The sequence below is a fragment of the Lissotriton helveticus genome, chromosome 1_1 (genome assembly GCF_964261635.1).
Source record: "Lissotriton helveticus chromosome 1_1, aLisHel1.1, whole genome shotgun sequence".
Taxonomy (NCBI): Eukaryota; Metazoa; Chordata; class Amphibia; order Caudata; family Salamandridae; genus Lissotriton; species Lissotriton helveticus.
The window spans coordinates 29,487,031-29,631,209 of NC_136057.1; the positions used below are offsets into that span (position 1 = coordinate 29,487,031).

A 144,179-nucleotide genomic window follows, 5' to 3' on the forward strand; every position below is an offset into this window, starting at 1 on the left:
CTTTCCCCATAGAAGTTAATACTGATTTGAGTCTGTGTTTAGACACTGCACACGTCCCCAGTTGGTCCCGTGTCACTACCTTGGGTGGTTCCTGATGGCCCCTGCGGTTCTAAAGGCTCTAGGTCTTGTATCTATGTCAGTCGTGGTTCTTATACCAGTTTATTAGTATATGGTTTGTGACGCCCCTAGGGCTGACCATATATTGTGCTAATTTACTGTGTGCTAAATAAGTTTACTGTATGTACCTTTGCCACTAGCCTCATAAAGAGACTAGGGGGATGTGTTTAGAATAAATACATATATTTTATATATACCTGGTGTGGTTCTCCTTTCATTTGGTCATTCGCAAGATTATAGACTGGTAAAACAAGCTGCTTTACATTTCTTCAAGACTTAGCCTGAAGGCTGCTCTCCACAGCTACCACTAGGATAGCTTTCTATAAGGTTGACTTTAAACTGACCATCAATAAGGGGTCGTTTGGACTGGTGCGCGGTGCCCACTAGAATAGTGGACAGCATATGCCAGGCCAACTTTTCACAATAGGGGTCTTCCCGCCCTGCTGCGGGAGGGGGCGTGGTACAACCTACGACAACGCGGGAGCACTGTTCTAACAATACTATGTGTGGTGATGGGGTAATGAGAGGAAGGCTCAGCAGTTAATAAGGGTAGGTGAATTAAAAAGAACCTGGCCTCATGGACTTAAAGAACGTTAATAGGTCGTCGAGGCTGGACCTGGTAAAAAGGTGATGCGGAGTCCTGCTGTCTGTATTTATTAAGTTCCAGGAAAAGAAGCCAGCACAGCATAAGCAGCTCCGCACAGCTGCACCAAGCATGAAAGCTCTTCAAATGATCACTAATGACACTTGGGGATTCCAAGTGTCATCCGTGATGTAATTTACAGAACAATATGCAAATAAGATATGAGATAAACACAACACGCCAGTTTAGCTCCACACCCGCGTAGCAGTGGGCGGTGACAGGCGGCGTAGTCCCACCCTGAAGGAACAATGTGCTTAGAGGAGGTAGTGCCTAGGCGTGCAACACCCATTGGGCTCACGGGGCTTCAGATCCCAACCCGTTGTGTGTGTCGGCGCGGGCTGAGACAGCTTCGCGGGCTGGCAACCGTCTAATTGCAGCCGCACCCGAGTACTTAACAGATCTTTAAAAGACCATTTATCTGTAAACGAGGCTTTTATTGTGTGTTCACCCCTTCTTACAGCCACTCTGTCTATGGTTGGAAGAATTTGCCCCCCCCGCCCCAAATATTCTTCAGCCCCCCCGCCCCCCCGAAATGTGGCTCTAGTTGCCCGCCTGATAGTGCCAGAGGTCCTACTTCAGTGTGGTCCCCCTATTTATTTATTTTTATTTATTTATGCGATTTTATATAGCGCGAACTTTACCCGAAGGTGTCAGAGCGCTTTACATACGGACCAGTTGAAAAACATAAGGATTTAGGATTACAGGCGTTACAAAAGGGATACACACGGAAAAAAATTGCAAATGTACAAGATGTAAAGTCACACAAGGAAGAGATACAATGGATATACTCTAAGAGTCACATAGGAATGATATATAGTACAAGGGTCTACTGCATATACTAGTGATGGTAAAGTGGCCCCACTCCCCCCAGGGTAAAGAGCAGTAGAACGGCAGCGCGTGCTCCCTCTCAGCCGCAGTGACGTAGCACGGCCCTCGCGTCAGCGCGGCGTTCATAGGGGACGCGCACGTGACGTACGTACGGGCCGGGTGGAACCTTTCTCAACAGTCTCCAGACCCGCGGCGAGAGGGGTCGCGTGAGTCGACGCGCCCTGACGTCATGTACGGCCCGGGCGGCTCTCGTCGGCGGCGCACCGGCCGCCTCATCGCAGCGCGACACCGAGTGACAGGAAGAGCCGAGGGTGGAGGCGGTGAGTCCCCGCGGCCCGAGCCCGGCCGCGCTCCAGGGGGGTCAGGGCAGGGGCTGCGGCAGGGTGCTGGGGCCCCCTGCTCCCAGGGACGGGCCAAGGGCCCCTCCCGCTGCCAGGGGGGGCCGTCACCCCCAGGACTGAAAGAGCCTCACTGCTGCCGAGACAGCTGACAGGAAGAGGGCTCAGAGCGGGCACTCCCCGTGGAGGCCGAGACCGGGGCTCCAGAACCGCCTCACTCTCTGTAGCGCCTAGAAACCCCCCTTCATGACTGTCCCTGGGGCTCCAGAACCGCCTCACTCTCTGTAGCGCCTAGAAACCCCCCTTCATGACTGTCCCTGGGGCTCCAGAACCGACTCTGTGGGTGTCACACACCGCTCACTCTCTGTAGCGCCTAGAAACCTCCCTTCAGGACTGTCCCTGGGGCTCCAGAACCGCCTCACTCTCTGTAGCGCCTAGAAACCTCCCTCCATCACTGTCCCTGGGGCTCCAGAACCGCCTCACTCTCTGTAGCGCCTAGAAACCTCCCTCCATCACTGTCCCTGGGGCTCCAGAACCGCCTCACTCTCTGTAGCGCCTAGAAACCTCCCTCCATCACTGTCCCTGGGGCTCCAGAACCGCCTCACTCTCTGTAGCGCCTAGAAACCCCCCTTCATGACTGTCCCTGGGGCTCCAGAACCGCCTCACTCTCTGTAGCGCCTAGAAACCTCCCTCCATCACTGTCCCTGGGGCTCCAGAACCGCCTCACTCTCTGTAGCGCCTAGAAACCCCCCCTTCATGACTGTCCCTGGGGCTCCAGAACCGCCTCACTCTCTGTAGCGCCTAGAAACCTCCCTTCATGACTGTCCCTGGGGCTCCAGAACCGCCTCACCCTCTGTAGCGCCTAGAAACCTCCCTTCAGGACTGTCCCTGGAGCTCCAGAACCGACTCACTCTGTAGCTGTCACACACCCCTCACTCTCTGTAGCGCCTAGAAACCTCCCTTCAGGACTGTCCCTGGAGCTCCAGAACCGACTCACTCTGTAGCTGTCACACACCCCTCACTCTCTGTAGCGCCTAGAAACCTCCCTTCAGGACTGTCCCTAGGGCTCCAGAACCGCCTCACCCTCTGCAGCGCCTAGAAACCCCCCTTCATGACTGTCCCTGGGGCTCCAGAACCGCCTCACTCTCTGTAGCGCCTAGAAACCCCCCTTCATGACTGTCCCTGGGGCTCCAGAACCGCCTCACTCTCTGTAGCGCCTAGAAACCCCCCTTCATGACTGGCCCTGGGGCTCCAGAACCGCCTCACTCTCTGTAGCGCCTAGAAACCTCCCTTCAGGACTGTCCCTGGAGCTCCAGAACCGCCTCACTCTCTGTAGCGCCTAGAAACCCCCCTTCATGACTGTCCCTGGGGCTCCAGAACCGACTCACTCTCTGTAGCGCCTAGAAACCCCCCTTCATGACTGGCCCTGGGGCTCCAGAACCGCCTCACTCTCTGTAGCGCCTAGAAACCTCCCTTCAGGACTGTCCCTGGAGCTCCAGAACCGACTCACTCTGTAGCTGTCACACACCCCTCACTCCAGCGCCTAGAAACCTCCCTTCAGGACTGTCCCTGGAGCTCCAGAACCGACTCACTCTGTAGCTGTCACACACCCCTCACTCCAGCGCCTAGAAACCTCCCTTCAGGACTGTCCCTGGAGCTCCAGAACCGACTCACTCTGTAGCTGTCACACACCCCTCACTCTCTGTAGCGCCTAGAAACCTCCCTTCAGGACTGTCCCTAGGGCTCCAGAACCGCCTCACTCTCTGTAGCGCCTAGAAACCCCCCTTCATGACTGTCCCTAGGGCTTCAGAACCGCCTCACTCTCTGTAGCGCCTAGAAACCCCCCTTCATGACTGGCCCTGGGGCTCCAGAACCGCCTCACTCTCTGTAGCGCCTAGACACCCTCCCTTCATGACTGTCCCTGGGGCTCCAGAACCGCCTCACTCTCTGTAGCGCCTAGAAACCCCCCTTCATGACTGTCCCTGGGGCTCCAGAACCGCCTCACTCTCTGTAGCGCCTAGAAACCCCCCTTCATGACTGTCCCTGGGGCTCCAGAACCGACTCACTCTCTGTAGCGCCTAGAAACCTCCCTTCAGGACTGTCCCTGGAGCTCCAGAACCGACTCACTCTGTAGCTGTCACACACCCCTCACTCTCTGTAGCGCCTAGAAACCTCCCTTCAGGACTGTCCCTAGGGCTCCAGAACCGCCTCACCCTCTGCAGCGCCTAGAAACCCCCCTTCATGACTGTCCCTGGGGCTCCAGAACCGCCTCACTCTCTGTAGCGCCTAGAAACCCCCCTTCATGACTGTCCCTGGGGCTCCAGAACCGCCTCACTCTCTGTAGCGCCTAGAAACCCCCCTTCATGACTGTCCCTGGGGCTCCAGAACCGACTCACTCTCTGTAGCGCCTAGAAACCCCCCTTCATGACTGTCCCTGGGGCTCCAGAACCGCCTCACTCTCTGTAGCGCTTAGAAACCCCCCTTCATGACTGGCCCTGGGGCTCCAGAACCGCCTCACTCTCTGTAGCGCCTAGAAACCTCCCTTCAGGACTGTCCCTGGAGCTCCAGAACCGCCTCACTCTCTGTAGCGCCTAGAAACCCCCCTTCATGACTGTCCCTGGGGCTCCAGAACCGACTCACTCTCTGTAGCGCCTAGAAACCCCCCTTCATGACTGTCCCTGGGGCTCCAGAACCGCCTCACTCTCTGTAGCGCCTAGAAACCCCCCTTCATGACTGGCCCTGGGGCTCCAGAACCGCCTCACTCTCTGTAGCGCCTAGAAACCTCCCTTCAGGACTGTCCCTGGAGCTCCAGAACCGACTCACTCTGTAGCTGTCACACACCCCTCACTCCAGCGCCTAGAAACCTCCCTTCAGGACTGTCCCTGGAGCTCCAGAACCGACTCACTCTGTAGCTGTCACACACCCCTCACTCCAGCGCCTAGAAACCTCCCTTCAGGACTGTCCCTGGAGCTCCAGAACCGACTCACTCTGTAGCTGTCACACACCGCTCACTCTCTGTAGCGCCTAGAAACCTCCCTTCAGGACTGTCCCTAGGGCTCCAGAACCGCCTCACTCTCTGTAGCGCCTAGAAACCCCCCTTCATGACTGTCCCTAGGGCTCCAGAACCGCCTCACTCTCTGTAGCGCCTAGAAACCCCCCTTCATGACTGGCCCTGGGGCTCCAGAACCGCCTCACTCTCTGTAGCGCCTAGACACCCTCCCTTCATGACTGTCCCTGGGGCTCCAGAACCGCCTCACTCTCTGTAGCGCCTAGAAACCCCCCTTCATGACTGTCCCTGGGGCTCCAGAACCGCCTCACTCTCTGTAGCGCCTAGACACCCTCCCTTCATGACTGTCCCTGGGGCTCCAGAACCGACTCACTCTCTGTAGCGCCTAGAAACCTCCCTTCATGACTGTCCCTCGGGCTCCAGAACCGCCTCACTCTCTGTAGCGCCTAGAAACCCCCCTTCATGACTGTCCCTGGGGCTCCAGAACCGCCTCACTCTCTGTAGCGCCTAGAAACCTCCCTTCATGACTGTCCCTGGGGCTCCAGAACCGCCTCACTCTCTGTAGCGCCTAGAAACCCCCCTTCATGACTGTCCCTGGGGCTCCAGAACCGACTCTGTGGGTGTCACACACCCTCACTCCAGTGCCTAGAACCTCCCTTCAGGACTGTCCCTGGGGCTCCAGAACCGCCTCACTCTCTGTAGCGCCTAGAAACCCCCCTTCATGACTGTCCCTGGGGCTCCAGAACCGCCTCACTCTCTGTAGCGCCTAGAAACCTCCCTTCATGACTGTCCCTGGGGCTCCAGAACCGCCTCACTCTCTGTAGCGCCTAGAAACCCCCCTTCATGACTGTCCCTGGGGCTCCAGAACCGCCTCACTCTCTGTAGCGCCTAGAAACCCCCCTTCATGACTGTCCCTGGGGCTCCAGAACCGCCTCACTCTCTGTAGTTATCACAAACCCCTCGCCCTCTCTCTCATCCTTTACTCTCTCTAGTTCCCACACACACTCTCTCTCTAGCTCTTACCAATTCACCCTCTCTAGTTCTCACGTAGTCCTCACTCTGCTCTCTGTAGCTCTCATAAACCCCTGCCGACAGAGTAGAACACGATAGTAACTCACAGTGGTGATAGGGTGATTACGAAGAGAACTGACGCTCCTGGGCCAGACTTTACCGTCATTGCGTATACTTTGATAATTAGCACTCTTCTTGCTCTTTGCTGACTTACTGAACTGAAGCTGCTGTCATAACAGCGAATAGCTCAGGAGACGTAATGGATGTAATTAGTGGCCTAGTGCCAGGGACATTATTAAATGGCATGCTTTGATACTCGGGTCTTTTATCTGAATTTCTAAAGTATTGTGTTAATTACTAGTTTTTATAAGTTATTGTAGCAATTAAAAAAAAAAACATTTTTTTTTTTTTTACATTAATGCAGCCCTTTGGTTGTGAGTTGTTTTTCTTCCTGTGAAGTAATTTAAAGACCTCATGATGCCACATCTGTGATGGCACTCTGGTTCATCAGGTATGGAATGTCTCTTCTGCGGTGCTTAGGTTTTATTTATTGATTGTGTGGAGAGGTGTGGCGCCGCGGCCAGGGCGACTGACGCTGGAATCTGGGGACCACGGTTCGATCCCCGGCTCCGGCGGCAGGTTAGCCCAGCACCATGTGACTCTGGGCAATAGCTCGCTTAATCTTCCCGACGGCCCCCAGCGCCTAGAGACCCTTACGGGTGATTGTGCGCTTTACAAATGTGGACTTTACTTTATTTATTGATTGTTTATACAAGCCGGGACAAGTGATTGATTGTTGTTTGGATGCAGAGAGTAATGTTTGTTTTCCTTTGTTAATTAAAGTTGGCAATTTTATGAATGCACGTTTTAAAAAAATTCTTTCTGATATTTCGGTATATAATTTTGCAGATGCTACTTATTGAAATAAATAGTGATTTTGAATGAGCAAATGCCTTATTTCAACAGTACCAATATTATCAGTATGAAGTGTTTAAGTAAGGCGTTCTTGTTTCAGATTGGATGTCTGTTTTTACTAATTTCCTCGGAATATAGTCTACCTGGCACCATATCAATCTAAAGGCAAAGAAGCAAACAAGACATCAGAGTGTGGCAGAACGAACAACATGTTTCATCCCCATCTGAGGTAGATTGGAGAGCGGCAACTGACTTACACCGATCACAGTCCAGCGTCAACAGAGACCAGGTAAAAGGAAGTAAAGGCAGCATCTGAGCTACAAGTCCGCTGGGGTGTATGGGGACAGCAGGTTCTCTGTAGTGAAGGAGATGAAGGGGGCTTGGAAGGAAAATTACTTTCTTGGTTGCAGCATAGTATAAAAAGAATGAGCGGATCTTGTTCTGGGAAGTTCTTGTAATTAGTTCAGAGCTTGGAATTGGTTAAAACATAGTTGTCGTTGCACAACACACACTTTTTGCACCTCTTTAGTGTTAATTACTTGTGGCATAAAAGCACAGGGCCTACCAGAAGGGAGAGTCCATCAGATCAGATCTGATCTAGCCAGCAATGTAAATGTGGTCCATTGAGAGCATTGCAGACTCTGAAGTTCCTTATTCTAGTGTGAGGGTCCAGGCAAGCATAGATCCGTCGAATACAGTGTTCATGGTTTCAGATGTACCTTCTTTCACTGGGTCTATCCCAGTAGGACGTTTCTAGTATCTCACTGTGAGCTTATGATTTATGTGCATCAAATGTTGCATGAGATACATTGGGATGTTTACTGTGATAGGTGAGCTTTGCGATCAGGTACACATAACAATAGTAGTCATGAGATAAACATTTTCTTTATTGCTCATTGATGAGAATTTTAGTAAAAGGTAACTTGACGACTTAAAGATGAATTGGGGCCAACAGTCCTTTCCCCACATGTTCCGACAGAGTGTCGGATGATGCAGCATTTTTCTTACCTGGCTCATTGTGTTTTTAAATGACTGGGGCATGGGAGGATGTACTTGGAAATGAATATAGATGCCACTTTGCAGGATATTGTTTTTTGGTTGCCATTTAGTATATTGAAAAGAGACACCAGCGAGCATCTAATTTCTCACTGGTTAACAATGCAGTAAAAAGACTTATCATTTAAATGAAGAATTGGTTTGAATGGTTTAAATGCTTAATATGCCTGTAGTTACAAAGTATACATCCTACTATAGCCCTAGAGAGTGCTCATAGAAGTAACCAATGCAGTAGGGGGAAGGGTTATTATGGAGCTAAAGCATCAAAAGAGTAGATACAGCGTGAAGGGGTAAGTGAATCTAATTTGAGAAGGATGACACAAGTTTCTTCAGGCGAGAAGGAGGAGAACCATTTCAAGATAACAGAGATGGAGCTCTTAATTTGGTGTACAAGGCCATGCATGACACGGGATCATCTCACCGAGCAACCTTATTCCATGGGTACATACTGGGCAGAACCTTGAGGTCCTCCACTCAGAAGAAGCTCGTCTCGCCTAGATTTCGTCGGTCCAGGTGGGGTGGCGGCTCATTCTCTGTGGCGGCCGCCAAACTTTGGAACATTTTGCCTCTCTCCATCACTATGGCAAACTCACTTGCATCCTTTAAGAAGATCTTAAAGACCTGGCATTTCCACTTGTAGTCAGCCAATGCTTGCTTCTCCTTCGTCCCGCTTTACGCCTTGACACCTTTTTGGTTTAGCGAGCTATTTAAATTCCCATCCTATCCTATCCTCCTACTCTAATTAAATTCCTCTATTCTGAAATGTATCAATACTTGGGTCGTGTTTTTCTTAGCTAATTATGCTGTTAAGTGGTACGTTGGGTTATGGTAGGATATACATTTGTGTAATATGGACTACTTTAGGTTTGTGATTTGTTACTTTATGTATGGAGGGCAAATGTAGTAGAAAATATCTAATTGCAATGAATTCTCGCAATTGTTTTGTCCATCTCATGAGGAAGATAAACTGAGTTGAATCAAGATATGCATCAGGTAAAAGGTGAATCAATCACAAAATCTTTACCTTTGTTTAAATTGTTTCCAATAAGTATTTTTGAGCAAGTATACGTAACCGAGAAGAAAGGGAGGCACCCTTATCTGCTGATTATGCAACATCATATAAATGAAACTAAATCCATTGGCAGCACCCTGGATTTTGGATATCTTTACGATGTTTTAACATGATCATCGAAAACTGGGTTTAGGCTTTGCAACAAGAACAAAAGATAGTTTGAGACAATTGAAAACAATGTAGGCACCTTAGTAAGTCTTGTTTAATGAGTCAATATGACTAAAAGTTATTTAAAGATGCACATATTAGTTGTCAACTGTTGTTCCTTAAGAGAACTTGTTTCTCTAGGTCTGATAACTAACTAAGAGGTATATCTAGCCTTGGTATAACTGAGTGATTTGCTGGCCTGATGTGTACACATTTTGGTTGCTTTTGGCTAAATGTTGCAGCAAGCATTGAGTGAGATGGGATGGAAATATCTTTGAAATATTATGCCAGGTTTTAGGATTAAGATAACGAGCACTTAGATGAAATAGCTCCTAGGATTTGTATTTTCCTTGAGTGTGGAACACAGTTCTAGAAACATCTGTGCTTAGTTTGTGTAAATTTGTCTGGGAGCCGAGCTTTTCCTGGGGCTTTCTTTTTCGATTATTACGACTGTGTCTGCTATTAGCTAAGTGTTGCTGCATTCACTGTGATGCATTAACATTGCCTTTTAATGCTAGACATGTTCTTGGAGTTTTCTAGGACTGCACTTGTTGACTTAATCTCATAGATATAAACAGGTGTCTATAAAAATGAGAGAAAATCCTACTTCTCATTGTCTCTGAATCCTGGCAATATCTGTTATGTTTCTTAATTTGCTTTCAACAATTATCTCAGATCTTATTACTTTTCCTAGTGCTTAGTTTTTTAATGTTTGGATTTTTTTTAATTCAACATTTTCTTAGTTGCAAAAAGCAGTGACGTTAACAATCTGAGCAACAGCGAGTTCAGGATATTGCAATATTTCACTTTCTTTCTTCTTGCACACCTAGTACAGTAAATAGGCTATACCCCACGCGCAGCTATTGTTTTATTTTTTAAACTTTTTATTTAGTTTATTTGACGATACATAGAAGAGGAAAAGAAACACCCTCCCACCCCAACTCGGGGAATCAAACCCCTGCCATACACAGTGCTGTTTTTCTCGAAGATATACATGTATTACAGTATGCAATAACAGTTTACAATGTGTAATGTAAATCTTGAACACCTGCCCTGGTCCAATTAGTCTATATATACACATTAGCTGTACAGGTCACAGGATAAGTATTTACAGATATTTATGACCAAGAATACCTTGACTCCTACAACAATCTTCACTTGCCTATATCTACTGCGGTGTGGGGCACCAGGTTATCTATTGGTTTGTATTAGGGGTCTGTTCTCGCCTCCTCCCATTACAACACTCTTGGGTGTATCTGGGGTGGCTGCTGCTTTTTCAGTTGAGTAAAGGAGGCATGATTTCAGGGTACCCCATATGTCCCTTGGTCTGGAGGCAGGCGGAAGCAGTTCAGCATAATTGAATGACTGCTCCTGCCAAGTTGTAATGTCATGCAGCCAGTATTTAAATTTGGTGGCGCAAACCCGTCCCCACCTTCAGGCCACTTTGCTCTTAGCACTCGGTAACCCCTGTGCAAATACCTTTTGCCAATAATCAAAAATCGCTGGGCACTGCCACGCCAAGTGGAGGAAGTCAGCCCCCTCACAGCTGCACCTGGCGCATTTATCATCATCCCTGAGCTTGAATTTGCATAGTTCGACCAGGGTATAGTATAATCAATGCAAAAACTTATAATGGATCAGTCGCAGTCTACTATTTGCTGTGAGAGCCTCTGTTTACGTGTCGCAGAACTCCCATTGTTTGTCTGTCAGCTGTGCTCCCAGATCAGGCTCCCAGTCCCAGCGGGCTGTCAGCGCGCGTGCCTTAGCTGCCTTTTGTGTATGATGATGGATGAGTGAGGTGACATGTTAGGGATGCTTGTAGGAGCACATGAAGCGGTGGGAGTGTGGGGGTTCCTGTGGGAACGTTGGTGTGGCTGCCCTTACACTTTGTTGAAGTCGAACAAACATGAATAAGTCCATGGTAGTAGGTGTGGTAGTACCGAAGAATTACTCCCTGGACCGGAAGTGTCCCACTGCATATAGGTTCCCCCATGTATTTATCTGGGCTTTTTCCAGCCTTGACTGACACTGCTGTTCATAAGTGACTTGGAGCTCTGGATGGTAAATCAGTGGTAATTTGGGAGAATATAGCATTGATTTATCCAGTTTGGCTGCAATTTTCCTCCAAGCTGAATTGCCGCATGCAACTGTGGTGGGAGCTTGATCTCGCTTCTTAGTGGGGATGAATAGGAAGTCTGAAAGGGGGACAGGAGCCATGTAGCGGATCTCAACCGCCAATTGCAGCATAAAGGGATGCGGGTGAAACCAGTATGCAGCATAGTGCACTTGTGCTCGGTGATAGTAAAGTTCGAAATCCGGTACTTCATAACCGCCCTGTGAAAAAGGTAGTGTCAAGGTATCCCATCGAAGCCTAGCTTGTTTACCACCCCGCACCAAACGGATGGGCTGTGTTTTTAGTGCGCTAAAAAGGATTTCCCGGGGTAGTAAGGTATGTTAATGAAGAGGTAGAGGAACTCGGGCAGCAATATCATTTTTACCAGGGAGATCCGCCCTGCCATGGAATGAGGAATGGCTGTCCACCGTGTGATTGTCTGTAACTGTTTCCAGCGTATCTCCGTAATTGGAGCGCATTAATTCTTCCCTATCCCTCGTGACTTTGACCCCTAGGTATTTTACCCCCTTACTTCTCCATGTCAAGGTATTTTACCCCCTTACTTCTCCATGTCAGTGGGTAGTCTACTGTGTATGGCACAGTCGCTTCAGTCAGCGGAAAAATTGATGATTTGGCCCTGTTAATATTTATGCCTAAATATTCGCCACATTTTGTAATTTCCAGCAGCAATGGGTTTAAATTATCTTGTGGATCCCTGAGATAGTGTGATGTCGTCTGTGTAAAAGCAAAATTAAAAGTTGCCTGGACAGGTATATAAGTGTGTGTTCTTTGTGGTGTTGCTGTATTTTAGCAGTGAGTGGTTCTACAGCTAGAGCAAATAATATGGGGGATAAGGGACAGCCTGGCGTGTGCCTGTTGTGATGGTGAAGGGGTAGGGGTGGAACGCACCCAGTTGTGAAGAACAGTGGCAGTGGGTTGGCGGTACAATACTTCTACCCATCCCAGGAATTCTGGGGGCTTGCCTATATATCTCAAAGTGCCTAAGAGATAATCCCATTCTACGGAATCAAATTCCTAAGTGGCATCGAGGAACACCCCCACTGCGGCACAGTAAGGGTCAATATCTTGGAGTACTGCAAAGAGGGTCCTAAGATTATTGGACTTTGCTTGGCCAGGGATAAACCTGGACTGGTCCAGCAGTACCAATCTGTCCATTAACAGGTTCAACCTCTTGGATAGGACCGTAGGAAGGATTTTTGTATCGCAATTAATCGGTGAGAGCGGGCGGGAAGATTCACCTTGATTGGAAGGTTTGCTTGGTTTCAATAGGGAAGTGATCATAGCCTCTCTCATCGTGGTCGGGAGTCGTCCCTCCTCTTTTGCCTCATAGAAAACTGCTTTTAAAATGGGGACCAGCTGTGTCAGATATGTTTTAATAAAATTCAATTGCCGTGATCTTATCAACCTCCAATTCTGCTCCCAAGAATTTCATTTGGGTATCTCCCAACCATGCCAAGGCGGTATCTTCGAAGTATGCTTTTGAGATCTAGTGGTCGTTGTCTGTGTGTTGAATAGAATATTTTATAATATGTCGTAAAGATATGCAGTTGGCTAAAGATGTTCTTGCATGTCTCGCCCTCCAGGTCATATTTCTGCTCACTTACAGGGAACTACTTATTTACATTTTTCTGAAGTACTGAGTGGATGTTTTTTCTCGCTCTCTCCTTGCGTGCTTCCTCCCATCAGATACCATCCCCCTTCTTTGTATTGCTTTCTCCCTTGTGCTGCTCTTTTTCTAGTGGGCTTCTCCCCCTCCAAACTTCCCATGCTCAATGTTGTTCTCCTTCTCCCCCATTTGCTGCTTGTACTCATTTCCCCAATCCAACTTGATTTTAATGTTACCACCCACACTCACTGTTGCTTTCCTCCACGTGCTCCTTAGGTGTGGTCCACCCCTCTTAGCCATTTAATTTTAAATTACCATTTGCTGCTGGACGTTCGCCTACAAGAAAAACACATTTCTGCGCTCAAAATGTTATTTATTTTTATTTGCCTCGCTAAGTGCTTTACGCCACTTTATATTGTACAATTAAAAAAAGAAAAGGAAAATCGTGCCTGCGTCATTCTGCAGTTGTGCGCATGTGTGGTGATGCATGTTTGACCTACAGAGTGATGCGACTTGCAACCGCGACACTTTTTTTGTGTGTTTATTATGGGGGGGAGGCCAATGTTGCACTGCATTGCCATAATTAATGGGCCTACAAAGTGAAACCTGTAAGCTTTGCCAATGCTTCGGACTGCTTTGCATCTGTCTTTTCATATAGTTTCTATTGTTTGGGTTTCTTCTTATTGATACATTTGTTATCTGGCACAGATTATGGCACTTAATCCATTTCCTGGCGCTAGGTATCATCAACCTTTCAGTAGTTTCCCTCACTGCATTACTTTTGATTTTCCAAGCTGTAACTCAATCAGCATTTGTTTCGATTCCTTTGCAGTAATTCTATCGGTTTAATTCTCCAAATGATGGGATAATTAGAAGTTACATCCTTGTGTGGATTAGTTCCAGGTCTAAGCCTCCACCTTGGTTGGCATCCAAGTAATTTCCCAATGTTGTTGTGCTCACAATCAACCTGGGTCACAGGTGACTTGGTAGAAAGTTCAATAACTGCACTAAATTACACACCCTGCTAGTGCCACTAGAAAGTTAAGGTGGACGTTGCGTGTGCATGTTTTTTCACTTGTGGTTTCAGGAATGAGCCAGCTCTTATTGGCACATCGTTGCAATTGCTTGTTGTTTTTTCAAACTTAATTAATTAGATTCTGTGAAAAAGGAGATGCCTGCTGTGAGTTTTTAGGTATGTGTTTTTGTTCCACCTTCCCTTTTCTTGAGTTTAGGAACCTGTTCGTATTTGGGTAGTGGAGCCAGGGCCACCAGCTTCAACTCATGTTTCTCATCAGTCATTTGGCTGCCTGTGACAGATTGACACTATCCGCGTGAACGTTTAGCTTGGACATTGGAAGGACCGTGTGAGAGGTCATTGTTTGTGGTACCGCAGAGCTGTTGGAGCAGCAGGATGAGCGTATTCTTGCTAGTGCTGTTCCTGGTTGGTATCCAGGCTGTTTATCTCGTCTAACCCTCTGTGCTGTAGTAGTAGCATAAAAATAATGAAAACAACTTTGAGGAGTGTGAAGTAACTGGTTCTACTGAAGCTTTCACCTTGATGACAAAGCTTTCCACCTTGATGCCCACATCTAAACGCCCATTTGTGGCATTTGCGATCCCTAAGACCCTTGATTGCAACTCTTAATGGTTTGGTGCATACTAGCGTCCTCTTTGGGATGAGCGAGGTACTTAGTGTGTGAATGAAGTATATGTTGGTGGTAAAAACTTATTAACAGCAGAGAAGAGCAGGGTTCTTTTGAAAGAAAATACACCAGTTACAATTACATACTAAAGTAAGGTGATAATAAAAGGGTTCTCTTTGAAGACCAGACATGACGGTTAGGCCTGGGTGTAAAATTCCGCTTGCAGAGTTTGTGGAGTTTCTCCCTCTCCGAATAGTTGGTTTATTCCTCTCTCACCAATGTTAAGTTGGCGAGCGAGGAAAATCTTACTCCAGTCTACCTCCCGTGAGATTTCTCAACGTGGGCGGTCGCGGATGGCCACTACCACTCGTGTTGAGAAACCTTCTGTTCACGTTGACGAATCTACTGCTCAAGAAGAAAATCTACTTGAGTGGCAGAAACAAGCTTTGCACTCTTGCGCTGCTCATAGTGCCATTTGTGCTGATTTTCCAGCGCAGGACAAACAACTGTCGCTAAAATGTAGCTTTGAATGGCGCAACCTAACATGCTCATTAGCTTGCGGAACTCCGCGTGGAGGATTATTTTTTTTTGGTCCGTTCTACGCAGAGCTCCGCCAACTCCACCCAGGCCTAATGCCCACGGTAAGGGCAGACTGACCTGTTCAATAGGGAGGGCAGGGTTCTCTGGTCACTGAAGGAAAAGCGTGACCATGGCCACAACCTACAACATGTTAGAGGGGAAGGGCATGGGCTTCTATTTGTGAAGTGAGGGCAACCAGTGGTAAGGACAAAAACATGCAAGAGGGCACTGGGAATGACAGGGTTCTCAATTCAAGAATGCACATTTCTGAAAGGGAAACTTTGTTTTTCTCCCGTACTCCAGGATCACCTGATAAGAAATGGAATCTCTACGGGACATGAGTGTGGGGGAGCTGCGGGATATGCAGGACGACCCAGAGCGCATGGAGCGCCTCACCCAGGAGTCCCAGGAGGTAAAGTCCTTATGTGTTACACAGAACTAAAGCGAGTCAAACTTAAAAACTTAGAGGGTAACTGATGCAGGAGCTGGTGAAGAGATTTTCCTGTCGTGGAGACGATTGCGTTGACAAACCCATTTTAACTTTGGCATTTGTAACCAAATTGGAATATTTAAGTCTCGAGTCCAAGCAGGATAGACATCTACTAAACCAACGTAGCAAGTACACAGATTACCATTACATCGTCCCAGTAACACATAATATTTAATAAATAAGATATTATTAAATTTAAGGATTCATTTAAAGTTGATTAAAATAAAGTACACTAATGCTTAGTTTAATTTAAATGTGGATTAGGCTTTGCATTAAGGGTCATTTTAATTGTATTTCAGGGTTTAAGTTAATACGGTTAAGTTAAATTATTTTAATTTTAGTTGGAAAAAATTATGTTTAGATTTTCTTTGATTTCAATTCATCTAAATTCATTTGGGGTCACGGTTAGTATTTTGGTAAGGTTATAGATAATTATTTAATTTTCCCATAAGGTTTAGCAATATTATTATGGATTGCTTCTTGAAAGATATTTAACCTAAAGTAATTGAGGGTTTCAATTTAGATTTAATGTTTTTAAAATTTTATTTTATTTAAATCAATTGAGCTATAAGTTTAGGGTCGACAAAGATTACTTAATTTGTAATTACATTAAACTAAATATAAAGTAAAGACTATGGTTATGATTGTAATTGAATACATTCAGTAATATATTTGGTGTAAATAAATAAGTTTAATTGCCCTTTAAAGACGATGATTTAGTATTAGTATAATGTTGTAGAGATGGTGGTAAATACATTTACAATATCTCTGTTAGGTAGTACCTGTTGGCATAGTGGAGGGAAGCAGTCTTAACCACGCAATGCCATTGCCACACAATGCCCTTACCATACCGTGCCATTACCACTTTCCTTTACCATGTATTGCTTTTAAATCGCATTCCTTTACCATGAATATGCATTTTCCATGTATACCTTTACTATGCAAGTTAAGTATATTTAAGGTAAGTACTTGGGTACAATTACCATAAATATACTTAACTTGCATTGTAAAGGAATACACATTAAATGCACATTTGTGGTAAAGGCATGCGTTTTAAAGGCAAAGCATGATATATATATATATATATATATCTATATATATATATATCTTCATACATCCAGTGATGGTTGCCATTGGGTAGTTATAGGTAGGATCATGTTTCCATAGTAAATGCATTTTTCTGCATTTCTAATAGTAATTAAGTTAACAAGCTTATTCGATTTCCATTTGAAAACATCATAAAAGCACATCATAAAAATACGTGATTATTCAAAATTCAACATACAGCAGCTCCATTCCCATAAAAATAGAATAGTAATGCCATCACAATATTATCAACTTCCTATATTTCATCACGCTTTTCAAAATGTTTGTTAAAATCCATACCACAAGTTCATTTTCTAAAAGTTGTAAAGCTAAAAACGCAGGTCGGCATCTTCTAAAAGTAAGTTTCTTTAAAAGCGGCACTAACCATTCATTCCTTTGCAGGGTATAAAATTTACAAAAAAAAGCTACATTAATTGTTTGCTCTGAGCTGTTGTCACAGGGGCATAATTGCATCACCCTTGCCCATTCGTTCATATTAGGGAACCTGGTAATACGATGGAATATGTTTAATCTAAATCTTGTTAACAACAACCTATCATAGGATCCACGCACTAAAATGAGGTAAGGTTGGATACTGTAGGTCAGTGGTTCCCAAACTTTTGACTCCTGAGGACCCCCACTGAATCACTACTGGAAGCCGGGGACCCCCAAGCAATTTGTACAATTTAAATTTCTTTTTAAAAACGCCTTTTGAAGCGGAGACATTTTCAAGAGGCAGACAGCCTGAATTGAGTCTATTGGCATGGACCTGCATGCATACAGCAGTGCGTTATTTAGTGGTACAAGTCTCCTGCTCTCAGCCATAGCAGCACCTCTACATTCTCATTCCAGAGCCTTGGAGTGGTGACCCTTCCTTACAGCAACAGGTTGAGTGATTGTGAATTATTAGCATTTTTACCTATTCACAGTTTAAGAAGGCCTAACATACTATACAATTATGAAGCATTTTATCATAAAGACATGCCCCAAGGAGCAAGGAATATTATGAAAATTCTAACAAGATAGTGCACAAAGCGATGAGTCCAGTGTACAGAGCAAATGCAAGGTCTATATTAGGAGTTCATCATGGAAGTGCAAGAGATGGCAGTAAGGTATCTGCACAGGAGGCATATTGTATCAGCGAGATCATGGAACAATGCTATGCCAATTACCATAAACTCCTGTTAGACATAATCTTTAGTCACAGACCTCATAACAACATTTTACCAGCAAGGGGTGAGCAGTGCAGTTGAGGCGTATTTCAGAGAGGCCTCGCGTGGCACCTAACATGACCCTCTCCTGTTAGGATGCCCACTGCCCCTGTCCCTTGCCAACAACAAACTGCAAAGGCTACACAGAATAAGAGCTTGATAGGTCTGATATATGAAAGCTTGACAGCACACATAATTCACCTAAGGGCTTGTGGAAAGTGAGCAATCAGACAGCAGCACGAAATTCCTACTGCTGATCCTGGCTGCATCTATTTTTACCTGCCTGCCAAGTAAAGGTAACCTGTAGACATGTGCTGCTTTTCAACGCTTAATTGCTTTTATTGTATTGCCTGTATTTTCATTGTTGTGTCTGTGACTGCTGTTGTCTGTCTTCCCCGCTGCCGGTACGTGGTCCGGGCCCCTTTTTCTTCCCTCTGTTCTCCTCGCTGTCCCCGTACCTCTCTGCCCGTTCTGCCTTCTGTTCTTAGCTGTCTCTGTATTTCTGTATTTTTCCCCTGTGCCACTCGTTTTTTGTGCCCGTTGGCCCTCAGTGCCACTCGTTTTTCCCTCGTTTTTGTGCCCCTTTTGCCTTCTGTTCCACTCGTTTTTTGAGCCATTCTGCCTTTTGTTCCACTCATTTTCCCTTGTTTTTTGTGCCTTTCTGCCCTCTGTACCACTCGTTTTCCCCTCGTTTTTTGTGCCTTTCTGCCCTCTGTACCACTCGTTTTCCCCTCGTTTTTTGTGCCTTTCTGCCCTCTGTTCCACTCGTTTTTGTGCCTTTCTGCCCTCTGTTCCACTCGTTTTCCCCTCGTTTTTTGTGACCTTCTGCCCTCTGTTCCACTCGTTTTTTGTGCATTTCTTCCCTCTGTTCCACTCGTTTCCCCCTCATTTTTTTGTGCCCTTCTGCCTTCTGTGCCACTCGTCTTTTCCTTGTTTTTGTGCCCCTTTTGCCTTCCGTTCCACTCGTTTCCCCAGCCGCTGTGCCCCATGCGGCCCCGACCCGCTGACTGCCCATTCGCTGCCCCCGCCTCCCGATTGTATTGTTGTGGTCTCGCCGCCCCTACGCCAACATTCACAGCTCTTGTGTGCTGTGAGGACGCATGGGCGTTTCATTTTTCACTACAACAGGCACTCTAATCCTGCGGACCCCCTTGGAATGTCTCACGGACCCCTGGAGGTCCGCGGACCCAGTTTGGGAAACGCTGCTGTAGGTTATTACTATCATCTGATGATGCATTACTGTGGGCTTTGCTAATAACTTTGGTGCCGTTTGGCGAATCTCTTTTTTTATAACAGTGGTTCCATGCAAAAAGAATGAAATGTATACCTAATGTGATATGTTTGTGATGGTGTGAATTGAATTTCGGTTATTGCTTCATTTACAGAAATCCTTAGCTTCTGCTTAAATATCTTTCTCTGTCTCTTGACTACCTTTTCACCATGCCAATCTGTAAGCGTTAGTGTACAGGCTTGTGCCCTACTCTAAATGAATTGTTGAAGGTATCTTTCGTGACTTGAAAATTGTATAGTAAAAATTCTTGACCTCTGTCCGGCTGGACAAGTCATACAACTTAATATAGTTTCCATTGTGTCTATATGGATTGTTTTCTTTCATTCTTTTTGCATGGGACCACTGTTCCCCGAGGTCCTGTGCTGACTCGTATGGGTGCCCTTGTTGTGTTGGATACATGTTTGGCGAATCTCAGCCAACATTTCCAAAAATGTTCTATTTATTGACTAGTTTGCACTTCATAAGTTTCAGGGTGATCCGTCAAGCGAGGGCCAAGAAAAAAGAGGGGGGTCCCAAAACACGTTTTCCTCATTCATTTGACCATAGGAACTTTGGACACAGCTGCCGCCTAAACGGCTGAACATAGTTACTCCAAATTTGAGAGCTAGATCGTTGGTCGAACAAGAGTGTTTTTTGTGTATTGGTGTTAATCTGCTCAGTAGTTTTGACCAATTAATGCTCAAAAACTTTACTTTAAATATAAGGTGTTGAATGAAGAGAAGGATGGGTTGTCCAATCCCTGACAAATTCCCTCTTTCTTTTTTGGATAACTGGCTAGTATGCACTGTAGCTAAAGTCTTCTATATCCTGTAAATGCACTTAAACAAGTGGCGATAACCCTTTGCAACTGTTTATTCTTTATTAAAACCTATGTCCTGGACAGTACACAGGCATGCTATCGTCCAGCACAAAGAACTGAAATTCTGCATGAATCGTAGTTTTGGTACGCTGATTTGATTAGAACTTTCTGCAGCATTTGACACTGTCAGCCATGAAATCCTCCTGTTCTCTTTACTGAAATTCACAGCTCTGCACTGAAGTGACTTCTCTACTTTCTGTTGCTTTCTCAAGTTGTCTTTCTCCTTGTAGTACTAAAGTTTCCCATGTAGACTCTGAGGTATCTTAATGTTTTCTCTATACTTCAGATTCCTAGGCTATGTTGGGCCAACATGATGAAACGTCTCAATTTAAAATGATGGCGATTATAGTTATCTGGTGTTAAAAAAACAACAACAAAAAAACAATTAAAAATCCCACACCTCCGACATACCAAGTTGGAGCGTCATGTAGTGTCTAATGTAGATTCACTGTCGGACAAATAGGATTTCCTAAAAATAAAATAATTGACAACACCAAACCGGTGGTGGAAGTACCACATGGATCCTAGTCTTGATTAGTGGACTGAAACTCTAGGGCTTTCACTTGGACAAAGAGTTTTCCCTCCACAAAATCCATGCCCACCACTGAAGAACCTGGACTTAAATCTTGACTTCAAACTTTGTGTGATACTGCAAGTGACCAGAAGAGTGAAAGTGTTTATTTCATCTGTGTTATGGTATTTTTCTCAGCACCCTCTACATACGGTAGTCCATCAAAATGTTGTTAGAGGATCGTGATTAGGCAATAAGACTATAGACCGGACTGGGGTAGTATGGACCACAAGTCACCTTGACTTTGGTCACAGCCCTGGCTCCCGGTGCCAAAAAGAGCTTGATACTCATAAAGGCAGATATGCTCTTCGCCGTAGCAGTGCATTTGCCTCCTTGCCAGATCTTCAAGTGATGGTAATTGCTCTCTACTCTTGACTCTAGGAAGAGCAGAACAGGAGAATATTTGGGGTGTGGAAGAGTGATAGCCTGGAGATTGGTTGTGGCCATTTTGAACACATTGCTTACCTCTTTTGTCCAGCATACAAAGAAGTGGATTTTCTCCCTTAGCTTGCTGAGTTCACCTGTACAGGCTGGGTTAAATCCTTCTTACGGTTGAGTCATTCAAAGGTTTGACTATTGGGGCGAGTGTTCAAAGAAAATACATTTGATCTCCATGCTCTAATTGCATTAATGCAAAACACACAAGATGATGGACGGAATGTTGCACAATGGCTAAACATTCACCCCCAGTCACAGATCTGGGTTTAATTCATCGTTATTTTGCTCACCAAGCCACCCCAGTTCAGACATGGCCATATGCAAATCAGTCTTGACCCTGTGCCTCATGAGAACAGTCCAGTCCGAACTGCCAAGCCATGTCTTTCCTGGACCGGAATCCAGCATCCTAGGACCGGTTTCTGGCTATCCGTCGTCTTCAGCCAGGATAGCCTGACTCCAGTGGCCTAGTGAGCAAGGGACCCACGTCTGGGCATACCCTTCCCACATAGGGTGAACAGCAAAACACACAAGATGATGGACGGAATGTTGCACAATGGCTTAACATTCACCCCCAGTCACAGATCTGGGTTTAATCCATCGTTATTTTGCTCACCACGCCACCCCAGTTCAGACATGGCCATATGCAAATCAGTCTTGACCCTGTGCCTCATGGGAACAGTCCAGACCGAACTGCCAAGCCATGTCTTTCCTGGACCGGAATCAAGCATCCTAGGACCGGTTTCTGGCTATCGGCCGTCTTCAGCCAGGATAGCTTGACTCCAGTGGCCTAGTGAGCAAGGGACCCACGTCTGGGCATACCCTTCCCACATCGGGTGAACAGCAAAACACACAAGATGATGGATGGAATGTTGCACAATGGCTAAACATTCACCCCCAGTCACAGATCTGGGTTTAATCCATCGTTATTTTGCTCACCAAGCCACCCCAGTTCAGACATGGCCATATGCAAATCAGTCTTGACCCTGTGCCTCATGGGAACAGTCCAGGTGAGTCAAGCTATCCTGGCTGAAGACGGCTGATAGCCAGAAACCGGTCCTAGGATGCTTGATTCCGGTCCAAGGAAGACATGGCTTGGCAGTTCGGGCTGGACTGTTCCCATGAGGCACAGGGTCAAAGCTGATTTGCATATGGCCAGTGTCTAACCCAGGGTGGTGTGGAGTGCAAAAAAACGATGGATTTAGGCCCAGATCTCTGTACTGGGGTGAACGTATGACATTGTTCTGCATTCTGTCCATCAACTGTTGTTTTTGCATTTGTCACCCTGAGTGGGACGGGTATGCTCAGGCGTGAGTCCCGTGCTCTCCACACCACTGGAGTCAAGCTATCCTGGCTGAAGACGGCTGATAGCCAGAAACAGGTCCTAGGATGCTTGATTCCGGTCCAAGGAAGACATGGCTTGGCAGTTCGGGCTGGACTGTTCCCATGAGGCACAGGGTCAAGGCTGATTTGCATATGGCCATGTCTGACCTGGGGTGGTGTGGTGAGCAAAAAAACGAGGGATTTAGGCCCAGATCTCTGTACTGGCGTGAATGTATGACATTGTTCTGCATTCTGTCCATCAACTGTTGTTTTTGCACTAATTGCATTACTGACACCGATTCCATCCTAAAGGTATGTAATACATTTCCAAAATGTAACATTTTGTGGCTACTGCGTGTTTATTAGCAAACTGTTCTTAAAGTGACATGTTGCTTTAAACGGGCTACTGAAATCAGCAGATCATTTCTCCTGAACGCTTTCCAGTCTTGCCAGCGCCACATATTCTGGCTAAATGTATGCCTTTAATTGAAACCATTCTCTTTCTATAAAATACCAAGTTAATGCCACCCTGCTGCTCTTAAAAAATAAAATAAAAATAATAAAAAGGTCTCCTGTGGCTTCCTGACACTGCCAGGAAGACTCTTTTTCAGGCCCTTCTCTCCAGCTGCCTTGTCTATGGGAACACCTTTCTGACATCAGTAAACATCACCTTGCTGCCCAAACTGCAGATGGTTCAGAATACTGCTGAATGACTAATATTCAACCTTCTCCATGTTCGCCCTCCTCTCCAACTCTTAGGAAGCTTCACTGGCTGCTCATTAAAAAGCCTGTTATTTTCAAATGATGCATAAGGCACTTCATAAATCTCTCCCTGCCTATTTGTCCACTGGACTACACCCCTACCTGCCCTCGAAATGTTTAAGATTCTCAGATCAGGCACTTCTGGTGATCCCATGTATTCATACTGTAAGATATGGGGCAGATCTTTCTCTTGTGCAGCCCCCGGTCCCTGGAATAAACTACCCCCTAAGTCTTTTCTCTTTTTCCGACTTTGCCGCCTTTAAGAAGGGTTTAAAGACCGGGCAGTTTTAGAATGCCCTATCCTTTTTCTGAACAGTGCAGCACCAAGATACTCCTCTGGGAGTGTGTCGTGCCCAATACCAAATGTTCAAATAATAATTTAATCCTCTGGGGGTCTACCGTGTGCGCTAAAACTCGTAGTAATAGTTTATTATATTATTTTTTTTATTTTTTATTTTTTTATATTTTTTTATATTTTTTATATAAAAATATATTTAAAAAAATTCTTTGAACATTTATTATAATAGAAAAAAAACCTGAGTACCAGTATGAAGTACGCATCACTTGCATGAAATCTTTCCAAATGAAAGCATGCAAGATGGGTGATTGTTTGCTTTTGAAATATGATCTATCCAGACATGCCATGAACTTGAACAAATGCTGAAAATGGTGCAGACAGATCTGCTAGCCTATTGGTCAATTTAACTTTAAGACTCCTAAATCCCTTTTCTTTAAGGCATCATGTGATTGATTTACACCAATATTGTAAATATTACATACTGAACATAGGCTGATTTTGCATAGTTCATCATCTTGAAAAAAGTAAATGCTCAGCTATGGATTTGTACATGTTCACGATTTTGACCAACAGAGGAAGCGAGGCAAGAGGGCTTGTCCCAGATTACATAATTTGGCCAATTGAAAATAGTCAAATTGTGACCAGGTCACTTAATCGCAAGCATACTCTGGGTTTGTTAGCAGTAACGTTTGTAAAATCCGTTGAATGCGCATGAGCAAACGTGGTTATGTACACTTACTTGGTATATTGGGGATTTGGCCCATATTGTTTAAAGAGCAGTATACAGATAGTGAATGAAATCTTAAGATACACTTTACAATCCTGCTTTACAAAAAAATTACATAGGAAAGAAAATAGGTGTAGCGTATGTTATATAATGTATTTGCATAGTGTAGACCTAGTAACAGCTAAAGCTTCACATAAAATAGTAATAGTAAAACACCAGAAGCAAGAGTGGGAAGAGAACGAGAAAGTGCCTTTAGTAATTCATAAGTGCTGATTTTGATAAGCTTTTATTGGAATGCCAATATTCCATTATTCATAAACCATCATCCGTGTACTCTGGATAATAAACCAATTCCTCTGTGAATCCAAGCATTTTCTTCCTTAAGCTGAGACCTGTTGTTAAATGTAGGTAAGACACTGGTTTACATGTTGCACAGCAGTCTTGGGTATCGAAAAACCCCTGTAATCCAATTATAGTTCGATCAAATGTTACCATATTAGCATAATAAACACAAGGAGACTTTGGATCAGGGAAATTTGGGTTCATGAATGATACTTGCTTACCACTGCTGACCCTTCCACCCCCCAATCGGGGCGCGCGTCATCCTTTCATTCTCACGGGTGATCATTTCAGTTTCCACAGCCGATGTCCTTTCCGAGCCCCCCCTTCCACTCAGTCCCCTCCCAGGTGCTGAACCTGGCCCTGCCCTCCTCTCCTCATTGCTTGCCTGTCCCCTTGGCCTTTGCAGAGGTGTGGCTTGGTCTGCCCAGGACAGGGGAATTTTCACACATTTGCACCATCTCTTATTTATTTTTCTCTTGATCAGACTTTGTGACCACAACAACTGCATATGTGCCCTGTTGTGACTTTATCCTGTTGTACAAATCCTTTGAAGCAACAAAGAAACCTCAATAAAACGATGTTAAGAAAAATGAATGACCCTTTGATTTGAGAATATATCTCTACACAATAAGACCACCTTGCTCTGTACCTAGGTTTATGGTCTACAAATATCTGTGCTGAAAATGTAGGTTGCAATTCAGTAAATGAATGTTGCTCTTACTCAAAGCTTGAGGGGCACTTGAACATGTTTTCGTAGACTTGAAATGTACCATATCAGTCTAGTGTTGGAGGGCGGCTTCTTCATTATAAACATTACTCAGGTTTTCTGAAGTTCACTGATAGCCGTGACCAAATTGTGGTGAGCTTCTCCAGGCCATTAATTGTCCGACAGTACAACGTGGTAAATAATGTTCAAGCCTGGTTGAAAATTGTCTTAGTACATAAACACGATGAGGGAGAAAACAGCATTTCATGGTGGATGATTCCACAGATTTCTCGCCTCATTGCTCTCCTGTAGATGTCAGACTGGATCTGGAAACTTGAAATAGTTCTACTGTGTCAATAGGTGGTGCTATAGCTCCAGCTCGGCTGTGAGATCTACCCCCCACATATGACATCACAAAGATGGCATAAGGCATCACCATGGCGTGCTGTTGGTTCCTTTTTTTTTATTTAACTCCTTTCAATGATTAGAAGTTACACTCAACATTATTTCTACCAAGTACTTACATTTACTTTGTGTTCTGGGATGTCTTCCCTGAAAATTTCAGCTTTAATCCCTGCCACTCGCTGCTTTCACACAATTGATGCTGGACCACTTATACCCACCCTGGTTCCTTAGTTATACATGCGGTCCCCAAGAATCTGTTGTGGCGGCCTCCATCTCGATTTACACCATTGACTCTTTCCCCGGTGCCTGTCAATCAATTCCCACTCTTTCTGGTGCCATTCCAGCTTTGGCTGACCCTCCTCTACCGCTGAAGACCTTGCTGGTTGCTCCAGCACTGTTCCCGACTCCACTAGAACTGACTTTACATCTGTTACAAAACATAGCAATTATTCCATAGATTAAGTCCATTTTAGTCTGATCCCAATGCACAGCAACACATTTGATCCAAAAGGAACCTCCCTACAGGCCCTTGCCTCGTGATAAATACTTTGGCAGCCTAGAGTGACTGTTTGGCTCCAATTCATACCCCAGTCAAATGCTGAACATAGTTTACCACAATAATAGTGACAGCAGTGTGCTGGGTAAGTATAAGCCGACTCATAGTGGGACAGATGCTGGTGATTACCTGACCCAGCAGAAGGCCAGTGGTCCTGAATATCCTTCTGGGGCTCGCATAGAAATTGCCTCATTTACAGCTGTGCTAAGTCGCAGAGGTTCTTGATTTGCCTTTGCCTGTGGATAAGAGCAAGGAGTACCTCCTTACAGAAATCCTACACCTGGCATTGCTTCATTTGAAACTTTGCTCCCATTTAATGGTGCATTCTGGTTACGTGGAGCAAGCCAGCTTCTACCCCCGTGGTGAGCCACCAGGCCACCCTCTGACTTTGTCCCGCTCCATGAGCCCCAAAAGGTTTGACCGCACATCCCCTTCCGGAGAGTCTTGTGATCCAGGAATTCACTTCCTCAAAACAGAACCTGTTTTTTGTTTTTGTTGTTGTTTTTTTTAGCCTTCTAGCCATATGGGCAGAGAATCAAAGAGGGATAGAGGCAGTTAGAAGGTCTGCATTTCAGGGGGCTTCACTATTCATTCCATGAATTCACCTTGCCCCCGGGCGAAGGTTTATCTTGCTAGCAGTCTATCACTCTGAACTGTGGGTGCTTCAGTTTTGCAGAGGAAGGCTGAAATTTCATTTCAGGAAATACCACCTCCCATTCCCCATATCTGCTCTGTCATCTTGGATTATCATTCCACGTCTGGGGACTTCTCTCGCCACTACTCGCGTCTGCTAATTCCTTGGGTTCTGCGATTAAGCCCACCCACATATAATCTTACTCGCACTGGGCTGGCTGCGGAGCATATGGTACTGTGATCTCAACTTGTCCCACTGCCCTCCTCTTGTGATGAAGGAGGTGAGGAATGTTCAGGTAGTTAACATATCCAACATAAAGATCATTACCAAAGGTGAGTAACTTGTTCTACATTGCAAATTGTTTAATGAATGTGCTTAATATCTCTATGTGGAGTTGTTCTAATGTAACAATATTGAGGGAGCTAGCATGCGGGTGCGACGAGTATTGGTATGCACAGGGATTAAACCAGAGTGAGAGAGTGATATCAAAAGAGATCTCTGATTAATTCACGGCTCGGATGGTGTGTAAATGATAGTGACAATATCTGTTCAGAGAGCTTTTGGGTGAGAGGTGTGTTACTGAATTAGAGGGGGTGAAAAGAAGTGAATAAATACCCTAGAGGGAAAGTGGTACTGAGCGAGGGAATGGAGTTCTTACAGTTTGTCATTTCTTCAACTCTTGCTGATCTCTTATTCCTCATTCAGCTTCAGAGCCTGCAGCTGGAGAAGGAGATGTACCTGGCCTTGAACCGTAGGCAAGCTGAGGAGAACCTTGCGTTCCAGCCACGCTTGGACACAGGCCGTCTCCTCCTGCAGGAGAAATACGAGGCCCTTGAGCAAGCTGCGGCACACTACAAACAGCAGAAGGCCAAACTGGGTAAGGAGAGTTTCCTCACTATATCCGATTCAGACTGGGCTCGCTGGGATCCAGGGGTACAAGCAGAATCACCCCAAAAATGTAATCTTGATATTTTAAGTAGTTCAAGAATCATCACACAGTCCTACCAGATCAGCTGGTGTAAGAGGCACTATCCTGCTTTAGATTCACATGCGGTGCTTTATCCTGTGTTTAGTGTTTGGATCTGAGACATTCTTTCTGATAGCTACTTCTAACTGCAGATTTCTGACCGTAGAATATTCCCACCAGACTGGATCCAGAGATCTTCAAAGCAATAGCTTCTGTGCACTGCTAGTTGGCGTCATCTGACTCTGCTCTGACCTTGCACCGCCCTGGTACTGATGATACGGAATCGCATGTAGGTGCGACCCCCTCCATGCTGATGTCTGTTCCTTCCATGCCCTACAATGAATATCTAGAGCTCTGTTCCCACTTTGTCTACTGACGATTCCAAAAACACAAGACTGCCACAGAAGAAAAATGTCACCTGTTCACCTCCACCCAAATAACAGGATTCAAGCTGTGCCATGATTGTAGGAAGCAAATGACTGGCACAGACTCTGGCATAGTCCAAGGATTGTAAAACGCTCCCCATGATGATGTGGATGAGAAGCCGACAACTTATTCTCCCCTCATTAAACAGATGCAGTACTTTGTCTGAACCTAAAAAAAATAAATGCTAGTGAGTTGGTTACCTCTCAAGAAAAAGAATTTGAATCTCCCGCTGGTATACCAACCCGCAAAAGTGCCTCTTTTGTAATTGTAGTGTGCAGGGCGGTGGTGACCCTGGATCCACAGATGTCCACAGTAGAAGCAAAATCCAGTTTACTCACTGAAATTCTCCAACCAGAGCTGGCTTAATTAGGACCATTCTTTCCCTTCACTGAGGCACTTGCGAACACTTTAATGGCTGCTTTTACTAAGCCATGTTAAATCCAAATGGAAAAGGATGTCGCACTCCTGGTGTGTAAATTATTTACGTTTTTTATTGGTGGTTGGTTCTAATTGGTAAATCTTCCTGAGTAAGAGGACGAGTTTGATGCTTGATTTGCGTTGCTCCCTCGGCGGGAGGACGTCTCCAATTGCACATTTTTTTGAATTTTCACGCTTCAAAATTTGTGTTTCACTTGAATTTTTATTCATTGTTGTTTGTGATCATTTCTGTCATATAACTTACTTCAGTGATATAACATTGTATTTTATTTATTCTTTTTTGAAGATTTCTCATGCCCAATGCATTGCGGGCTCTGCCCTTCATAAGGGGCTTATTTTCTGTAAACATAGAGGACATTTTTGCTAAAGTACCATGTACATACATTATTGTCAGAAAATAAAAATGTATTATATTGTGTTATAGCACTTTTGTGCTTATGCAGTATATACCCATGCCTGGTTGGTTGGCTTTGATGTTAGTCACCATAGACCAGCTTGCAATTAAATAAGCAATCGTACTATCAGTGAACCCAAAGAAGAAAAAGAAAAACGTTTCAATGGTGGATGCTTGATACCTTAATCTTATGTGGGGTGAATAAGCACGAAAGTGTTGTGATAACAGGTTATGCTAATTACGGAAAGTAAACGTGCATCGGTTGGTGGTTTAAGCAAACGCAGACGTGCTGTGGTACTACAAGAAGTAAACGTGCATTGGTCGAAGATCACACAATTATTGACCCAGTGATTTGGTGCGCATGCTTTAAGGATTTTACTAATATGTTTTAGAGAACCGACCTTAATGACATTCATTTACACAAACAGTCGCCTTTCATACGCTGAATTAAACTCTAGGTTTAACAAAAGTAAACACACCGTCCGCCTACTTTCATAATATACGTACGAGAATATAATCTGTTGCGAGGTTAATGTCTCACCTTTTTTTTAAAAAAGTTAATGTGAACGGTTATACCATCTCAGAGTGTGCGATCAGTTTCCCGGAATGAATCCTGTTTGGAAAGTGTGACTCAATTTACATACGTTAACCCGGATATACAAACGTGGTAACAAAAATAGAAGACGGGCCTGTGAGGCAAATCTCCGTGATGATTAAAAACAAACAAAGGACGGACGATCATTGAGTGTTTACGTCTGTCACCATTACAACTGCGTATAGGGAATGAAAACGGATAAAGCAGTGAAACTGTTAATCCGACGATATTGAGATACAGCAAACTTTATGGTCAACACGTGAATCTCCGAGAAAAACAATACTGCGCAAGACGTTGTTTTAACTTCATGAGAGCATGAAACGTGGACCCGGGTGTATGGTGACTTGGTGACTAGTTGTTAGACCTGCCACCATTGGGGTGGGTCTCCCATCCATTTTTTGCTGTTGCCTCATGTGTTTTTGCTGGTGTTGGATGCTTTGGGCACTGTGCCACTGCTGTTCAGTGCCACTGTGCAAGTGCTCCCTATTGTAAATTGATGTATTAATCAGTGGTTCCATGTTTGGCTATTTTGGGTTACTTGTCAGACCCTAGTCTAGTGCACTAAGTGTGCCAGGGCGTGTAATCCAAATGCTGCTGGTGGGCCTGCAGCACTGGTTGTGCCACCCACAGAAGCAGCCTTGTAAAATGTGTCTCAAGGTCTACCATTGCAGAGCCTGCGTGCAGTCTGGTACTGTCTTGTTGACTGGGCAAGTATACCCACTTGCCAGTCCCTAAACCTTCCCTTTTCTTCATATCAGTTACCCCTATAGTAGGCCCAAGGGCAGGGTGCATTGTAAGTATAAGGTAGGACATCCCTGATGTGTGTGGCATGTCCTAATAGTGAATTACAGCCATTTTCGTTTTTCACTATTGCAAGGCTACCTGTTCTCCATAGGCCAGAATGGGCTGTTAGAATTGTTACACTTTATAATCCTAACAGGCTCAGAGAACATGGTAGAAAGTCGAGTTTAGTATAACTGAACTCAGAATAATAAAATACAGCTTTTAGTGAAGTTTATTTTAATATTCTGTGTTTGCAAATACCACTTTTAGAAAGTAGGTCTTTGCTTGTCTAACCATTCAAACCCGCCTCTGCTAGGATGTGTATTGCTATGTCTGGTTTCATGAAGTGACAGGGCTGGAGGATTCCCAGAGACAGGCTGAGTCACCCAGTGGTGAATAGAGAGATCTGCATCTAGATGGGAGGGAGGAGTGCACCTGAACCCTAAATAGGGCTGTGCCTGCCTTCCACAATGCCGGCTCCACGCCCTGGGGAGTGGCTGATGTCTCTGCCCTGCACACTGAAAGAAGAGAAGGAGTCCTGTCAACAAAGTGCTCCAGGACTGTACTTGCCTTCCACAATGCTGGTTCCACCTCCTGTGGGGCGTCTGATGTTTCTGCCCTGCACTGTGAAAGGAAAGGAGAAGTCTGGTAAACCAAGTGCTCAGGAACTGGTTTGGACTAGGCACTGGCCCCTCTCCCCTCAGAGAACAAAGGATTTTGGGGTATAAATATTGGGACCCTGCTCCCAAGAAATTAGATCACTTTGGACTACAAGAAGAAACCTTTTCTGAGGAGAGGAACCTGAAGAAACTGAGGGGAGACTATTCCCAAGCTGAATTGCTGCTTGGGGGATTGGCCTGCAGTGGTTGCCTTACTGCCAAAGGAAGGAGAAAGGAACTTTGTGTACTTTGCTTTCAACTTGTGAAGCATCTCCAAGGGCTTTGAAAAGAGCTTGCCTCCTGCTGAAGTCTCAGGGACAACAGACTTCACCCCCCAGCTCCCCAGAGTTATTTTGGAAGTACCTGCTGCTGTTTTGGGCCTTCTGAGGAACTGCGTGTCTCAAGGAGCTGGAAGCGCGACTCAACGAGAAGAAGCGCGTCACCGTCGCTGTGCCTGCCATCGCAACTCCAAAGGAGGGTGTCGCTGCTGGAACTGTCGCACTGCACCGCATCGGAGAGAAGCATTCCGCAACGAAGAGGAAGTCACCGTTGCTGCTGCTGCAGTCGCAACTCCGAAGGAGGGTGTCGCCGCTGGAACTGTCGCACTGCACCGCATCGACCAAGAGCACCTCGCATCCCCGAGAAGTGCGCCGCCGTCTGAGCTGCTACCGACGCATCTTGGATGTCGCCGCTGTAGTTGTCGCATCGAGCGGAAGCTTCACTCATCGTGGGAGAAGAGCGTTGCCGCTGGAGCTGCTGCCGTTGCAGCGTAGATGCCGTTGTAGTCCACCGATCAGACCGAGAACTTCTCGCATCCCCGAGAAGCGTGCCGCATCTGGAAGATCTTCACGTCTTTATTTCTTTGTATCTGAACTTTGCCGCATTTCCCATCGCTGCGACATTGCTTGTCGTGGAAGTGCTATGCAACTTAAGGTACATTGACGCAGAGTGTCGCATCTAAGCACTGAACTAAGCTTAAATCTACCATCTTAAAGTAATGCTAGTGTGTATTTTTGTCGTTCATGGTCTTGTGGTAACTCTATATAAAGTCTACTTATTTTTTTATATAAAACCTGTGTCCATTTGTAGTGTTGTCACTGGGTCACTATATGTGGTCACAACTCCTTAACTTGCAACGCCTCTGAAGTAAAGCCTTGACTGCTCTCCCCACGGTACCTAGAGGTTGAGCAGGGGTTATTTTAGGAGTGTAATCCCCCTTCTCCTGGAAGGAGAGGGTCCCTATTTGTCACAAGTACCTACCTGTGCCAAACAGAGACCCCCCAAATCTAACATGAGTAATAAGATAATGCACATTATAAATCATATAAATCTCTATACGCCGTTGTTAATGGTGTCACCATAGACCAGCTCGCAATTAAATAATCAAAATGTCCTCTATGTTTACAGAAAATAAGCCCCTGAAGCGTGATTAAATCATTGACTGAGCCATGTTCATCCTTCCAGTTACTCACTCTGTGGCTAAGCGACATAGACCAGCTACTTTTGACCCATCATTCCTCACTCTGTACTGAACTCTGAAAACCCTTGTAGCGCAAGGGTCAAGCCATAAGTTTAATCCATATACCTTTCCGTTTTGACTTGTCGGACCGAGAATTCAAGTATATTGACACATCTGGGGAAAAAATTGTTCTCATCGGCTAGCCTGATCTATGCAGATGTTTTAAAGGTACTGTGGCCTACCTTTCATACATCTGCTCCGCACCCTGTCAATGCTCAAGTTTCGATTGACCATGCTTTGGTCACAGGAAGCCAATCTGCTCCTGGCCAGTGGCATCATCGAGAGAGTAGGTGAGGAGTATTAATCCTGCTATTTATTTCCTCATACCCAAGAAGGGTGGAATATGAAGATCCATCTTAGACATTTGACCACCTTCTCACCGGAGAGCAAAATCAAAATGGTGCCTCTGGTTCTTTCTTTCTGCTGTGGACCAAGAAGATAGGGTTGTTCCCTTGCAATAGTAGTACTTGTATTTTCTTATAGCCTTCCTGCAGTTGCTCAAATCTTACCTGTATTTCACTGTAGCAACAGAACACTTCCAATTTGTCGTCATCCCCTCATAGGTTAATAAACTCATTAAACCCTCTTGGGTCCAGTCGGCTCAACCCTAAGTAGCTGTGGCTTCGAGTAGTCCGGCTTTAACAAAGGTACAAGTGCAAAGCATTTAGCAGTACCAAAACAATTGAAAATGAAAGAAACATGACACAAATGAAATGGAACACAAATGTATAAAAATAACCCTAATTTGTATGCATTTTTAGACACCAAAACAAACAAACATCCATTGCAGGTTCTAGAGATACACATTATTGAGTAAATCATAAATCACTGCTTTTCACCCAAAATGCAAAAAGCATTGGCAACTTTTTATAAAATTGTATTCAGGCACTCCAGCCTTCTTTTGGCACTCATCACTGGTGGCGAGCTAGTCCCTGGGGTCATACTGGGGGCTACACGCCCACAGAAAAAACGGTTTGGAAACTGTTTCCCCTCTCTCTCCACAACGCCAACCTGTCTACCAATAAAAGAGTAGCCTCTCTCGTTTGTGTCTACCACTTGCCTCTCAGAGGTGGCTTCCCCTTTGAAGCTAGCCTTTTGGGCTCTCTCCTTGTGTGGCTTCCTGCTAGGAAGAGGTAACACCTCACTATAGATAGTGTCCTTTCCTGGGAGTCATTCACACATCTGCCCAGGAGGGCAGTGCCGTTTATAGTTGCTCTTGTGGTCAGCAACTGTAAATGGCCACTCGAAAACTTGGGCAACAGAGTGGCAACTTTCTAAAGTAAGACTTTTTACTCAAAAGTTACATTAAATTCGACTTGGGCATTAATTCAGGATTAATGAAACCATTCTTTTGATGCCTTTAGGTCATCAGCTTTAGCAGTCTCACGCTGAAGTTAGCTGAGCTGTCGGCGTATATCCTGTGCTTGCCAATGGTGCTACTTTCTTTTCTGCAGTAACAATGACAATTTGGGGGTTTTACTGTTAGGACATATGAAATCATATCTTACTTTTTAGTATACAGCACCCTGCCTTGGGGTTCGACAGACCTACCTTAGCAGTGACCTAAATATATTGTAAAAGAAGGTATGTGCTTTGTCATTAATTGAAATGGTAATGTTGAGTTGGTGGTTTAAAACTGCTCTGCTAGTCTGCAGTGGCAGGCTGGGAGACATGCTTTTACTTTGTCACACTCGTGGTGGCACAATAAGTGATGTGACCTTTTAATTCAGAGGCCGTGGGTTCTCCTGGTGTCATATTCTATGTCTTATAAGTAAGTTAAATTATGCCATTTTTTTGTACACACCAAATAAACATTCACTTTTAAGGTTCATGGCACTGGAGGCCTCAGTGCCCCGTTACCCCAATAGGCAGACGGTGAACCTATCTGTATCACAGAGGAGACTGGCCAGGATCTTCAGTTTAAAAAAAAAAAAAGAATTTTTATTGTTTTCAATACCACACATGACTTTCAATTACTCCTCTCTTTTACAGCCATTACGCAGATGGCCCATCAAACATTTTACGAGTCATTTAAGGTCACTTACCAGGAAATTCAGTTATGGTAAACAGACACAAACCTGACTTGTGGCTGGCCACTCTCCTTACCCCATCAGAGATCACATTAGTGACAGACGCATCATCTCTGCCTTGTAGGGGGCGGGTCACCTTGGACAGATGGAAATCAGAAGACTGTGGTCTCCTGCACAGAATCCACATAAGTCTGTTGGAGCTTTGAGCCATCCAGCTAGCCTTGAAAGGCTTCCTGTAGGAGGCTGGCTCAGTATATGATGCACATGTATTCAAGTTAAGCACCCTGCACTAATCCAGACAACCCTTATGGTGATATTAGTGGTCTTAGACAACCATGGAAAGCTCTCTAAGTGTTAGCTGTGGAGAGCAGCATTCAGGCTCAGTCTAGAATGAGTCTAAAGCAGTTTATTTTACCAGTACTAATTATATAGTGTAGGCTAAGTGAAAAAGAAGCACACAGTGTAGTTATAAAAGTGTGTATTTATTATAAACACTCACTAGCGCATTACAGTATCTCCTACCAGGAGATATAACCACAATACACAGCACATAAGTAGCACATATACACAGTGGTCTCCAGGGGGACACCAAACCATATACTAAAAGTGGAATGCGAACCACGATCAAAGTCGAGACTGGACCCAGAAGACGTTGAAGAGCCGGGGACCCAAGAAACCACCCAAGATAAGTACCCAGGAACCACACGGAGGCCGTGTGCAGACTGGGAACACAACTGCGTGCTCAATGCAAGTCGATGGGTAAGTGGTGGTTGCAGTTTTTAAGAGGGACCCTATCCAGAGGACCCTGACGAAACCCAGTGGAAGATGGAACTCATGGATACCCCGGGAACCAGGATACCTACACCCGGGAAGCTGGTGTTCCTGGTGCTAAGTGACAATATAAACCGCTGTAGACCACAATGGAGTACTTCAGTGCCTATGCCGCTATCAAAGAAGGTGAAAGAGTCTGAAGGAACCCAAAGGTGGATTCAAAATGAGAGGTACCTGTAAGCAGAGGGGGCCGTATCTATGACACTCAGTAGTGAGCAGGCACAGAAGGCGATTGCCCACTGATGTCCGAGATGCAGGGGAGTTGACCGTGACCTTGGAGCTGCAGCTGTGTGGACCAGGTGATGCTGTGGAAGACCAGGAGCCGTTCATGAGCTGTCCCACGTAGGATGTCAAGAGCCAGGGGTTCGGTGTCAGTCGGGAGCACCAAAAAGCCTTGGCAACGGCAACAAGTGTAGTAGACAAAAAAGATGCAGTGTCAGGACCAGCAAGGTCAAGTGGCTCACCACAAGCAGGTAAGTCAGAGCAGGCCCCGAGCAAGCAGGAGAGTCCACTGGAGCCAAAGAAGACCCTCCAGAGGACCCACGGGATGAAGGTACAAGAGGACTTCGAGCAGCTCACCAATGATGAAGGCCCACGGTGCAGAGGGTGCGGTGAGGACAAAGATCGTGGTAGCAGGAGATGCTTGAGGATGGAGCTTCTTGGAGCCCGAAGATCTCTGGAGTAGAGTCAACAAGCCTTGGCTTGGCAATGGCAAGTCCTTGAGGGAGTTGCAGAACCACCACCTGTATTGCTGATCCTTTCGGAGTCCGTGGGAGCTCAGGAACAGCAGACCCGGTCAGCTTCGTTGTGGTGCCTGCAGATGCAGGTGAGTGACTCTTTCACTCCAAGGGAGATTCCTTCGGGTGTCTTGGATATCCAGAGGCCTGTAAAAGAACTTGTATGGAGGACAGCCACAGAAGACTCTGAAGACTGGCAGGACGACAAGACCAGGAGCAGCAGGAGTCTTCCCAGTTGCAGTCTCTGTTCTCAAAGCAAAGTCCAAAGTGCCCAGATGGTTGAAGATGAAGTGGTTTCTTATCAGAGTCTTTTCCCACAGCGAATCTAAGGAACCTCCCACAGGTAAGACGTTAAGTATCCTAAGTAAAGGGTTTGTGACGATTCTGGAGTCCCTCCCACAGGAGGGGCTGGACATGCCCTTTGTCTATTTTCACACAAGATTGGGAGCCGTTTGGTTCGAACTGGAGTGTGCAAGGAGTGCAGCAAATGTGCCCTTCAAAGCAGTCTAGTGGCGCTGGCAAGCGCCCCCACCCTGGCCCAGTACACTAGGTTGTGTCTGGAAGGTGGTCACACCTCCCTGTGACAGGGAACCTATTGTCCTGCCTTCCCCTGCTCGAACTTGGCATCAGCAGCAGGAGGGCAGAATCATGTCTCTGGTCGGCTGCAACCATAGTTTGCTGTCTGGGTCTGGAAGACTGGTACCAGGAGCACCGAGGGCTTCCTCAAGGGGCCCTACGGTGCATGGAATCATACCCCCAACACCGTATATGGTGTTGGGGGTATGATTCCAACATGTTTAATCCAAACATGCCAGGGTTAGTTAACGCCAGTTTAGAGTTATCCATCGCGTAATGAAGCATGGCCACTCTATGTATTGTAAAGGCTGATGACCTTACAACCCCGGAGAATGGACTCTGGGATTGTAGGGGTGCCCTGCTCATGCAGGGGCGCCCTCACTTTTATAACGGAGCACCTTGATTTCAGGATTGAAAGGCTTGCCTTAGGGGTGACATAGGTTTTAAGTGCAGCGACCTCAGATATAAGGAAACTTATATCTGTAAGTGATGCTAGCGCCAGCTTACACAGGCTGCGATGGGCGGTCTGCAGTCACAATTTGGGTGGTCCCCCCCATGGGTGGCATAATACATGCTTTAACCCATGGGGGACCCCTGGTGTACCTTATTTATTTATTTTGAAAGTTTTATATAGCGCGAACAAGATCTTTGCAGATATCAGAGCGCTTTACAGACGAAAGGAACAACGTGTGAGTAAATAACAATTGGGGTGGGGAAGGTACATGTGGGAGCATAGTCAGCCAGATACATCAATAATGATACAAGTACAAATAAGTAGTAGCGTAAACAATCAGGTAGGTCAATAACACGAGTCATACAAAAATGCAAAAATATCAGTAGAACTGAATGGTACAGCGTCTGTAAATATCATCCCCAGTAATAATTCAAGTGTATTTAGCCATGAGGATAGCTTTTACTTCTTTCTTAAAAAGTATGGTAGAGGAGATGAGCCTGGTTTCAGGGGGGAGTGAGTTCCAGATCCTGGGTGCCATTCCTGAGAAGGAGCGTTTATAGGTTTTTTCCTTGCGGAATCTTTGGGGCTTTAGCAAGAGATAGTTTGTGCCTCTAGTGTTTCTGGAGCCTCCAGAAATCGTCAGCTTCTGAGCTAGGTATCCGGGTGAGCTCAGGTGGACAGCCTTGTGCGTCATGCAGGCGATTTTCAGATGTATTCTGGCTTCAAAAGGCAGCCAGTTCAGGGCTTTCAGGTCAGGGGAAATGTGTGAGTGTTTTTTTGATCCAGTGATGAGTCTTGCTGCGGCGTTTAGAGAAGCTCTTATGGGTGCCGTAGTGGTTAGGGGGAGACCGCAGAGGGCGATGCTGCCATAGTCTATTCGAGGGATGACTAGTGCTTGTTCCGCAGTTCGGAAATCTTTGGCTGGTAGGAAGGGTTTGAGTTTCCTTAAGGTATTGATCTGGTAGTTCGCACCCTTAGTTGCTTTGTTGATGTGTTCCTGCATGTTGAGGTTGGTGTCAAGTGTTATGCCTAAAGATTTTGCGGAGTCCACGATGGTGGGATGAACATTGAGTGCCGTTAGGTGTTTAAGCCAAATTTGAGCGGTAGTGATCTTCGCGGGAGGTGAGATCAAGAGGAACTCTGTTTTAAGAGCATTGAGTTTGAGATGATTAGCGGCCAGCCATGATTGGGTGCTTCTGATCGTTGAATTCAGGAGCATAATGTCTTTGGGTGATTGTAATTTGAGATAAAGTTGGGTGTCATCGGCATACATGTGGAAGTGAACATTGGATGCTTGTAGCAAGGTGGTGAGAGGTTCCATAACTAGGTTAAATAAAGTAGGGGATAGGGAGGATCCTTGTGGGACGCCTAGTGATACAGGTATTGGCGAAGACATCAAGTTGTTACTCTTGAATTTCTGCGATCTGTTGTGTAGAAAGGACGTGAACCACTTGAGCACAGTTCCAGATAGACCCATTCTTGTGTTTAATAGATCGAGTAAATTCTCATGTTTGACGGTGTCGAATGCCGAAGAGAGATCAAGAAGGATGAGGAGGCAGGTATCGTTTTGATCTAGGATTTGAAGGGTGTCGTCAATTATGTGAGTCATAGCAGTTTCTGTACTGTGATCTGCTCTGAAGTCTGATTGATGAGGGTTGAGTAGATCAAACTGATTAATGTGTTTAGTCAATTGTATTTGTGCGCATTTTTCCAACAGTTTGGCAAGAGTCGGAATATTGGTAATGGGACGGTAATTATTTAGATCAGAGGGGTCGGCTGAAGGTTTCTTTAGTAGAGGTGTGACTTGTCCAACTTTGAGGGAGTCGGGGATGGTCCCTTGTTGAAGTGAACTGTTGATAATTTTAGTCCAGAGTGGGAGGATCGACGGGGTAAGGTCTTTAACAGCGTTGGCAGGAAGGGGGTCCGAGAGGTGATTGGCTGGTTTCACAGTGCTGACCAGTCTGCCAATTTCTTCTTCCGAATAGGTGACAAAGGATGACCATGTAGCATTGTTTTTTTGGTTTATTTATTTATTTATTCAAAGTTTTATATAGCGCGAACAAGATCCTTACAGATATCAGAGCGCTTCACAAAGAAAGGGTAGGGGCAGTAGGGGTGAACAGGGATAATGGGTACTGGCACAATGCGTATGGTAGTCAAAACATGGCGGGATAATAGTAACATACATAAAACATATCAATATACAATCAGGTAAACAAGTAATATAAGACGGTACAAGTCATTGATCCCACTATAGCGGTGCACCTTGGGTGTGTGGATGGGTTATACCAAAGTCTTAGTGAAGCGAGAACACTGAGTGGGGGCATCTGGAGAGTGAATCAGCGTGAGTCATATATTGGTAGTGACAACATCAAGTTAGAGGTAAAGTGCCAGAGGACAAGGTGAACAGTGATACAAAGCAATGCAGAGTCTCAGATACAGTACCACTCATGTTCAGGAGGTCTTGGCAAGAAGGATGGTTTTCACCTCTTCTTGAAGAGTGCAGTGGAGGAGATCAGCCTAGTTTCAGGCGGGAGCGCGTTCCAAATCCTGGGTGCCATTCCAGAGAAGGAGCGTTTGTATGTTTTCTCTTTCCGGAATCTACGCGGTTTCAGGAGTAGGTTTTTTGTACTTCTATTGGACCTCGAACCTCCTGAGATAGACAACTTTTGAGCGAGGTAGTTGGGTGCATTGTGGTGCACGGCCGCGTGTGTCATGACTGCAATTTTTAGCTGTATTCTGGCTTCAAAAGGCAGCCATTTTAGAGACTTTAAGTCTGGGGATATATGTGAATGTTTTCTTGAGCCAGTAATGAGTCTTGCTGCAGCGTTCAGGGAGGCTCTTAAGGGTGCAGTTGTGGATAGCGGGAGTCCGCTGAGGGCCACAATTCCGTAGTCTATTCGAGGGATGACTAGAGATTGTACAGCAGTTTGGAAGTCTTTGGCAGGGAGGAAGGGTTTAATTTTCCTCAAAGTGTTGATTTGGAAATTAGCTGCTTTTGTGGCTTTGCTAACGTGCTGCTGCATGTTGAGCTTGGCGTCGAGTGTGATGCCTAGGGATTTCGCCGAGTCCACGATGGTAGGTTGGACATTGAGTGCTGTTAGGTTATTGAGCCATGTTTGGGTGATGGATATTTTCGCCGGGGGTGAGATGAGTAGGAACTCGGTTTTCAGAGCATTTAGTTTGAGGTGATTATCTGCCAGCCAAGATTGAGTGTTAATAAGCGTGGAGTTCAGATGTTTGATATCTTCCGGGGATTGTAGCTTTAGGTAGAGTTGTGTGTCGTCGGCGTACATATGGAATTGGACATTGGAAGCTTGGAGCAAGGTGGCGAGCGGTTCCATGACGAGGTTGAACAGTGTGGGGGAGAGGGAGGATCCTTGTGGAACACCTAGATCTGCAGGCACAGGTGTGGATAGCACATTGTCGATCTTGAACTTCTGTGACCGGTTGTGAAGGAAGGACGAAAACCATTTGAGAACAGTTCCCGATAGTCCCATTCTAGTGCTTAGCAGCTCCAGCAGATTCTCATGTTTGACCGTGTCAAATGCTGACGAGAGGTCAAGAAGGATGAGGAGGCAGGACTCATTACGATCAAGAATTTGGAGGGCGTCATCAATTGTGTGTCATAGCTGTTTCCGTGCTATGTTTCGCTCGGAAGCCTGATTGATGAGGGTTGAGGAGGTCAAATTGGTCAATGTGTTTAGTTAGTTGTAGTTGGACACATTTTTCCAGCAGTTTGGCCAGGGTGGGGATATTGGTGATGGGCCGGTAATTGTTTAGGTCAGACGGATCAGCTGTAGGTTTCTTGAGTATAGGCGTGACTTGCCCCTCCTTGAGGGAGTCCGGAATGAGGCCTTGTTGCAGGGAGCTGTTGATGATTTTGGTCCAGAGAGGGAGGAGCAAGGGGATGAAGTCTTTTACAGCATTAGCAGGTAGAGGGTCAGTGAGGTGATTAGAGGGCTTCAAGGTGCAGAGCAGTTTGCGTATTGCTTCTTCCGAGTAGGTATCGAAATGCAGCCAAGATGCCTTGTTTTTAGGTTGAGTATAAGACATTCTGGTGGCGTTGGGGAATCGACTTACATCCATGATGAGGTCATTTCTTATGTTGTCAGTCTTTAGCTTAAAGAAAGCAGAGAAGGCTTCACAGTGTGGGATGTCGCTTGTTGTGCTGTTTGATTGTAGTGGTTGAGTCTTTGTTTGGGTCTTGATTAGTTCGAACAACTTTCTTGGCCTGTTTTTTTGCTTGGTCCAGCTGGCGGCTAAAGAAGTCCGCCTTTGTGCGCTTTATTTTCCTGAAGTAGGCGTTTCTCTTGTTCTTAAGCCTTTTGAGGTGTAGTGCTGAAGGGTCCGATCTCCAGGTGCGTTCTGCCATTCGCATAGAGCGCCTGTGGTCATTGAGTCTATCATCATACCAGGGGTTAGAAGTTTGGGTGGAGACTCTTCAGTTGCAGTGGGGCGACTTCATTGACTACTGTGTTCATAGAGTCAAGGTAGTGGTCCATCAGTGATTGAACATCCGAGGCACCTGAAGGGGGAAGGAGGAGATTGCCAAAGTGGGGAGGCAGGGTAGAGGGGTTAAGGTTCTTCAAGTCCCTTTTCCATGTTTTGGTTTTGATTGGTTGAACTGGGATCGGTTTAACTTTTTCATTGATAAAGAAGGTGATAATGTGGTGATCAGACCAGTCGCAGGGTTGAATCGCCTCCAGTTGTGTTGAGTTCTCTTTGGCAATGATGAGATCGAGTATCGAGCCTTTGTCGTGTGTTGGTCTATCGCATATTTGGGTGAGGTCAAGCGCATTAAGGAAAGTTTTGAGACTATTCACCACTGTGTCTTTCTGATCGTTCCAGTGGAGATTGAAGTCCCCCAGGTAGACTTGGGTTGTCTGCCGACCGGCATTGGAAGTGATCCTGTCCATGAGTTGTTGGGTGAATATGAGATTGTCACCAGGCGGGTGATAGATGAGATGTAAAGCACAAGCTTGTTTGCCGTCGCTGGTGATGTCGAGGCAGAGGAGTTCACTGGAGGAGAAGGAGGGGGGGGGTGATTTTAGTAACGGAGAGGTTGCTCCTAAAAATGCATGCAATTCCCCCGCCCGTCTTGCCAGGAGACCTGTCCAGCCTAATGATGTGATAATTGGGGGGGGACTAGTATGTCCATAATCGGGGTAGAGGCTTCAGTAAGCCACGTTTCCGTTAGAATGGCCAGGTCCAGATACCTAGCTGAGACGAGATCGGCGATGTCGGAGGAGTGTCTCTGAGCCGATCTGCAGTTGAGTAAGATGCATTTGAGTTTGGGAGAGTGAAGGGTGGTCGAGCTTTCTAATGTGAGGGGAACTTTTCTGAGGTTGTTAGGGACGGAACCTCTGTTGTTGAGTGATGGGAGCCTCAGAGGGTTTGTAGGAATTGTGGGTATGGGGATGGGTGTGTTGGGTATGTGTTTTACCGGTCCTGGGCCATAAGAGCATAGTAGAGAGCATAAGTCACGGTCCGACAAAGGGTTTAGGACACGCCGGGGGCGGTGGGCGTTAATGCGAACGGGGGTAGTCGGCCAACGCGGGTGTCGTTGGAGGCGAGGGTATGTAGGGAGGGTGCGTCGTTTGTAGGGTAGAGGGATGGTGGGAGGTAGACTGGGCTGTGAGGAGAGAAGCTCTTTGATTGCGTGGACATCTTTTTTGATTTGTAGAATATCCTCTTTGACTTGCTGGAGGGTGGATAAAGTCTGGTCAGGAGGTGGATTGGGGATGGGGTTTGTGGTGAGAGCCATTGGTGAATCATTGAGTAGTGAGCTGGAAAACGGGCAGGGTATCGAGGGGGTAGATATACTAGTGTTGTTGGAGGGTTCTGCGGTGCTAAAGAGTGGGATGGCATTCAAAGTGGGGGCCTTTTTGTGGGCGTGAGGTGTGGGTGAAGTAGGTGAAGTGGGCGGTAGGTGGGAGGCATAGGTAGTGACGTCAGTGGGAGACGGTGTCGGTGAGTGGAAGAGTGAGTGAAGGCTGAGGACAGTGGGGGAGACAGGAGGGTAGTGGGGGCTGATAATAGGAGGTGGGAGAGAGGGGGATGCTAAGGTGTGTTCTGCGTAGTTAGTTAGAGGGTAATGGGGGCTGAGTATGGGAGGGGATAATGGGGGGGATTTATTCCCACTGGTTCAGTGGGAGCTGTGCAGTGGGGTTTGGGGTAAAGACTTACGTCAATGAGGAGATCGTTCTTTATGTTGTCGATAAAGAAAGAGGAAGTCTTCACAGGAGGGTGCTTCGCCCAAAGTGCGGAGAGGTTGTGGTTGTTCCTTGGATTGTGTTCTGATTAGCTCAAACAGCTTTCTCGGACGATTTTTGGCTTGGTCGAGCTGACGGCTGAAGAAATCTGATTTTGATCGTTTTATTTTCCTGAAGTAGGCATTTCTCTTTTTCTTCAGCGTTTTTAAGTGCAGTGTGGAGGGAGCTGATCTCCAGGTGCGCTCTGCCATTCGCATGGCCCGTCTATCGTCATTGAGACTCCCGTCGTACCAAGGATTGGACATTTTTGTGGAGGCTCTTTTTAGCTGCATAAGTGCCGCTTCATTAACTTTAGAGGTCATAGCGTTGAGATAGTGATCCGTCAAGGATTGGACATCCGTAACGCCGGTAGGAGGAAGTAGGAGGTTGCAGCTTTTGGGAGGTAGAGAGTTTGAGTTGAGTTTTTTTCAGGTCTCTTTTCCAGACTTTGGGCTTGAAGGATTGAACCGGGTTAAATTTGACTTTTTCATTGATGAAGAATGTGACAATATGATGATCTGACCAGTCACAGGGTTGGATAGATTAGAGTTGGATAGCGTCCTCTTTGGAGATGATAGGGTCAAGGATAGAGCCTTTCTCGTGGGTCGGGCTGTTGCATACTTGGGTGAGGTCAAGGGCGTCGAGGAAATTTTTAAGACTATTTACCACCGCGTCATTATGATCGTTGCAGTGGAGGTTGAAGTCGCCAAGGTATATTTGTGTGAGTTGTAGCCCGGAATTGGTTGTGATCAACTCCATGATTTGTTGCGAGAAGGTAAGGTTGTCCCCTGGTGGGTGGTAAATGCCGTGAAGAGAGCATATCGGTTTGCCATCACTGATAATATCGAGGCAGATGTATTCACAGGAGGTTGGGGAGGGTGTAGGGAGGGAGAGGTTACTTTCAGGACAGAGAGGTTACTCCTGTGTATACATGCAATTCCACCACCTTTTTGACCAACCCTGTCCAGTCTAGTGATGTGGTAGTTGGGGGGAACCAGTATGTCCATTATAGGTGTAGAAGATTCCGTTAGCCAGGTTTCAGTCATGATGATTAGGTCAAGGTCCAGTGTTAAGATGAGATCAGCGATTGCGGAGGAGTGCCTAGAGGCCGAACTGCAGTTGAGGAGGGTGCATTTGAGACGGGGTGTGTCGAGGGTGGAAGGGGGTTCTAGAGAGAGGGGGACTTTTCTCAGTTTACTAAGGATAGAAATTCTGTTGTTTAGTGTGGGGGGTCTAAGGGGATTTGGATGAATTGTCGGAATGGCGCGGAGGGTGGTGGGTATGTTGCTATGGGGGTCTGGGTCGTAGGAGCGGAGGAGGGTGACTGTGTCGAGGTCCCATAGTGGGTTGAAGGAGCGATGGGTACGGTTTTCACGATTGCGTACAGGGATTGAGGTCCAGTGCGGGGGGCGTTGAGTGCGAGAGTCAGCCGACCGGGTGGAGGTCCGGTTGGGATGGGTGGTGCTGGTGGAGGGGGGTGAGGGGTGTCGGGTGTGTGAAGAGTAATTGTTTGATGATGTGAATGTCTTCTTTGAGCTTGAGGAGGGTGGTGGGTGAGGAGTGACTGGACTGCGTGCAGAGTAGTTGTTTGATGATGTGAATGTCTTCTTTGAGCTGGAGGAGGGAGGCCATAACGTAGTCTGGTGTGGGATGTGTGTTGGTGGTGGGGGTGGGAGGGTTGGGGGTGGATGACATAGGGGGGAGGTTGGTGGTATGGAAGAGGGTATTGGTGGTAGGCGGAGAGTGCATGGTGGAGGATGGGCGTATGTTAGTGGTGATGGGGGCGCATGTAGGGTAGTGGGGGGTGAGAATGGGGGGGGAAGTAGGATTGTATATTCTTTTTTGAGGAGGCGGAGTTGAGTTGATAGAGGCGGCTTGTTCTGTGTGATTAGTTAATGGGTGGAAGTGGGGGCTGAGAATGGGGGGGATAAAGGGTGGGGTTTGTCTGTGTGGGTGTCGATCTGGTGCTGAACTAGGTTAGGCGGATTGTGGGTGGGCGCTGTGGTGTCATGGGTGAAAAGAATGGAATGTGGGCTTGTGTAAGGGGGGAGGGGGTACGGCTGGTGTATGTGGGGGAAAGATATATGTCTGTGATTGAGGGGTGTGGGGTAGCAACAATAGATGGGTGCATGACTAAGGTGCCGGTGGTAGAGGAGAGGTGCGTGTCGTTTTGTGGCTGAGCTAGGTTAGAGGCGTTGTGGTTGGGGGCTGTGGTGTCAGGGGTGAAAGGAATGGGAGTGGTATGAATGGAGGTCAAGGTGTTGGTGGGGGGGAGGGGGTGCGGCTGGTGTATGTGGGGGAGAGATCTAAGTCTGTGATTGAGGAGTGTGAGGTGGCTACAGTAGGTGGGTGGATGACGAAGGTGCCGGGGGTAGAGGAGAGGTGCGTGTCGTTTTGGGGCTGGGCTAGGTTAGAATGGTTATGGTTGTGGGCTGTGAAGTCAAGGGTGATCGGACTGAGAGTGCTATGAGTGGGGGTCCGTGGATTGGAGAGGTGCTGTATGAAAGTGGGGAACAGGTTGTCTAGTAGTTCCAGGTTCCTGTCTGTGGATTGGATTAGGACAATCCCGTTGTTATAGATAGTAATGGTGGTTCTGCCCGGGAAGAGTTGGGATGGTGTGATGGAGAGTGTTCGGCCATGAGCGGATTTCCTGGAGTTGAAGACGGTGAGTAGGGTGAGGAACGTTTTTCTCCATTGAGCTCTGCGTGTGGTGTGGAAGATGATATCAATGTTTACGGCACCATTGACCGGTGAGAAGTAGGTGTCTGCAAAGGGAGTTTCAGGGTGGGACCTCAGTAAGTTGTGTTTAAAGCGTTTAGCGGCTTTTTTGGTGAGTGTGGGTGGGTAGTTGATTCTATATGTGTGCTTGCCGATGAGCTCCATGTTGGGATGACGGAATAGGTAGGTGTGGGCGGGTGCCCAGTAATCGCCGGTTGTAGTGTAGTGGGTGCGGGTTGCACAGATGTGGGCTGCACAACAATGATATACGGGAGCAGAATACAAACGCGTCCCCTAATAATCAGTTGCATGTAACCACAATGACACTAATGAGCAACCAAAGTATATGAGGTAGTAATTGGTGCATACAGGAATAAAACTTGAAATGGGAGCAGGTTACATAAATGTAACAGGTCTATATGAGCAATTAGTCAGTGCATTACAGGAATAAAAAGTGAAGTCGGTGTGGGTTGCAAACATGTACAGAATAAAATGTATTTCTAATACTGACGATATACTAGCATGAAATACCGATGCAGACAGTAAAATACCTGAATCAAAAGTGACAATAGTGAGTAGTCCAAAATGAGTGGTCAAAAAAATAAATGAGATACATGAATCAGTAGCAAAATAGAGTTGCAACAAAAGTTATGTTATATAACAATAGTGAGTAGTCAAAAATAAATGAGGTACATGAATCAGTAGCAAAATACAATTGCAGGCAAAAATTATATGAGACCAAAAGTGACACTAGTGAGCAGCTCAAATATATGAGGTAGCAATCGGTGCATACTGTTACCTATGCCCAGTACCTTATTACCATATACTAGGGACTTACAAGGTTGCCAATCTGTGGTGTACCTAAGTACTGTAGGAAGCTGTCTCTGTATATACTATACCAAAATGAGGTATAGTGTACACTGAGTCCAGTGGAACCCTAAAGGTAGGCAGAGGTAAAAGTGGACAACACCTTACTCTCTCTTTGTGGTAGTGTGATGAGCAATAAGGCTTTATCAGAGGACAGTGTTAAGCATTTGTTGCACACACTCGGCCAGCAAATTATGTTACACACTCAGACTGAACTCAGACCAATTTGTTTGTATAAAAAAATATTATTTAGTTATATTTATTCTCTAGAACCAAGCTAGCCTGGTACAGGTAAGTGTAAATGGTACTTTTCAAGGCAAGTTGAACAATACAAGCAAGCTGAATACAAATGACTTTGCTAGAGGTATGTAAATACTTTTTAATGCAGTGGAAATGACTGTTAGATTACTTTTGATTACTTTATAGATTACCTTTTCTCCTCAGTGTGATCTGCCTAGATATCACACTGGGACATTACCTAGAGAAAAGGTAAGTAACGCAGTTTTTAGATATTGGCAGTTTTTTAAGTTCTTATACAAAAACCAACTTCACACTTGAAACAATTTTCAAGGAAAAAGTCAATGTATTCCTGTGGAGAAAATGTGGTTATTGGTTAACAGGTAAGTGCTTGCTTGTGGGTGCGGGTATTCTAAGATTAGAACCAGGGTTCCCCCCAGGGTTAAGGTTACACTCTTGAAACACCCTCAGCGGCACTAGGGTGGCCGGGTGCAGAGTGCTGAGGCCCAGTGTTATCCAATGGGGGAAGCCTCTGGTTGGTGGTTGCTCACGAGCAGGCCACAAGGTTGTGGAAGCAAACCTCCTGTTAAGCTCAGGGCAAAGTGGGATCAGAGTTAGCACCCAAAGTACACCCACAGAGGCGCAGGGGCACTGGGTTCAGGGTACTGTTTTGGCATTTGGTGCCCTGTTGTTTACAATGGAGATTGACGGTTTTGGTTTTCAGCTGCAGGCTCGGTCCAGGAAGTCTTCTAGGCGGAAGCAACAGCTGGGCAGGTAAGTTGGAGGGCTCGGGACATAGGTGCACCTCTGAATCTCCTCTCCTGGGCACAGGGCGACTGGATGCAGGTTTTTTCTTTTGAGGTCCGATTTCACCTTACTGGACCACTTGCAGTTGGGGGGTGGGGAGGTCTCCGTGCAGAGGCTGGACGTGATGTTTGGGAGTACTCAAGGAGTTAACTCATGGTGGACTCGGACGCTGGAGCGCTGGGAGACCTCGCTTCGACCGGTGGGCCACTCGGGCCATAGGCATCTGGTGCAGTGGTGATTCCAGGCGTTGGGTGTCTTTGTCTTCAGCGTGCTCGGAGTCTTTCTTGTTAGTTTCATTTGAACAGATCTGCTGTTCACAGGAGATCCGGTCTTTATTAATGACTTACAGTCCTCCCAGGGTTCTGGAGGTCACTGGCCATCATTTAGCCTGCTTTGGATACTGCTGATACCAAGGGCAGAGGAGTGATAATTCTGTTTCCTACTTCGCCACTCCTGGCTCACGTGTCTGATTTTTATGCCAGAGGTACAGCAGATCCTCCTCAGCCTGCCATTCGGTGGGGAGCACCTCTTCAGACAGCAGGTTGAAACAGTGCTTGAAAAAAATTAAAAAAGACACCGACTACCAAGGCAATAGACAGGGGCTCCTTTCGGTGGCAACAGTCCAGTTGGGCCTCAAAAGCTACTTCCTCAAAACCTTCCAAGTCCTTGAAGTGGAGGCAACAGGGCTATCTCCAGTAGGGTGGCAGTGTTTCACACAGGGCTCTTTTAAAGAGAAAAGCTCTCCGGGTAGAAGCAGAAGCGCCCCCTCCCCCCTACCCCCTCCACAGTAAGAGAGCCGATCACATATCTATTGGTGGAGACTTGATGGTTTTTTCCACTATAGGAAGGAGATCACCTCCGACCTACTGCCTGGTGCTTCTTGCTACCCCACCAAACATTCCCCTCACCCAAACCCACACCCTCCGCCCAGAACATCTCGCGCTGCTTCACAAGAGGTTCAGGTGCTCTTTTTGAAATAAGCCATAGAGCCAGTGCCTCGCCATTGCCAGGACAAAGGCGTCTGCTCCCTATACTTCCTCATCCGGAAGTAGGATGATTCCCTCAGGCCACTTCTCGAACACTTTCCTACCAGCAGATACATTCTGTCTGTTCACTTCCACCTGGTTATCTTACAGGATGTCACCCCCCTGCTGCTGTTAAATTACTTTATGACCACCCTCGATGTGAAGAACACCTACTTCCACATCCCGATTCAATCCAGCACATCTGCGCTACCTCCGCTTTATGGTAAGTAGTCAACACTACCAGATGAAAGTGCCTTCCTTCAGCGTCATCACGACTTTGAGGGTCTTCAAGTGTTTAGTGGTGGTGACCGCCCACCGAAGAAGAAAGGGACTCCACTTTTTCCCCTACCTCGACAACTCGCTGATCAAGAGTGCAAGTAGACAAGAATGCCTGTCTCACTTCCAGGCCAGAGTTCTCCCTCCTTCACCGCTTAGGGTTCACAGTGAATGCCAATTGGAACCACTTCCGGCCCACCCTACAACATCTCAAGGACATCAGCCGTAGGAGGAGTTTTGATCATTCACTATGATGTTGATCTTAGCCCTGAAATTCCCCACTATGTGGTCTTTATCTACAGATTCTTTTTGCTGGTTTTGTACTCTGTTGCAAAATTGGCGGTTCTTTGTTTAAAGTCCTGGGTTTTAAAGTGATCCTACTGAATCTACAGCACTGCGTGCCACATACGGATGCTTACAGGGTAAGTAGCAGGTAACCTATTCCTTTTTCAGTTTTAAGCTCCCCGAAATTCACATATCCCTTTTACCTCGCCAGCCAATAATTCAAAAAATAAATCGATAAACTGAAGTTAATAAGTAAGAATAATGGAACTTAAAAAACTGAAAACGTAAACCATGCAGGGCGTAAAAAAGAATGGGAAGAGAGCGACTATGTACTAGGGTAGGTTTAGGGACACTAAAGTTCTTTTTGGACCCAACCAATAGTTAAAACCCAGCTTGTGAATCTACAGGAGGTTTAAGCATCAAAACTATTGCCGTGGGTAAGCAGCTGGATCAGTACCACAGATTCCATGATTTTGATGCAATTCTCGGAGTAGTGTAGATAGTGGCATAGGTTGAAGTATGCTCATCTCCTTGGCTTAAGTCTAAGTACAATGCCAGCCTCTTTTACTGTACCCAGTGGGCATCTCGGGGGAAGGGGTTGTTCCTTTGTCATGGAGGTTGCAGTATCTATTATGTAGTTTCTCATTCATTTCATTGATGTGCCAAATGTGCGACAGTTCTGACTTCTTCAGTTTTGCTCATTAGATTGCGGCTCATGAATACTACTGTTCTGTTGACCCTACTGGTATCTTGACCCATTTGCTTGAGGAAACTGCTACAGTAACTATAATTCAGACTTTTAGTTGCTCCTGTGTGAATCCTCCACCGAGAAACTATTGTCCTGTATTGTGTTTTTGCAAAATTCCAGTGCTTGTTGACGTGCCCATTCCCTGTCTCTCTCTCTTACTCTCACGTCATCTCTCTCTCTCTCCCTCCATACAGACTCCTTTGCAGACAGTGTAGATCCCAAATTAATGCTGCCTACTCTGCAGGAACAACTGAGAATCATCGAAGAAGAGTCTGATGTGAGTCTTGCATTGTGGGATGATTTTTAAGTGCAACTTATTTACTTAATTTAGTGTGCTGCTTGTAAGCTTTATACTTCTTTAGAGTGTAAAAGGGAAAAAATGATAAGCCTGACAGAAGGGTGATGAAAGGAGAGAAGGCACCTGATCAGCTGGAGTAGGTGTAGGAAACAAATTAATTCAACTTTGAAATGATTGAATACTCTTCAATGAGGTAGGGAAAATTCTTACACAGAGCATCTGCCAGCTGCTTTTGCCCTGAAACACCAGACAACTATAGCGTCAGAATTCTCAAAGGAAAATACAGTCAAACCAAGCATCATCATATGGACTGGTAAACAGAATTCCCTTACACATGGAACAAACATACCTAAGAAAACAAACACAAATAAAGTACACTGCATGAACATTATCTTACATAATGGCTTAACACATAAATGTACCTCCCAAAGTATGTGATCACACAGTTTCTTCCCCACAACTGCATCTTGTTGGTTTCTTTTGATGTCTCTGATGTCCATGAGTTGGCCACAAGCTAGTCTTCCTGAGACCCATTTCAGCATTCCTGAACCTTCCTCCTTGTTCAAAATAGATCCTAGCACTTGCACCACGTTAATCATGTTCTATAGATTTCCATAAAGCAGTTCCAACATTTCTTTGTTTGTCTTGGCATCAGCCTTTGTGTGGCAACTTTGGTCTAAACAAGTTACTAATTTTGACCTGAGATCCAAGATCACTACAAACCACCTTGAAACTCTTTGTTTGGGCGTTTCCATTCATTTAACACCAACTTCAAGCTTTGTTTCAGCTCCGAAGAAAATTCTCCTCTGCACATCAATTTATACGGTGTGGCTCCCATTGCCATATTTGATTTAAAGCTGTAAGCCATGCTAACCTCTTCATGACTGTCCTGCAGTCCCCACATTCAAACAATCACAGTTCCAAACCTACTTTCAGTGCTCTGTTGCACCTCTCCACTATCCCGTTGCTCTGTGGTTGGTACACCGAGCTGTTCACTTTATGTACGCTAGGAACGTCCTCATATAACCAAATGCCAACTTCACTCCATCATTGGTCAGTAACTGTGAAGAAATAGCTTCTAAGAACGTTATTACTACTCCGCTCTACTGGTGTCACAAATGCAACCTTTGGCTAGTGTGAAAAATATCAACCAAGACATACACAGTTCAGGACTCTGGGTACAGAATAGACCAGAAATATCAAGCAATGTTTTACCACGTTTTGTCAGTGCAACTGCTTCTTGAGGGGACATAAATTAGTCTTTGGCAACCAGTTGCTCCAGTTACCATGTTTTCCACATCCTTCTCTTAACTATATGCCTTTTCATCACACTCATTCCAATGTGTCCCTCCTCTGCCATATCCAGAACCCTCTTCATCAGATAGTCCTGCACAGCCAACAAATCCCTACTTTTTAAAACTGTGTGCCACTTCAACTCCAAAATGACATTATAATTTTTCTCCCACTCTCCAAGCGTATCCTTCTTGGGCGGGCTATTTGGTATGAACATAGTCTTTCTTACTAAGCACACAATCCTAATCAGCACATTTGACTTATTCAACTCAGAAATGTATCTTTTTGTACATCACTTACCTCTGCCTCTACACACTTCTCTATCATCACCCTTACCGTCCTTCAGTGGCAAGCATGAGTCAGTCAAACAGGACTGTCCCTACCCTTGCAGCCTATTCCACTATGGACACTTACACTTCCAACCTGAATATACACTCTGCAGTGCCAGCTGTTGCCCAACCAGCCCCTTTTGTGGCAACAAGTTCTGCTAGTAGTCTATACTTTGAAGGTGATCCCACACATGTATGAGCGTTGAGCTACCAAGAAAATATTTAGACTACCTTCCCCTCAATACTTATGAGTCGCAGTAACCTTTCACCTTGAATTATGATACAGTGACCTTATGCATCAAACGGGAGCTTGACACATTTTTTTCCACAGGCTTTACATTATTCCTATTTCAGGGATTCTGTTGGCCTCCTTCATAAATCGTGCAGTAAACTGCACCAATTTCAGACATCAATGATTGAGCAGGCTGTAGGGCTCCAATATAATCTCTTACTTGACTTTACTTTGACCGTATTCCATCACAACTCTTATGTTGTCCTAAATAATCCTGTCCCCCCCACCCCTCGCGACCATCCCATTTCTACCTAATTTACGCTGTTCTTTCTTGATGGTAAGCCCACTTTACCGTAAGATTTTTAACACCACCTTTAAAGTTTCATGGTACTTCTTGCAGGGTTTTCCATAAATTAGTGTTCTGGAGAAAATATGTAATCTTAACATGTTTAAAGAATTTGGTGCACTTCAATCCGAAATATTGCCGACGACGATGCCAGCTCAAACGGCATGCAGCATAATCTATACCCTTCCTCAGGCATGATAAATTACATCAAAGGTTTACACTGTTCATTTGAAGCTATTTGGTGATAAGTTGAAAATACACTTACCTCAATATTCCAAATATCTTATTGATGTTCAGTAAGGGATGCAGGTCGAGCTACATGAATTGATATGGGCGTCTCAGATTTACCCATCTTATTCGGCTCAAACCTTCTACGCCCGAAGACTTGCAGCCATGCACTCCGAGGCGTCTATGATTTCTGTTATACCCGCAATAGCCTAGAATTAACTTTACTAGGTCTTGCTTCAGCTTCTGTCTTAATACCAGTGGCACCAGCCTAACTTTATGTATCCTGGGAACCTGTCCCTCATTTAGTGTAATGTTATACTTTACAATCTTATTGTGTGGTATCTGCTTTTACGCATGTCATTGACCGCTTGATTCTGTTCACACATTGCTTGCTTGCGATTAAGGCTTATGCCCAATTGTTGTGGCTGTCCCATTAAACCACCCCCATTCCTGGCCACTATACCTACGCAAGACTGCTCCCTCCCTTAAACCCACCTTCCTTTTCAAAATTTCCTGCATCCTCAGTTCTCTTCCTTTCATTTTCTTGAAATCAGATTATTTACAACACTTCAATACCTATGCATCTACTCTTCAAGACTCAAAGTGTACCTCGCATCAGAGTCCAACATTTTACCCCTACCTTTGTCACACAAGGGGAATCGCTATCAATCATCACTGACGCAATGCTATGATTTTAGCGGTCATGTGGTAAAACAGGAAGTTATACGGTAAGAAATTGCGCTGATAAAGTTTTTTTAAGACGCTGTTAAATTGAATCCTTTTTCCTATGAAACTTAAAGTTAACTAAAAAAATGCAGGTTCTGACCTTAAGTTTTAGTAAATCTTCCTTTTGAGGTACTGAATTTTCAATACCACATTGTAGAATCCGAGTAATTGCTTCCATGTTTAATTTTGTTAAGACTAACCTGTAAACATATCTTCTTGGACTGACCGTGTTTGTTTTAGTACTGTGGGGCTGGTGTCAGAGTTCACCTACTGTTAGTTTCATCACAGTTTATCACCAAATTGTTTTGATCGAATTTGTTATATCCTAGCAGTTCTGTATTTTCTTGAGCTCTGACTACCATGTTCACCAAACCTTATTGTGATTTTTGTTGTTGTTTTTTTTGTAGGAAATGGCTGAGAAGTTTCTAGAAGGCCTTGTCTCGCTAGAGTCGTTTCTGGAGGATTTTTCTTCTAAGAGACGACTGTCCCACCAACGTCGAGTCAGAGTTGAAAAGCTTCAAGAGCTGTTGAAGATGCGTGACGCAGGAGCCCAGCCCAGCAAGCAGCAGTCGGAAAGCCAGACCCAGCCTTTTATCCATCCGGCCCCAGGGCCACCGCTGGTGGACCCACCAACAATTCTAGGGCCACCTGCCAGCCGTTCATCTCCCCCCTTTGTTTTACCGTACTCCCCAAGCCCCCCTCTCCAGGATCAACCAATGCCCACAGGACTAATTGCTCATGGGAACTTGGTTCCAGCTGGGTTTCCAGGATTTATGGGGCCACAAAGCTCACAGTCAAGCCCTCAAAGAACATTTCCTCAGGGGACGCCTCCGGCTGTAGGCCACCCTCGACCAGGGGGTTCCAACTTCTCCTATCCTCATCCTGGGGTTTCGAGTTACACTGTGGGCCATCCAGTACCCGGCTACTCTCCACCTGTGGCCTCCAGTTATTCATATCCTCGGGTAGGTGGGCCGGGTTATCCTCCACCAGGCGGTCCGGGTCCTGGGTATCCCCAGGGTCCTACTAGTGGTCAGCCTCCCTATCCAACGTACTCCCCAGCCAGCCAGTCTCAGTGCCCGTATCCCACGCAGCCGCAGATGCAGAGATACCCCGGCCCCCCGCAGCCTCCCTATCCCCAGTATCCAGGCCCTTCCCCTGGATATCCACTGCAGCCTTCCATGCCCAGCAGCACTGGATGGCCCCGGTATCCCACAGGACAGTAAATGTGCTGAGCATACTTACCCTGATCAAGAAAGCATAGCAACATGCCATAGAGGCTGTAACTGAGGTGCATTTTTAATACTTGGACTTCCATCGCTACAATAAGCATAGCATGGAGTCTCCGCGAAGAAACGACCAAGCACTGTTTACGTGTCTTGAATTAGTATTATTCTTGCATCTAACACTTCCTGTTCTCCAAATGTGGGAATAGCACTGCTTCAAGGACAAGACTTTTCTTGAAGTGGCCTTGCTACCACACTTTGTAAACGAGGTGCGGTTTTAGCAGTAGAGTACCGAAATTATACGGAAAACCTAAAGTCTGTTTTAATCAGCACAGAGGTTTACCATACCAAGCCCTGATCAGGAATGGGCGCCCTTCTCACCCTTGCATATATGCAATGTACCTGGCTTTGCTTGGAGATACTAACACTCAGTGGATAACCAACTCCTAATGACAAAGACTGTTAGTTTAACCTTCGCACATGTGTATTTGCACACAACTCCAAATGCTGCAGAGGGCCTGAGGATCCAGCTGCATTTGATGGAATTGGCACCCACTGTGTCCTGGACATGATTGCTCTGCTGTGAGCCAGCTGGGCAAGGATCTGAATAAAATCACAAGGACAGACAGAATGACAGGATGGACATTTCAAGTGTGGTCATAGGCCTTACAGAATGCTTTATTTTTATGATCTCGGATCCCTGACTCTACTACAGAGTTCTGTTTTGGCTAAGATTTCTTGGGCAGATGTACGACTGTTTTTGCGGGTGCAAACGGGAATTCGGCCCCTTGGCGCCTGCAGAATTTGGTCTGCCCCTTGCACAAACCATATTTTGCAAGTCAGTAACTTTTTACCGGTTCTCAAAATATGGTTCGCGACCCGCTATTAGGAAGGGGTGTGCCAAGGGCGTCCCTTCCTAATAGTGAGTCTCACAGCAATGTATGATTGTTTTGCGACCGCATTTGCGATTGCCAAACACTTGCAGTTTACCATCTGCTTCAAGTAGGTGGTAAGCCACTCAAAAATGGGAAGGGGTTCTCTGGGGACCCCTTCTATTTTGTGGATGGGTGCCAAAAATGTTTTTAACAGCTGGCAGTGGTCCCAGGGACCACCGCCTGCCCTTAAAAAATGAAACTGAAAAGTTTAATTTTTATTTTCAAAATTTATCCAGTTTTCTTTTAATGAAAATGGGCTGCATTTGGGAAAAAACACGTATTTATTTAAAAAGCAGTCACAGACATAGTGGTCTGCTGACCCCAGCGGGCCACCATCCCTGCGAGTGCTAGCCATTCCCAATGTGGTCGCAAATTGCGCTTGGCTCATAAATATTAATGAGGCATGCAATTTGCGACCCGATTGGGAATCTCAAAACGTGTCTGAGACACTGTTGCACATTTACTTTAGCGAGTCACAAATTGAGTCGCAATTTGCGACTCACTAAGGTGAATAGTTTTACATCTAGCCTGTAGTGTGGCGGACTTGACTTTGTGTACAGTTGGCAAGTCCTTCGCCACTTAACTTCAGAGGTCTGAGCCTTGGCTCCCAAGCATTTCTTCTAGGTTTGATTTCTACACTTTCTCAGAACTGAGCTTCCGTGTTTCAAAGACCTGAGTCCGAGCCTATGAACCATACTTGCTAGAACAGAAATCTCATCTCCTTCTTCGAGAGCTGGCTTGGGTTAGACTCCAAGGCCCTTGACTTCTTATGTAGTGTGTCTCAGAGCTGTAATAAGAGCTCGGTCCCCACTTTTTCTTCTAAGCTCGCATGTTTCTTAGAGACTCCATTGAACGCCTAGGGTTTTGTAGCCATTGTTATGCTCTTATCTTGGTTTTATTGCCAAGATCACATCCCATAAGTATCCCCTATTTCGTCTGAGATCACAAGTACCTTGTAGCAAGAATTGGAGCACAGTATTCCTATCTTCTAGGCCTTATCTTCAATTTCTCTCAGAGAATAAGGATTGGAGCACTGCAGTACCATCTTCCAGTCCCAGAGTCCTGTTTGTTAGGCTTGAATGATTTACGATTTGATGGAGATGGGGACAGAAGCCAGGTGGCCTGTGTGGCAGACTTCGGGTGACCGCTTTCTTCCACAGCCAGGGACAAAGGCCTGGTGGCCTTACTGAGAGGTCTGTTTTGCAGGATCAGACCTAGGGATAGAGGCCAGGTGCCATTTCTTTCTCTCACAGAACTTGGGATTGATGATGTGTGGTCTTCTGCCAGGCCTGAGTTCTCTTCTGTCTCCGAGCTGGATACGGGGGCCAGACTGTATGTCTGGGTGGTGTGAGAGAACCTCTCTCGCACAAAGCTGGGGACAGGGTCCAGGTGGCCTCTCTGGGTAGCATGGTCTCCTTTCTTTTTTATAATGCTAGGGATATCTTTAAAGTCACCTGCCTGTTGGGTGTGCACTACCTTCTGTCCCAGAGCTAAGATGAGAGCCCCAGACTCCTGTTTGTACTTGGCGCAGCTGATATTAGGAGCACAGTTCTAGATATATGCTACAAGGCCATACAACTTGTAAAATATGTGTCAGATAAATATAGAGGTGTCCTCCCTTTTATGACTCGGAACTGAATATAAGATATCAAGGTTAAGTAGCCTCTACCTCCAGCTGGCGCCTTCACTGTTCTTTAGATCTGTTAAAGTTCAGGTAATCTTGACAATTGTCGCATAGGGATATGCGTCGTCATGATCTGAAGAGGTTTTGGGTAAAAACGCATTATGCTATTCATGTGCCTTAATATCTGCAAACAGACTATATCGCAACAGAGGTACCTATGTGTTTACATCATATTTTTTTATTTGCCCAAATAAGTTTTATTACCTACTATTAGAAGTAATTTATTTAATTTCTATATTTTACAGGCCTGACTAGAGTCAAGGGGCTCGCCAATATCTCTTCTCTCGCATCTTAATTTTAATCCCAGAGTTCTCATTCCTAGGCATGAGCTCTTAACGTGTTCTGCATTGGCATTAGTCCCACAGGGTGTTTGTGTTATTACTTCTCAGAGCTAGGATTTACTCTTTTTCTCTCTGATGGAGCGTATTCCCCCCCAGATACCAAGTTCCAAGACTTAACCCTGTTAAACATGCTGTTGAGAACCTCCTAATTCTGGTTTTAGAGCATGGGCTACCGATAACGTGCCTCCTTTCATTGTATGGATTAGGTGGTATAGCTGTTGAAGCCTAGGTCACTGGTTATGAGGCTTCCTCTATCTTAGAGCTGGCATTTTAGACTTCACCTTCGTCAATGCTGCCACTACCGCGCTCCCCTCTGTGAACCAGGGTGAAAGATGACAACACCTCAACAGCTAACTTTCAAGTGCACCCCTTTCTCACCTAGGGCCTGAATTAGATCTTGGTGGACAGGTTACGCCATCACAACGTTGACGGATGTCCCGTCCGCTGAAATATTAAATCCCATAGGGATTTATATTTCGGCGGACAGGGTATCCGTCCCAGTTGTGATGGAGTAACCCGTTCTCCGAGGTCTAAATGACTCCTCTAGTATAAAAGACCCTTCCTCTCAACACTGAGACTACAGATCACTCCTCTCTTAGACCGTAGACGAGCGATTGAACCACCTTTCTCAGAGCAGGGATTAGAGCGGTTTCATTTTAGAGCTGAGATCACACCCATCCCTTTTACAGCTGAGATTTGAGATTGTCTCTCTAGCGATGCTGTTGGAGATCTTGGAGCTCAGGTTAGAGATTTCGCATCTGATAGCTGCAACTAGAAATCGCCAGGCACTGCCCGCTAGAGCGATTTCCTTTCCCGGAGCCTTGCTTAGAGAACTCACCCCTCTAAGAGTTGGGTTTAGAGAGCTGCCGTTCTTTGGCGCTGGCTTTATACATCGTCCTTCTCTTAGACCTGGGATTAGATATCTTTAGTGTGTGAATGAGGGAATGGACTTCTATAGCAGACGGAACGGACTGTGTTTTCAGCGCTAGGATTATTTTGCTTTACAAAGTGCTGAGATTATCAGTCCCACCTTTGTAAAATTTGAGTTTAGAGATCTCAGCCCATGGAGAATTTTAGAAACTCGCCTCTCTCAGAGATTTAACTAGAGATCTGGGGGCATATTTACAATAACTGGCGCATCCCTGCAAATCCGCAGGGATGCGCCAGTTATTGTGCGCCACAGCTCCGCCATCATGGATGCGCCGCATTTACAATGCTGTGCACCATGGTGCAAAAACGGCACAGATGCATGACGCATCTGTGCCCTAAAAGTGACGCATTGCTGAAGTTGCGTCGCAAGCGCGACGCAGCTCCAGCAATGCTCTGGGGGGCCCTATCTAGTTAATGCTGCGTCAATCCTTACGCCTGCTTCAGGCAGGCGCAGGGTTTTGACGCAGCATGGGCCTAAAAGTGACTGAGTGAAATCTTGTAGTTTTCACTCAGCCACTTTTAGGAGGCGATCCTGCGCCGGAACGACCCCCCCAGCACAGGAACGCCTACATGTGGCGCAGGGCATTACAACGTGACGCATTTCCCAGATGCGTCACGTTGTAAGTACCCCCGCACCATGGAGCAGGATTTGCGCCGCCACTGTGTCACAAAAGTGACGCAACGTCGGCGTAAATGAAGCGCAAGGGGCTTGTAAATCTGCCCCCTGGTCTCTTGAGCTCTGAAGAATGGGATTTGATATCGTGCCTCAGTTTTGCTGTCAGTGATTTGAGTGAGTGAGTGAATGAATACTTGTAAAGCACACTAGCAAACTGAGTGCGTAGAGCTATCAAGAGGTCTTGCCTCACTGAGTGATGGGATTAATGGCCTTGCCTAAGTGAGGGTCTGTTTTAGACATCACACCTCACCCAGAGCCTAGATTAGGAGATACCCATCTCTACAGTCTGGGCTAGAGATCGCCACTCTGAGAACCTGTACCAAGATACCTTGCGACGGTATTGCAGATGTAAATTGAGAACCTGGAACACAGAACGCTCCTCTCAGAGAGCAGAATTGGAAATGTTGCTTTCAGTGAACCCTCAGTTGAGATTGTTCATGTTTCAGAACAGAGATTAGCGTTCTTGCTTCTCTGAAATCTCAGATTTGGTATCTCGCTTCGGAGGTGGAATTTGAGACCCGAGTGACTTAATTTGTAATTGCACTTGTGTAACTCACCAAAATACACTGAGCTTGTAGAGATGGATCCGCACATATCCCTCTCTCGTCTGATACTGCCGAAGATAAACACTTCAGGGCTCAGCTCCAGCCCACATGAACCACACACAGGAGTAGGTGTGATGATAATGTAAATAAACTATTGTGTGTGAAAATGAAGGATTAATTGGAGTGTGAAATGCTCAACTTCCATTTGCACTGTGGCTTCCAGATTTCAAATGTGTTTTATTCTCTGTGTTTATTGACAAACATTTTCGGAAGCATGACTCACTGGAATGTGTGAGCTCAGGCACCTGATGCCTTGTATTAAACCTCTGATGAATCACACTGGCGTTTGCTTACCTTTTTCATGTGAGAGGCCTGCTGAAAGCCAAAGGTTTCCCCAGTGAAGTTGCATGGACCATACAAATCACTGTGTAGTTTGAAAGCACTCTGCAATTATGAGTAAATATGTGAGGCAGCCAATGGTTGGCCCTTCCTATTTCATTTTCACCCCCTTTACATATCCTTGTAATGTGATTCTTGTAATATATTCCCTCCCTTGACACATTTAGTTCTCTGGAGGTAGATAACCATGGTTAGATCTTTTAAGCACGGATGGTGTTCTCTGTTTTTTTTTGTTTTGTTTTAAGCCGAGTAGACTGCAGCTTTTCTTACAAAACATGACAATTCTGGAATAAATTTGTATTTGTTAATTCCTACCAGAAAATATATTACAGCTAAAGTGCAAGCGAAAACCTAAGCTTAAGCAGAGATGACTGGTCCAGTATAAAACCTAAGCTTAAGCAGAGATGACTGGTCCAGTATAAATCAGCTGGCACGTTTCTATACAGTGAATAAAACAACTGTGTGTGTGTGTGTGTATATATATATATATATATGTTCGAGGCATATGGGCTGCAGATGGTACATTTATGAATAGATCGCCATCTGGTGTTGGGCTCGGATGATTGCACTTGTTTTTCTCTTGGCGAAGTCTTTTGTCGTCACGAGACCGATGACTCCTCCTTTGTGTGCTTGTGCGCCTGGGCATCGGCTCCATCCTTAGATTGTTTTTTTCCGCCATCAGGTTCGGATGAGGATCGAAGCGCTCCGGATCGACTTCGACAAAAAAGTTACATTTCGGCGCGTATTCCCTTTCCAATTCGACGGTATTGTTATCGAGCGCGAGTACATTTCCATTTCGACGCGCTTCAACGCCAACAACAAGATTTCCAACTTCTACGTCGACGAGACCGGGAAGCCCATCTCGACGTAGTCCAGCCCGGAGTCCATGGAAAGGACTCCATTCAAAAAATGTCCAACGTGTGGTGCTAAGTTCCCACACAAGGACCTGCACGAGGTGTGCAACCTCTGCTTATCCCCAGAACACGAATCCAGGGACTGTGAAGCCTGCGCGGCATTCTCCTCCAAGTCGACAATTAGAAACCGTCGAGCCCGAAGACACCAGGCGTCGAGAATGCAGTCAGAGCCAATCCCGGAGCTGTTCGAGGCCCAGCACCCTGAAGAGGAAGAAGAAGATGAGGACGAGTCGGGGTCGGAAGCGGACGAGTCTGACGTCGAAGAAATAGACGTTCATCAAACCGTGAGTGACGACGTCCCTTTACCAAAGAACCGACCCCGATCGGTGTCGACCCCGCCTTCGAGCCCGGTCAGACAACCGAAAAAAGTTTCTGACGCCCCGCCTTCGGGCTCGGCAACGAAACCGAAACACTCGGCCTCCCACCATGTTGGATCCGAGAAATGGCCCACCTCGATATCGACACCGAAGCTCCATACAAAGGAAAGCTCTAAGTCGAAACATTCCATGTTGAAACCGAAACATGCTTCGACGTCGAAGACTTCCTCGACACCGAAAATATCGGATTCGAATAAACTCTTGGTGCCGAAAACACAAATTGACAGAAGCAAAAGCACCTTTCGGAACCAAAAACGTCGGTACCGACACAGGAGCATCAAACAGATCCCAAACAAAAGACTTTGTTTATTGATCCACAAACTGGCAAGGTAGTGACAAAACTACCTAAAAAGAGGAAGAATGAACAGTTGGACGACAAAACTCCTCCTCCTAAAAAGAGAACAATGGGGACAAATACAACTCCTCCCCTTTCTCCACAGCCTAGAGACACACCCTCTTCTCTTCCTCACACTCTGCCAGCTATTCCTTTTACACCACGCCCATCTACACCTCTAACAGATGTAGAAAGTGACATAGGAGAGGGGGAGCATCCTAGGGATGATGAAGACACTGTCCCAGAGGATGCAGACCCATGGGAAGATTATAATGTAGTGTCAGATAATGATAACAACCCTGAACTGTATCCCTCAAAACCGTCACCACCTGATGATGATACAGGTTTTGCACAGTTAATTAATAGGGCAGCAAAATACCACAAGGTAGAATTACATGCAGAACCTCAAATAGAGGATTTCCTTTTAGAAACACTACCTGCTGCACAAAGAACATCAGGAACACTACCAATGCTTAAGGGTCTCCTCAATCACACATCAGAAATATTCAAAGACCCGGTGAGGGCTAGGGTATTAAACCCAAGAATTGATAAAAAATATAAGGTATCAAGGGACAAATACCTCTGGACTCGCTAGTGGTCACAAACGCTCGTAAGAGGGCAAACTCATTAACTACAGGAGAAGCTCCTCCTCCAGACAAGGAATCTAAGTTAATAGATGCCTCTGGCAAAAGAGTAGCATACCAAGCGGCAAACAGCTGGCGCATAGCTAATACGCAAGCGCTACTTGCACGTTATGACAGAGCTCGTTATGATGAGTTGGAAAAACTCATTACGCATCTCCCTAAAGAACATCAAAAGAAGGCAGATCAGCTCATACAAGAAGGGAAGACAATAACTAATACTTCCATTAAGTGTGCCTTAGACGCAGCAGACACTGCAGCAAGATCCATAAACACAAGCATCATGCTAAGAAGACATGCATGGCTCAGAGTCTCAGGGTTCAAACAAGAGGTACAAACATCCTTATTGAACCAGCCTTTTGATGAGAAAACACTTTTCGGCTCCGGGACAGATGAGGCCTTAGAAAAGATGAAAAAAGACACAAACGGCTAAATCAATGGGAGCATTGCAACAGCCAACTCAAAGAGGTTCCTTTCGTAGGTCCACCTATAGAGGCGGATCCAAGAATACAGGTACAAGCCAGCAATCAACCTCTTTTACACCAACATCACCCAGAGGTAATTCTAGAGGCAGTTACAGAGGTAACGAGGGTAGAGGTCGCGGAAACAATAACAACCGCAACTCTCCAACACCAAAACAGTGACTTCATACAGCTCCCCCCAGACCATATAACACCGGTCGGGGGACGCCTATCACAGTTCCTACCTGTCTGGGAAAACATCACATCAGACAGGTGGGTGAGACAAATTATCCTACATGGTTATTGCCTAGAACTCAAGCTACCCCACCAAACATTCCACCCAAACAGCGCCCAATGAGTCAGGATCACCTAACACTGTTAAAACAGGAAGTACTATCACTACTAGAAAAGCATGCCATAGAGAAGGTTCCACAACACCAACAAGGAACAGGAGTATACTCTCAGTCATCAAGCTTTATTCGAATTCATGTAAAAAATTCATAAAAGCATACAAGATAAAAACACATTAGAAGCAAAAAAAAAAAGGTTATGTTCATTACATGGTCCCTATTTGTACAAGGTTAAAGAGAATTCGTTATACTAATAAAATCAATTTTGCAGTCCATCATAAACAAACCCTAGCAGCTATGGTACAAGGCGTGATCACATACATTTCAATTAAATCAGAGCTTCAGGGAGTATAAAAGAGCAAATTACATAAGTGGTTACTTTGGTAAAGACCATCCCCAGGCTTAAAGTGAGTCATTATCAATTTCAATTGATTACAAAATCCTTCCGAAATCGGATTAACAAGTCAGTGCACCAGGTCTATACCTGAGAATAAAGCAAATCGATTCTGCATGGGTACTATGTGCTTACTAGATCCAGGGCCTCTGCTATCCATTCCGAAGTGGTTTTGTACATATGATCTTACAGGGGGCGGGTATGTAGTTCTAGGGTAAAAGTCACACAGTTCCCAAGTTCCAATTGGGCCATCGCCCATTTGTGGCTGCCAACTTCGCAGATATTTGATAACTCGGGTGTCCCTAAAATTGACCAAGACCAGGTCTCCCGGTATGTCCTTGGGGATTGAACCTAACCACCCTACCGACATTTAAAATTGTTCCATCTATGTTGGGTGGTAGGGGTCTATTTCTGGTCAGCCAGAAAGTCGCCTTATTTGCCAGATCCGCTGGTCTTTCAATTTTATTGTTAGTGAGTTCAGGCACGCCCGAGAGGATGCACACAAAAGGAGCCGCCTCCGGTGGTAGATCTATATGTTTAACCTTTCTTTGCATGTTGCCATGCTTGTAGGACTTCCCCTCTATCGGCGTGGATGGTTTAGTTGGCCCTTCTCTAATGGCAGCACTCTGGGCTATTAGGGGGTTTGATAAGATTAGTGTTTTGGATGTTTTGGGGGCAGGTCCATGAATTTGTGCGGTATTGCTTTGTGCAGAGGTGATGGGGATGTCGGTAGCAACTGGGGTCTCAACTTGCTTATGTCCTTCCAGTCTTTGTGTACGAATTACGTTTGCCCTAATGGTTTCATCTATGGTTGTGAGCTTTTCCCCTATTACCTCAATTCTTTTTTCCAATGGGGATATTAAAGATTTTACCAGAAGTTCAATCTGGACCAGTAAATTGGATAGTGTAGTGGGTGCAAGAGAATCCAGAATAGAACGTACCTCAGATGTTTTTGGGGTATTACTAATGGCCGAAAGGGGTCTTAGATACAATTTTTGTTTTTTGGCTAATCTTCCCCTCTCTTTAGCACCTTTGCGCTTTCTGTTAAGAAAGGGGGCCTGGACGTTTGCTGTCAGTTGGGTATTGTCTATAGGTGATAATAGAGGGGAAGTACCAGGATGGCTTACATTTAGTTGAGATGTAATGCTATGCTGGGGACTTGTGTTTCTTATTGCACGTGCAGGAGCATTTGTTTGCTCATTCCCATTTTCAACGTTGGTATATACAGTTTTGCAAAGTAGACTTAATTCCTCCAGCCAGGTAAAATTTTGGGTTTGGTCTGGTAACGCCAAAGGAGATTGGATGCTAAGTGAGGGATCTACGGGGAGACTTTGTTCTACTCTCTCTATTACGGACTCGATTGCTGATGTAGCCCTAATTAGATAGTTGTCCAATGTCCCCTTCCTTTGCCCCCCTGAAGGATATTATTTGTGTGAGGCCCTTTGTCAGTCATAATGTGGATAGCTATCTAAATATATATGTGACAATAACAGGTGCCTATGCGGGTAGTGCACGTACTCTAGTAGCCCAAACGAGAGAAGTCTGAGGGTAGCCAGGTAGGGGATGCTGGAGAGTATATAATGTCAAGCAGTTTGATGGGTTAGTTCATGTTACCTTCCTTTTCCAGTGAACATGAGGCGAACATCAAATGGGGTGGCCCGTCCCGTCCTCCTCGTACCTCTGAGGGCCACAGAGGGCCCGCCCTTTGCCCGGGCTTCGCTCGGCGTCCCGCGAAGCGGAGCAGAGCGCTGTTTATGGGCGCCTCCTGGCGCTTGCGGTGCGTGTTAATGCAGCGCCGCCGCTGAGGCAGCCGGGAGTTGCAGTCCCGGGGCGGCGGCGCTATCCCAGCAATGTAGTGACTCGTGGCGGTGACAGAAGAGGACTCCCCTCGTCCCCCAGCACCGGTAAGTGTGCCTCCCCCTCCTCCGCCAAGCAGAGCGCTGTTTATGGGCGCCTCCTGGTGCTCGCGGTGCGTGTAAAAGCAGCGCTGCCGCTGAGGCAGCCGGGAGTTGCAGTCCCGGGGCGGCGGCACTATCCCAGCAATGTAGTGACTCCTGGTGGTGGCGGCGACAGAAGAGGACTCCCCTCATCCCCCAGCACCGGTAAGTGTGCCTCCCCCTGCTCCGCCAAGCAGAGCGCTGTATATGGGCGCCTCCTGGCGCTTGCGGTGCGTGTAAATGCAGTGCCGCCGCTGAGGCAGCCGGGAGTTGCAGTCCCGGGCCGGCGGCGCTATCCCAGCAATGTAGTGACTCCTGGCGGTGGCGGCAACAGAAAAGGACTCCCCTCGTCCCCCAGCACCGGTAAGTGTGCCTCCCCCTGCTCTGCCAAGCAGAGCGCTGTTTATGGGCGCCTCCTGGCGCTTGCGGTGCATGTAAATGCAGCGCCGCCTCTGAGGCAGCGGGGAGTTGCAGTCCCGTGGCGGCGGCGCTATCCCAGCAATGTAGTGACTCCTGGCGGTGGGGGCGACAGAAGAGGACTCCCCTCGTCCCCCAGCACCGGTAAGTGTGCCTCCCCCTGCTCCGCCAAGCAGAGCGCTTTTTATGGGCGCCTCCTGGCGCTTGCGGTGCGTGTAAATGCAGCGCCGCCGCTGAGGCAGCCGGGAGTTGCAGTCCCGGGGCGGCGGCGCTATCCCAACAATGTAGTGACTCCTGGCGGTGACGGCGACAGAAGAGGACTCCCCTCGTCCCCCAGCACCAGTAAGTGTGCCTCCCCCTGCTCCGCCAAGCAGAGCGCTGTTTATGGGCGCCTCCTGGCGCTCGCGGTGCGTGTAAATGCAGCGCCGCCGCTGAGGCGGCCGGGAGTTGCAGTCCTGGGGCGGCGGCGCTATCCCAGCAATGTAGTGACTCCTGGCGGTGGCGGCGACAGAAGAGGACTCCCCTCGTCCCCCAGCACCGGTAAGTGTGCCTCCCTCTGTTCCGCCAAGCAGAGCGCTCTTTAGGGGCGCCTCCTGGCGCTTGCGGTGCGTGTAAATGCAGCGCCGCCGCTGAGGCGGCCGGGAGTTGCAGTCCTGGGGCGGCGGCGCTATCCCAGCAATGTAGTGACTCGTGGCGGCGACAGAAGAGGACTCCCCTCGTCCCCCAGCACCGGTAAGTGTGCCTCCCTCTGTTCTGCCAAGCATAGCGCTGTTTATGGGCGCCTCCTGGCGCTCGCGGTGCGTGTAAATACAGCGCCGGCGCTGAGGCAGCCGGGAGTTGCAGTCCCGGGACGGCGGCGCTATCCCAGCAATGTAGTGACTCGTGGCAGCGACAGAAGAGGACTCCCCTCGTCCCCCAGCACCAGTAAATGTGCCTCCCCCTGCTCCGCCAAGCAGAGCGCTATTTATGGGCGCCTCCTGGCGCTTGCGGTGCGTGTAAATGCAGCGGCGCCGCTGAGGCAGCCGGGAGTTGCAGTCCCGGGGCGGCGGCGCTATCCCAGCAATGTAGGGACTCCTGGCGGTGGTGGCTACAGAAGAGGACTCCCCTCATCCCCCAGCACCGGTAAGTGTGCCTCCCCCTGCTCCGCCAAGCAGAGCGATTTTTATGGGCGCCTCCTGGCGCTTGCGGTGTGTGTAAATGCAGCGCCGCCGCTGAGGCAGCCGGGAGTTGCAGTCCCGGGGCGGCGTTGCTATCCCAGCAATGTAGTGACTCCTGGCGATGGCGGCGACAGAAGAGGACTCCCCTCGTCCCCCAGCACCGGTAAGTGTGCCTCTCTATACTTCCTAATTCCCAAAAAAGACGGGTCTCTAAGGCCAATACTAGACCTCAGACCTCTCAATGCATACATAAATTCAGAACATTTCCACATGGTCACGCTCCAACAAGTACTTCCTTTACTGAAGAAAGGGGACTTTCTTTCTACACCAGATCTAAAAGACGCTTACTTTCATATCCCAATTCACAAAGCCCACAGAAAATACCTCAGGTTTGTGGTAGAAGGACAACATTATCAATTCAAAGTCCTTCCATTTGGGGTCACCACAGCGCCAAGAGTGTTCACAAAATGCCTAGCAGTGGTTGCAGCTCACCTAAGAAGACAACAAATACATGTCTTCCCTTACTTGGACGACTGGCTAATAAAGGCCACGTCACAAGAAGAATGTCTTCAAAACACACAAAAGACAATTCAGTTGCTGCACCAGCTAGGGTTTACGGTGAACTACACAAAATCCCACCTGCAACCAAACAAGGTTCAACAATATCTAGGGGCTACTATAAGACACAGAGAAAGCCAAAGTATACCCCAATCCAGTCAGGACTCAAACAATGCTTACATTGAATCAAAGATTTCAACCACAACATTCACTCACAGCGAGAGTGTTAATGCAGCTATTAGGGATGATGTCATCCTGCATACTGCTAATACCATATGCCAGACTACAAATGCGTCCGCTGCAAGAATGCTTAGCAACACAGTGGAATCAGGCTCAAGGACAGATTACAGAGCTGGTGTTGGTAGACGACCGCACACACCGCTCTCTGAAGTGGTGGAACACAACAAACATTTCCAAAGGGCGGTCGTTCCTAGAACCAATTCCACAAGTGATACTAACAGCGGATGCATTGCTCACCGGATGGGGAGCGCATATGGAGAAATATACAGTACAGGGAAGATGGAGTGTACAGGAAAAAAGACTGCACATCAATCATCTAGAACTACTAGCAGTGTTTCTAGCATTGAAAGCCTTTCAAATGCACATTCTCAACAAAGCAGTCCTGATCAGAACAGACAACATGACAGCAATGTATTATATTTAAAAACAGGGGGGACGCACTCTCTCCAACTATCCAGAAAAGCGCAGGAAATTTGGAGATGGGCCATTCCTCAAAACATCTATCTGTTAGCCGAACACCTACCAGGAGTTCAAAATCAGATAGCAGACATCTTAAGCAGAGAGTCAGAACAAATACACGAATGGGAACTGCACGACCAAATACTGCAGCCATTCTTTCAAAAATGGGGACAACCAGAGATAGATCTCTTTGCCACTCATCAGAACGCAAAATCCCAAAGCTTCGCATCCAGGTACCCACACCACCTGTCGCAGGGCAATGCGTTATGGATAAATTGGTCCAACAAATTTGCATACGCTTTTCTCCCCCCTCCCACTAATTCCATTAGTGGTTTGAAAACTGCAACAACACTCAATGACCATGATACTAGTAGCACCCACGTGGGCACGACAGCCGTGGTTCACCACACTCCTGCAACTCTCACAGGTGCTACACCAAAAACTAAGAATTTTACCCATGCACCTTACACAGAACCATGGAGAAATAATGCACCCAGATCCCAAACAACTGAACCTAGCGATCTGGCTCCTGAGATCTTAGAATTTGGATACTTAGATCTATCTCCAAATTGTATGGAGATCATTAAGCAAGCAAGACGTCCCACCACCAGAGCATGCTATGCAGCAAAGTGGAAAAGGTTTGCTATATACTGTACCAGTAACATCAACCCTCTGGATGCATCAACAAAAAATATGATTTGCTACTTATTACACTTGCAGCAATATAACCTTGTTTACACATCTATTAGAGTACACCTGGCAGCTATAGCAGCGTACCTACAAAACAGGCAACATCTATCCCTGTTTAGAGTGCCAGCAATGAAAGCCTTCATGGAAGGCCTCAAAAGAGTCATTCCACCAAGATTGCCACCTTCCCCGGTCTGGAATCTCAACATAGTACTCACCAGACTAATGGGACCACCCTTCGAACCTATGCATAGGTGTGAAATACAATTCCTTACATGGAAGGTGGCCTTCCTTATAGCCATTACCTCCCTCAGGAGAGTGAGTGAATTACAGGCACTGACAATACAAGAACCATTCTTACAGTTACACCAAAATAAAGTGGTTCTTAGAACAAACCCAAAGTTCTTGCCTAAAGTAATTTCAGCATTTCACATCAATCAACCAGTGGAACTACCAGTCTTTTTCCCAAAACCACAGATGGTAGCAGAAAGGGCCCTACATACATTAGATGTCAAAAGGGCAATATTTTACTACATAGAAAGAACACAAAATTTCAGGAAAACTAAACAACTATTTGTAGCGTTTTCCCCAACACATAAAGGCAATCCTATCTCTAAAGCAGGCATTGCCAGATGGATTGTAAAATGTATACAAATATGTTACATAAAAGCAAAGAGAACATTAACTGTTCCTCCTAGAGCTCATTCTACACGTAAACTAGGGGCATCTATGGCATTCTTAGAAAACATTCCCCTAGATTACATATGCAAAGCAGCAACTTGGTCTATACCACATACCTTCACAAAACACTACTGTGTTGATGTGCAGGCAACACAACAAGCCAGAGTGGGCCAAGCTGTATTAAAAACTTTATTTCAAACGGTTGCAACAGACACAGGTGACCACCGCTAGGGAGGTAACCACCGTATAATCTATTCATAAATGTACCATCTGCAGCCCATATGCCTCGAACGGAATATGCTACTTATCAGTATGCATCTGTTCTTGGCATAGAGGGCGCAGAGTGGTACATGCCCTCCCTGGAAACCTGTGTCTGTTCCAACATTATCTTATTTAGATACACTTACATGGGCATATCTTTCTGTATTCTATTACATTACTCCATCTAACCCTACTATGGCAAAACAATCTAAGGATGGAGCCGATGCCCATGCGCACTAGCACACAAAGGAGGAGTCATCGGTCTCGTGACGACAAAAGACTTCTCCAAGAGAAAAACAAGTGCAATCATCCGAGCCAGACATCAGATGGCGATCTATTCATAAATGTACAACTCTGTAGCCCTCTATGCCAAGAACAGATGCATACTGGTAAGTAGCATATTCCATACATACAAAAGGGGACCGGGGCTAGTGTCGGTGCCAGTACAACAGCTCAAACGGAAACTGTCACGTCGGAGTCCGAAGTCACCGAAAATGAATCTGGTGAGGATCAACAAGATTCCGACAGCTCGGGAAGACAAAACTTAGCCCATATCATGCAAGGTGCCCGACCCAAAAGAACCCCTTTTCAGGAGGAATTCGAAGTCATCCGAAAATCCTGGTTACGCGGCGGGAAGAACAAGCCGCCGGATGCAGATGCAGAGGGGTCAGGAGGACAAGGAGGACGAGGAGGGCAGGCGGCGGTAAGAGGAGGCAGAGGAAGTGCGAGAACCTCCCGCTCGTCCAATCGGAAAACGAACAACATAAAACAATCAATAACGAGAACTGTGGCTCCTATCATCCGATCAATTTAACAGTGGTGAACCTGACCAAGAAACAATTGACGGATGTTGAAACAGAAGTATTGAGTCTGGGCCTCACATTTTGCCCCACCAACGATCTGGAATACACCCAAACCAGAATAGACTTGTTCCGCTTTACCAGGAAGCTGAAGCTTCACAAACATTTTAAACTGCGTCCCCATTTGAAAGATCGCAACAAGAAAGGTGCGAGACTGACAGCGACAGACACCCTCAGTAGTGGGGATCTCCCAGCAATTGAGACCCTTGAAGACCTGAGACTAGAACAACAACTGGACACTAGTCACTTGAATACCACACAAAGAGCAATTCTACAAGGTGTAGAGCAGGAGAGGGAGGAAAGTACGTTCAAACCTATTTCAACTTTCATGCCTCAATCGCTGTGGGATGCTGTGGACGCATTCACAGAGGCTATGAAAAACGACCTCATGCAATACAGGAAAGCGGATCATCGTGCTGCTAAAAAGAACATCACTCACTGCCAGCGACTGGCGTTGACAAACCTGATGAAAGACAAAACCCTCGTGATCAAGCCCTCCGACAAAGGGGGGAATGTGGTCTTAATGGACAGAGACCAATATAGAGGGGAAGCATTGAGGCAACTAGCAGATGAAAAATACTATATGCAATGTGCAACTGCCGTATACCAACAAAGCATCATGGATTATGATACACTAATCCAGAAATGGTACAACCTCCAGATGCTGGGGAAAGATGAACATCTCTTTCTTAGGAATAACAATCCAATTATTCCTACCTTCTACCACCTCCCCAAGCTACACAAAGATATGAACTGTCCCCCAGGCCGCCCCATCATCTCATCAATTGGCAGTCTGACAGAGAATATGTCTCGCTTCGTGGATAACACTCTTGTTTCCTTCGGTGGCAAAATTAACATCTTATATACAGGACACAAAGGACTTTTTAACTAAGATCCAGGAGCTAACATGGAACCCTAGGTACCTGCTAATGGTGCTGGATATCACAAGCATGTACACTTGTATAGAGCACGACCAGGGCCTGCGGGCAATCAGATATTCTCTAGAACCGCGCCAGATGACATTTGCTAGACATAACGATATGATTGTCGAATTCACTGAATTTTGTCTAACGCATAATATCTTTCTTTTTGAGGACCAACTGTACATCCAAAGGTCCGGTACTGCGATGGGCACCTGCTTTGCTCCCAGCTATGCAAATTTATTCGTTGGCTGGTGGGAGGAGCAGGGGCCCAGAAGATGTACAGTTGGACAAGACAAAGGGGAGGTCATATGCTGGCATCGTTATATTGACGATTTGTTTATCGTCTGGAAAGGTGGAACAAACACAGCAGAGGAATTCATCAAGGTACTTAACACCAATGACCTAAATCTGCAGTTTTCAGGCTCAATTAGTCCGGTGGCAGCGGATTACTTGGATCTGAAAGTGTTTGTGGAGGGAGACCATCTGCATACTTCTTTGTATAGGAAAGAAACTGCTGGCAATTCGACACTCTTTGCCAGCAGTAGTCACCCCCCAGCTTATAAGGAGCATTCCCTACGGAGAATTACTCAGGCTCCGAAGGAATTGCTCGAGGGACTTAGACTTTGAGGCGGCTTCCTCAGAGTGTTTAGCACGCTTCTCTGTTAAAGGCTATGGAGAGGAACTTATAAATCGAACACTGAAGAAAGTGAGAGGGATTCAAAGGGCAACGTTATTGACCGCCAAAACCAAAGGCGGTGGTCGGGAAGTTCAGACTGATTACCCCCTACTCGTCAGGTGCCAACGACCTAAGAGCAATGCTACACAAGAATTGGCACATATTGAAAACTGACCGCATATTGAAGGAAGATTTACCTGCCCACCCTCTACTAACATTCAGCAGAGCAAGATCATTAGGCGATATGCTAGTCTCCAGTCATCTGGAGAAACCTACATCCAAGAGTAACACTCTGAAACAAATGATGGGATTCTTTCCCTGTGGGCGCTGTAAAGCTTGTGCCGGTAGCAGGAGAGTGCTTACCTACACTATACCTGACACGGGGAGAACATTGCCCATTAGGAAATTTATCACCTGCAGTTCCCAGTTTGTAGTTTACTGTTTACTCTGCCCATGTGGCCTTCGCTACATCGGCAGCACAATTAAGGAACTCAAACTGAGAATATTGGAACATCTTCGGGCAATCGACAAAAGTGGATACCGCCTATCCGGTTGCCTGGCATTTTGCCGCAGAGCATGGAAAGGATCGCAACCAACTCCAATTCTTTGGGTTGGACACTGTCCCACCCAATGTAAGAGGAGGCGATCGTCTGAGAAGACTTCGCAGGTTAGAATCAAGATATATCATAGATCTTTCTACCAAACATCCAAGGGGACTCAATAGTGGAGAGGAAATGGCATTCCATCTAGGAAAGTGATATTTTAATGATCTGATCACTTTGTGGGAATGACGCCTCCTAACATTGGTTACAATACTAATGTAATAGGGACCTATCATAAGCATCTCCCCAGCATTCCCCCACTATTCCATTATGGGATGTAAAAGATTCATTCATGTGTCTTTATATATCTTTAATATCCTAATGGGCAATCATCTAATCCAATTGGGGAATGTAGTAGCATGGATTAGTAATTCTCAAGTGAGAAGTGCCCAAAGTCTTGCGTTTTTAAAAAAATGAAATCCTTTGTAGGTAAAGATCACGTTCTCCTGATGCGCATTGCTCAGTTCGTGTGTCCAAATAGGCACTACTTCCCTAGCACGGTGTACTATCGACTGAAGTCACCGCGGGTCCGCAGCAGCAGAGTGGCTTCTTCCGCGAACGTGATATTTACCTACAAAGGATTTCATTTTAAAAAAACGCAAGACTTTCGCACTTCTTACTTGAGAATTACTAATCCATGCTACTACAGGACCCAGAAGGCCACAGCTGTGGCCACGCCCACTCGGGCGGTCCTAGCGTTATATTGAGCAACATGCCTGCCTGAATTCATCGCTGCACCTGAATGCCAATGATTAAGAGGATACTCGAAACGCGTCTGGCAGAAGGCGCCATGGACTTCAAAGCATGTTTCTTTGTGTGAGCGCATTGCAGTGTCTGAATAAAATCAGTGCAACAACTATCTACTTGGCGGCTCTTCTTCAAGGGTAACCTTTTTCGTGTGTAATGTTTGGCGGCTGACCCAGTCCCGGAAGAAGCCACTCTGCTGCTGCGGACCCGCGGTGACTTCAGTCGATAGTACACCGTGCTAGGGAAGTAGTGCCTATTTGGACACACGAACTGAGCAATGCGCATCAGGAGAACGTGATCTTTACCTTCAAAGGATTTCATTTTTTAAAAACGCAAGACTTTGCGCACTTCTCACTTGAGAATTACTAATCCATGCTACTACAGGACCCAGAAGGCCACAGCTGTGGCCACGCCCACTCGGGCGGTCCTAGCGTTATATTGAGCAACATACCTGCCTGAATTCATCGCTGCACCTGAATGCCAATGATTAAGAGGATACTCGAAACGCGTTTGGCAGAAGGCGCCATGGACTTCAAAGCACGTTTCTTTGTGTGAGCGCATTGCAGTGTCTGAATAAAATCAATGCAACAACTATCTACTTGGCGGCTCTTCTTCAAGGGTAACCTTTTTCGTGTGTTATATATATATATATATATATATATATATATATATATATATATATACACTGAAAAAAACATAGGTTTCAGGCCTTATATAGTTAGGAATTAGCTTTTAAAAAACCTTTGAAATTCAGTCAAAAAACTATAAGTTTTAGGGGTGTTATAGTTAGCTGGACATTTCACTCATACAAAACCATTGAAATTGCTCCTATATAGTTAGTTGTACTAACTATATTTCGCGCACCCGCAATCCACTGCTGATGATGTCACATATTAGATCATTCATGACCTGGTCAGTGACATCACTGATGACATCTCAAATTACATCATCCAGTGAATGTGGTTTGCTTCGTTATTTAAATATGCATTATATATATATATATATATATATATATATATATATATATATATATAGCAATTTGCATTGAAGAATGAGTGGATATATATAAATAAATATTTGGATGGAGGATTTAGTAGCAGTGTAATTGACTGTTTACTTGACCAATTTATAGTGTCTCACTAAATATAGTGGATAGTGACTAAACTGTGTGAATATCTGTATCACTTTGTCAGTTGTTGTGTAAACTGGTTCTACAGTTGGTTACTAGCTATGTGAAAGTCTATATTCGTTATTGATTAGTTAACTAAGTATTTGTATGGGAGTGTGAAAGTGTATGTGGTTCGGTGGGAGGTGTGTGACTGTCCAAGGATGTGTGAATAGTTGATTCAGTAGATATATGAAGTTAAAACTACATGTTCTAACAGTTTGGGTGAGTGAATCTCTTTATGGGTGTGGTGATGAGCAAATATATTTCTCAATGGTACATGTCCAACAAACTAGAAAAATAAAAGGCAGTGTATGTGTCAGTTGTTGTATATAAATAAGTATACATAAGACTCAATAATTGTGTGAGTGACTGTATGGATAACTTTATACTTGTAATAATGATTTTATAATTCACTAAGTATGACTTACTATCTAAATGAATAGATGAAGTGGTGTTTGTAGAAGTGTGCAGCTAAGTAAATATGTAAGTATGATCCAGTGTTTGCATAAGTGAATAGGATGACTTCATATGTGAATAGGATGTGTGCTGTTGTTTAATGTCGATATAGGTGTATAAGTACTTTTGATCGTGTTATATTGTTCATTGACAGCATGTATGAGTGAATCTACAGGTAAGTGATTAGATGTGTGTATACATCTATGAATCACTGAGTGGGTTTTTAGATACTTGTATTGCTGTGACAATGGATTCAAATATGATACTCTGTATTTTACAAAGAGTGATGAAAGATTTTACTAGTGTATGAAAAGGTGTATGTGATTGTCACGTGGATGATGTCATCAGTGATATCATTTGAGATGTCATCAGTGATGTCACTGACCATGTCATGAATGATCTAATATGTGACATCATCAGCAGTGGATTGCGGGTGTGCGTAATATAGTTAGTACAACTAACTATATAGGAGCAATTTCAATGGTTTTGTATGAGTGAAATGTCCAGTTAACTATAACACCCCTAAAACGTATAGTTTTTTGAGTGAATTTCAAAGGTTTTTTAAAAGCTAATTCCTAACTATATAAGGCCTGAAACCTATGTTTTTTTCTGTGAATTTGCAAGGTTTTTTAAATGCTAATTCCTAACTATATAAGGCCTGAAACCTATGGTTTTTTTCAGTGAATTTTCAATGTTTTTTAAATGCTAATTCCTAACTATATAAGGCCTGAAACCTATGTTTTTTTCAGTGAATTTACAAGATTTTTTAAATGCTAATTCCTAACTATATAAGGCCTGAAACCTATGGTTTTTTTAAGTGAATTTACAAGGTTTTTTAAATGCTAATTCATTACTATATAAGGCCTGAAACGTATGTTTTTTTCATTGAATTTCGAAGGTTTTTTAAATGACAATTTTTAAATGTATTAATTGTTATTTTTTTTATACTGATTTATTACATTTTTGCAGGCAGGTGTTCAGAGGGCATGCCCCCTTTTTACAACCCTCTGCAGCGCAACCCCTGGCGCGTTTGCAGAGGAGAAACTAAATCCCCTTGCATACTTGGGGTACCTGGGGGGCAACTAGCCCACCAGGAGCCTCCAGTATAAACCAGGGGGCTGCATTACAGAGAGGTGTAATGAGGCCACACCCTTTTTTACACCTCTCTGCAGCGCAACCCCTGGCGTGTTTGCAGAGTAGGAACTAATTCCCCTTGCATACTGGGGGTCCCTGGGGGCCAACTAGCCCACCAGGAGCCTCCAGTATGCGCCAAGGGGCTGCGTGGCTTTGCCCGGGGGCGGCAGTCCCCGGGGCAGTGTGGGGGGGATTGTGGACCCCCACACTTCTTTATCACTATGCCGCCGCGACTTGGTCCCCCCGGGGGGTAATTTAAAAAAAAAACAAGACCAGGGTTTTTTAAATAAAAATGTGGGCCTTTTTTGTCCTTGTGGGACCACCTGGGCAGGCCTAGGGGGTCAAGGTGTATCTACCCTGCCCCCTTTTTGTGGTGTTCACGTTTGTTTTTCTGCTTTCTTGTGCCTCGGTCTATCGAGCACAAGATGGATGCCAACACTTCCTGGTTAGAAGTGTTGACAGCCAATGAGCATGCAGCTTTCTCGGGAAGGCATGCTGATTGGCTGCCATTGTCTGTCAACACTCCAAACCAGGAAGCGTTGGCAGCCATCTTGTGCCTCGGTAGAGCCAAGGCACAAGAAAGCAGTGAAACAAAGGTGGAAAACATGCAAAGGGAGCAGGTTAGAAGCACTCTGACCCCCTAGGCCTGCTCAGGGGGTCCCACAAGGACCCCCCAGGCCCCCCGAAATGTTTAAATAGCGGGGTGCGTGCACCGTACGCGTACGTACGCGCACCGTACGCATACCCCGCAATTTAAAAAACAAAAAAACTTTTTGGGGGTGGCTGGGGGGTCCTTGTGGGACCCAGTGAGCAGGGCTGGGAGAACAGGGTGCTTCTACCCTGCCCCCTTTTTGAGTTCTACACGTTTGTTTTTCTGCTTTCCTGTGCCTCAGTCTACCGAGGTACAAGATGGCTGCCAACAATTTCTGTTTTGTAGTGTTGAAAGACATTGGCAGCCAATCAGAATGCAGCTCGCGCACGCAAAGTTCCGCGCACGGTACGTGTATGGTACGCGCATATAGATATATACATTTTTTCAAATTCAATTTTCTCGACAACTACTGGAGGGATTTACATCATTTAAACAAAAGGCCGTACTGCGTACCAGTCCCTACCATTTTGCCAAGTTTGGTGTAATTCCGTTCAGCGGTTTGGGCTGTAGCCGTGTCTAATCGTCCTATGGAAAATAACGGGGAAAACACGTTTTGGGACCCCCCTTTTTTCAAAGACCCCACTTGACGAATCCCCCCAAAACTTTCAGGGAAGGAGCGGAGCGGGCCATCTTCTTTGAGAAATTCGCGGAGATTCATTAACCGGCGCCAAAGTTATTCCCAATAGAATGTTGCGGATTTCCTATGGAAACTAGGTCCTAACTATATATACCTACTGGCGACTGCCAGTAAGTAATATTCGCCAGTAGGTATATATAGTTAGGATTGGCTACCATAGGAAATCCACAACATTCTATTGGGAATAAATTTGGCGCCGGTTGAGGAATTTGCGTGTAATTTTCCAAAATTTTGGCCAGCTCCGCTGCACTCCTTCCCTGAAAGTTTCGGGGGGGATTCGTGAAGTGGGGGCTGAGAAAAAAGGGGGGTCCCATAACGTGTTTTCCCCATGTTAATTTCCATAGGACGTTCTGACAAGTCTACAGCCCGAACCGCGGAAAGGAATTACACCAAACTTGGCAAAATTGTAGGGTCTGGTACGGAGAAGTGCCTTTGCTATATTTGGTGAAAATTGCTCCAGTGGTTTTTACGAAAATTAACTTCAAAAACACATATATATCTGGGCGGAGCCTAAGCACACATCTCATCGTGAAATCTGATTGGCTGTCAGCACTTCATCCAAGAAGTGTTGGCAGCCATCTTGGGACCAATATACATGATAGCACCTCATTAAAAAAACATTGTAGTTAATAGAGGGTTTTAGGACATTAGTTACATTATAAATCATTTGTTGATGGTACCATACTCATTTTAGGAATTGTGGTGTGTTCTAAGGATATTTTACCATGTGAAAAAGCCTTCTGCTGGGATATCATGAATCATGTTTGAAAGAAAACTATTATCTCATGCTATTCCCACAGTGGTTTGGAAGGGGATCTATAAGCTAAACTGAAAGCATATTTTCTGTAAATTCACATTATCTTTCTCAGTCATGTGAGAATAAAGTCTGACATTCTCAGTAAAACATGTACATCCAACAAGGACAGAGACTGTCAGTTGATTCCTTTGTGTTCTACTGCAGCCTCCTCAATCAATCAATCAAAGTATTTATAGAGCGCACTACTCACCCAGAGGGTCTCAAGGCGCTAGGGGAGGGGGGTCCGCTACTGCTCGAACAGCCAGGTTTTGAGTTCTTTCCTGAAGGCGAGGTGGTCCTGGGTCAGGCGGAGGTGGGTAGGGAGGGAGTTCCATGTCTTGGCGGCGAGGTAGGAGAAGGACCGTCCCCCTGTGGTGGCTCTTCGGATGCGGGGGACGGCAGCGAGGGCGTGGCCGGTCGATCGGAGCTGGCGTTTGGGAGCGTAGAAGTTGAGGCGACTGTTGAGGGACCCTGGGCCTTGGTTGTGTAGGGCTTTGTGTGCGTGGGTGAGGAGACGGAAGGTGATTCTCTTGTTGACCGGGAGCCAGTGCAGGTCTCTCAGGTGTCCGGAGATGTGGCTGCGACGGGGGATGTCCAGGATGAGTCGTGCTGAGGCGTTCTGGATCTGCTGGAGTATCTTCTGGAGTTTGGCGGTGGTTCCGGCGTAGAGGGAGTTGCCGTAGTCCAGGCGGCTGGTGACGAGGGCCTGGGTGACCGTCTTCCTGGTCTCGGTGGGAATCCACCGGAAGATCTTACGTAGCATGCGCAGGATGTTGAAGCACGATGAAGAGACGGCGTTGACTTGTCTGGTCATGGAGAGGGAGAAGTCCAGGATGAATCCCAGGTTGCGTGCGTGGTCTGTTGGTTTGGGTGCGCTGCCCAGGGCGGGGGGCCACCAGGAGTCGTCCCAGGCGGAGGGTGAGGATCCCAGGATGAGGACTTCCGTCTTGTCCGAGTTCAGTTTCAGGCGGCTGTTCTTCATCCATTCGGCTACCTCTTTCATCCCGTCGTGAAGGTTGGCTCTGGCGGTGGCGGGGTCGTTGGTGAGGGAGAGAATCAGCTGGGTGTCATCGGCGTAGGAGATGATGTTGAGGCTGTGCTGGCGTGCGATGGCTGCGAGGGGGCTCATGTAGACGTTGAAGAGGGTAGGGCTTAGCGAGGAGCCTTGGGGAACGCCGCAGATGACTTCGGTGGCTTCAGATCTGAACGGTAGGAGGCGGACTCTGTGTCCTTCCGGCGAGGAAGGAGGTGATCCACTCCAGTGCCTTCTCCTGGATTCCGACGTTGCTGAGACGCTGTACTAGTGTACGGTGGCAGACAGTGTCGAAGGCCGCGGAGAGGTCTAGGAGGATGAGGGCTGCTGTTTCTCCGTTGTCGAGCAGTGTTCGGATGTCATCGGTGGCTGCGATCAGGGCGGTCTCGGTGCTGTGGTTGGCCCGGAAGCCAGACTGCGAGAGGTCGAGGGATCCGTTCATCTCGAGGAAGGCGGCCAGCTGTTTGACGGTCTTCTCGATGACTTTTGCAGGGAACGGGAGCAGCGAGATGGGGCGGTAGTTCTTGAGGTCGGTGGGGTCGGCTGATGGCTTCTTGAGAAGAGCGCTGAGTTCGGCGTGCTTCCAGCTCTCCGGGAAGGTAGCGGTGTCGAAGGAGGTGTTGATGATGTCCCGCAGGTGGGGTGCGATGACAGCGTCGGCCTTGTTGAAGACGTGGTGGGGGCAGGGGTCGGTCGGAGATCCGGAGTGGATGGAGTTCATCGTGCGGACGGTGTCTTCGGTGCTGATCGGGGTCCAGGCGCGGAGGGTGGTGGTGGGGGGCGGTGGTTCGGTCATGGCGTGCGTTGGTTGAGTGCTGAAGCTGTTGTGTATGTCCGTGATCTTGTTGTGGAAGTAGGTGGCGAGGGAGTTGCAGAGGTCTTGCGAAGGGGTGATGTTGTTGTTTCCGGCGCTGGGGTTGGAGAGCTCTTTAACGATGTTGAAGAGTTCCTTGCTGTTGTGTGCGTTGTAGTCCAGTCGTTCTTTGAAAGCAGTTTTCTTGGTGGCACGGATGAGTTGGTGGTGTTTTCGGGTGGCGAGCTTGAGGGCAGTCATGTTGTCCGGTGTTGGGTCTCTGCGCCAGGTTCTCTCGAGGTCTCGGCAGTTCTTCTTGGAGCTCTTGAGTTCGTTGGTGAACCATGGGGCTTTTTTGCTGCCGGGTCTGCTGGGCGGGGTCCTCAGGGGGGCGAGGTAGTCTGCGAAGTCGCTGATCCACTTGGTGAGGTTGGTGGCTGCTTGGATGGGGTTCGTTCCGCTGGTGGGTGGGTTCTTGCTCAGGGAAGACATGAGCTGGTCGGCTGTGATCTTGTTCCAGCTTCTGCGTGCAGCCTGTTGCTGGTGGTGGTGGATCGTGGTCCTTTTGAAGCTGAAGTGGACGCAGCTGTGGTCTGTCCAGTGTAGTCCGGTGGCGTGGCTGAAGGCGATGTCCTTGCTGGATGAGAAGACGGGGTAGAGTGTGTGTCCGGCGTAGTGGGTGGGGGTGGTCACCAGTTGCTTGAGTCCGAGGTTAGCGAGGTTGTCCAGCAGGGTGGTGGTGTTGCGGTCGTTGTTGTTCTCCAAGTGGAAGTTGAGGTCCCCGAGGAGGATGTAGTCAGCGGAGAGGAGGGCGAGTGGGCTGATGAAGTCGGCGATGTCCTCGCTGAATTGTGTGCGTGGTCCTGGGGGTCTGTAGATGAGGGTGCCTCTGAGGGTGGTCTTGGGGTTGATGTGGACCTGGAAGTGCAGGTGTTCGGCGGGTGCGGGGGAGTCGTCGGTGCTGGTCGTGATGCGGATCGTGTTCTTGTGGATGATGGCGATGCCTCCTCCGGTCTGGTTGGTACGGTCCCTACGGATGATCTTGTAGCCGTCTGGGATGGCGATGGCGATGTCGGGTGCTGAAGAGGCGTTCATCCAGGTTTCCGTGAGGAAGGCGACGTCTGGTGAAGTTTTGTCGAGCAGGTTCCAGATCTCGATGGCGTGTCTGTGGACGGAGCGGGTGTTGAGCAGGATGCATTTCAGGTGGCTGCTACTGTTGCTCGTCTTGGTCTTGGTCGGTGCTGGAGAGGTGCAGGTCCGGATGCAGGTGAACTTGCAGGAGTGGCAGCAGAAGGGTCCGTGGGGGTGGCTCGGTAGCAGTCTGGGAATCTCCCGGCGTTGAGTGCGTAGAGGTCGGTGGCGTCGTAGGTACGGCGGGTGGGCTGGTTTCTGCGGGGTAATTGACTTACACCAAATACCGTGTAATAAGCAGTTCATACTTGAATGTCTGTCCTTAGTTCTACAGGAAAATGTCTTCCAGTTTGGTGAATTCCTATATCAACAGATTAAGGGCGTGAGCATGGGGGCAGCCATGGCTCCGTCAATAGCAAATATATATATGGCTCGGTTTGAATCACACAATATCCAGAATGAGATGGCCCCTTTCTTTGAGTCTGTTTCCCATTGGTACAGGTTTATCGATGATATTTTTTTTGTCTGGACCAATGGGGAACAGACTCTGAGGGAGTTCTTGGAGTGGATTAACCTTGCTGATGAGAATTTGCACTTTACAGCGCATATAAATGAGAATCAAGTTGAATTCCTTGATATATATATTAGAAACAATTCCAGCAAATTGGAGGTGGATCTCTATTCCACGCCCACATCCAGAAATACCTTGCTTCATTTTTCAAGTTTTCACCCTTGGAATCAGAAAGATGGTATTCCCTTCTCACAGTTTCTCAGGGTGAGGAGAAACTGCACAAACATCAAGGATTATGATATCCAATCTGTAAAAATGAAGCAAAAATTCCTTGATAGAGGATATCCGCACCGCCTTGTTCGTGAAGCATACAAACGGGCGCGATATTATGACCGTGAGGTTTTGTTGAGATCAAATAAGGATGTTCAGGCACCAAAATTGGTGTGCATTACGAAGCATTCGACCTTGAATGCAACAGTGAGGCAGATAATAAATGCGAATTGGCACCTTTTGAATATTGAACCACTGAAGCCCAAATTGAAAAAAACGATGTTTGCGCATCGTAGAAATAAAAACCTAAAGGATCTTGTAGTAAGATCGAGACACTCTGGAATGTCCAGTAATCCCCCCTTTGTGCAAAAATCAATGCAGGGATCCAATCCTATAAAAGGTACCTCGAGATGTGGGTCGTGTAAGTCATGTGACGGTATTATACCAGGAGAAACCTTTAAATTAAATGACTATGATATCAAGGCCAATGATTTCTGGACATGTAACACCTGTAATATAATCTATTTGATCGTATGCCCATGCAATATGGGATACGTGGGTGAGACATCCAGATCAGTGAAAGTTCGGTTAACCGAACACAGATCAGCCATAAAAACCCGTAAACTGACGGCCCCTTTGGTTGCCCCTTTTGTGGATTTCCAACATTCACCATCAGACATCAGATGGCGTATTTTGGAAAAGACTCAAATGCCTAATGCCAAGGGTGGGGAAAAGATACGAAAGAAGAGGGAGGTCTTTTGGATATTCTCTCTTAAAACTTTTACCCATGGATTGAATAACGATTTACCGTGGGAAAATGCCATTCTGTAATCTAAATTTGTTGCAGTCAAGAATGTACATATTATGCGTTTTTGCTACGTGACTGGCGTGATCTCGAAGCATGGTAATACCGTTTTCTGTGTATTAATAATAGCTCTAGACTTTGCTTGACAAATAGAATTAAAATTCAAATACAAATTGTAATGTAACCAAGCCTCTTGGTATGTACCAACCGTAGATAATATTAAATTTAGAAAGACGGCTTTTTGCGCGTTAGATACTGTTCTCTCTGCTGACAGAATAAAATTTTAGTGACCGTAGCCGCATAAAAAGAACAAACTAGGTGGGTACACGTGTCTGCATTAAAACCGTTTTTTTTTTGGCCGATGATCCAAGTAAAATAGGACCCTTCCCCTTTAAGAAACCTCAGTAAAAGGAGGTCAACCAATAGATATCCTCCTCTTATAAAAGGATACCGAAAAATGAGCGCGAGTTCATTTTCGTGGAAAGCGGAAGCGATTGACGTGTACACCCCACATCTCTATGCTGTGACCGGTAAGCGTGTTACCCTCTCCCGCACCTCACGGTGAACCCTTAGATATGCAGCAGCCTCCGTTCTGCATAGTTAATGACACGATCCTTTTCCTGTTTCTTTTGTTTTGCTTTAAACATTTAGATGCGCAAGCAGTAAGGGTTAGCAGCCGCGGACAATCAACATATTTGCTACCGGCACTGACACATCTATTCTTGCGCGATACCATCGGTAAGGATGTGAGCTTGACATTTTGCTCGTTGTGACTAATTTAGGTTACGGCGTGTTTAAAGTTGAGCCGTTTTCTCTGTTTTCTTTACCCAGAAATATGGTGCACAAACCTTCTGTGCCTAGAGACATCGTGCACAGACCCCTTATGCTTAGAGGTAACATTTAATCGTCTGAGCTGGAAGCCTCCAGTCTGATTTATAAACAACAACGTTACAAAATTTCACTATTTAGGTAAGCCGAGATGCCCTTGAACACTATGATTAAATGTGCACTTTTTGTGTGGGTTAGTGACCCCTTATCGTTTTATATTTGTAGAAATCGTCGAGGGTAATTATATCCTTAACCTGAAGATATCGCTTTTCCGCTTCCCCACAATAACAGAAAACAATTTGAAAACATTGGTAAGAGAGGCCACTTTTTAATAAAATTAGAATGCTGCCTGACCTCTGATGGTAGACACTTGCTTAATAACAGTGTAAACATATAGGTGATTGGTTAATAGGGAACAATATCGTTTTCATGTACATTGATAAGGCACCTAGTATGTATATAAAATATTAGACCCTTATAATAGACATGAACCTTGGTGAGTTTTAAAAAATAAGGAATGCAAGCAAGATCAAAATCTGAATATACAATAGTTATGGACCTTAATTATTACCGTTTTATCCGCAGATGTCCAAGAGACCAATTTTGATAGTGTGAACCCTATTCACCTACCCTGTATATATACTACACAAATTACAAATTCATCATACGAAAAATCCTTTTTAATACAAGGTAAGATCATTTGTGACAATATATCCACCCTGTAGTGAGGTCTTTATCTGTGCTACACATCTATGTACTGGGCTGAGAAAAGTAATCTTTAAACTAGACAATCTATCTTAATCTTTTCCAAACGTATGGACATCTGGTTTGAAGGTATTGAATAGCGAGTAGGGCTTGGTTTGTTACAATATTTGTTATCTATATCAGGGCCCTTCACAGTTTTTGAGCACCCTTTATGGACAATATTCCCGGTCCAATAACTGAACATAGGACTAATATCTTTTCTTTTATTCTTCTTTATTCTTTGTGCTTCAATCTCTACGCAAAAACTTTTTTTCTTATAGTCTCTCTTTGTAGGTTGGTAATTAATAAATTACCTAGGTCATTGACTTATGAAGCATTTTTTATCTTTTAATAATCATGCATCAATGGATAATTGCTAGGTACATGTACGAATAAGAAAGAGATTTATACAGACCTAATGCTTATATGATAGTACATGTATCTAATTGATATATATATATGCATTCTCCATTCGTGTCTCTCCTTGTTTGAATAGTTATTTAGGCATAGGTATCTTTTTGACAATGTATAAAACTAAGAAGCAGTACATCAGCTAGATGAACAAAATAAGTGGCAATAGAATGTTGTTTGGCAAATCTGATTACTAATTCAATAATTCTGCTATAGATTTAATGAACTATGGAATAAAATATTTCTATAATCCTCTTTTTTCACAGAATAATGATGGTTACAGTCCTGATAAAGGCATAGTGTGTATGTCGAAACGCGTCGACAGGATACCATCAATTCCTTAAATATCAATTTTTACTGTGACAACATATGTATTAGTACAATGTTATTTTATCATTTAGGATCAATGTGTTGATTTTTATTATATGTCTTTATCATATTAAACATGTATATTTTTTCATATTGAATTGGTTGTGTGTTTGCCATTTGTCTATTGTGCCACTCCTTGAGACTGTATGCCTGGGATTGTTATCTCACATATATTCTGGTTTCTGCGGGGGCCAGGGGTCTTGGCGCTGGGCGCGGTCCCGGCGCGGACGGGCGCAGACGGGCTTACCTTTGGCGCACCTTCGGCGCTTATTCGGCGCGCCCGCTGCGCGTCACCGCTGCACGTTAGCCACTCTGCCATAAGTGGAGAGTGGGGGGCGGAGCGAGGGAGGGTCAGCTGGGAGGCGGGAGCGGGGTGGCGAATGGCAAGGACGAGCGAGGGAAGGGGGTGGGGCCGCAGGGGGATCAGCGGCGGGGAGGTGGCGGGAAACGCGGCAGGGGCTGGGCACAGCAAAACAAGGGGTCAACAGTGGACGAAGGAAGTCACGGAAGAAAACTAAGTACACACGGCGAAGAATTAGCAAGTAGGCACAAGTACAAAATGCGCAGGGGGATGACGCGGTAGGGCCGGGCACAGTAACAAGGGGGAAGCAGGAGGAGAGTCACAGAGAGCAAGGCGGAGAAAACACGGAGGAAAAATGCAGCACAACGATAGGGGAGAGCAGGAGGGGAGTCACAGAGAGCAAAGCAACGGTTACACGGGGCAAAATGCAGCACAACAGGAGGGGAGAGCAAAGCGAAGATACACGGAGGCAAAATGCGAGGTTAGCAGGAGAACAAAAATACAAATAGGGCGGAAGCAGCTCCGGTGGTCGGGGGCCGAGCACAGCTGCGAGCAGTGGCGGCACTGGGCGGGAGCGGGCTCACTCACGGGGAGTGCGCACGGTGCGTGGGGTGACCGGCCCAGAGGGACGATGGTCACTCCTAGAGTGTTCTAAAGAACAACTAGAGCGCTAACAGTCCTACTTATTACAAAGGTATGGCACACCTGCAGCCATCTTGATTGGAATAAAGTGGTAACTCTTAAAACATTTAATTTAAAAAGGAACAAAATGAGGGGGTATGTTTTGCCATAGAAAGTATGATTAGTGCTGCAGAAAGAAAATTAGGGCACATTTTGAGTGACTTCTTAAATCCTCTACAATTTCATTAAAAAATTCTGACATGCAGTCTCCCAAGATGGCCACCAGAGACAAAAGAGCCCAAATGTAGCCCAAATATCACCAGATGTAGCCCAAGTATAGCCCAATGACAGAATGTCCCAGAGTGTTCGAAAGAACAACTAGAACGCTAACAGTCCTACTTATTACAAAGGTATGGCACACCTGAAGCCATCTTGATTGGAATAAAGTGGTAATTCTTAAAACATTTAATTTAAAAAGGAACAAAATGAGGGGGTATATTTTGCCATAGAAAGTATGATTAGTGCTGCAGAAAGAAAAATGAGAGCACATTTTGAGTGACTTCTCAAATCCTCTTCAATTTCATTAAAAAATTCTGACATGCAGTCTCCCAAGATGGCCACCAGAGACAAAAGAGCCCAAATGTAGCCCAAATATCACCCAGTTGTAACCCAAGTATAGCCCAATGACAGAATGTCCCAGAGTGTTCTAAAGAACAACTAGAGCGCTAACAGTCTTATTTATGACAAAAGTATGGCACACCAGAAGCCATCTTGATTGGAATGAAGTGGTAAGTCTGAAAACATTTAATTTAAAAAGGAACACAATTAGGGGGTTCATTTTGCCATAGAAAGTATGATTAGTGCTTCAAAAAGAAAAATTAGGGCACATTTTGAGTGACTTCTCAAATCCTCTTCTATTTCATTAAAAAAATTCTGACATGCAGACTGAAACATGCACTTTGAATACCAGCAGCAGACTTCCCTGGTGAGCAGTAGCTTTACTACAGTGATCTAATGATCAACTAGAGTGCTAACATTCAGAATTTATGGCAAATGTGTGACACATCTGAATGCCTTCTTGATGGAACCAAAGTAAATAAGCATTGAAAATGCAATAGATCTCGCCCTCGTTTAAGTTAAAGCCATTCTGTTTGTAATGAGGTGGCTTTTTAGCTTTGCTTTTATTAGTGTTTTTAAAACTTTCATGTAAATAACATGCATATGTATGCATATATCATTCCCACCAGATCCTGCTTCAGCGGTTGGAGGAGGTGGGCATTGTGGGCTCTGTCCTGGACTGGTATGTGTCTATTCTCTCTGAGAGGACCTTTCAGGTAACGACCTCCCCCTTTTGCCTCCATGATCTATACTAATAAACAAGGTGTGCCACAGGGCTCAGCTCTGAGCCCAATTCTTTTCAACTTGTATGTGCAACCGTTAGCAACTGTGGCCAGGAGTAGAGGGTTTACAGCAGTATCATGCAGATGATGCACAGTTGGTAGTAGCTTTCTTTGACGATTCTGTGCGGGACGCTCACACGTTTCAGAGCGATCTCGCTGCTATCGCTGAGTGGATGACTGCCAACTGCCTCCAGCTCAATGCCAGCAAGTCTGAGGTTTCGCTGGTAGAGAGAGACTCTGAGCTTTGGAGTGAACGCTGGTGGCCTTTTACCCAAGGCTGTGCACCCACCCTCAAACAGGAGGTGAAAAATCGAAGTGTCTGGGTGAACTCAGCCCTTAGCTTCCAGGTCCAAACTAAGAAAGTGTCAGGGACCGGTTTTGGTATATTGTGGGGACGCAAACCTGTATTGCGGGGGCACACACCGCTGCTGTTTTTTTTGATCCATCCATCGGGCATGTTATTTTTCAGGCCTCCATTCTGTCGAGACTGGATTACGCTAGCTCGCTCTACCTGGGACGAACAAGACTGAAATCCTGAGATTGCAGAGGGTCCAAAACGCAGCTGCTAAAACTCTCCTTGGCCTCCCTAGAATCTGTTCTACTACCAGTGCTATCCGACGGCTACACTGGTTGTCTGTGGTAGAAGTGTAGAGTTTAAGTACCTCTGCATTGCTTTTAAAATTTTGAATATCTCCTCTCCTGGCATTTTGGCCAACCTGCTTTTCCTTATACACCCACCCGCCAACTCCGCTCGATGGGTCAACACCTGGCGGTTGTTCCCCGGGTGAGGAGGGTGCCTGCTGGTGGGCGCTCCTTCCGCATTCTGGCAGCCAAACTCTGGAACTCCCTTCCAATACATATCTACAGCATGAATAACTACCTGGTATTTCGTATGGCTATTAAAACTATTCCATCCACTGAAGGCCCTGATTTTGCTAATAGCCTCCTAATTGCTGCTATCAGTGCTGGGACGCCCCTTTGCCGGGGCAGCTGTGCACTTTATAAAAAAGTATAACATAAGCTTATGAAAAGTCCTCCACTTGAGTCATCTGCAATGCCTTGAGTAAGCTGTACCTTCTTGCCCTCGGGGTCCGGCAGATCCTGCTTGATCTTTTCCTCTCTCTTTTCACTTTGCTGATTCTTCCTCTCACATCTGCTCTTTTGTGCTCTCTCCTCACCTATCTTTTCCTGCTATGTGTCCCATTTCCTTCTCCCCTTTGATGTGCACTCTCCTCCTGTCTACTTCTCTCTCCTCTTTTTCCTACCCTCCTCGGGGCTCCTTCCCTCTGTGTTCATATCTCCTTCCCTCTCGCCTCCTGAATAAAAATGGGGGGTAATTGTGGAAAGGTTTCAAACTGTTGCACACTGATTTCATTTTCTGTAGAGAGGAGAGTGGACAGGGACACTATTGCTGGTAGCTGTTTGTGCATGTATGTGGTAAAACCCACTGTCAGTTGCCAAAATAGAGAACAAAAGATAAACTATGGCCAGCCCCAGGTGAAGAGATAAGCATCAGGAATGAGGTTGAGTGATTCTGGCGACGCACTCTGCATGACTTTGTGAAGGCATGCTACTCTGCAACTGTGTGTTTTATGACCAGTCCGGTAAAAGTTTCAACCAGTGAGCTTGACAATATTGCCGGCCGGCTAATGGCACTTCCTCTTTACTGATTGGGAGTTTTCAGGCGGAGACTTGTTGTTGACGGGGTGCTCAAAGTGCATTCTTTTTGCAGGGCTGACCACATTACCATCTGACCACAGTGTGAGAGACTAACCATGGTGACTTTACCATATAACCAGGCTGTGAGCGTCTAACCGTGGTGGCTTTACCATCTGACTACAGTGTGAGAGACTAACCGTGGTAGCCTTACCATCTAACCAGGCTGTGAGGAACCAACCGTGGTGGCTGTACCATCTGACCAGGCTGGTGGGAACCAACAGTGGTGGCTTTACCATCTGACTACAGTGTGAGAGACTAACCGTGGTAGCCTTACCATCTAACCAGGCTGTGAGGAACCAACCGTGGTGGCTGTACCATCTGACCAGGCTGGTGGGAACCAACAGTGGTGGCTTTACCATCTGACTACAGTGTGAGAGACTAACCGTGGTAGCCTTACCATCTAACCAGGCTGTGAGGAACCAACCGTGGTGGCTGTACCATCTGACCAGGCTGGTGGGAACCAACAGTGGTGGCTTTACCATCTGACTACAGTGTGAGAGACTAACTGTGGTAGCCTTACCATCTAACCAGGCTGTGAGGAACTAACAGAGGTGGCTTTACCATCTGACCACAGTGTGAGAGACTAACTGTTGTGGCTGTACCATCTACCCAGGCTGTGAGAGACTAGCATTGGTAGCTTTACCATCTGACCAAGCGGCGCGAGACTGATCGTGGTGGCTTTACCATCTTACTAGGCCGCAAGACACTAACCGCTGTGGCTTTACCATCTCAATAGGCTTCGAGAGACTAACCATGGTGGCATTACCGTCTGACCAGGCTGGGAGAGACCTAACAGTGGTGATTTTATCATCTGACCTCGGTGATCCTAGTTGCAGTACAAAATGCTGCTGCTAGGATGCTACTGAATGTTCCCGGACGCTTATCGACGGGCTCAGCCTTGGTCAAACTGCATTGGCTCCCAATTAGGATAAGGATTTTCCTTTAAAGCTCTATGCTTTTTACACACGATCCTGAAAGTACCCTATAGTTTACATACCATGATTAAGCCATATCATCTATGACCGATATCTCATGTCCACAGGAGCAGCACCAACTGTGATCCCCAGAGCAGAAAGTGTGTGGATGGGAGGCAGCCCCCCATTAATATATCAAGAGACTCATGGTAAGCTGGTACCCTAACCAGCCATGGTTCCCTCCATAGCCCAGTGGCAACTGACTTCTGGGACTCCAGTGAAAGACACCGGGTCAAAGATGGACACCACCACAATTTGTCAGTGGGAACTTCACTTCTTTGGGTTGTGTTTTATTTTCTCATGGTTGTAGTGTGTGGCTGGGACACCGGTTGCATTCCTTTAGGTATGCATACCAACCCCAAGGACATCAGGGGAATCCTTCCATCTGAAAACTCTTGTAAGTACACTCTGAAGGTATCTCGTATTGAGTCCATCTTCACAGAGTGTATAACTCTGCTTGGATTTGGGTCGCTGACCCAGAAGGTTTGCCACACTTCTAGGTTTCGATATCTTTATTTAGAGCGTAGAATATTTACCTGTATGCAGATTAAGTCCTTTTAATTTCTAAAATAGATGCCTACCAGTACATTCTAGTTTTGTGTTATGTAAAGCGTCATAAATGTTTCTAAGCTTCCAACTCTGCATCTGTCCTCCTCCTCCCTTCAAATCGACTCTACTGTTTTCTTTGCTCCTGGACCAATCCCCATCTCTCCCCCACCTGCAGGGGTGGAGTAGGGGGTTCAGCGTACCCATCTCCGAGTGCCACCCCCTCAGCAGGTTGCCACACCTGATCAGCCCACCCAACTCCCAATCTGTGCTCTGCTCCTGTGCCCATGTCTGAGTATCTCGCACCCCCTCTCTTCCTACCACGGTTGCTAAGCACCCCCCACCCTCACCCCAAACCACTTTACGAAAAAAGAATAAAATAATGTTTTAAGGACAAGGACCCTCACTATTTAACCATTGAAACATCTTGCTGGAGCCCCAAATCCAGATACTGAGACATGTACCAGCCTTGCCTGTTTTTAATTGCAAGTCATTTCTAAAATATATTGTTGGATAATTGAAACCTTGGGATGTACAAATGTAAGATTAAATGATGCTACGAATATCCGGCCATCGAGGAGTGCGTCACCTCCTCCTCACAGGAGTGGATGGTGAAAGGCTTGAGTCTTTGGCCTCCATGTCGTTTCAGGTGGTTCTTCCCAGTGCTCCGGCTGTGCCACCTGTGTTGGTCCTGTCTTGTTGAGTGAGCTTCTCAAGTAATGTCCAGCTCTGTTTTTGATTTGCTTATGAAGTGATCCTGCTAAATTTGTCTCTCCGATCCCGGGATCCTGCGTACAACCATCGTTGGAGCCGGTGAAAAGGAGTCCATCTGTCGTGGACGAAAGTCAGAGCCTGCGAGCTCCGCTGAAGTCATACTCACTCCCAGAAGAGTTATCTGGAGGGTCAGAGGATCTTCTGAGGGAACCTTCAAGAGCTTGAAAAGAGGAGAGAAGACAGGGATTAAACCAAGGTACTGAAAGATTCAAGGGTTTGATGTAGGGAGGCTCACTTGAGTCTCTTGCTAAATGCAGTGGAAATCTCTAAAAGCACAAAGTACCCAAGAAAAGGAGGGGCATCGAAAGACCTGGTTAAGGGAAATTAGGGAGTAAGCAGTTTAACGTACCTACAATTATAATTAAAAAACAAAATAAATACAAAACCGAGTAAATCAAAATGAATGTAGGTTGACAGCTTTTCAACCATGGCAGTGGTTTTTAATCCTTCGGCTTCTGCAGACCTCACCGAAGCAGAACTGGAAGCCATGGTCCGCCATGGCAATTTGATAATTTGAACCTCAACAATAATACACAAAAGATACACAAACAAGTACACACTATATGAACTCAGTACATTTATTTCCTTTGTGATTGTTAAATATGAGTGACCACACGGTATAAGGCCAGGTTGTATTCACAAATTAGCTAATCATGTGAGATTCATGCACCTCTCTGCTTTCTCCCTGTTTTTTCTGAGTGCTTTCCTTTCTTTTGCCTCGTTTTTTCCTGCTTTCTCCTTCCTCTCCCCTGTTTCTTTGAGTACTTTCACCTGCTTTTGCCTCATTTTTCACTGCTTTATCCTTCCTCTCCCCTGTTTCTCTGTTATTTCCCCTGCTTTTGCCTAGTTTTCACTACTTTCGCCTTCCTTTCCCCCGTTTCTCCAAGTGCTATCGCCTGCTTTTGCCTCGTTTTCACTACTTTCGCCTTCCTTTCCCTGTTTCTCCAAGTGCTATCGCCTGCTTTTGCCTCGTTTTCACTACTTTCGCCTTCCTTTCACCCGTTTCTCCAAGTGCTATCGCCTGCTTTTGCCTCGTTTTCACTACTTTCGCCTTCCTTTCCCCGTTTCTCCAAGTGCTATCGCCTGCTTTTGCCTTGTTTTCACTACTTTCGCCTTCCTTTCCCCGTTTCTCCAAGTGCTATCGCCTGCTTTTGCCTCGTTTTCACTACTTTCGCCTTCCTTTCCCCGTTTCTCCAAGTGCTATCGCCTGCTTTTGCCTCATTTTCACTACTTTCGCCTTCCTTTCCCCGTTTCTCCAAGTGCTTTCGCCTGCTTTTGCCTTGTTTTCACTACTTACGCCTTCCTTTCCCCGTTTCTCCAAGTGCTATCGCCTGCTTTTGCCTCGTTTTTTAATGCTTTCTCCTTCCTTCCCGTTTCTCCGAGTGCTTTCTCCTGCTTTTACCTAGTTTTGTTTTACTGCTTTCTCCTTTCTATGCCCTGTTTTTCTGACTACTTTTCCTGTTTTTTTGCCTTGTTTTTCATAGTAATATCCATGAAGCAGCTAGCGACTCCAGCGCCTTGAGAACCTCACGGGTGATCTGCCGCATTTTATTAATCCTGATTGATTTATGTCAAAATGTGACCGTCATTGCATAGACGCTGGACCAGATGTTCATTATTGAGTACATGCTGCCTACTGAGAAGTACTATGACTGTAAAAGTATTTCGGCTCTGCTGAAATTGCTGGCATGCTCGCTTTCCCATCAAAGATTTGTAGGTGCTTCGAATCTGTAATTGCTTACCCATGTGGAGCAGTGAATGGGAAACACGCAGCCCAAAGGGCCTTTAGGGGCGGTCTACCCATGAGAGGATGGATAGATCACCAAGTGGTTATTCATACCTGTCAACTTGAACAAAAATCTCACCTGTGAGGAGGGGGCAGGGCCTTGAAGGGGTCAGGGCCTTGTGCCGAGAAGTACCTAAGAGCCACATTTAAACCCCACCCTTCCCCCATGACCGTCCTCCCAAAAAAATACAAATAAAGCCTGCTGCGGTAGGGCTGATGTCCTGGGATTTTTTCACACCCCTTAATGGACGTCGGCAATTCAAAGTCTCAGAAAACAAGCTGGAAAATCACTTATTGGTTTTCAGCTCGCATTCTCTGCCACCATGTTGTATCGGCTCCTCACCGGGTGACCGTGCGATTGGAGCTGATACTGTGTATCACACGGTGGCACAGTGTGAGTTGGCAGCTAAGGGTTAATACACTGGATCTCCAAGTGTGCAGATGTGTATGATTTGCTACAAAAGAGTATGCAATTCGCATGTGGATTTAGTCAGACGCCCATTACTGTTTCAGGTTGGATCGCCTTTGCATGTGAGCAGCGGCTGTGTGCATTCACACCTGCTCCATCCTGAACTATCCGCTTCTGACTGAAAATCTCTTTTAAATGCTTGTGATTGTTTTTCTCAAAGTTATCTTTATTGATTTTATTAATACCTATAACAAATACATCAAGTGATTTTGTTACTTGATGACACTATTATCCTTGTAGGAGAATCCGCCTCTATATAGGTATTTTCTTCAAAATACTTCTGATTAGTGACAGAAAATAATGGTGAGAGGTCCAATGCATCTGCAGCCCCCTTGATTAGGTTCTGCAGACTGGCAGGGGTCCATGGACCACAGGTTAAGAATTTCTGACTTATGGTAAGTACGTTCAAATCGGATCCAGTTTAGCAGTAATTCAGGGTTGTTTAAACCGTCTGTGAGATGCAGATTGGTGTCCCCCATTTTCAGCACTAAACAGACCAAGAATTGACATGGGATAAAGGCGGATCTACCTTCTGGCCACACATATTTGTGATCCCCACCCTAGAGACAGGACCCCCTCTTATGGTTAATCCTTTCTAAGTGAGTGAAGGATTTACTAGGCATGGACTTTGCTCCTCTAGCATTTAAAGCTGTGGTCTTGGAGTTAGATCAGGGATTTGTGAGCATCCTGACCATCTTCACCTGCACTGGTGATCCCACCACCGCAAATGGGATAACTCACTTGTAGAGGTGATTCCACCACCGAGAATTGGATAACTCTCTTGCGGAGGGGATCCCACCACCCAGAATAATTTGAATGGGATAACTCATTTGTAGGGGTGATTTCACCACCCAGAATTGGATAACCCTCTTGCAGAGGGGATCCACCATCGAGAATTGGATAACTCGCTTGCAGAGGGGATTCCACCATTGAGAATTGGATAACTTACTTGTAGGGGTGTATCCACCACCCAGATTTGGATAACTCGCTTGCAGAGGGGATCCCACCACCGAGAATGGCATAACTCACTTGTAGGAGTGAATCCACCACCCAGATTTGGATAACTCTCTTGCAGAGGGGATTCCACCATTGAGAATTGGATAACTCGCTTGCAGAGGGGATCCCACCACCCAGAATAATTTGAATGGGATAACTCATTTGTAGGGGTGATTCCACCACCCAGAATTGGATAACCCTCTTGCAGAGGGGATTCCACCATTGAGAATTGGATAACTCGCTTGCAGAGGGGATTCCACCATTGAGAATTGGATAACTTACTTGTAGGGGTGTATCCACCACCCGGATTTGGATAACTCGCTTGCAGAGGGGATCCCACCACCGAGAATGGCATAACTCACTTGTAGGAGTGAATCCACCACCCAGATTTGGATAACTCTCTTGCAGAGGGGATTCCACCATTGAGAATTGGATAACTCGCTTGCAGAGGGGATCCCACCACCGAGAATGGGATAACTCACTTTTAGGGGTGAATCCACCACCCAGATTTGGATAACTCCCTTGCAGAGGGGATCCCACCACCGAGAATGGGATAACTCACTTGTGGGGGTGATTCCAATACCGAGAATTGGATAACTCGCTTGCAGAGGGGATCCCACCACTGAGGATTGGATCATTTACTTGCAGAGGGGATTCCACCATTGAGAATTGGATAACTCGCTTGCAGAGGGAATCCCACCACTGAGGATTGGATAACTTGCTTGCAGAGGGGATCCCACCACGGAGAATGGGATAACTCACTTGTAGGGGTGAATCCACCACCCAGATTTGGATAACTCTCTTGCAGAGGGCATCCACCATCGAGAATTGGATAACTCGTTTGCAGAGGGGATCCCACCACCCAGAATAATTTGAATGGGATAACTCATTTGTAGGGGGGATTCCACCACCCAGAATTGGATAACCCTCTTGCAGAGGGGATTCCACCATTGAGAATTGGATAACTCGCTTGCAGAGGGGATTCCACCATTGAGAATTGGATAACTTACTTGTAGGGGTGTATCCACCACCCAGATTTGGATAACTCGCTTGCAGAGGGGATCCCACCACCGAGAATTGGATAACTCACTTGTGGGGGTGATTCCAATACCGATAATTGGATAACTCGCTTGCAGAGGGGATCCCACCACTGAGGAGTGGATAATTTACTTGCAGAGGGGATCCACCATTGAGAATTGAATAACTCGCTTGCAGAGGGGATCCCACCATTGAGAATTGGATAACTCTCTTGCAGAGGGGATCCCACCATTGAGAATTGGATATCTCGCTTGCAGAGGGGATCCCACCACCGAGAATGGGATAACTCACTTGTAGGGGTTATTCCACCACCAAGAATTGGATGACTCACTTGCAGAGGGTATCCCATCACTGAGAATTGGATAACTTGCTTGCAGAGGGGATCCCACCACCGAGAATGGGATAACTCACTTGTAGGGGCGAGTCCACCATTGAGAATTGAATAACTCTTGCAGAGGCGGTCCATCATTGAGAATTGGATAACTCTTGTAGAGGTGATCCCAATATCCAAGAATCGTATAACTCTCTTGTAGAGGTGATCCCACCACAGAGACGACATGGATAGAATGGGAGGCAAGAGAGGCTGAATGTTCCTCACCAGCAGTCCTGGTCGTACTGCTCAGGAGTTAAGGACTGACTCCACTACGAGGCGGAACGTCCCCATCATGAGATGGCTGATCGTCTTACTATAGAAAAGTAATTTTTGACTGGGTAGGAATGCAGAACATCTGCTACTACCCACCGTGAGTAATATTTGAATAGGCACAGAAGCAAAACTTCCCTCGATAGTGATGGAGAGACACCTTAAATTGCTGGGAATGCCCACTGGGCTTTGTACACTCTGACCCGTAAGAGCAGTCTTCAGGATTCATTTTATTTGGAAATTTGTGGTTCTCGGATCCGACTGGTATTTGGTTTCTGTCAAAACAAATGTTAGAAAGTATATTGGAAATCAGAGTGAAATAAGTTCATTAGAGATCTCGACAGGAAATAACCTGTTCTAAGAACACAGATTAGGAGGCAACCACCTGCATTGACACAAATTCTACCAAGCTGGAAGTTGTCATAACAACACCTGCATTTAATTGACGCTATTATGTTAATGCAGGCTGTACCTTGGGCTGGAGAGAAGTCTTTGTGGAGTAACTCCTTCTCTCTTGGTTAATAAAATAAGCTGCTTCTTTCCACTTGAAACCATATTTGACCCACAGGGGTATATGGTGGGGATGTACCGTGATCTACTTTTAAATTGTCATTGCATCGAGTCCTAAGTGTGCGTCTTGGTCCATTGTTACTTGAGTCCTTTAATTCCAGTCCTGACTTTTAAGCAAATTATATGTTGGTTTTGGAGTTGTGATTTCTCCTTTAACATTATAATCAGAAATCTCAGCTTGCAATGCCAGAAGTTTGTGAGAGTGTCTCACATGACCTAGTCCCTCTTGGCAGCGGAGGGGTTTTCTGTTATGATTTCTGAGTGATGTCAAGTTTCTGCCTCTTGAGAAATCATAACTGAAATTAGAACAATCCCTTTCACCTCTTATCATTTACCATTGAGAAATGTCATGAATGTAATGGACACAGTTTGTTCTTTCATTTTCTCTCTCACACAGAGGCACTCTCTTGCCTATCTTTGCCGAGAGTGGACAACATCCGACTGGTCAAGAAGCTTGGAACTTTTGTGCAACGTCTTATTTTTTTTCCGCCCTGCCCCATTTCTTTTACACTTTTATTTAGTAAGAACCATGCTGCCACCCCCCCATGGACAATATAGTGCTGTGCAGTAAGAATATTGACAGGAATAACCGGTGTTTAAAGCAAGTTAATACAATGAAAGAAAATGGAAACCTACATACACGGTTATATAACATCATGCATCTGGACATGAACAGAAATACAGTCATTTACAGAGTAAATAGTCTAGTGTTGGTAAAGGTAAGGAATTATATGCTGATTCATGTAGCATCATGCAGTCAGAGAGGTAGTTATAAATTATAGGAGAATAGAGAGTTGATAATCCAGCCATCAGTCACACACCTGCATATCTTTGTTGGAATCAATCACCACATCCACCAAAGGCAGGGAGAGTACCACAGTCTGTGGCCTTAGATGCCTCCCTATCAATGCCCATTCAGTGAATGAAAAAAGAGTTGGGCTTCAGGTCACAACAATAGATGGCGAATTAGCTCTTTTCATGAGCAAACGTGACTAGATGTGGTTCCAAACCCTGCTCTCGCCCTAGCCTTCATGCAGCGAATATTTTCTTGAGGGTTGATGGGTCTCACAGTGATGTACGGAGAGTAGTAATGGTCTGTCTATCTAATCTATCTATTCATAGAGTACTTCTAAAGACGTGAACTTCTAGAAGCAAAGACTTCCGACGAGTATACTGCAGTACTAATCCCACACTCTGACGCAGATACGCTCACCCTCAAAGTGGTTCATAATACACCAAATAATAATGAGACCTTAGGATCTGAGGGCCCGATTCACAGAACTAACTTAAGACAAAATCCTAAACTTACTACCATTTTGGTATTCACAGAAGGCACTTAGGGCCAGATGTATCAAGATACACTTTTGCGATTCTCAAATAGCGATTTTTAAGGAATCGCTATTTGAGAATTGCAAAATGGTATGTATGTAGAAATTCGCAATTTTTTAGCGATTTCTTAAAATTCCTTAATTGCGATTAGCAAATTGCTAATCGCAATTAAGGAATAATTTCTCCATCATTTCTATGGGCCAGGAGGCCCATAGGAATGAATGTGAAATTATTCTCAATTTGCGATTCGCAATTTTCTAATCGCAAATTGAGAATAATTTCAAGGGTGCAGGGCTGTCCAAAGGACACCCTGTTGCACCCCTGAAATAAGCATGGTTGCACATGTGGTGCACATACATGCCCTAAGGGCATGTATGTGCATCATATGGCACTTTGAAAAATGCAAAAATTGGCATTTTTCAAGAAATTCACAAATTACCACCAACTTGAAGTTGGTGGTAAATTGCGATTCCTTAGGGACAATTAGCAATTTTTTTTGCTTCATACATTGCATTTAAGGAATCACAAATTTTGAGATTCCTTAAATGCAATCGCAAAATAAGGAATCGCAAATTTGCGATTCCTTATTTTGCACTGAAATTCGAATTTCGGCGATTGCGAACCCATTTGAGCTTCATACATCTGGCCCTTACTCATTTCGGTATTCACAGAAGGCACTTACTCATTTCGGTATTCACAGAAGTTAGGAGTCCTAAATGCCTTCTGCGAATACCGAAAGTCTTAAAGTTAGGATTTTTCTCAGTTTCGGAGTAGTAAAGTTAGGAGTCCTAACTTCTGTGGATACTGAAATGAGTAAGTGCCTTCTGTGAATACCAAAATGGTAGTAAGTTTAGGATTTTGTCTTAAGTTAGTTCTGTGAATCGGGCCCAGCATTCCTAGAAGCTACTCTGGCCCTTATGGTACCTCAAACTCAACTGATGGTTTAGGGAGATTCCAATCTGTGGTTCAGTGTCACTGAGGATCCCCAGCCAACAATTGTGTGATCTAGAGTGAATGATTTAGGCTTCCCACCGCGAGCCAGTAATCCTACACACAATATGGACACATCCTAGTGAATCCTAACCTACTCTGCTGAATTAACAAAATGTGAAAGTACAGGAAGTGAGTTTGTCAGATCATATTATATAATATTTGAAGTTAATGTCAATATACCTAAAGCCAATCATAACCGACAACAGCCCTTGACTTTTGGGAAATTTAAAAATATTGCCTCCAGATAAATTATTAGCAGGTTTAAGTGTAAGTTCTGTACTAATAATGTTTAGTCTCATGGAACAGGTAGATCTGGATAATGAGGCCCTATGCTCTTTCATGAAGAAGTAGGCCCCTGAGACAAAGGTACGCCTGACTTTTGTGAAACCCAAATGCTTGATATAAAGGGGATGAGAAAGAGTTAAAAACAAATCTTATGATAACAGCACACTGTCTGTCCTTAGAGCACCTGAAAAAAAATATATCTGGTTGCTTTTGGTCAAGCCTAATTCGCTTTAAGCAAGAATTCATAAGACTAGTAACTTCACTAGAGAATGTTTTAAAATTGTTTTGAATATTGCTGCTCTGGTGACAAACAATGAAGCAGAAAAAACACCATAAGAGTGGTGCCAGGGCACGTATGATCATTTTAAGAAAAAGATTACAGGTGAGGAGAATTGGCAGTTCTAGCCAAATTTCGCCAGTCGCCCCATGGCGGAGATGTTTTCCTGCTCGGCTGCAGAAATGCAAGCGCGAGTGAGATTTGGCGTCCCCTAGCGTGATTCTTCTAACGTGGGCAGTCATGGTCAGAGGGCTGCAGTGCGAGTGAGAATTGACATCCCCTAGCGTGATTCTTCTAGAGTGGGAAGTTCTGGTCAGGGCTACAGCTCGAGCGCATTTCCTGCCCCTCCAGTTGATTTTCTCCTCGAGTGGCAGCAAAATCAGCTCGCATGACTGCAAACTCTTGTGCATCGCGTGGTACCATTTATGCAGATCTTTTAGTGCAGTTCGCACTATGGATGCTAAATTACAGTGCTGCCAGCTTGGTAGGCATATTTTCCACCCTTTGACTGAACTCATAGAAATCTCGTGGAGTTTTTGTGGCATTTCACTTTGCGAGTTCTGCCTAGCCCTTTAAAAAGACCACGAACAGTCGATCTAAGGGGCAATACACTACACAAACTCCTTTGCAGTTCTCGACTTGAGCAACCACTGAATAATGTCTTAAGTTTTCTTTTAGGGATGTTATGTTTGAGGATGTCGACTGGATTATGTAAATAAGAATTCCACAGTATGCAGGGGTGAGCGATGCCCATCAGAGGAATTCTAGTCATATAGTTCAATCTCGACTCCTATGATTGCTCAGTTAATTATTGAGTCATTACCGGGATGGTTCCTACGACTCTAATAGGGTGCTGGATAACCCCTCTAATTAACACCTTGGGTGCTTCCCAGATTTTTCCCCTGTGCTGAACCTTATTGATTCCCATTGTTCATGACGAGCTCAGCTCGTCATGAGCATGGAAGGGGTTAAGAAAGCATCACTAGACTTCTTGACCCTGAAAACCTCAGATCAGACACTCTCACTTTCTTTTGAAGGTCTTGGAGAAGGTCATTACACTATTGTTTTGTCAGTTTTTAGAGCCACATCATGGGTTTGGAGAGTGGAAGTATGGCTTCAGACTGAGGAGAGGAACCAAACTTGCCATGTTGAAGGCTCTGCCGGTGATCCTTAAAGTTCTGGATAAAGACTCCCTTGCTGTGCTGTTATTAAACCTTTCTTAAGCATTCAATATCCTAGACATGCAGACCTTTTTTCTGTAGTCTGTGGTTCCACAACACCTCTCAAGGGGGCCACGACTGTTTAGAAAATTAAATATCTTATCAGATTAAGGCAGTATATATGCATAAAAATCAAAATTGAAAACTGTAAAACTTCATCTGTGTTGAGGAATTTGAAAACTACATTTTGAATTGCTCAAACATTCTGATTAAAAATAGAAGTTTGATTGTTTGCTTATGTATGTTTTTGATTGTAAATTAAATAACATATTTTTTAATTTGTGTATTTAATGTACAATTATTTCTGTATTTTTGTATGTTGTTTTGAAGTTGAAATATTAGAAATTGCTTAGGCGGGGATCCCTGTCTTCCAACAGTTATTCACTGGGAGTCCACAGAAGCCAAATGGTTAAGAACGCTGCCCTAGACCATAAGACACTATTACAAAGGCTGAGGGAATGCCTGTCTTCCGTCACACAAGTTTGCATCAAGCGATATGTGAATTTGGGTTGTCATTCCTCAATAATGCTGATTATATACAAGTGATATCCCTATTTCTGGAAATTTCCACGAAGATAAGGAGAACATCAACAGAGTATTTGTGAATCTACAGCAATGAATTATTGAGACTTGGCTCAGTTTAAATACAGATATGACAGCGGTCTTATTGGTATGATCACACTATGGGCCCAATTCTGATGCGGGTTGGAAAGCTTCCTGACTGAATCGATTTGGAAATGGTTTCCGACCCACTCGGATCGAGAGAGTCCGACCGACGGAGTACGATGCATCCGGATGCTTCCCGATCCGATTTGGTTGGACTCCCATTGACTTCAATGGGAGCATACCGCATCATAAAAGAGCCATCGGTCGGTAAGACATGTTCCCGATCCGATTTGGAAGGAGCAAATGTCATTAGGAGGCCTTCCTAACCGGATCAGGGGAATTTACATAGCCACATCTCATTAAAAAGATTAAGGCACTGGGTCCAAATGGACGTCACTGGACACTCTGGTTGTCTCAGCGAGAGCCTCAACAAACTGAAGAAAGTACCACCTCATGCTGTTGGTACACATTTCTTCTTTTTTTAATCTGAAGATTAGAAGGAAGGTGCCTAGAACCATCTTCGTGAGAATACTAGTTTATTGCCATGCCGCGCTGGTTGAAGTATCAAAGAGAGATTTACCAAACTGCATGTTCTTCACAACTCGACAGTAGGAGTGAAGGCTACGTTATCTCCCAGGGAACATATTGCAGAAGCAAGAAGGGTTTCACATTGACTCTCTGTGAGGGAGAGGTTTGAGTTTAAAGTGTTAACTATTGCGTAAAGATGTTTACGATCAGGGACTGTCTGTTACCATACTCTGCTGCAGGAGAACTTAGATCAAGTGAGAAAAGTCTTGTGGGTCCTTAAAGGTTCTCTTGGCTAGACCAGAAGACAGATCATTCCTGAGTCAACCCACCAGACTTTGGAAGGAGATGCTGGGGCAGCTCCATAGAGCAGCGGCGCTGAAGCTCCTTGTTAGGAGAACCATCAAAACACAGGTTTGTAACTCGTCCTATAAGGAAGCTGGGCTCTTGTCTCGAGGAGCAGTGCTTGCCCAAGGGTCTAAGTGCCTTATAAATGGAACTGATGATGAGGATATTACTTCCTCCCTGGAGCACGACAGACCACCAAAGACATGAACTCTGGAATACAGGCTCTCTTAAAAGGGCATCTTGTCAAACCACTCTACTTTCCCTAAAACTATCTGAGCCCCTAGAGTTACTCTTAATTCTCTTTTCAGATCACTGAAGTGTTGTTTCCAATTAGGATTGTTGGCTGTGACCCAGATATATACAAGTTTAGTATTAAATGTGTTTTATTGACAAAATACAGAGCAAAAAAAAAACCACAATCAAGGTCGCCTACAACCCAGCGGGCCGGCGGTAGAAAGATCAGTTGCACAGGCAAGTCAATAACCATGAAGGGGTATCAAACATTAAACACAGCAAGCCGCCTACAACCCAACAGGGATGGCCGCGTCTTAAGGAAGGCGAAAAGCGGGGAAAGGGCTGATCGCTATCCCACTTATCTATAAGGCAGCCAAACGCCAACAATCGTGGCCCACCCCACAGAGGTGACCTCTCAACTAAGCAGTCCGAATCCACCCCGAAGCCCCCTCAAGGAAGGCAAGGGGTGCAGTGTAGCTAACCTCTAAGTACATACCCCAATACTGCCCCCTGAGCCACTCACCCAAGTCGGGCTACGGCGTAAAGGGACACCCATACTGGACCCTGTCCGCCCAACCATAGGCTAGGCTCGCAAACTTATCAAACATTGCCAACAAGAAAAGGAAACCAAAGAACCCCCCCCCAGCAAAAACACAACAATCTACCCTCCTACCCTACCCCACCTACCCCCTATGCCCTCCCCCCCCATGGTCCATGTCCACCGGGCATTTTCAGCCAACCAACCATTCTCCTTCCACTCCCACCCTCCCCATCCATAAACTCCTATCCCGTGTCTGTAAGGCACAACAGTCGGAGGTATCTGGGGCACGTAACCTCTTGGAATTCGGAGGCCAACAGAGACAGGAAGGGCCGCCACAGATCAGCGTATTTGGCGCTTTCCACTGCTCTGGACAACAAGAGTTTTCCATACCAAGCACCAACCAATGGCGATGGAGCCACCCCTGGTATGTGGGGACTTGAGTCGAGCGCCAGAATGTTCTGCATCGCTGACCCCAGGGCAATGGCTTGTGGAAAAGTAAATTTTGCCATGTTCTGTGTCCCTACGTGTCCCCCATCTTATGTTATGTGTGCATGATTAATATGCATATGTATTCCCCATGTTCGATTAAAGACGCAATTACAGTTGTGTCCATCTCTAGTATACCAGTTCCCAGTTCTCGTGAAAGCTACGAGTATTAGGCCTATGTAAAGTTACGTTGCCACGTTTCCCAGTGTGCACGTTATTTCATTGTAAAGTCCCCGTTTCTAGGCCTCAAAAGGGCCCGGACACCAGATTCAGCTCCTGTCTCCTGAACCCTCGCTGAGGAGCGATACAGCCCCCACCTGTATCCTCGACCCTTCACTTACTTCCTGCCTCACAGTGCCCGGCTCGGCCTGGCTCTGCCTACGAGTCTGCCAAGAGTATGTTATGATTCTAGTTATCAGTCCAGCCCTCCTTCTCTGCATTCCTAAGCTACTGAATCGCATCAATAGTTTCCGTCATCGTCTAGCCCTTACGTCTCCATGAGAAATACTGTATTTAATGGTCATTTAATATTCTTCATCACGCACTACATGTAGAATAATGCATGCTCCAGTCTTAGAGTCTGTTAGCCTCTCCCCTCCTGACTCTTAGTTTATATCAACATGTCCTCTAAACATTAGATACTAGATAGGGTTTAGGTACATGTCGCCCTGACTCTCCAGACTTCAGTCTCTGCTCCTAGCACAGAGTTCATAGCCCCCAGCTTCTCCTAGTAACACGTCATTGTCAGCTTGCGCGCACCATTAGGTTAGAGGTCCCGGCTCCTTAGGTAGCCCCCTCCATGTTTCCGCCCCATTTATGACATATTCTGTTACGTTTACATCACATGTCTATGTATACGCCTCTTGTTACACCTACTTTCACCCTTATCTTTCGCGACTGCTATTGACCACACCCACTGCTCCGCCTATCATATGTATTGTAATGCAACTGTTTTAGTATATATGCTTGTGCATTGTTATTAAAAGTTATTCCTTTCCCTTGATCCTGTCCCAGGCAGCGCTGCCATCCTGTTCCCGTGCAGGTTGTCCTGTTCCTGTCCTTTATGCTGTATTAAACCTGCAAACTCCTACTACCTCGAATCTTGACTCTTATTTATTGAGCTATCTGTTATTGCTATGTCCAGTAAAACCTAGATCCGGTATTATTTATTTATATACCACATAATGGCGCCCGAATAGGGACTTGCCCTTTCCCCACGCGCCGGTGAAGCCACGCCGGCCCCCTGACCCTCTGCAGCCGTGACGGAACCATACCGTGCACGTGCAGATATTTCTGCTTCAAGTATCCCTCAGGCCCACGGAGGAGACGGAGGTGGCGGTCCAGCATCCAGACGAGGCGGTGGAGGAACGCGGCGAGTCCCGACCAGAGCCCAAGCCGAGAGTCCAAGGTCCGAGGTATCCGGAGGCCCACCCGTAACTGAAGTCCGAAGTTCGTCCGTCCGGCGTCGAAGCAGTCCAGTCCAGTCCGAGGCCTTCCGTTCTTGCTGCCCGGTGAGTACCGTTGCTGGGGTAGTATCTAGACAGGGTCAATTTAATTGACTCTGGTCCGTGGGGTTTGGTGGTACACAGATCCCAAAACGAAGTGTCCCCTTCGGTGGATGCGGGTCCTGACGTGTCTCTTTATGAGACCGGTAAGTTTCGTACTGTTTTAGCAGTGCATCTAGTTTCTGTTCTAGTCAGTTCTGTTCTCGAGAAGATTCATGTATTCTGTTTTCAGTATTCCAGGTAGTATTCTGTTCGAACTGTTATTTCAAATGTTCTTCATGTATTTTTAATGTCGTGGTACGAAAGTGGTGTAATTATCGTGTTCATTGTGTATTGTATTGTGTCTAGATTACAGTCCAGTCATGCCCTTATTTTCTAAACTACGTCAGTTAAAAACCAGAAAAGGTCTGCTAGAAGCAGCAGTTCCTGTCCCGCCTAGGGACAGTCCAGGTCATTTTATGTATCAAAAGCATGGCATAAGTGCCATATTGTATCTAGATTTATGGGTAGAGTATACCAAACAGTTAGAAGAAAAGTATAGATGGCCTGTATCAGGCACATGGGATGCCGAGTGCATCATGCGAGTAGAAGAAGCATTATGGAAAAAGAAAGCCAGACAGTCACAGAAAGATGCCATCGAGTTATGGCGCAAAGAATCTCATAAAAGAACCGAAAAAGAAATCAGAAAGTCAGAATTAAGTAGAGAATCCTTACAACGAGCCCAAGAAAGGGAACTAATCGAGATAGGTGAACGAGTCAAAACCGAACAGTCAGACAGACAGAGGCATGCCCTTATTAAGGGTATGTATCCTCTTCTTGCCGAGGGCTTGCCAAAAGCGACCCCGGAGGCATCCAGTAATTTTCCGCCACCCTTAGTTCCGACCAAGCTACGTCACAAACCGACCGCAGCTGATATTTTCATCTCGTCCTATTTGGACGACACAGTCCCGGAATATGCAAATCCTGTTCCGCCAGTCCCTGTAAATCAGGCAATTCCTGGTCCTCCAGACACCTGTTACGGTACCCCCGGTTCAGCCTGCATTACAATTTCCCACTCTGCCAGCACGAAGAGTGTCAGTCGACGATTCCAGTTTAGGGGCCGCAGGAGGAGGTCCTCCTGGTACCCCGCCACCACACCAACGTAGAACGTTGGCCGAGTTACATGAATGTGCGTTACAGCGTACGCCCAAATTTAAGTCCGTTGCAGATATCCGACGAGCCCTTACTGAATGCCGCTATGATCCAGTCGCAGGTGATGATAGTACAGTTATATATTCCATCCGTGTAAGACGGGTGACCGGGTATTTGGATACCCTACCAGATATGAAAGAAGATCTAGACAGAATATATCGTTTCATCCGTACAGGGAATGATCCAGAAAGTATTGGCGAAGCCATGTCTCAAAGGAAAGCTGAAATCCAGCTCATGTTATTAAAGTTTCTGATTAATTGTTTAATAAGAGAACAAGATTACCCGACCAAAGATCCGGCCGAAATGAGAATCCTGACAAGGTGGAGTGATAATATAGCCGAGGGTAAACACAGAACTATCAGTAGTATAGAGAGTATGTACAAGAAAATTCGTAAGGAAATAATAAGGTTACACGAGAAACGCAAAGCAGCACAAGTAAGCGAGAAAGAAAATGACTCTTCTGCTGAAGAGGTAGAGGACGAGAATCCCGCCAGAATAGCGTATGTAGGAAAATCTAGATTTCCAGACCGACATTCACGTCTAGACTACAAGAAAACTGTTCCTCATCCGGCACCAGAACAAGGTTCTCTAGAACAAGTATTTCAAGCTACCGATCACATTCTGAAATCACGAATCGGTTACAGTGAGTTAAGTACTATGCATGAACAAGAACTAGTCCGATCAGCAGTCCGATGGACTACTGATTCTACCACTTTTCCAGATGAAATAGTGGCACAAATGTTTCTGAAACTGCCCCCAGCCGAGCAGCGACTGGTGGGTATGTATATGATCCAGCACCTCATTACTCTGTATGAGGGTCAACATTCTGATCCAGGTCCGTTACACGATGTCCTGAACGAGTTACTCCAGTATAGATGGAAAGGTCTAGGTACCGATTTAATTAGTGTTATTCTAGAACAGCGCCACAAATATAGAACGTTCTTGAACCCGCATTTTGTTCATGTCTCACCTCCAGAAAGTAAACCGTTTTACATAGATAGACAGAATCCGTTACGAGAAGTACACCCAGTCAGGACAACAGATGGTGAAATGCAACGAGTGTTTGTTTACACCCCGATTACAAAGATGGAACTCTTAGAGATGAAGAAATTAATTCCCTGTCATGACAAAGATCCAGCAGGGTTCCACCGAGAATTAAAAGACATGCTCCGTATGGGAGAATACACGTATCCAGATATAATTAAAATGTTAAAAGTCTTATTGCCCGCAGGGGTATACGAGAAACTCAAGGAAAAAGATTGGGAGGTGGGAGAGAAAAAGATCGATTGGGCAGTTCTAGAAGCTGAAGATAAGATACGAGTACCAGGTACCGGTCTTGGAGAGAAATGTAAAGAATTACCTGAATTATTGATACAAGTTTTGCCAAGATTATTAGCCACTAAAAAGGAAGACTGGGATGCAATCTCAGCCTGTAAACAGAAACAAGATGAAGACACTAGTGATTTTTATTCTAGATTTGAGAAATGCTTTAGTATTAACAGTGGCCTCAAGACGAGTAGCGAGTCATACCCTCATCTTTTTGTTACTAAATTAGTCGAGAATTCAAGTCCACAAGTTAAGAATCGAGTTTTGAAAGTCGAAAGTACGTGGCAAGCTAGTACTCCGTCCCAGATGTTACAGATGCTCCAGTACCACCAGAATAGAATCAGAGAAGAGCAAGATCATGAAAGAAAACGTATGAAAGACACGAAAATGAAAGTACTAGTTGCACAATCTGTTCCACAAGACAGTCAGAAGAGGGGTCCGAATCAAGCCAGTCATCCTGCAGTTCCCGTTAAAGGGACCTGCAATTATTGTAAACAGCCAGGTCATTTTATAAACGAGTGTGCAGTTCTGAAACACAACATAGCTACTGGTAAGACTAAAGAAAGACCACGTCCGCCTAGACAAGAACAAGTTTCACAGACTTCTCAGCCACAGAATGCACAACAGACAGTTTCAGCACCGCAGCCTATTGCTGCAACACAGCATGTTACACAGCAGATGTACCAGTATGCACAGTCCGAGTATCCAGAGTATCAGCCATACTCATGAAACAGCCTAGAGAGGGAGGTAGGCTTGCCTCTCATCGAGATACCTGTAGATCAAGAGGGTCCCTATGTTCATAGTCAAGTACTAGGGAAAGACAGAAAGTTTCTGATTGATACAGGGGCAAGTAGGACCACCATCAGCCACGCCGAAGTTCCAGGGGCTCCGCTCTCAGGCTCTAGAAATGTTTCCCTTGGATTTTCAGGAAAGCCTATTGTAAACGAGATATCTAAGCCAGTTACTCTAGAAGTAGGTCCATTGTCCCGCACTACTGATCTGTTACTTACGAAGTCATGTCCAGAAAATCTGTTAGGTATTAAAACACTGAAAGAATTAGGTGCAGTTATTTGCTGCTCCCCAGAGGGAATACGACTGTTTTTACGTGACTTCAAGGGTCACTATGTGTTACGAGATTTTGATCCGAGATTGTCCAATGTTCCGCAGCATCTATGGGCGCAAGGTCCAACTGATGTTGGTTATATGCAAATCACACCCCATCGTGTGACTCTCAAGCCAGGTGTAGTCCTGCCACGAATCAGACAGTACAGACTGCCACCTGAGGCTGTAGCAGCCTTATCCAAAATTATTGACGAGCTCATGGCTCAAGGAGTAGTTGTAGAAACTGACTCCAATGTATGTAATTCTCCGATCATTCCAGTCATGAAACGTACTGATCCAAATGCACCTCCAGTATATCGATTAGTGATTGACCTTCGAGAACTTAATAAATGTATTATTCCCCAGTACCCAGTTGTCCCAGATATCTCTTCCCTATTGACAGCTATTGATTCCGAAGCCTCATTTTTCACAGTCATAGACCTCAAGAACGCATTTTTCAGTGTCCCCATTCATCCAGACAGCCAGTTTCTTTTCGGATTTTGTTTAAATGGAAGGAGCTATACGTTCACACGAGCTCCTCAAGGTTTCACAGAAAGTCCTAGTATTTACAGTCAAGCACTTAAAAGACAACTAGACAACATTCACCTGCCAACTGACACTGCCCTGCTCCAGTATGTCGATGATCTACTGATCACTGCCCATTCTGAACGTGCTTGCGAGCGAGCATCACTTACGGTCTTGTATTTCCTTGCCGAGATGGGGCACAAGGTGTCCCCTTCGAAGCTTCAATTCTGTGTCCAGCAAGTGATCTATTTAGGCCACTTACTGTCCAAGAGGGGTAGGCAGTTGACACCCGACCGTATCCAGTTAATAGCGAGTCTTCCTCAGCCCAAGACCCAGAAGGAGGTACGTGCTTTTATCGGCCTTACTTCTTATTGCAGACAATGGATTCCTCAGTATGCATTTCTAGCTAAACCACTGATACAGTTAACGACACAGGAGGCAGCCGTATCGACTGTCCTCCCTTGGACATCTGAACATACACTTAGTTTTAATGAGTTAAAGAAAGCTTTATGCCAAGCTCCTGTTCTAGCTACACCGAACTACAGTAAGCCTTTTACACTTTTCGTCACAGAACGCGAAGGTACAGCATTATCTGTTCTCACACAAGATCAAGCAGGACAATACAAGCCCTGTGCTTATTTTTCGAGCACACTAGATCCTGTAGCCCAGGCTCTGCCTGCGTGCCTCAAGTCAGTTGCAGCCACAGCACTAGCTATCAGACAAAGTGATTCCATAGTATTAGGACATTCCTTGACAGTACAAGTTCCACACTCCGTGGAAGTTCTTTTAAACCGAACACAAACTCAGCACTTGACAATTGCACGTTTAACAGGTTATGAATTGACACTGTTCCAGCCACACATAGAAATCAGACGCTGCAACGTTCTAAATCCTGCTACACTGTTACCATCAGTTAATTAGAATCCTGCCACACACGACTGTGTGGAAGTAGTTAACATTATGACAAAGCCAAGACAAGATCTGACAGATATTCCATTACCAGATCCCGACCTGACACTTTATGTGGATGGTTCATGTATGAGAACAAGTACAGGAGAACTAGTAGCCGCGTATGCAGTGACTACTGACACTGAAGTTATAGCAACACACTGTATTGACACCCTGTCTGCTCAAGCAGCAGAGCTAGTTGCTCTGACCCAAGCCTGCATACACGCCAAGAACCTGAAAGTAAATGTTTACACAGATTCACGTTACGCATTTGGAGTCGTACACGACTTTGGAGTGCTCTGGCAGGAGAGAGGTTTCATGACTTCTCATGGAACCAAGATTCAGCATGGTCTCCTTATTCAGGCTCTGTTAGATGCCATACACTTACCGACATCTATTGCTATCATGAAGTGCAAAGCACATACTAAAGTTACTGACATTATTTCCCAAGGTAATGATCTAGCAGATCGCACAGCCAAGCTTACAGCACAGACTCCAGACATTTCAGTTAACCCGACACAGACACATATTCCAGATCCGACTACATGTATGATAGTTAAGGACCCCACTCAAGATGTCATAGATATCCAGTTACATGCTACTCCCGATGAAATCAAGAAATGGTCCGAACAAGGAGGGGTCCAGACAGATCAGGGATGGGTAACGAAGGGTAAAGCCACATGGTTTCTCCCCGACTCTATGGTTCAAGTAATTATCAATACCGCACATAGTCCAGCACATTTAGGAGAAAAAGCTATGTTAGATAGTATCCAGAACATTTGGTTCAACAAGCATTTACGAGCTGCAGCCAAGCAGAAAGTCCGTACCTGTATGATATGTTGCCAGTTTAATCCAGGTAAAAGTGTCCCGGTGGAACAAGGTGGATTCCAGCCCCCTGACCACCCTTTTGAAGTCCTCCAAATGGATTATATTCAGATGGAGCGATGTCGAGGTTTCAAGTATGTCCTTGTAGTTGTATGCGCTTTGTCCAGGTGGACAGAGGCATATCCAGTCCCAGATTACACAGCCGCGACCACTGCCAAGCAGTTGGTTCGTGAATTCTTCCCCCGCTACGGACTCCCTAGAGTCGTATATTCTGATAACGGCCAGCCATTCTCATCCGAGCTTATGAAACATGTTTCCCTTTTGTTAGGGTACCAGTGGAAGTTCCATTGTGTACGCCATCCAGAAGCAGCCGGTCTAGTAGAGAGACATAATCAGACCCTGAAAATCCGCATCGCCAAAGTATGTAAAGAGAAAGGTGTGGACTGGCTAGTAGCTCTGCCAGTCGCTTTATTCTATATGCGCATGGTCGCACATTCCAGATCAGGTCTGTCCCCGTATGAAGTCGTATTCGGCCGCCCCCCTAACATGTGGGGTACACCTAGACCTCGAAGTATTACCGATGTTTCAAGTAATATGCTGACAGATTACCTAGCTTCCTTGATGTCTGCCCTACACTCTTGTCGTTCACAGGTTGCTGCCGCATTTCCAGACAATACCGAGGTGGCACCGCATGAAATCGTTCCCGGATGCATGGTTCTTGTCCGGAACTTTGATCGTTCAAGTCCGCTGGAGCCCCGCTGGAAAGAACCCCGACAGGTCCTCCTGGCCACCCGTACTGCCGTCAAGCTGGAAGGCAGGAAGGGCTGGGTCCACCTGTCACATGTGAAAAGATTTTTTGGACTAAAGCCTGTTTCTAAGAACATTACCGAGGATTTGAAAGACTGCCAAAGTACTATTCTTAAGGACTCTCCCGCAAAAGACAATGATATTGAACCCTCCCTGTTAGAGAAAACTCCGCAACAGGAGTATAAGCTCAAATTAAGGTCTAGTAAAATAAGTCAGCCAGTTTGATTGTCTAAGTCCTCCCCTAGGTGAAACGGTTAGACCGGTTTCTGACATGTATATAATAGACCCCCATAGTGAGAGAGTTAGTCAAAACTCAATCCGATGTATCGTTTTTTTAAGTTTCATATTGTTTTTCAGCCTTATGACTACCTGCACATGTTATGCATTTTATTTGTGTTTTCCAGTTTCTCATGTAAATAAGTCTGCTAATGCTACAGTAGAGCACACGTTTAGTGATCTGCCTCCTCATGAACTCTCATATCGTCTCGCTATGCGAAATAATTCCTTTATCCGCATGTTACATTATTCACACCAGACCAGCAATGCCACTAATTGTTGGGTGTGTGGTCGACTCCCCCCTTTCCAGACACCGAAGGGAGTTCTGCCACTCTTTCCTTATCCATTTTCACATAATGGTTCGTGTGGAGCATGGTCCACGTTAACGTCATCCTCAACAGATATGTCTTTTCTTAACAGTACATGTTTTCCAGACAAGCAAGGTCTTCCCCACAGAACAGGGTTAGATCTAGAAAATGAAGTTTATAATTTAGGTAATTATTCTTCGAATTTTATGGTCCTGAATGTTCAGTCTGATACTACTCCAGACTTACCTGCTATTTCAGTATTACCAGTCAAAGGTGAATTATGTGTCAGAAAGAATGGTTCCGTACATGTAGGCCATAGTGATTGTACTACTATTGTCAAGTATAGTGACAGTAGGAAATCTATTTTTAAAGCTTCACGTCATTCTTATTTTGTTTGTGGTCAGACCGCATATGTTCGTCTGCCCCTCGATTGGGAGGGTACCTGTTACATTGCCTTCCTACTGCCACCAGTTTTCCTAGCCCCACCTGACTACCATAGGAATTCCCACCTAGTACATACTAGACACAAGAGAGACCTCCCGATTGTCGATTATACTGAAACTGCTCTAGAACAATACATAGATATCAATAAAGGTGTTTTCCCCTATTTAGGTACTGTTGTAAATAGTAAACTGATACGTAGATTAACGAGAACCCTCGAAGCAGTAGTGATTGAGACTACTTCTGCTCTAGGTAACTTGACTGAAGAGCAATCCTTTATGAGAATTGTCGTGCTCCAGAATCGTCTCGTCCTTGACGTCATACTGGCCGATAGGGGCGGGGCCTGTAGAGTCATCGGATCTAGTTGCTGCATTTTCATTCCTAATAACGCGCCGTCTGTATATTCAGCTATTACCAGACTCCATAATATTGCCCATATGTTACACCAAGATCCAGGCACCTGGACATGGTCCGGTTGGTTCTGGAATATAATTTCCGCCTGGGGATGGAAAGTATTGTCATTTCTAGGTATTGCAGTAGCGATCATATTCAGTTGCTGCCTCTGTATACAATGTGGCCCTGCGATTTGTGGCATTTGTGCTACCTCTTGTATTCCTAGTCCCAAGTCCCGTTCTAAACCCCGTTCCACGAAAATCCGAGACGAGCAAATGATACTGTATGAAATGATAGATGGTATCATGAATATTGATGTTTCCTGATGGAAACGTAGTGACAAGGAGGGAATGTGGAAAAGTAAATTTTGCCATGTTCTGTGTCCCTACGTGTCCCCCATCTTATGTTATGTGTGCATGATTAATATGCATATGTATTCCCCATGTTCGATTAAAGACGCAATTACAGTTGTGTCCATCTCTAGTATACCAGTTCCCAGTTCTCGTGAAAGCTACGAGTATTAGGCCTATGTAAAGTTACGTTGCCACGTTTCCCAGTGTGCACGTTATTTCATTGTAAAGTCCCCGTTTCTAGGCCTCAAAAGGGCCCGGACACCAGATTCAGCTCCTGTCTCCTGAACCCTCGCTGAGGAGCGATACAGCCCCCACCTGTATCCTCGACCCTTCACTTACTTCCTGCCTCACAGTGCCCGGCTCGGCCTGGCTCTGCCTACGAGTCTGCCAAGAGTATGTTATGATTCTAGTTATCAGTCCAGCCCTCCTTCTCTGCATTCCTAAGCTACTGAATCGCATCAATAGTTTCCGTCATCGTCTAGCCCTTACGTCTCCATGTAAGAGAAATACTGTATTTAATGGTCATTTAATATTCTTCATCACGCACTACATGTAGAATAATGCATGCTCCAGTCTTAGAGTCTGTTAGCCTCTCCCCTCCTGACTCTTAGTTTATATCAACATGTCCTCTAAACATTAGATACTAGATAGGGTTTAGGTACATGTCGCCCTGACTCTCCAGACTTCAGTCTCTGCTCCTAGCACAGAGTTCATAGCCCCCAGCTTCTCCTAGTAACACGTCATTGTCAGCTTGCGCGCACCATTAGGTTAGAGGTCCCGGCTCCTTAGGTAGCCCCCTCCATGTTTCCGCCCCATTTATGACATATTCTGTTACGTTTACATCACATGTCTATGTATACGCCTCTTGTTACACCTACTTTCACCCTTATCTTTCGCGACTGCTATTGACCACACCCACTGCTCCGCCTATCATATGTATTGTAATGCAACTGTTTTAGTATATATGCTTGTGCATTGTTATTAAAAGTTATTCCTTTCCCTTGATCCTGTCCCAGGCAGCGCTGCCATCCTGTTCCCGTGCAGGTTGTCCTGTTCCTGTCCTTTATGCTGTATTAAACCTGCAAACTCCTACTACCTCGAATCTTGACTCTTATTTATTGAGCTATCTGTTATTGCTATGTCCAGTAAAACCTAGATCCGGTATTATTTATTTATATACCACAGGCTATCAGGCGTCCTCTACGAGAGCGCAGCGGGTATGTCAAAGGGTTTGGGAGTCCCAAAAGGACATGCGAAGGGAAGCGCGGAATCTCCGTGTCAAAGTGGGTATCTACATCATCAAGGATCTGCCTCCAGTACCCATCAAGCAACTTGCAGTCCCAAAGCAAATGCACCAACGTGCCCACTTGTCCGCAGCCGCGCCAACACAGTGCGTCTTTGGAGTGATCCATCTCGTGTAGGCGCTCAGGAGTGTAGTACCAATAGGTCGCTACCTTAGTGAGAGTATCAGTAAGCCCCATGTGGTACGCTGAGTGCCGCACTCTATAATATATTCCCTCCCATTCTTTGTGAGTAACCGTCCTACCCAGTTCCCGCTCCCAGCGCGCCCTACCTGCGCTGTAAGTGTGAGTGTGTTTGCCCTGGAGCATCTTGTAAAGATCTGAAATCAGTTGCTTGTCTGTTTGACGAGTAATTAACCAACGTTCATAAGGCGTAAGGTGTCTGTCCGCCAAGGGGCGCACTTGGTCACTGAGAGCCCAGTGCCTCACCTGCAAATAACGAAGTCTCTCCGATTCCGGCAACCCGAACTCCTGGTGGAACTGCGAAAATGGAATAATACCTTCCGGGGTATACATTTGATAAAGGAACCAGCAACCAGAGGGCTTCCACCTTGCAAAAGCCACTGTGTCCTGCCCTGGCCGAAAGTCTGGATTCCCCACAATGGGGGTGAGGGGAGACCGGAGAATCGTAAGTTTGTGGCTCACGTTCGTCCGGTCCCAGACCTCCAGCGGGACCCTCGTAACGTAGGAAGCATACAGGTTAGGAGGTCTGTGTTGTCTATGTAAGAATGGGATCTCCTGAAGGGTTCTACCAGCAATGGCTTGGTCTTGAAATAACCAATGCTTCCCAGACTCCCACCTGTTCCACTCCACCAAAAAGCGAAGTTGCGTAGCTTGAAAGTACGCTGCCAGGTCCGAGACCCCGATCCCGGCCTGTTCAGGAGGCAACATCGCTAATCGTAGCTTCAGGCGGGGTTTCCTCCCATTCCATATAAACTGTGACAGCTCCGATTGCATCTGCTTTATCCAGCCTGGAGGGGGGCAAAGGGGTATTGTGAGGTAAAGATACAGAATCTGGGGAAGGACCGCCATTTTGACTGCCGCCACCGTATCCAACCATGATAGTGAGTAATGTCTCCACTGCCCCAGCTCCCGCCTTATTTTCTGTCTCAAGCGGGTGTAGTTGATGGTTACAGATTCTGACAGAGAAGGGGCAAGCTGTATCCCGAGGTATGACATCGCATCCAACGCCCACTGGATGGGAAACCCGTCCTGCAGGAGGGTTCAAGTGTGCTTCTCGAGGGACAGATCAAGGGCCACCGATTTGTTCATATTTACCTTGAACCCTGATACCCGACCAAAGATCGCCAGATCCTCAAGACACGCCGGCAGTGATTCTCTTGGACTAGAAAGCGAAATCAGCACATCATCCGCATACAGGCTGATTGTGTGAACTTTGCCCCCAAATTTAATCCCCGTTACTCTTGGGTCCAATCTCATGAGCTGCGCAAGGGGCTCCATATAGAGGGCACAAAGCAGGGGCGACTGAGGGCACCCCTGCCTCGTACCTCTCTCTATGGCAAATTGGGGAGATGTGTACCCATTTACCCGGACTGTAGCCGTCAGGAATTTGTAGCAGTTCAACACCCGGGCGCTAAACTTCGGACCCAGACCCACTTTCTTCAGGACTTTCTCCAGATAGGGCCAGTGCACCCTATCAAACGCCTTATCGGCGTCGATAGCCAACATCATGTATCCCTCTTCTGTGCGAGCGACCATTTCAAGGAGGTGAAAGGCCCGCTTAGTATTGTAAGTTCATTCTGTGAATACCAAAAGTAGTAAGTGCATTCTGTGAATACCAAAATAGTAGTAAGTTTAGGATTGAGTCTTAAGTTCATTCTGTGAATCGGGCCCACACCCAATGAGTCCATCATCTGCAGACGATAGGGAAAATGTGAAACGGGCAGTCCAGCAAACCTTCCAGTGGTTCCCCACCCCCGCCAATGGCTAGGCGATCAATACAGAGAGTCATAGCCAACCATTAACCTGCAACGTCAACCAGTGTGGGCCGCACCGCCATCCAAAGTGACCGCCTCCACAGCAGCCCTCTGGCCTTCTGCTATTTGCGCCGCCGGGGGCTTCTTCACTCTCCGTCGCCTACCCTGCTGACGCCATCTTGGCTTGGAGTCGTCTTTGTCAGCCACTGGCCCCTGTCCCTCACCTTCCTCGGCGGGCGGATCAATGCCCAGCAAGCGGCAGGCCTCCGTGACTGAACAAAGCTGGTACAGCTTGTTATCCAGTTTGAAGACCAGGCGGAATGGATATCCCCAACTGTAGGATATGTTCTGCTGCTGCAGGGGGGCCGTGACAGGCTTAAAGAGACGACGTTTGTGCAAGTTAAAGGCCGCGAGGTCCTGGAACAGCAGCGGTGAATGCCCTTGGAATGAAATTGACTGCATCTGTCGAGCCTTCTGCAATATCTCCTCCTTTGTACGGTAATCCTGTACGCAGACCAGGATATCCGGCGGGGGAGCCGGCGATGCCCTCGGAGGCCCCGCAGGGTGCGCCCTGTCCAATCGGAGCTCGGACTCCAGTGGGCGCCCCAGGACGTGGTTGAAGAGCTCCCGTGTAAACAAGAACAAATCCTTGGTTGAATCTGTCAGCGCAACGTTTCTGAAGTGGATATTATGCCTCCTTGAGCGGTTCGCCAAGTCCTCCATGTGCAATTGGAGGTCCACTTGCTGATCATGGAGGCGCATAATTTCTTGTTGCAGGGCTGCAAGCTCAGTGTCTTTATTGTCACTCTTGCTCTACAGATCAGCCACCCGCTCACCAATCCCATCCACATCCCGTCGCACCTCCCTGATTTCGCTGGCAAACTCCGTTTTCAAGGTATGGATGTCTTCCCGCAGTGTCGTGAAAAGGGACTCTAGAAATGCTTTTGCAATAGGCTCCGAGCCGGCCTCCACCTCCGGGGCTATCTGTGTCAAAGCGGACGCCATAGTGTCGTGCTGCTGGGCCGCTTGTGCCTTCGCAAAGAGCTCTTTCACCGTTTTCTCCTTGCGGCCTCTGGTAGTGGACATCGCCCGCCACTAATTCCAGTGCCGTCTGCTGGCACCGCTCCGCCGCTCACAGCTATACGTCCTCGGTTATGGCCGGGCCAAGCTCGCCACCAGACCGCCGATCCTCCGGGCAGCGCAAGCCCCCCTCAATCAATGGGGGGATTGCAGTCTCCAGCCCCGAACCACAGCAGGGCAAATCACCAGGTGCTCCTCACTGCCAGCCTGCCCGGTGTAGATAGTTCCACGCCACCAATAGTGCCACTCCTGCCAGGAATCTTGCCTCGAGCAACTCCTAAGCCTCCCGCTCCAGACCGCCACCCCTCCAAGCCCTCGACAGGCCTCTGGGAATCACCCGGCCCCCACTAGCACAACTGCTCCAGGGACCACCGGCCAGCCAGTCCACTCCTCCACAGACCGCTGCTCACTTGGGCTCCCCCTGGCCCTCAGCGTCCCAGCTCCAGTACGTGCCCCCAGGCTCAGGGATGACCAGGCCTCTCAGTGACCCAATGTCTGTGCACCACTCAGGGCGCACAGGGCAGTTCAGCCACTGCCTTGCCATGCCAGTCCTCACCTCACTAGCCCCCCCAACGGGGCCGACACCCCGGCTGGCGCGGACCAGCACAGTCGCGGGGGGCCCCCCTTCCCGGCCCAGCCGCCGCTTTACCCATGGGCCATGACAACGGGGCCCCCCAGCCGCTCACCGTTCTCCAGGTCTCTCTGGCTGGCTGAAGGCTCCCTCGGGGCACAGGGCGTCCCGCACAGATCTTCAGGATATCGACGGGCGGTCCCCTCCTAGCACCTCACTTCTGCTTTCCCTGGCTCGCCCGCCTCCGGACCCAAAATGGCGGCCGGCGCTCTCCCAGCCGTCCTCCTCCGGCCTCCGCAACTGTCGCCGAGCGGCTTTGACTCCCTTCGCCCACACCGTCGGGACCAGCACGCTGGTGCACCTCACCGCTCCCGGATTAGGGCAAAGCCGGCGCTCAATCGCGGCCAGCTCCTGCCACCTCTCCCACTGCTCCGCAGGCCCAAGCTCAGACGCTGCCCAGTCCCTGCTGACACCGCCTTCCAGCAATACGGCACGATCACACCGGCAGCACCGGAGGCTCCACAGGCACTTCCCAACGCCTGATCCGCCTGACCTCCCATGCTAGGCACCCCGGGAAGGCCGGGATTCGATGCTGTGCAGGCCGTCTGCTGGAGCACGCAAAACCTCCGTCCGCTCACGCCACCATCTTGGCCACCTTCATATATACAAGTTTAAACCAAGTCATACAACTTCTAGTTACACTCCTCTAAAATTCTTGAAACCAGAACAAATATAGATTTAGTTTTAGATAAATTGACTGTCATAGTATTTTGATTAGAACAGATTGTCAGCCAATAGCAAGTCCTTTGCAATCCTCTTAGACTATCTGACAAAAGGTCTAAGTCTTCAGCATAGTGTAATGTAGGCCATAGCGTAGCTCCTACAGCAAGAAGATTATTTATGATGTGAAGATTAATATTATCAGTCATAAATAGATTAATAAGCCTTCTAAAGTACATCCCTAACTACAACTGTGTGTAGAGGGGATTCTGTAAGAATAGTGATACTACTGAATAGTCACAATGTGACTCTAGTAATACTAATAGGTGATGACACAGACCACGTGGCCAGCAAACCTACATCAATCAGATCTGGAGTGCTCCACTGGTCCATACCTGACAAGCCTTTACAACCTCCATCTTTAAAGGGACCTCCAACAGCATTTCCATAAGGACCTTTTGCATTCTGTACCCATCCAATCGTCCCTAGTAGTCGGCCTGAACTTGTGTTAAAAAGATACGACTGTCTCCCTCTCATGTGGCCCGCATTTGTCCGTTTATTGTTATTCTGCGCTATTTAGGAAAGAACTCTGCCCATGTTTGCAACCTGCTGTATCAAGAACCAAAATAAATTGACCTAACTTGAGTTTTCAAGGAATATCTTCCCTCACACAGGATATATTCTGCGCCTGTGACTTGTCGGTGCATTTGAGACGGATGTATGACGGTACAACGCGTACCGTTACAACGCGTACCGTTACGACGCAGGTTTTACAAAGCAAGTCGTTACAGCGACTTGTGTTGGGGGGCGCTATATAGTGAATAGTTTAATTTACTATTCCAACTCCAGTCCCCGTGGATAGTAGGGACGGTGTTGGATAGTAAATTAAACTATCCCCTATCCTAGAGCGCCCTCCAGCGAAAGTCGTTGTAACGACTTTCGTTGTAAATCCTGCGTTGTAATGGTACCGCGTTGTAACGGTTCTGTTGTAAAGGATGTTTCCCTTTGAGACATCTTTGGCTCCACACTAAGAACAGTTCAGCGCTCTTGGTGGCCTCTTACCTGAATAGGCAGACAGGTAGGACATCTTCTTGGGGGTCTCGGAGTATTCATGACCACTATGAAGATCTTCAGATCGTGGCCGCAAGGTGACGTGATCCCGATGAAAAGACACTAGTTGTAAAACAAAATGAGAACACCTTCACTTTATGTCAAAAACTGACTTAATAGATTGATTCTGCAGAGCCAGGTTTTGCCATAATTCCACCTGTGCTAAAAATGTCCATCCCCTTACAGCAGCCATACCATGAGCTCTTTGTACTAGGGAGTAGTAGAGATCCCAACCACATGAACTGTGTGTGACTACCACGCAGAGGAGGTGGTCAGGGCAGCTCTCAAGGTCACCTGCCAGAACCTCACACCCCTGGCAGGAGGGAGAGACCTGCCCCCTGAGCAGCTTAGTGTCTGCCCTTGCTTGCGCCTAGCAGTTCTGACCGGATTGTCTGTTTTTGGAATGGGCTCAAGACTGAGTTGCATGTGGAGGGTAGAGATGAGCTAACATCCTTCTAATCTAATGAACCTAGAGCAATTTCAAATGGTTAAATGTATTCAAAATGTCCATCTATCATGTGCAGCTTGAGTTTGCATGAGCGCCAGAGCATGTCCTGCGGGTGGAAAATGCTGTAGGAAGTCTCCTACCGCAGTGTTAGCTGCTCTGCGGCACTGTGAGCTTGTGAGTATTGGGCCTTTTCCGGTCCTTAAAGTATATCCCTTGCTATGACTTGTATTAGGTGGAGTGAACCGGAACTACGATGCACCATCAACACCACCTTCAAAACCGGCACCTTCCCCGACGACTGGAAATGTGCAGAAGTTAAGCCCTGCTCAAAAAGCCCTCGGAAGACCCTTCGGACCTCAAGAACTACCGACCCATCTCCCTCCTTCCCTTCATGTCCAAAGTCACTGAAAAGACCGTCAACATCCAACTGATGAAATTCATTGCAGAGAACTCCATCCTTGAACCCTCCCAATCCGGATTCTGCAGCAACCACAGCACCGGGACCATCCTGCTCGCTGCCACAAATGACATCCGCACCCCCCTCGACCAAGGCCACACTACGGCCTTGATCCTATTCGACCTCTCTGCAGCCTTCGACACTGTCTCCCATTACACACTTGCCGCCAGAGTCCACAACGCCGGCATATGAGGAACCGCCCTTGAATGGTGCCTCTCTTTCCTCACGGGTAGTACCCAAAGAATCAGACTGCCGTCCTTCCTCTCTGAACCCAGAGAGATCAACTGTGGAGTGCCTCAAGGATCGTCACTCAGCCCTACACTGTTCAACATCTACATGGCCCTCCTCGCCACCACAGCACAGACTCAACATAGTCTCCTACGCTGGCGACACCCAGCTCATACTCTCCCTCACCAAGGACCCCTGCACCACCAGACTCAGCTTTCAGGAAGGAATGAAGGACGTTGCATCCTGGATGAGCAGCAGCTGCCTGAAGCTCAACTCGGAGAAGACAGAGGTCCTCGTCCTCAGACCCAGCCCTACCACCTGGGATGTCACCTGATGGCCCACTGCCCTCAGCAGCCTGCCCACCCCCACTGACCATGCCGAAACCTCGGCATCGTACTCAACTCCTCCCTCTGCCTGACCCGGCAGGTCAATGCCGTTGCTTCCACCTGCTTCAACACCCACCGCATCCTGCGCAAGACCTTCAAATGGATCTCCCACGAATCAAAGAAAACCATCACCCACGCACTCATAACTAACAGACTGGACTACGGTAACACTCTCTTCGCCGGAATCAACAAGTCTCTGCTCTGACCATACAGAACACCGCAGCCAGACTTGTCCTCTGCATCCCTTTGCAGGAGCACATCATCCAGCACCTGTGAAACCTCCACTGGCTCCCCGTCGAGAAGAGAATAACCTTCAAGATTCACACCCACAGATTCGCATCCTTCCACAACACCGAAACCCATACCTCAACGAGAGAATCTCCTTCCACGTACCCAAGAGAAACCTCTGATCTGCCGACCTCGCCGAAACCTCACGCTTCCGCAGAGTCAGAACAGGCAGGAGCGCCTTCTCCTACATCACCACCAAGACCTGGAACTAGCTCCCAGTCAACATCAGACGCGCCCCCACCCTGCACATCTTCAGGAAGACACTCAAGACCTGGCTCATTGACTGAGCAGAGCTGCTCACACTGCACCCCGCCCCCCCCGTGCCTTGAGACCATCACGGGTGAGTAGCGTGCTTTACAATTCCCTGATTGATTAATTGATTGAGTGAGGGAGGATTCTAATGCCAGGAGCTGCGCACACTAGGTCTACCATTGTTAGAAGGTTGAGTCCCAATACTGACAGCTGCCTACATTGGGTTCAGAAGTGGATTAGGATGGAGGGAGTGTCGTAATGCCAACAAATGAACACGCCAGGTCTAGAAGTGGCATTCACTGGAGAGAGGGTCCTAACACTGAGATTTGACCACAACAGGCCTAGAAGTGTCATCAGTTGGAGCCAGAGGTCTAACGCCAATGCCTGACCACACCAGGTCTAGAAGTGGCATTAATTGTGTGTGTGGGAGGGGCTTTGCACGGAGTACTGATCACACCAGCTCTGTAAGCGGCATTAACCTTGGAGGGGAGAGGGCTTAACGCTGATACCCGAACACATCAGTTCTGAAAGTGGCAATAACTGTGGAAGGGAGAGGGCCTAACGTTGAGACCCGAACACACCAGTTCTGAAAGTGGCATTAACGGTGGAAGGGAGAGGGCCTAACGTTGAGACCCGAACACACCAGTTCTGAAAGTGGCAATAACTGTGGAAGGGAGAGGGCCTAACTTTGAGACCCGAACACACCAGTTCTGAAAGTGGCAATAACTGTGGAGGGGAGAGGGCCTAACTTTGAGACCCGAACACACCAGTTCTGAAAGTTGCATTAACGGTGGAAGGGAGAGGGCCTAACGTTGAGACCCGAACACACCAGTTCTGAAAGTGGCAATAACTGTGGAAGGGAGAGGGCCTAACTTTGAGACCCGAACACACCAGTTCTGAAAGTGGCAATAACTGTGGAGGGGAGAGGGCTTAACGCTGATACCCGAACACATCAGTTCTGAAAGTGGCAATAACTGTGGAAGGGAGAGGGCCTAACGTTGAGACCCGAACACACCAGTTCTGAAAGTGGCATTAACGGTGGAAGGGAGAGGGCCTAACGTTGAGACCCGAACACACCAGTTCTGAAAGTGGCAATAACTGTGGAAGGGAGAGGGCCTAACTTTGAGACCCGAACACACCAGTTCTGTAAGCGGCATTAACCTTGGAGGGGAGAGGGCTTAACGCTGATACCCGAACACATCAGTTCTGAAAGTGGCAATAACTGTGGAAGGGAGAGGGCCTAACGTTGAGACCCGAACACACCAGTTCTGAAAGTGGCATTAACGGTGGAAGGGAGAGGGCCTAACGTTGAGACCCGAACACACCAGTTCTGAAAGTGGCAATAACTGTGGAAGGGAGAGGGCCTAACTTTGAGACCCGAACACACCAGTTCTGAAAGTGGCAATAACTGTGGAAGGGAGAGGGCCTAACTTTGAGACCCGAACACACCAGTTCTGAAAGTTGCATTAACGGTGGAAGGGAGAGGGCCTAACGTTGAGACCCGAACACACCAGTTCTGAAAGTGGCAATAACTGTGGAAGGGAGAGGGCCTAACTTTGAGACCCGAACACACCAGTTCTGAAAGTGGCAATAACTGTGGAGGGGAGAGGGCTTAACGCCGAGACCCGAACACACCAGTTCTGAAAGTGGCAATAACTGTGGAGGGGAGAGGGCCTAACGTTGAGACCTGAACACACCAGTTCTGAAAGTGGCAATAACTGTGGAAGGGAGAGGGCCTAACGTAGAGACCTGAACACACCAGTTCTGAAAGTTGCATTAACTGTGGAAGGGAGAGGGCCTAACGTTGAGACCTGAAAACACCAGTTCTGAAAGTGGCATTAACTGTGGATGGGAGAGGGCCTAACGTTGAGACCCGAACACACCAGTTCTGAAAGTGGCATTAACTGTGGAAGGGAGAGGGCCTAACATTGAGACCTGAACACACTAGTTCTGAAAGTGGCATTAACTGTGGAAGGGAGAGGGCCTAACGTTGAGACCCGAACACACCAGTTCTGAAAGTGGCATTAACTGTGGAAGGGAGAGGGCCTAACATTGAGACCTGAACACACCAGTTCTGAAAGTGGCAATAACTGTGGAAGGGAGAGGGCCTAACGTAGAGACCCGAACACACCAGTTCTGAAAGTGGCAATAACTGTGGAAGGGAGAGGGCCTAACTTTGAGACCCGAACACACCAGTTCTGAAAGTGGCAATAACTGTGGAAGGGAGAGGGCCTAACGTTGAGACCCGAACACACCAGTTCTGAAAGTGGCATTAACTGTGGAAGGGAGAGGGCCTAACTTTGAGACCCGAACACACCAGTTCTGAAAGTGGTAATAACTGTGGAAGGGAGAGGGACTAACGTTGAGACCCGAACACACCAGTTCTGAAAGTGGCATTAACTGTGGAAGGGAGAGGGCCTAACTTTGAGATCCGAACACACCAGTTCTGAAAGTGGCAATAACTGTGGAAGGGAGAGGGACTAACGTTGAGACCTAACACACCAGTTCTGAAAGTGGCATTAACTGTGGAAGGGAGAGGGCCTAACGTTGAGACCCGAACACACCAGTTCTGAAAGTGGCATTAACCGTGGAAGGGAGAGGGCCTAACGTAGGGACCCGAACACACCAGTTCTGAAAGTTGCATTAACTGTGGAAGGGAGAGGGCCTAACGTTGAGACCTGAAAACACCAGTTCTGAAAGTGGCATTAACCGTGGAAGGGAGAGGGCCTAACGTTGAGACCTGAACACACCAGTTCTGAAAGTGGCAATAACTGTGGAAGGGAGAGGGCCTAACGTAGAGACCTGAACACACCAGTTCTGAAAGTTGCATTAACTGTGGAAGGGAGAGGGCCTAACGTTGAGACCCGAACACACCAGTTCTGAAAGTGGCATTAACTGTGGAAGGGAGAGGGCCTAACATTGAGACCTGAACACACCAGTTCTGAAAGTGGCATTAACTGTGGAAGGGAGAGGGCCTAACGTTGAGACCCGAACACACCAGTTCTGAAAGTGGCAATAACTGTGGAAGGGAGAGGGCCTAACATTGAGACCTGAACACACCAGTTCTGAAAGTGGCAATAACTGTGGAAGGGAGAGGGCCTAACGTAGAGACCCGAACACACCAGTTCTGAAAGTGGCAATAACTGTGGAAGGGAGAGGGCCTAACTTTGAGACCCAAACATACCAGTTCTGAAAGTGGCAATAACTGTGGAAGGGAGAGGGCCTAACTTTGAGACCCGAACACACCAGTTCTGAAAGTGGTAATAACTGTGGAAGGGAGAGGGACTAACGTTGAGACCCGAACACACCAGTTCTGAAAGTGGCATTAACTGTGGAAGGGAGAGGGCCTAACTTTGAGACCCAAACACACCAGTTCTGAAAGTGGCAATAACTGTGGAAGGGAGAGGGCCTAACTTTGAGACCCGAACACACCAGTTCTGAAAGTGGTAATAACTGTGGAAGGGAGAGGGACTAACGTTGAGACCCGAACACACCAGTTCTGAAAGTGGCATTAACTGTGGAAGGGAGAGGGCCTAACGTTGAGACCTGAACACACCAGTTCTGAAAGTGGCAATAACTGTGGAAGGGAGAGGGCCTAACTTTGAGACCCGAACACACCAGTTCTGAAAGTGGTAATAACTGTGGAAGGGAGAGGGACTAACGTTGAGACCTGAACACACCAGTTCTGAAAGTGGCAATAACTGTGGAGGGGAGAGGGCTTAACGCTGAGACCCGAACACACCAGTTCTGTAAGTGGCATTAACTGTGGAGGGGAGAGGGCTGAACGCTGAGACCCGAACACACCAGTTCTGAAAGTGGCATTAGCTGTGGAGGGAAGAGGGCCTAACGTTGAGACCCGAACACACCAGTTCTATAAGTGGCATTAACTGTGGAAGGGAGGAGGCCTTACGCCGAGACCCGAACACACCAGTTCCATAAGTGTATCAACTACCAGGTGCCACCACACCGAGTCTAGTAGTAGAATTGGCAGTAGAGAAGATCCTCATGCCAGGATGTGCCCGCATCAGGTCTTGTAGATGGATTGGTCGGCATGAGGGTTCTAATGCTGTGACCCGACCACATCTCATCCAGCTGTACTTTTGGCAGTAGAAAGTATCCTAATGCTGGCACCAACGGCAGGAGGTAGCAATGGTGGGAAGGGGGTCCTAACGCTGACCCGAGGCAGCGTCAGGTATAGCGGTGCCATTGGTTGGAGTAAGGGTCCTAACAATGGTTCCTGACAGCACCAAGTACAGGAGCAGTATTCACTAACGCTGGGACTGGAAACCACCAGGTGTAGCATTGATACTGGGTGGAGGGCGGGTCCTAACGCCAAGCGCTGGCCACGAGCAACAGCACTGTCAGTAGGGGGTCCTAATTTCCTAGTGGCTGCTGCACCACACCTCTTCCCTTTAACACTAAGTTGCGACAGAATCAGGGGTCGCAATGCCATTGGTGGCACAACTAATCCCACCATCAGGAACCAACCGCACCAGATCTAGCAATGACTGGGCTGAAGGGAGGACCCATATATTAAAATGGTGCGTTTGGTAAAATAATATTTTCTTTTGAAGCATTTAATTTGGACCAAATAAAGCACTGAGATGATTTTTGTGATTGTTTTACATTTAGCGATGTTATGCATTCAATGGGACCTAATGTACTGTATTCTGTTTAAGTGATGTTTGTTGTTGTGTTATTAACTGTGTGGATTTCGTTACAGGACTGGCGTTACTTCCTATGATATCACTTCCTGTGACGTCATGGTATCTGATGGTCTGTCCTCCGAAATCATTGATTCTATGTCAGGGCGGAGGCGAGGATTATGCAAATCCTTCTTCACTTTATTATAATAATAATAATAATAATAATAATAGGGGCATTTATAGAGCACTGAGTTACGCACACCGGCGTGTCCCCGCGCTAACGATGAGAGGGCAATAACAGAGAGATAAGGCTGCAAGGCGGGCCAATTTATCTAACATAGAGGTGGGTTTTTAATTTAGCTCGGAACCTACTTTCTACTGGTTCCAAGCGAAGATCTACTGGAAGTTTATTCCAGTGGTTAGGTGCTAGAAGCCTGAAAGATTTGCCTCCCATGCGAGCCTTCTTCACCTTGGGGATCCTCAACAGATCCTCGCCCGCAGATCTAAGCGCTCTGGCCGGTTCATAGGCTTCGATTAGACTCTGCAGAGGTCGGGGTGCCCTGCCATTCAGAATACGATGGCAGGTGCAGAGGGCTTTATACTCGACTCTGCTCCTCACAGGTAGCCAGTGTAGTTTTTGCAGGGCCTGCTTCGAGGGCGATCTTTTGGGAAACCTAAGGATCAAACGTGCTGCCGCATTCTGCAGCACTTGAAGGCGGCTAACACTTTTACTCGGTGCCCCCAGATACAGCAGGTTCGCATAGTCCAGCCTTGCGGTCACCAAAGCATGAACCAGGGTTTGGCGAGCTTCCAACGGCAGTAAGTCCAGGACTTTCCTCAGTCTTTTCAAGATCCCAAAACATACGCCGACCACACGATTGATCTGGGGCCCGAAGGTAAGACCCGCGTCGAACCATACGCCAAGGTTTTTTGCCTCCTGACAGGGGGTGGGGACCGGCCCGAGGCAGGATGGCATATGGTTAGCAGGTTAAAAGAACATTAAAAAAAAAATCAAAAAACATAACAGACTACACATCCTATGAACCATAGGGGAGTAGTATCCATGGCAACGATAGTCCAATCCAGTAACAGTCCATAATATATATTCCTATGACGCCCCTTCCGCTTCCTCTTTCTTCACTGCTCGTCAGTTATGTGACATTCCTTACATTCTTCGCTTACCTGACGTTAATTGTTGTATGTGTAGCGGTTTATGAGCGTTTTGAAAGTCTTTGATGGTATCTTGCTTTGATTGATCCATTGCGCAGCAGGCTTTTGCCCGAGCGCTTTCTCCCCTTTCATTTGCGGGCGTCCCTGTGTGAGCTTCGCGCGCTGTGGGGATTCTGTCAATTTCTAAACAACAAGGGAACCCAGCGGGTAGCAAAGGACCATGGGTAGTAGTTACTTTAAAGGAGACATAGGTCCTGAGCACAACTTAGATACTGAAACAATGAAGTATAGACCACAATAGGCTTTATTATGACACTTTTCCTTGTCCAGCCGGACAGGAGACTTTAATCATAGATTTGATAACAGTCTTATTTACAATATGAACAAACAGCAACGAATCGTTACAGTATAGCACACTCCTGTGCCGTACCATGGGGAAACAGAGGGAAAAATAAGAGAATAGGAAAGGGTGTATCAGGCAAAGAGAACAGACAGGTCACTATTTTGAATCAACGCAATTTGTTACTGTAACCTGAAGCGGCGCATACAACATTAAATTTACAATGCAACAAATGTATGCCCACTCAGAGGAGTCGACGTTTCGATCCCGCAAACAAAATGACAAGGGATCATCTTGTGGAAAAGTAAATTTTGCCATGTTCTGTGTCCCTACGCCTCATCCATCATATGTTATGTGTGCATGACCAATATGCATATGTTATTCCCCATGTCTGATTAATGACGCAATTACAGTTGTGTCCACCTCTAGTATGCCAGTTTTCCAGTCCTCGTGAATACTACGAATATCAGGCCTATGTAAAGCTACGTTGCCACGTTTCCCAGTGTGCACGTTATTCCATAATAAAGTCCCCGTTTCCAGGCCTCAACAGGGCCCGGACATCAGATTCAGCTCCTGTCTCCTGAAAGCCTCGCTGAGGAGCGATACAGCCCCCACCTGTATCCTCGACCCTTCACTTACTTCCTGCCTCGCAGTGCCCGGTGCAGCTTGGTTCTGCCTCTGAGTCTGCCAAAAGTATGTTATAGTTCCAGCTATCAGTTCAGTCCTCCCTCCCTGCATTCCTAAGCTACTGAACTGCATCAATAGTTTCCGTCATTGTCTAGCCTTCTCGTCTCCATGTTAGAGAAATACTGTATTTAATGGTCATTTAGTATTCTTCATCACGCACTACATGTAGAATAATGCATGGTCCAGTCTTAGAGTCAAGTTAGCTTCTCCCCTCATGACTTCTAGTTTATATCAACATGTTCCCTAAACATCAGATACCAGATAGGGTTTAGGTACATGTCGCTCCGACCCTCCAGACTTTAGTCTCTGCTCCTAGCACAGAGTTCGTAGCCCCCAGCTTCTCCTAGTAATACGTCATTGCCAGTTTTCGCGCACCATTAGGTTAGAGGTCCCGGCTCCTTAGGTAGCCCCCTCCATGGTTTCCGCCCCATTCATGACATATTCTGTTACGTTTGCATCACATGTCTATGTATACTCCCAGTTACACCTACTTTTACTGTTATCTTTCGCGACTACTACGCGTCACGCCTTCTGCTCCACCCACTGTTACGCCTACTGCAATGTAATGCTATGTGTTTGCGCTATGTATATAAGTTGATGTATTGTTATTAAAAGTTAGCGCGCTCATCCCAGACCTAGCCCCAGCAGCTGCTGGGCCTTTTTTTCCCCTGCTGGGCCCCAGTTGTCCTGCTGGGCCCTGTCACCTCTGTTCCTATGCAGGTTGTCCTGATCCTGTCCTTATGCTGTAATAAACCTGCAGAAAGCTCCTACTACCTCGAATCTTGACTCTTATTTTATTGAGCTATCTGTTATTCATTCATTCATTCAAAAATAGATCCGGTATTATTTATTTATATACCACATAATGGCGCCCGAATAGGGACTTGCCCTTTCCCCACGCGTCGGTGAAGCCACGCCGACCCCCTGACCCTCTGCAGTCGTGACGGAACCATACCGTGCACTGGCAGATATTTCTGCTCCAAGTATCCCTCAGGCCCACGGAGGAGACGGAGGAGGCGGTCCAGCATCCGAACGAGACGGTGGAGGAACGCGGCGAGTCCCGACCAGAGCCCAAGCCGAGAGTCCAAGGTCCGAGGTATCCGGAGGCCCACCCGTAACTGAAGTCCGAAGTTCGTCGTCCGTCGTCCAGTCCAGTCCGAGGCCTTCCGTTCCGTGCTGCCCGGTGAGTACCATTGCTGGGGTAGTATCTAGACAGGACCAATCTAAATTGACTCCTGGTCCGTGGGTTGGTGGTGCCCAGACTCACAAACGAAGTGTTCACCTAGGTGGATACGGGTCTTGATGCGTCCCTTTATGGGACCGGTATGTTCCGTACTGTTATAGCAGTGCATCCAGTAACTCTAGTCTGTTCCGTTCTCGAGAAATTCTGTTCTGTTTCTGTTCTCAGTATTTCAGGTAATATTCTGTTCGAACTGTTATTTATAAAGTTCTTTATGTATTTTACTGTTGTGGTATGAGTGCGACGTGATTTTGTGTTTTCATTGTGTATTGTATTGTGTCCAGATTACAGTTCAGTCATGCCGCTCTTTTCCAAGTTACGTCAGATAAAAACTAGAAAGGGTCTGTTAGAGGAAGCGGTTCCTGTCCCGCCTAGGGACAGTCCAGGTCATTTTATGTATCAGAAACATGGCATAAGCGCCATAATGTATCTAGATTTATGGGTAGAGTATACCAAACAGTTAGAAGAAAAGTATAGATGGCCCGTATCGGGTACATGGGATGCCGAATGTATCATGCGAGTAGAAGAAGCATTATGGAAAAAGAAAGCCAGACAGTCACAGAAAGATGCCATCGAGTTATGGCGTAAGGAAGCTCATAGAAGAACCGAGAAAGAAGTCAGAAAGTCAGAGTTAAGTAGAGAATCCCAGGAACGAGCCCAAGAAAGAGAATTAATCGAGATAGGTGAACAAGTCAAAGCCGAACAGTCAGACAGACAGAGGCATGCCCTCATTAAGGGTATGTATCCTCTCCTTGCCGAAGGTTTGCCAAAAGCGACCCCAGAGGCATCCAGTAATTTCCCGCCACCATTAGTTCCGACCAAGCTACGTCACAAACCGACCGCAGCTGATATTTTTATTTCGTCCTATCTGGACGACACAGTCCCAGAATATGCAAATCCTGTTCGCGCTCCGCCAGTCCCTGTAAATCAGGCACTTCCTGCTCCTTCAGACACCGGGGTGCCCTTAACAGCTCCCCCGGCCCAGTCCGCCATACAAGTCCAGCCCACGTTACAATTACCGACCCTGCCAGGACGAAGAATGTCAATCGACGATTCCAGTTTAGGGGCCGCAGGAGGAGGTCTTCCTCAAACCCCGCCGCCACACAAGCGTTTGACATTACTCGAATTACATGCTCAGGCGTTACAGCGCACGCCCAAACATCAGTCTGTTACAGAAATCAGGCAAACCCTTAACGAATGTGTCTATGATCCAGTTCCAGGCGAATATAATATGGTTTTATATTCCTTACGTGTAAGGAGAGTGACCGAGTATCTAGTCACCTTGCCGAATATGAAAGAAGATCTAGACAGAATATATCGTTTCATCCATACAGGGGATGATCCAGAAAGTATTGGCGAGATTATGTCTCAAAGGAAAGCCGAGATTCAGCTCATGATATTAAAGTTCCTGATCAATTGTCTAATAAGAGAACAAGATTACCCGTCTAAAGATCCCGCCGAAATGAGAATCCTGACAAGGTGGAGTGATAATATAGCCGAGGGTAAGCACAAGACCGTCGGTGCTATGGAGAGTATGTACAAGAAAATCCGTAAAGAGATAGTAAAGATACACGAACAGCGTAAAGCAGCACAAGTAAGCGAGAAAGAAAGTATCTCTGATCCTGAAGAGGAAGACGAGAATTCCGCCAGAATAGCGTATGTAGGAAAATCTAGATTTCCGGATCGCCATTTACGTCTAGAACACAAGTCTATTTTTCATCATCCAGCACCAGAACAAGGTTCCCTAGAACAAGTATTCCAAGCTACCGACCACATTCTGAAATCACGAGTCGGTTACAGTGAATTAAGTACTATGCATGAACAAGAACTAGCCCGATCAGCAGTCCGATGGATTACTGATTCTACCACTTTTCCAGACGAAATAGTGGCACAAATGTTTCTGAAACTGCCCCCAGCCGAGCAACGACTGGTGGGTATGTATATGATCCAGCACCTCATCACTCTGTATGAGGGTCAACATTCTGATCCAGGTCCGTTGCATGATATTCTGAACGAGTTACTCCAGTATAGATGGAGAGGTCTAGGTACCGATTTAATTAGTGTCATTCTAGAACAGCGTCACAAATACAGAACGTTTCTGAACCCGCATTTTGTTCATGTCTCACCCCCAGAAAGTAAATCATTCTACATAGACAGACAGAATCCGTTACGAGAAGTCCACCCAGTCCAAGGGGCGGGTGGCGTAATGCAACGAGTGTTTGTATACACTCCGATTTCAAAGATGGAACTTCTTGAAATGAAGAAATTAATTCCCTGTCATGACAAAGATCCAGCAGGGTTCCATAGAGAATTAAAAGACATGCTCCGTATGGGAGAATACACTTACCCAGATATCATTAAAATGTTAAAAGTCCTGCTGCCCGCAGGGGTATATGAAAAGTTAAAAGAAAAAGAATGGGAGGTGGGAGAGAAAAAGATCGATTGGGCAGCTCTAGAAGCTGAAGACAAGGCACGAGTACCAGGTACCGGTCTTGGAGATAAATGTAAAGAATTACCAGAATTATTGATTCAAGTTTTACCCAGATTATTGACAACTAGGAAGGAAGACTGGGATGCAATCTCAGCCTGTAAACAGAAACAAGATGAAGATATTAGTGATTTTTATTCTAGATTTGAGAAATGTTTCAGTATCAATAGTGGTCTCAAGACAAGTAGTGAGTCATACCCTCATCTTTTTGTTACCAAATTAGTCGAGAATTCAAGTCCACAAATTAAAAATCGAGTTTTGAAAGTCGAAAGCACCTGGCAAGCAAATACTCCGTCCCAGATGCTCCAGATGCTCCAGTACCACCAGAATAGAATCAGGGAAGAGCAAGAACACGAAAGAAAACGTATGAAAGACACGAAAATGAAAGTGCTAGTTGCACAATCTGTTCCTCAAGACAGTCAGAAGAGGGGTCCGAATCAAGCCAGTCATCCTGCAGCTCCCGTTAGAGGGAACTGCAATTATTGTAAACAGCCAGGTCATTTTATAAACGAGTGTGCAGTTCTGAAACATAACATAGCTACTGGTAAGACTAAAGAAAGACCACGTCCGCCTAGACAAGAACAAGTTTCACAGACTCCGCAGTCACAGAATGCACAACAGACAGTTTCCGCACCGCAGCCTATTGCTGCAACACAGCACGTTACATCGCAGATGTACCAGTATGCACAGTCTGAGTATCCAGAGTACCAGCCATATTCATGAAACAGCCTAGAGAGGGAGGTAGGCTTGCCTCTCATCGAGATACCTGTAGATCAAGAAGGTCCCTATGTTCACAGTCAAGTATTAGGGAAAGACAGAAAGTTTTTGATCGATACAGGGGCAAGTAGGACCACAATTAGTCACGCCGAAGTTCCAGGGGCTCCGCTCTCAGGCTCAAGAAATGTTTCCCTTGGATTCTCAGGAAAACCAATAGTTAACGAGATATCAAAGCCAGTTACTCTAGAAGTAGGTCCATTGTCCCGCACTACTGATCTGTTACTTACTAAGTCATGTCCAGAAAACCTATTAGGTATTAAGACACTGAAAGAATTAGGTGCAGTTATTTGCTGTTCCCCAGAGGGAATACGTCTGTTCCTACGTGACTTTAAGGGTCACTATGTATTACGAGATTTTGATTCAAGATTGTCTAATGTTCCACAGCACTTATGGGCGCAAGGTCCAACTGATGTAGGTTACATGCAAATCACACCCCATCGTGTGACTCTCAAACCAGGTGTAGTGTTACCACGAATCAGACAGTACAGATTGCCACCTGAGGTTGTAGCAGCCTTATCCAAAATTATTGACGAGCTCATCGCTCAGGGAGTAGTTGTAGAAACTGACTCCAATGTATGTAATTCTCCGATCATTCCAGTCATGAAACGTACTGATCCAAATGCACCCCCAGTATATCGATTAGTGATTGATTTACGAGAGCTTAACAAATGTATTATTCCTCAGTATCCAGTTGTCCCAGACATCTCTTCCCTGTTAATAGCCATTGATTCCGAAGCCATGTTCTTCACTGTCATAGACCTCAAGAATGCATTTTTCAGTGTTCCAATTCATCCAGACAGCCAGTTTCTTTTCGGATTTTGTTTAAACGGAAGGAGCTATATGTTCACACGCGCTCCTCAAGGTTTCACAGAAAGTCCTAGTATTTACAGTCAGGCACTCAAGAGACAACTAGACAATATTCACATGCCAACTGACACTGCCCTGCTCCAGTATGTCGACGATCTACTGATCACAGCCCGTTCTGAACGTGACTGCGAGCGAGCGTCACTGACAGTTTTGTATTTCCTAGCCGAGATGGGGCACAAGGTGTCACCTTCGAAGCTTCAATTCTGTGTCCAGCAAGTGGTATACTTAGGACACTTGCTGTCCAAGAGGGGTAGGCAGTTGACACCCGACCGTATCCAGTTAATAGCGAGTCTTCCCCAGCCCAGAACCCAGAAGGAGGTACGTGCCTTTATCGGCCTTACTTCTTATTGTAGACAATGGATTCCCCAGTATGCATTTCTAGCCAAGCCACTGATACAGTTAACGACACAGGAGGCAGCCGTATCGACTGTCCTCCCTTGGACATCTGACCATACACTTAGTTTCAACGAGTTAAAGAAAGCCCTATGTCAAGCTCCAGTTCTAGCTACACCGAACTACAGTAAGCCTTTTACACTTTTCGTTACTGAACGCGAAGGTACAGCATTATCTGTTCTTACACAAGATCAAGCAGGACAATACAAGCCCTGTGCTTATTTTTCGAGCACATTAGATCCAGTCGCCCAGGCGTTGCCTGCGTGCCTCAAGTCAGTTGCAGCCACAGCACTAGCTATCAGACAAAGTGATTCCATAGTTTTAGGACATTCCCTGACAGTACAAGTTCCACACTCCGATGAAGTTCTTTTAAACAGAACACAAACACAGCACTTAACAATTGCACGTTTAACAGGTTATGAATTGACACTGTTCCAGCCACACATAGAAATCAGACGCTGCAACGTCCTGAATCCTGCTACACTGTTACCATCAGTTAGTTCAAATCCTGACCCACATGACTGTGTGGAAGTAGTTAATATTACGACAAAGCCAAGACAAGACCTGACAGACATTCCGTTATCAGATCCTGACCTGACACTTTATGTGGATGGTTCATGTATGAGAACTGGTACAGGAGAACTAGTCGCCGCATATGCAGTAACTACTGACACCGAAGTTATTGAGACACACCGTATTGACACCCTGTCCGCTCAAGCAGCAGAGCTAGTCGCCCTGACACAAGCCTGTATACACGCCAAGAACCTGAAAGTTAATGTTTACACAGATTCACGTTACGCATTCGGAGTTGTACACGACTTCGGAGTGCTCTGGCAGGAGAGAGGTTTCATGACTTCTCATGGAACCAAGATTCAGCATGGTCTCCTTATTCAAGCCCTGTTAGATGCCATACACTTACCGACATCCATTGCCATCATGAAATGCAAAGCACATACGAAAGTTACTGACATTATTTCTCAAGGTAATGATCTAGCAGATCGCACAGCCAAGCTTACAGCACAGACTCTAGACATTCCAGTCAATCAGACACACACCCCAGACCTGACTACATGCATGACAGTTAAGGACCCTACACAAGACGTCATAGATATCCAGTTACATGCTACTCCCGATGAAATCAAGAAATGGTCTGAACAAGGAGGGGTCCAGACAGATCAAGGATGGTTAACGAAGGGTAGAGCCACATGGTTTCTCCCCGACTCTATGGTTCAAGTCATTATCAATACCGCACATAGTCCAGCACATTTAGGAGAAAAAGCTATGTTAGACAGTATCCAGAACATTTGGTTCAACAAGCATTTACGAGCTGCAGCCAAGCAGAAAGTCCGCACCTGTATGATATGTTGTCAGTTTAATCCAGGTAAAAGTGTTCCGGTGGAACAAGGTGGTTTCCAGCCCCCTGACCACCCTTTTGAGGTCCTCCAGATGGATTATATTCAAATGGAGCGATGTCGAGGTTTCAAGTATGTCCTTGTAGTTGTATGCGCTTTGTCCAGATGGACAGAAGCATATCCAGTCCCAGATTACACAGCCGCGACCACTGCCAAGCAGTTGGTTCGTGAATTCTTCCCTAGATATGGACTCCCTAGAGTCGTATATTCTGATAACGGCCAGCCATTCTCATCTGAACTGATGAAGCACGTTTCCCTTTTGTTAGGGTACCAGTGGAAGTTCCATTGTGTACGCCATCCTGAAGCAGCCGGTCTCGTAGAGAGACATAATCAGACTCTGAAAATCCGCATTGCCAAAGTTTGTAAAGAAAAAGGTGTGGACTGGCTAGTAGCTCTGCCAGTCGCTCTGTTTTATATGCGCATGGTTGCACATTCCAGATCAGGTCTGTCCCCGTATGAGGTCGTATTCGGCCGCCCCCCTAACATGTGGGGTACTCCTAGACCCCGAAGTATTACCGATGTTTCATGTAATATGTTGACAGATTACCTAGCTTCCTTGATGTCTGCCCTCAACTCATGTCGTTCACAGGTTGCCGCCGCCTTTCCAGACAATACCGAGGTGGCACCACATGAAATCGTTCCAGGCTCCCTAGTGATGGTCCGCAATTTTGACAGATCAAGTCCGCTGGAACCACGTTGGAAGGAGCCACGTCAGGTCCTCTTGACCACCCGTACTGCCGTCAAGTTGGAAGGCAGAAAAGGATGGATCCACCTTTCTCATGTTAAACTTTTTAAAGGATTGACATCTGTTTCTAAAAACATTTCCCAGGATTCGAAAGACTGCCAAAACATTGTTTTAAAGGACTGTCCCGCAAAAGACATTATTACAACCCCTCCCTTGTTAGAGAAAACTCCGCAACAGGAGTATAAGTTAAAGCTCAGGTCTAGTAAAATAAGTCAGTTAGTTTGATTGTATAAGTCCTCCCCTAGGTGAAACGGTTAGACTGTTTCTGACATGTATAAAATAGACCCCCATAGTGAGAGAGTTAGTCGAAGTTCAATTCAATGTATCGTTTTTCTGAGTTTCATATTATTCATCAGCATTTTGATTTCCTGCACCAGCTATGCATTCTATCTGTATTTTCCAGTTCCTCATGCTAATATGTCTGCTAATGCTACAGTAGAGCACACGTTTAGTGATCTGCCTCCTCACGAATATTCTTACCGCCTCGCTATGCGCAACAACACATTTATCCGCATGTTACATTATTCACACCAGACCAGCAATGCCACTAATTGTTGGGTGTGTGGTCGACTCCCCCCTTTTCAGACATCAAAGGGAGTCCTGCCACTCTTTCCTTATCCATTTTCACATAATGGTTCGTGTGGAGCATGGTCCACGTTAACGTCATCCTCAACAGATATGTCTTTTCTTAACAGTACATGTTTCCCAGACAAGCAAGGTCTCCCCCACAGAACAGGTTTAGATCTAGAAAATGAAGTTTATAATTTAGGTAATTATTCGTCGAATTTCATGGTCCTGAATGTTCAGTCTGATACTACTCCAGACTTACCTGCTATTTCAGTACTACCTGTCAAAGGCGAATTATGTGTCCGTAGTTATGGTTCCATACATGTAGGTCATAGTGAATGTACTACTGTTATCCAGTATAGTGACAGTGGGAAATCTGTTTTCAAAGCTTCACGTCATTCTTATTTTATTTGTGGTCAAACTGCATATGTCCGTCTGCCCCTCGATTGGGAGGGAACCTGTTACATTGCTTTCCTACTGCCTCTTGTATTCCTAGTCCCAAGCCCCGTTCTAAATCCCGTTCCAAGACAATTCGAGACGAGCAAATGGTACTGTATGAAATGATAGATGGTATCATGAAAATTGATGTTTCCTGATGGAAACGTAGTGACAAGGAGGGAATGTGGAAAAGTAAATTTTGCCATGTTCTGTGTCCCTACGCCTCATCCATCATATGTTATGTGTGCATGACCAATATGCATATGTTATTCCCCATGTCTGATTAATGACGCAATTACAGTTGTGTCCACCTCTAGTATGCCAGTTTTCCAGTCCTCGTGAATACTACGAATATCAGGCCTATGTAAAGCTACGTTGCCACGTTTCCCAGTGTGCACGTTATTCCATAATAAAGTCCCCGTTTCCAGGCCTCAACAGGGCCCGGACATCAGATTCAGCTCCTGTCTCCTGAAAGCCTCGCTGAGGAGCGATACAGCCCCCACCTGTATCCTCGACCCTTCACTTACTTCCTGCCTCGCAGTGCCCGGTGCAGCTTGGTTCTGCCTCTGAGTCTGCCAAAAGTATGTTATAGTTCCAGCTATCAGTTCAGTCCTCCTTCCCTGCATTCCTAAGCTACTGAACTGCATCAATAGTTTCCGTCATTGTCTAGCCTTCTCGTCTCCATGTTAGAGAAATACTGTATTTAATGGTCATTTAGTATTCTTCATCACGCACTACATGTAGAATAATGCATGGTCCAGTCTTAGAGTCAAGTTAGCTTCTCCCCTCATGACTTCTAGTTTATATCAACATGTTCCCTAAACATCAGATACCAGATAGGGTTTAGGTACATGTCGCTCCGACCCTCCAGACTTTAGTCTCTGCTCCTAGCACAGAGTTCGTAGCCCCCAGCTTCTCCTAGTAATACGTCATTGCCAGTTTTCGCGCACCATTAGGTTAGAGGTCCCGGCTCCTTAGGTAGCCCCCTCCATGGTTTCCGCCCCATTCATGACATATTCTGTTACGTTTGCATCACATGTCTATGTATACTCCCAGTTACACCTACTTTTACTGTTATCTTTCGCGACTACTACGCGTCACGCCTTCTGCTCCACCCACTGTTACGCCTACTGCAATGTAATGCTATGTGTTTGCGCTATGTATATAAGTTGATGTATTGTTATTAAAAGTTAGCGCGCTCATCCCAGACCTAGCCCCAGCAGCTGCTGGGCCTCTTTTTCCCCTGCTGGGCCCCAGTTGTCCTGCTGGGCCCTGTCACCTCTGTTCCTATGCAGGTTGTCCTGATCCTGTCCTTATGCTGTAATAAACCTGCAGAAAGCTCCTACTACCTCGAATCTTGACTCTTATTTTATTGAGCTATCTGTTATTCATTCATTCATTCAAAAATAGATCCGGTATTATTTATTTATATACCACAATCTTCAGGACTTAATTGAATGTTTGCCTGTTTAGAACATTATTAATAGCCTTTGGAAAAATCGTACCAAGGAGGGATGTACGCACGGCAATGTAAAATTGGTCACAATGGTCCCAGCAAGGCTCAGCATGCGAGGTGCTAGTACTTAAATTTGGACGCCTATACTTAGTCTCGATGGAGTGTCAGCGCGTGTGCCGGCAGTGCCGTAAGTGGGGCTGGTAGGGCGGTGTCCTCCGTATCCTTTAGGAGTGATAGCGACCCTTGGATGGGGGTTAAATGATTAAAGGGAACGAGAAGGCTTGATGGCCACAATCGACCGCGGTCATGAAATCCAGTGATCCGCTTATGCTATACGGAGTGTATTGAGTGTGCTATACTGTAACGATTCGTTGCTGTTTGTTCATATTGTAAATAAGACTGTTATCAAATCTATGATTAAAGTCTCCTGTCCGACTGGACAAGGAAAAGTGTCATATAGAGCCTATTGTGGTCTATACTTCATTGTTTCAGTATCTAAGTTGTGCTCAGGACCTATGTCTCCTTTAAAGTGGGGATTCTGTCAGGCGCGTCAACGCAGTGCGAGGCAGCTTCGTCGAATGCTCCCGCTGGCTTTGATGCGCGCTTGGGAACTGGGACGCTGAGCCTAGAGCCTGTCCGATTCCTGACCAACTCTCTCCGTTGACACCGCTACGCTGTGATTTTCCCCAAACGCGAGCTGTTACAGCGCCCCCTGTTGGTGACTGGTGCATCTCCTTCTGGAGTCGGATTTGACAGCTTTGGTTAATCCTAGCTGTTAGAGCACTGGAGAGGGGACTGCCTGGCATATTAATAAGACGTTAGTTGTGTTCTCACCCTCTACTGTCATGTCTTCTTCTGAGGACCATTTTTATTCCACCTTACAGGAGGTGGAGGAGGAATGGCCCCCCCAGCGACTCCCACCCGCAGTGGACCAAGTCCTCTCGCAGGCCATTTCTAGGGCACTGGCCTCCCTGCAGGATAAGGTGGATAAGTTGTCCAAAAGCATCCCGGGGGTGTTCAGCGATCCTAGTTTGGCGGAGGCGGGTCCCAGTGGCTCACAGGTGGGGATTAAAAAGGCTATGAAGCGGCACGCGGGGCACTTGGAAGGGTTTGACAAGCTCAGAGAAACCTTCCTTAAGAGTCTGCGAATGCTCAAACAAGCACCCTGCCGGGAGGAAGAGTATCCCGGATAAATCTGCGACACGGTCGCCCCATGTTCGGACCCGATGGCGGTCTTTCCCTTGAGGGGGAGGGTGTATCGGAAGGAGATCTCTCCTCCGAAGATGATAAGGACTTGTGTCGTCCCTGGCACCCAGGCTCCCACTGCTCTGAGTCCCAGGAAGGGGACGGGGTCACTTGGACATGTTTGAACCTTCAGGTCGACAGAGTGGATCCCTGACACTAAGGTGGCAGAGTATGTGGCGGCAAAGATCCGCCAACCTCTGGAGAGGGAAGCTAGAACTAGGATGAGGGGAGAATGTCCCTGGCCCTCGCTCAAAGGGAAAGTGGCACACACTCCAGAAATAGACGAGAAGCTGTGTACTTTTTTCTCCAAATATATGAGCGACCCCAAAAAAGGAATAGATAGATCCTGGAGAAATTGTCAGGATAAACTCCTGGACGTGCTGGGGCCCGTGACCCAAATCATCCAACTGGCGGAGCGTTCAAAAGATTCTGGAACCCCTTTGTCCACGGACATAGTCGCTGGTTGGGCACAGCAAGTGATATGCCTTCTCGGCAATGCGAATAGTGCTTTGGCAGCTGAGAGAAGAAGATCCCTTCTTATAAAGATCAATGCCAAGTTAGGGGACCTAGCGACCTCTGAAGTGAGCCCAGTGGCTCAGGGTAAACTCTTTGGTGAACCCTTTGTCAAGGAGCTTAACAAATTTGTCTCCACTTTTTCAGCCCTGGCTAAGGCTCAGGCCACCATAAAAAAAAAATTTCCAGGGCGGGTTTTTGTCGGGCCTGAAGAGGCAGGGGTCGCTCCTCCGGCCGCGTCCAGCAGCAAGGCCCCTCCAACAGAGTTCAACAGCGATGAAATAATGGCTGGAACGTCGGACGCCAGGGAACCTTTTATCCCAGCAGAGGTTCCGTAAAAGGGAAAGGTTGGAACAACAGAGGAGGCGCCAACGCCATGGGAGGTCCCTCTGGTAAGAATTACCCTTTCTTCCCTTCAAGATCTAGGGGGAAGGCTCCTACTCTTCTCTCACAATTGGGGAGAGATAACATCAGACCCTTGGGTATTGCAGATGGTAAGGGGTTTCCACATTGAGTTATACAGTGCCCCCATTCAGGCGGTGCGCCCTCGTCCCTTAAATTTCTCCGCTGAATAGGTAGCTTGATAGAAACAGAGGTTTCGGAACTTCTAAGGAAAGGAGCTATTTACAGGTTGGTACTTCATCCAAATGGCTTTCTCAGCAACCTCTTCCTCGTTCAGAAAAAGGACGAAGGCTTCAGACCGGTTATCAATCTAAAGAAGTTCAACGAGTGGCTGGTTTACCACCACTTCAAGATGGAGGGGATACACTTCCTCCAGGACATCCTCCTACCGGGTGATTGGATGGTCAGACTCGGCCTGAAGGATGCTTACCTGACGGTCCCCATTTTCCCTCCTCACAGGAGATTTCTCCAGTTTGCTTGGAAAGGGCAGATTTTCGGGTATCGAGTGCTCCCCTTCGGCCTTTCCTCAGCCTGTGGTGCTTCACGAAGCTTTTGCACCTGGTGGTGTAGATGCTCCGCGAGCAGGGGGTGAGAAAAATAATCTACCTGGACGATATCCTGATTATGGATCAGTCTCTCGTGCATCTCACCCGGAACGTGACCAAGACTATTGCCCTGCTCCATGATCTGGGTACGTAATCAACGCTCAAAAGTCGGAACTGCATCCAGCATAACAGGTGGTCTTCCTGGTCTTCCTGGGTTTTCTCATAGATTCTGTCTCGGAGTCCCTGAGTTTGCCAACGTCAAAGGTGAACAAGATACAGAAAGAGCTTTCTCACGTTCTTCGGCGGGACAGCATCTCGCTGCGCAAGCTGGCCAGGATAGTGGGACTGCTCTCCTCTTCGATCCAGGCCATATTCCCCGGCCCATTACACTACAGGGCTCTTCAGAGATTGAAAGCTCAGCACCTACGGAGAGGTCTGACCTATTCGGAGATCATCTCACTGACAGAGGAGGCCAGGACTGAACTTCAGTGGTGGATCGACCACATGGCGGCCTGGAATGGACGGTCGATCTTCGGATCATTACTGGACTTGGTGATAGAATCGGATGCCAGCAGGTTGGGCTGGAGAGCCCGATGTGGAGAAGTCTTGATGAGGGGCAGATGGTCAGAAGTGGAATTACAGTTGCACATCAACTGCCTAGAGTTGCTGGCGGGGTCCTTTGCGGTGAAATCCCTTACCAAAGGCAGAGTCTCTTGTTGCATCTTGTTGAGGATGGACAACCACTCGGCGGTGCAGTACATCAATCCACTGAG

General features: G+C 46.4%; 1 protein-coding gene across 4 annotated transcripts; it reads left to right on the plus strand.

Annotated features, from left to right (window-relative positions):
- The first annotated feature begins 1,691 nt into the window (after window positions 1-1,691).
- Window positions 1,692-60,543, plus strand: VPS37C (VPS37C subunit of ESCRT-I). 4 transcript variants are annotated; one of them, XM_078676063.1, is made up of 8 exons: window positions 1,704-1,908; window positions 6,960-7,148; window positions 15,400-15,508; window positions 27,498-27,669; window positions 50,613-50,695; window positions 54,278-58,487; window positions 58,541-59,187; window positions 59,721-60,543. In XM_078676063.1, exons 3-6 carry the CDS (start codon window positions 15,416-15,418, stop codon window positions 55,091-55,093), a joined length of 1,164 nt encoding a protein of 387 aa, XP_078532189.1. In that variant the 5' UTR covers window positions 1,704-1,908; window positions 6,960-7,148; window positions 15,400-15,415; the 3' UTR covers window positions 55,094-58,487; window positions 58,541-59,187; window positions 59,721-60,543. The 4 variants fall into 4 exon arrangements, with proteins under 4 accessions (XP_078532103.1, XP_078532189.1, XP_078532359.1 ...); XM_078676233.1 differs by lacking the exon at window positions 1,704-1,908 and adding an exon at window positions 6,368-6,455; XM_078675977.1 differs by having other exon boundaries at window positions 1,692-1,908; window positions 54,278-59,187.
- The last annotated feature ends 83,636 nt before the right edge of the window (window positions 60,544-144,179 follow it).

Coding starts and splice junctions, on each gene's coding strand:
- VPS37C (XM_078675977.1), top strand. CDS start 15,416: ATGGAATCTCTACGGGACATGAGTGTGGGGGAGCTGCGGGATATGCAG. Junction 15,509..27,497: donor TCACCCAGGAGTCCCAGGAG/GTAAAGTCCTTA, acceptor TTCCTCATTCAG/CTTCAGAGCCTGCAGCTGGA. Junction 27,670..50,612: donor ACAGCAGAAGGCCAAACTGG/GTAAGGAGAGTT, acceptor CCCTCCATACAG/ACTCCTTTGCAGACAGTGTA.